Source organism: Pelobates fuscus, chromosome 1, assembly GCF_036172605.1.
Source record: "Pelobates fuscus isolate aPelFus1 chromosome 1, aPelFus1.pri, whole genome shotgun sequence".
NCBI classification, from domain to species: Eukaryota; Metazoa; Chordata; class Amphibia; order Anura; family Pelobatidae; genus Pelobates; species Pelobates fuscus.
In genome coordinates this window covers 176,657,069-176,801,247 of record NC_086317.1, presented here as the reverse complement: position 1 = coordinate 176,801,247, position 144,179 = coordinate 176,657,069, and the positions used below count along the sequence as shown (strand labels likewise).

Below are 144,179 nucleotides of genomic sequence, written 5' to 3'. Positions count from 1 at the left end.
GCCGATTATCAGATGAGTGTTAGAGGTAAATCTGAGTGGAGATTAAAGACCTCCATCATAGGTTATGTTTGCATAGCAAGGAAAGGAATGATGTTTAATACTTCTGTAGGAGAGTTAACTTGTCTAGGGCAAAAAGCTTATGATGATGATACAAAGAATACAACTTGGTGGTCGGCTTCAAATGTCTCAGAACCATCTAACCCGTTTGCAAGATATGCCAATTTAACCCCTTAAGGACCAAGCTTCTGGAATAAAAGGGAATAATGACATGTCACACATGTCATGTGTCCTTAAGGGGTTAAAGGACGTATGGTTTGATTTATCTATCACATCTAGTTGGAAAGCCCCAGCAAATTTGTACTGGATCTGTGGTAAGAAGGCCTATTCGGAGTTGCCACAGGACTGGGAAGGGGCATGTGTGTTAGGTATGCTCAAACCATCCTTCTTCTTGTTACCTATTGAAACAGGTGAGACTTTGGGTGTTAAAGTGTATGATGTGAATCATAGAAAGAAAAGAGGACCCATAGAGATAGGTGCCTGGGAAGATGATGAATGGCCTCCCCAGCGTATTATAGATTATTATGGGCCAGCCACGTGGGCAGAGGTTGGTACTTTCGGGTATAGGACCCCAATTTATATGCTCAACCGCATTATAAGATTACAGGCGGTGGTTGAGATAATTACTAATGAGACCTCACAAGCGCTCAATCTTCTAACGAAGCATAATACCAGGATGAGGACAGCAGTGTACCAAAATAGATTAGCCTTGGATTACCTATTGGCAGTAGAGGGAGGTGTATGTGGGAAGTTTAACCTGAGCAATTGCTGTCTTCAAATAGATGACGAAGGGCAAGCAATAGCTGAGCTTACTAGCCATATGGTTAAACTAGCGCATGTGCCTACTCAGGTATGGAAAGGGTACAATCCAAGTAGTTGGTTTGGTAACTGGTATGAGCAGTTTGGAGGGCTTAAGGCATTGGTAGGCGGAGTCATACTGATTTTAATGTTGTGTCTACTCCTGCCATGTCTTATTCCCTTAGTGGTTAGGTCTGTGCAAAGCCTGATAGAAAATATAGCAGAAAGGAAGGCTGCAGCACAGATAATGGCTATATATAAATATAAGGCTCTAGATCAGGGAGAACCAATGCAGGAAGAGGAGTGTTGAGGGATTCACATCAAAGGAAAAGTCTGGTCTGGTTCATGGTAACCTGAGGTGTATGCAAACCAAGGTTAAGTGATGCCTCAAGTAATTGTGAAATATCAAGAGGCATCAAAGGGGGGAATGTGGTGGAATCTCGGTAAAAATTAATTTAGTAGGCCGAGATTACCACGTGGCATGTGTACGTGCATATGCTGACGTATCGGTCGGTTGGTTGCACCTGGCAAGATACGATCAGTAGTGTACGGAGCATGTGCGAGAATACAGGATGTAGTATTCCCCTCCTCCATTGTGCTGGACAAGCCATGCGGTCAAGCAGGAAGTTAATTCTTATTTGTTTTGATTGGTTAAGAGAATGTGCGGGTGGAGCTTAATATGGGAGGAGTTATATGCCTATATAAGGAGCCTGCACTATTGTCCGGGGCTCAGAACCTGTTGTATTTTGGTGACATTAGTCCCTCTGAGTCCCGATCGGTGAACCGAATAAAGAATCTCTTCCTTCCTGAAGAAACCTGTGTCCATCTCTCTGTGCTTGGCTTCCGTCAGTTTCTCCGGTATCCGTAAAACTACAATTTCCATGTTGCTTTACGAACTGTAACGCTAACAAATGTTGCAGCTCTGGTTGGTCAGAATGGAGGAGCTGAAAGCCATGGAGGATCTGGTGTATGGTTCCTTGGGGAGCATGTACTAACATACAGCAATTGAGTCAGAGAAATTAGAAATCAATTAAAGGGACACTGTAGGAACCCAGACCACTTCAGCTCATTGAGGTGGTCTGGGTGCTGTGACCCTTTTGCAATTCAGAGAACTGCAATGTTTACATTGCAGCTCTGTCTGCCCCCAGTGGCTGTCTGCCAGATTATCCCCATAGGAAAGGATTGAATAATGGGTGGGCGGAGCCTGACCCAGCGCCGAGGGACATCGGGAGGGGTGCCCCCAGGGAGGAGGGACCTATTAACCCTATAGTGCCAGGAAAACGGGATTGCTATGACAGGTACTTCCTGACCTAACTCTCAATTGCTTCTTTATTTTACACTGTTAATTTTCTCTCATTGTATTGTATTGTATTTTGTCAAAAAGCAAACAGAAGGATCAGCGCTGTACAACCAAGTAGTAAAGAAAAAGCAGCAGCAAACCTAAAAAATGGGGCTTCTTCAAAGACCCAACAGAAATAGAATAATGCAGCAAAACAGGAAAAGGTTGCACCAATTATGAACAAATGTGTTAAGAATATTAAAACAAATTAATAAAAAAAACAAGTAGCAAATATAAAAGTCCAAAGTCAATGTGTAAACTTGGAAAGGTAGCAGCCAAATCCCATAGAGGAGTTTTTTTTGGTCCTTTTCTTAAGGGATACCAGATCCAAAGTTTCTTGGGAACCATATAGATATACAACATAAAAAAAGAAGAAACCCAATAGTACAATATGTTCCAATATTTTGTGGTACTTTTAAAGTGCAAGTCTTATATGGTTCTACTCACATTTTATAGAGCTAAGGGCAGCTCTAGTATGATGGGTGTACAGTGGTATAATCACCCCTTGTAGGATACATGTAGTAGTGTAGTCAGCAGCACAGTTTTCACAGTGGAATATTGACCATGAGCCCAGAAATGTCAAAATGACAACTATAGTACTCAGTGTACACTAAAACAAGAGTAATAAATAAAAACAATTGTACTTACATTTAATTGAGCAGACACACAGCTCAAAGAAGACGTGAGTGGTATAATCAACACCAAGGATTATTTTGTGAGAACCTCTCTGGAGTGATGAACAGGATACCAGGCAAAAATAGAAAAAGCAATAAAAAAGGGAAATGGCACAATCACAGTATAAAAGTAGCTAAAATCACTAATTACAATGTTTTATAAAATCCACAACAAAACATGCTGACTTGCAATTTGTAAACTCATAAACTGAATGCTTATTATACACCGTTGCTCCTCTTCTTTAATACACTGAACTGACTGACTCTCTGTCAAAGTACGATACCTTGCTACTTGTATACTTGTGAACTGAACTTTTATTGAATGATGTCCCTTGTTATGGACATACATTTCCATTTTTGTTGAACCCGTTAACGCCGTTATGTCGTGCTATGCTGTCCCGCCGTTAATGGGCTCCAACGCCGTTCGGGCAGCATAGCATGCCGCAGCGTTTAAGACCTCCCTTGTGTGCCCACTCCCTCCCAAGCTGCAGATCGCGGTTGGGGGGAGGGGTGGCCCTCTTCCCCGTCCCTTAGTGTTCCTCTCCCCTCCCCCCTCTTTTCCCTGTCCCTTGGTTTTTCTCTCCCCATCCCTCTCTGTCCCTTGGTGCACCCCCCACTCTCTTAGCGGTCACACTCCCCTTCCTGGTGTGCCTCCTACCTGTCTTGTAGCGTTGCGGAGCAGACCCTCTACAGGAGCTTCAGTTTTCTGTACCTGGCTGGACTGACAGGAAGTGCTCTCTCAGTGAGCACCTCCTCTCAGTCTGGCCGGGTACAGGAAACAGAAGCTCCTGTACTGCGCTCCGCTCCGCCACGCTACACTCAGTAGTGTATACACACTAACAGCCACACACACTCAATGACAAACACACAGACGTCACTGACAGACACAGACTCACTGATCTGACACACACTCATTCATTCATTGACAGACACACACTCAATCACAAACATACTCTCACTGATTTGACAGACACTCACAAACACACACACACACACACAGACACACACATTCATACAATCATTCACAGACACACACAGACACATACACACACACTCACAGACACACACTCACAGACAAACACACACTTACACATACACTTTCAGACACACTCACAGACAAACACATACACAGACACACACATTTAGACACACACACAATCACAGACACACACACTCACAGACACACACACACAAACTCACACATACACTTTCAGACACACACACTTTCAGACACACACTCACAGACAAACACATACACAGACACACACACATTTAGACAAACACACACTCACACATACACTTTCAGACACAGACACACACACACTCACACACACACACACTTTCAGACACACACACACTCACAGACACACACAGACACACACATACACTTTCAGACACACACACTTTCAGACACACACTCACAGACACACACACTCACAGACACACACACACACACTTTCAGACACACACACTTTCAGACACACACACTCACAGACACACACACACACACTCACACATACACTTTCAGACACAGACACTCACACATACACTTTCAGACCCACACAATTAAATATTAATATCCACCCAGCCTCCCTACCTGGAGAGCTGGTGTGGATGTGTCCCTGGGGTCCAGTGGGGCTTCCGTGCGGCTGGCGGCAGCGTTCTAATGAGAGGCTGCGAGGGAGCTCTAACCTGTCTGCTCTGCTCCCTCGCGGGCTGTCTGCTGATGCCGGGAGCCGGAATATGACGTCATATTACGGCTCCCGCAGCATCAGCACACGGCGCGCGAGGGAGCAGAGCAGACAGGTTAGAGCTCCCTCGCAGCCTCTCATTAGAACGCTGCCGCCTGCCGGGGGTCCAGAAGGTGACCTGGCAGGAGGGAGCGCTTCCCTCCTGCCGGTCACTGAAATCTGGCGCCCCCAGAGCTGGTGCGCCCTAAGGCGGCCGCCTGTGCCGCCTTATGGACGCGCCGGCCCTGTATATTTGCACTAATGTAAAATATATTTTTAGGGTAACATTTATTTAAATTTTTTTATTATGTTTTACCCTTTTTGTCAGCCGCAGCAACCCAAAACCCTTCCCTGCTGCCGTGATCACTGGTACTGTACGCTGTACTGTACTGTACCAGTGATCACTGTGATCAGAGGGCTCTCTGATCAGTCTGATTTTGGGGTGGGGGTTATTTTTATAAAAAAATAAATAAAATAACCATTTAAGCCTTAAGTACTGATTGCAGCTGTCTAAACTGCGATTGGTCATTTTACTGTAATTTTGGGGTTTGTTTGGGTTTTTGTTGGTGGGAGCATGAATTATTCCCTTAGCTTTTAAAGTTTTTAGCGTTAAATTAGTCAATTTTAGTTAAATTAGAATGTCACGTCACTATTCCGCAGAGGAGGTGTACGCCATTCTAGCAGTGATAGTGACACCATCACTGCCTCTGACATAGAGCCTATGAGTGAGTCCTCAAGTGATGGTGCCCCACCACCACCTACAAGAGGACATTCAGGAAGCCCAATGCCAGACGGAGACTGGGTGCCCCCAAACCCAATGGCCCCAGAAATACCCCCATTCACGGCAACCCCTGTTATGGTGGATGCTTGTGAGCCAATAAAATATTTTGAGCTGTTTATGTCAACAGATATATTTTAGCTAATGGTTGAGCAAACTAATTTATTTGCCAACCAATATCTGACTGTGAACCCGCGGTGACATTATAATCAGAGAAATATGTGGCACCTCACTGATCTCGCAGAAATGCACAAATTATGGGCCCTAACTCTAGTTATTGGTATCATCAAAAAGCTGTGTATCAGGTCCTACTGATACATGAACCCTATCCTGGCTACCCCTCTTTTCCCAGGGGTTATGAAGAGGGATCACTATGGGCAGCTGCTGCGTTTTCTCCACTTTCATGATAACGCACTGTGCCCCCCAAGAAACTACCCATTGTTTGACAGGCTCTACAAAATTCGGCCCCTATTCCAACTCCTGCCAGACAAATTTTCCCAAAATGATGTGCCTGATGAGAATATTTGTGTAGATGAATCCCTAATGAAGTTCAAGGGTAGATTGCTTTTTAAGCAGTATATCCCTTCTAAACGGTCCCGATACGGGGTCAAATTTTACAAATTATGTGAATCCAATTCTAGATATACATGGGTGTTTCGTATTTATTAGAGGAAGGATAGCCATCTTGACCCACCAGGATCCCCTGATTCTGTGGGTACAAGGGGCAAGATTGTATGGGATCTAACCCTTCCCTTGTTAAATAAGGCATACAGGTAATGGGTTGATAACTCATATATTATACTATTTTAAAATGTATTTTGCTTTGAAACCCTAGCCTGTGGCACAGTGTGGAAGAATCACAGGGTTTTCCCCAAACCCTGGCAAGAGCCAGACGCAGTAGAGTCTCCCTTTCAGCGCTCCACCAGAATGCTTGCCATTCGGTTCACAGATGTATTCATGTTGTCTACAATGCACGACGAAACTACAGTCCCAGTGTCTGTGAGAGGTGGAACTGAGCAGCTGGAGAAGCCAAAGTGCATTGTAGACTACAGCAAAGCAAGTTTATGGGGAGAGTAGACTTGGCTGACCAATGCATACAGCCATATCTGGTGAACCGAAAGAGTAGGACCTGGTACAATAAAATCGCAATCTACATAACCCAGATTGCAATTTTAGGTTTATGGTCGACTTTGGCTTGTCCTGATTACGCTTTTTTAGCTGCCTGTACCGACCTAATGGCTGGATTTACCGACTACTCTGACATCTGAATTCCCCTGACCTTGGCCTGTCCCTGTTTACATTAGCCATTCTAAAGTGGCTACACCAAACAACTAAAAATACTACATCTGTAGTACTTCTTAAAATGTGACTTTACAAAGAAAAACTCTAATCACGGTAATACTGTTATTAGCACTGAAAGGGTTAAAAAAAATTGCTTTTATTTTTAAACTTCTCAAACTTTTTACACAGTAACTCTCTGTGTGATATCAAAGATCTCTCTGTATCTCTCACCTTTAGATTAAACTGTATGTGGGGGTACAGTTATATTCAGGAGACAATGTTAAATCAAAATACTGAGTATTTATTGCACTAACATCAGGATTATGAGATTTCCTCTGGAAATGGAATTCATGTGTGTAAAAAACCACAAATAAAAGTATAATTGATACCTGGGCACTTTGCCAAATTTCCAACTTTGAAACGGACATGTGATATATTTGTCCCTATGATTCCCCCCCCCCCCTCCCCCAAAAAAAAAAACAGAAAAAATGGTACGTGGGGGTGCTGTTATATTCAGAAGACCACGTTAAAACAAAATACTGAGGCATTATTGACTCATATTATGTGGGGATATTTATGGGATGATAATATTAAACAGTCGAGAATTGCCCACTATTTCAATTCTCTTAGATCTGAGAGATCGTTATCATGTAAGTGAAATGTATTCCATACAAATAAAATCACAATTTGTTATAAAAATAGATATAATTTATTGTGACAAATAATTAGGCAGCATGCATGATAATAATCAGTGAATATTTTAGTATAACATGAATATGCAATACAATGGCATGGCTATACACGTTCAATGGCTAACAGCATCAATTGTCAAGACAAGATTTATGAGGTACTTCAGACAAGAAGTAAAACTTCACACACAGTGCAGTGAAGAGTCGTAAAACCTTGGCTAACAGTTCAACTGAGTAACCCTTTCAATGCTGGCTAGATCCTCCTAGGCATTTAATATCCTATTCTTATGTATTTTTCAAATAAAGTAACATTTAAAACAGCTCATTAATCATTTCCTGGAACCATCCAATAAGAATAATCTACCAGATTCTATAAGCCGAATTTTAATTTGCCTAAAAAGATATCTTATCTTATTTTAGAGCTAATCAATACATCTGGATAAAAACATCGGTATGCTAACACGTGATAACACATCAATATATAATTATTTTTAATTCCACCTGCAGAATGGAATGTTTATAACTATATATTCTTTAGTTAACTAAGATTTCTAAATATTGAAATCTGACCGTGATTTATCCAGTCATATATCATGCTATTAGATCTTTAATTAATTCGGATTCATTAAATAAAACCAGCATAATTACCAGTTATGTGGATGTTCTCATCAGATGAGTAGGTAGTCCCAGGATTGGTTGTATGCGTGTATGATTGATTGAATGGAGGTGTGTAAGTAATAGTGAAAAATAGTGTTGCTTAGAAAGTAAGAGTAAAATTCTAAGTATTTACTGAGTTGGGTCCAAGAGAGTTTGAATGTTAGTCCCAGAGTGAATATCTGTCAGGATCTCTCCGCATGTCTGAATGTGAAAGCCCAAACTCCAACTTCAACTACTAACTAACTCTTCTTCCCTTTGTCCTAACTTTTAAAGGGCCCGACTCTCTGTACGTCATCAGTTGATAAGGCCAATAGGAAACTGAAGGTGTGGTCAACCTGCAGATTGCAATTTAGGTATTTGGTCCATAGAGGGCAGTCTCGCCTCACTAAACCTATCCAGGAAACAGTTAACTTTTCCTGATGACGATTTTGACGTCATTTGGCTTATCTATATGACTACCTATAACTTAAATTTGCTGTCAGTTTAAAGCGTTTCTTTGGATTTTCTCCAGACAGTGCGTCGACAATTCCTGTTGTAATTTCTAAAACTGACAGTTTAAACTTAATTTCAACTTTTACTTTACAATGGGACCTTGTAAAATTTAGAAAGTAAAATTAATTACTAAGTCTTCTCTGTCACTAATGTCTGCGTTTAGAATTATTTCTATTCCATTAACACTTAGACATAGCATTCCATCCCCATTCATTGCTTATCACTTGGCTTGTTTATATAATACATTCCTTAGCTCATGCTAGTGTTTAGTTACAAAAAGGCAATTATGTGTCTCTTTGTTAGCCTGAAATCCAAAATGGAGTCTGCTCTGTTCTGAGTGACTCTGACAATATACACTTTTAATTTCTATTTTAGCACAAAATGTCTGCCGATATAAATATCCTGACAATTAGTAATATTAAATGTCCTGTGAAAATTTAGTTAATTTGTGTGAAAAAGCATAAATAAAACTGTAACCGCCATATGGGCCCTGCATTTCTGATAAAGTGGTTAGACCAAACATCAATACACAACATTTGCTAACTTCCAATCTTCTGGGACTACTCCTGTTAACAATGATTGGTTAAATAAATCTGTTAATGGTTTTGCTAGTACACCACTAAGCTCTTTTAATAGCTTTGGGTGTATTCCATCAGGTCCCATTGACTTATTTGTCTTTACATTTGACAGTTGAAATAGAACCTCTTCCTCTGTAAACTCACATGTAACAAATTACTAATTTTTCCTAACTGAGGCCCCTTTCCTTCTTTTTCATCTGTAAATACTGAACAAAAATATTAACTGAGGCAGTCAGCTAGACCTTTATTCTCTTCTACATACCTTCCTTCTTTTGGTTTTTAATCTAACTAATCCTTGTTTTACTTCCCTATTCTCATTTATGTATCGGAAAATTCTTTTTCCCCCCTTTTTTTTACTGACTGTGCTATTTTCTCTTCTGTGGGTGATTTGGAAGCTCTTATAACTTGCTTAGCCTCTTTCTGCCTAATCCTATAGATCACTCTGTCTTCCTCACTCTGGGTTTATAATTACTAAATGCTAACTTTTAGTTTTTTACTATTTTGGCCACATTTGCAGAGTACCACAGTGGTTTCTTGAATTTTTTGCTCTTATGGACAAGCCTAATGCAATTTTATGTTCCCTTCAGCAGTGCAACTTTTAAATAATCCAATTGCTCTTGTTTTTGTGTGGTGTGAGTCACTGTTCTACACATGCAAACACACGCACTGCTTTTCTTACATACACACGGAAACACAATGCATCTCTTACACGCAGTCAATGCACACACATACAGACACACACCTTGCATCCCTTATGCATACAAACACAGATTCACGCAATGCATCCCTTACACACAACCAGAAACACATAATACATCCCTTATACACAAATACACACTGCTTCCACTACACACAAACACACTGCATAACCTACACATACTGGTATCCCTAGCCAAACTGCAGCACATCATTATCATCATCATCCTTATCTGGTTGTAAGTAGGCAATCTAGTATATTATTAGTGACACTAATCTATAATTTACCTCACATTAAAGGGACACTATAGTCCCCAGAACCACTTCAGCTTAATTAAGTGGTTCTGGTGTCTATAGCCGGTCCCTGCAGGCTTTTTAATGTAAACACACACTGTGTGCAGCACTGGCGTTAGTTCATATGGCAGATCATATGGGTGGGGCATTGTGATGTCACATAGGGGGCGGCAAATTCAGCTGTTCCCCATGCAGCCACAGGTGCCGCTGTGCTGGGAGATTGTGATTACTCTTCACTTCCTCCCAGCCTACAGAGCAAAGCATGGGAGAGAGAGAGGAGGAGGCATGATTTAATCTTACAACAAATCCAGTAAGCAAATCTTTATAAATTTGGGGAAGATCAGCTCTGTTTCCACAGTTTATTGGTGGTTACTCTGATGTCTGTATTAATATTGAGGGATTTTTAAGTAGTAACGTGAGTGTATGTCAGCAGGGCCAGCCGTTGGGGTGTGCAAGCTGTGCGGTCACGCAGGGTGCCATGACAACAGAGGCGCCCAGCGGCCAACACAGCTCACAAGTTGGGGACACCAGGATATTCAATTTAAACGATTCGCTGGTGGTCCTCTGGTGCGCACCAGCAGTAGGTGCAGTCAGATTATATCCTCTCCCTCGTGGTTCCGGCGCTCAGTTAGTGAGTCGGAGCACAGGCTCAGAGATTCTCAGCCTATGCTCTGACTGTCACATCCTGCTCTGTTCTGTGGAGATGTCTGGCCTTGGCTTCTGGTATCCAGTACTCTTGTTACAATTCTTGTTTAGTTTTTCTTGGTTTTTTGGTTTTCTATTTTATGTCTGGTTTTCTTTATGCTGGGATTTCTGGGTTCATTCCTATAGTCCGTCCCTGGATTTCCCAGTCTCTTGGATTCATTTAAATGTTTGTTTTATTTGCCACAGCCGTTTGTTTTCCATCATTCCTTTTGTTTTATGCACATAGGATAGGGGAAAATCTGCTAAATACAGACATAATAAAGAAACATAGCGTTTAACTGTGTGGGGACTAACACTGGTGTATAATCACAATTGGTCACTCACAAATTTGTAGAATTAAAACAGCCTTGAGTGGTATCTTTTCTTTCAGTATCCAGTGTATTGTTGTCCCTCCTCACATGTTCATCATAAAGCAGATGTGTGTATCTCAAAAGAGAAGGATATATACAAAAATGTAGTGCACTTCCAGAGTTAAGTAAAAACAAGTATTTAATGACTTACATTTGAATATAAAAACAAACAGCTTGTCACCATACGTCCTACGCGTTTCGTCCCAAGTATGGACTTCCTCAGGGACTAGGTGCAATAAGGTGCAATGAAGAATAATAATAACAGCATAATAAAACAATCCCCCCTCCCAGTCCTTATATACATCCCCTTTAAATGATAAACGTCCATCAGCTGGCTTTCAATTCTCTTTTTCGCGGCATGGAACCCGGTGACGTCATCGCGTACGTTACGCTGTTGAGCCTGGTGACGTCATCGCGTCCAACGTGTGCGTTTCATTTTGCGTTTCACAGACCCGGAAGTGGGTCGCGGCCATTGATTTGCCTCACTTGCGCAATTCTATTGGCTTAGAGCAGGTGTGGGTGGATAAAGAAAACCGGAGGGGGGGGGGAAGGAAAACGATTAACAAACTCTGGATGGCACTACTTGCAGGGAACATGAAATAAAATTTAGAAAATATATGATCGAAATACAATCTATGTTAATATTACCCTCTATGGTTACAGATCTTATGAATACATCTCATTTTAATAATAATAGAAGTCTAATGGAGACATGTATTGTCTATTCCACATATATATACATCGTTCATCTATTCTACATACACACATCATTCTTTTCAATTGGTGGAAAAATCATTCTTTACAATGTAGGAAAAAAAAATTGCAGGAAAAAAAAATGCAAAACAAATGTTTATATTGTCAATGTTTGGTATAATATCCATTTGTAGTACAGTATCCATAATTTATACATACATATAATTATTAATGTGATTGGTGGAACCCATTTGTGTCGCACTTCTGTCTCTTTCTACTTAAAGATAAATTGGATCCATTTATATCTTTCAATCGGATGAATTATTAAGTGTCATATTGCCTATATTTAGAATTGAATAAGAATTTTATAAATAAAAAGTTTTTAAATGAAGATAAAAATAAAAATAAATATAAATGTAAAATAAATAAATAAATATAAAGATTAAAAATGGAAATAAAAATTAAAATAAAAATAAAAATGAAAATGAAAATGAAAATAAAAATGAAAAAATAAAATAAAAATAAAAAAAAGATTAAAAAAAAAGATAAAAAAATATGAAATAAAAATGAAAATAAGATAAAAATAAGAATAAAAATGAAATTAAAATTAAGGGGGGCGGGGCCTGGCCGCCGGCAGGATCAGACGCGTTATGTCTGAGCTCCTGCTCCGGGACTGGAAAAACGGCGAAAACCGCTAGAAATAGCTCACCCAGCACTCCGAAACGGCAAGCAAACAGACCCCCAGCTGCAGAGGTACACAGGGACACCCGCCAAGACCACCAGCACCTTCCCGACAAGGGCCTGGGGCACATGGGAGCTTGAGCCGGGACGAGACGGCCGCTCGCCCGGGTCTCCGGCCGGTGCCTGGCCTCCCCCCCCCCTCTGGACCGGGGGGGTTATCCCGGTCTGCATGGGCAACCGGAGGTGCGGCAAGCAAATGAATACCCTGCCGCAGATCACGGGGCATTCCTCATTAAGATGGCCGCCGCACGCCAGCCATGTGCGCGACCTACCCGCAAACGGAGCAAAGGGGAAGCCTTCCAACACTGCAGCCGGCCCCAGTGATATACCGGCTGACCATCACCAAAGGTACAGTTGACGAGCATAGAAAAAGGGGGCATTAAAAAGTAACACCCTACAGGCTAACCCCTATCACACTAAGCCACAATGACCACCGCACCCCCGATGCCGCGGGGCCAGCAAACACTGACCTGGGGGGCCGAACAAGCTTACCACCCACCCAGCACACTGCCAGAAATAGCCCTACTTAAAAGTCTGGACCAGAGGCACAGCAGCCACTGCCGCCCATTACCAAGACACCGTCTTTTCCCGCCAGAATGCTGACAAATTGGGTTACCACGGCTTGGAGACAGACCACCTACTTACCTCTCACCCAGCTTGCAATAAACTGACCCACGAACAGACGCTAGTGACACCAAGCTCACCACGATGGCTGACCCAGACCCTCAGAGGACCGAGAGGGAAAAATGTATTGGAATGCAGCTGCAGCCTCAGAAAACCCGCGCACAAAAGCATACTGCTTTTATTACTCATGTTTGCCTAGCAATTGTTTAGCTTTGTGTATTAGCCTGCAGTGCTATAAGCCTTACCAATAAGCACTATGATTAGCGACGTATGCAAACTTTATATATATCTATCTCACTGCAGCCTTGTATGAGAGTCATGTCAGAATAAAAATTTAGATTTCCCTCCTATACTCAGATGACAGTATACCACATACCTAGCGTGTACCCTCCATCTTGACAATTTAGATGTCATACACCACTCTTGACAGGTATACTTTGTGCCACAGTATGCATAGCCTCGCTACACCTAGCCTGCACGCCTCGGTTTGTTAGCACTGTTATGCTTAGGGACACCCATTGTATTTTAATTTTGATTCATAAACTTACACAAATAGGATATGCCACAGTTTATCAAGCTGGTGACACTAGCACCTCACAATAAGTCAGTCAGTTAACCAGAATCCGTACCTCGTTTGCCCTACCTTACAACTGACATGTTGATTTAACTATTGTTGAAACTGCTTTAAAATATAAAATGTGCAATGCTCAGATAAGCCATACAATTGTCTGTAAATGTAGACCTAAAAACTGGCAATAGCTGTTGTGGCTTTGCTGGTATCGTTGTATTTTTCATGCACAATAAAATAAAGAATTAAAAAAAAAAAAAAATTAAAATTAAAAAAAAAAATAAAAAAGGATAAAGAAAGAAAATGGGAAATATGATTTAGATCCTTCATTTTTCGAATGAGAGAGGAGTGCTGTGATACCCATATAAAACACAGAACAGATGATTCATTTAATCTTCGAAAAAGCTCCATAGGTCAATATCTAAATTTAGACCAAGAGGTTGGAGAGTTTTTAATTTGCTGATCCAAAAAGTCTCTCTTTGAGAGAGTTTTTTGGTCAAGTTTCCTCCTCTCCAATATGGGTCCACCTGTTCTATACCCAGAAAAGTAAAGCTCTGCCAATCAAATTTATTGCAAGTGTTGCAATGTAGTGGTACTATATGTTTCATTGATTTCTTTCTAATATTATTTTGGTGTTCCAGTATTCTCTCTTTTAATTTTCTGCACGTTCTCCCGACATACTGTTTCCGCAGGGGCATTGTAGCATATATACCACATTTCTCGTGTTACAATTAATATTAGATTTTATTTTGAATCTCTCTTTTGTAGTAAAGCTTGTAAAATCTTTTTTTTGTATGAATTTTTGATTTTTACAGGCTTTACATGAATTACAAGGGGTGAAGCCACCAATATTTAAAATCATGCTTTTGCGTGGAATTTTTAAGGCATAGCTGGTGGTTAATACATTTTTTAGATTTTTCGTTCTCTTAAAGATGACTGGTGTTTTTTTTGGTAAAACTTTACCTAAAATGGGATCTTTACGCACAATGTCCCAATGTTTATTGAGGATCTTTTTTATTTTCCAGTGTTGTGTGTTGTATTGGGTAATGAAGGAGAAATTGTAATTATCCTTAGAATGTCTTTTAGGGTTAGAAACTATCAGATCTCTTCTATTCTTTTTTCCTATTTCTTTGATTTCTTTGTCTAGCAATGCTGTTTCATATTTCTTTGCCACAAATTTGTTTTTTAAGTGCTCAGCTTGTTCTCTATAATCTGAATTTTTTGAGCAATTTCTTCTTACTCGTATCAGCTGGCTTTTTGGTATGGTTTCCAACCATTTATCTTTATGGCAGCTTTTTCTATGGATGAAGCTATTACCCTCCGTTTTTAAAAAAAAGCATTTTGATTGGATCTGGTTGTTTTCTACAAAGAGGTTTAAATCAAGGAAATTGATGGTAATGGTGTTTATTTCGTGTGTAAACTTTAGGCCATAATCGTTTTGATGAATGTAATTTATGAATGATAGCAGATCGTTTTGTGGTCCTCGCCAAATTAATATGATGTCATCGATAAAACGCTTCCATAGGACCAGGTTCGCTACCCAGCTATGCCCACTCCATATGTGGTTGGATTCCCAATCCCGCATATATATGTTTGCATAGCTGGGGGCGAACCTGGTCCCCATGGCTGTACCAGTGGTTTGGAGATAAAATTAATCATCAAAGAAAAAATAGTTATGTTTAACCCCTTAATGACCAAACTTCTGGAATAAAAGGGAATCATGACGTGTCACACACGTCATGTGTCCTTAAGGGGTTAAGGATATAATGAATACTATTTAGAATGAAATTTCGAAAATTAGATGACATATTTTCATCTTTCTCCATAATCCGTTCCACTGCAACCAAGCCTTTCTTGTGTTTTATTATTGTGTATAATGATGTGACATCTAGGGTTACCCAAACATAGTTAGGTTCCCAAATTATATTCTCCATAATTCTTAAAACGTGGGCAGTATCTTTTAAGTAAGAAGGCGCTTCTTGCGCATATTTTTGAAGGTGGTGATCCACGAATTCTGATAAGTGGGCAGATACAGAGTTAATGCCGCTGATGATTGGTCTCCCCGGGGGTGTTAATGGGTTTTTGTGTAATTTAGGGAGAAAGTAAAAAATGGGTATAGTTGGAAAATTATTAAAAAGATATTCCTTATTGTTTTTAGAAATTATGTTATTTTCGTAAGCTTGGTCCAACAGGGATCCTAAGATGGTGTTAAATTTTTTTGTTGGGTCTCCTGTGAGTTTAATGTAAGTTTCTATGTCTCCCAAGATTCTATGTGCCTCATTCAGATAATATTCTTTCGTCATAATGACTATAGCTCCCCCCTTATCAGCTTCTTTTATTACTATGTTGTCCATTTTTTGTAATTTTATTATACTTGCTGATTCTTCTTTGCTCATGTTGTATTTATTCTCTCCTAGGTTTTTTTCTTTTTCTAATTCCTCTAGGTCATGGCATACCATGCTGTTAAATGTCTCCAGGAAAGGGCCTCTGTCTCTTACTGGATAAAAGTGTGATTTCTTTTTAAATTGTTTCTGTTTTAAGCTGGTTTCGTCTAAACTTTTTGAGAGTGTGTTTTCTTCTTCTATTCTCCTTTTTTAGAAAAAATCTCTTAAGTGTCATTTTACGAATGTATTTTTGAACATCAATGTAAGTGTTGAAAAAGTTCATTTTCTGATTGGGGGCAAATTTTAGACCCTTACTTAGTGCTTTCAGATCAGTGTCACATAACTCAATATCTGTTAAATTATAAATTCCATAATGTTTTTCTAGTGTCTTTGTCTTAGGGAGTCCTCTCTCCGTGGATTCTCCTCTATTCTTTTTCTTTTGGGTGAAATTGGATTGATGTCTAGTGTAATTCCCTGATGGTTGTGGCGTGGTTTGAAAAATTGAGTTATTCTCCCATCCCTGTGGGTCCCTCCCTCTAAAAAAAGGTCCTCCCTCTCATTTTGATGTTCCAGACTAGTTCTTATTGCTTGGGCATAGGATCTCCTAGGGGGAGTGTCACCTCGATTTGGGGAAATTGATTCTTTTCTTCCCCTTTGTTTGGTGGGATTTTGAGTCTGTGGGACAGTGTTTGTAGTGAATGTTTTTCGTCTCGTGATAATTGGACTTCGTGTATAGTTATTGGGAAGTCTCTTCATTTTATTAGGTGAATTTCGTGCATAGTTAATTGGGGTATCTCTTATTCGAGTAGGTGAAGTATTTCTTTTATATATATATTAAATTTTCTAAAGTGGATGTTTTTTTGTGATCCCTCAAAATTCCTATTATCTCTATCAAAATATCGTTTCTGTTTATTTTTAATTTTATTGCTAGTGGAAAAAGTGTTAAAGTTTTATCCCGTCTATCTCTTTTCATTTTATTATTTTTAGTCTCTGCAATCTTTTCTTCTAAATTATTCATTACATTGCAAATTTCTTGTTCTTTTTCTTTGTATTTATTGGGTTCTATATTTTGACTATCCTCAGATTCTAGTGTTTTTATATCTAACTCTATTTGTTCTCTACCGTGTTTTTCAAATTCAATTATTAGTTTCATAAGGTTTTGAGAACATGTGTCTAAAATTAAGTCCCATTTTCTTAAGAATTCCTCGTTCTCTATACCACATGCTGGGATTTTTTCCACTCTCAATCCCCTAGGGATTAATCCCTCTTTGAGATAACCCTCTAGATAAGACACCTCCCACCACTTTTTTGTTTCCTTTACCATTAGACGTTCTAATTTGGTGAAATAATAGTTATCAGAATCCCTTAAAGGGATATTGTCTGTATTTTGGTGGAACATTTTTTCAAATCTTACATTTCTACCTCTTTGTATATTTGCAAATGAATAGGTTGCCATAATGATTGTGTCACAATAGTGAGGATCAAGATATGCAAACAAAAACAACAATATATGTGAACACAACCCAGTGAAGAAAATTTATAGTTCAAACGTTTATCATTTAAAGGGGATGTATATAAGGACTGGGAGGGGGGATTGTTTTATTATGCTGTTATTATTATTCTTCATTGCACCTTATTGCACCTAGTCCCTGAGGAAGTCCATACTTGGGCCGAAACGCGTAGGACGTATGGTGACAAGCTGTTTGTTTTTATATTCAAATGTAAGTCATTAAATACTTTTTTTACTTAACTCTGGAAGTGCACTACATTTTTTGTATATATCCTTCTCTTTTGAGATACACACATCTGCTTTATGATGAACATGTGAGGAGGGACAACAATACACTGGATACTGAAAGAAAAGATAGCACTCAAGGCTGTTTTAATTCTACAAATTTGTGAGTGACCAATTGTGATTATACACCAGTGTTAGTCCCCACACAGTTAAACGCTATGTTTCTTTATTATGTCTGTATTTAGCAGATTTTCCCCTATCCTATGTGCATATATCTATTGAAGACAGGAGGAAGTCTTCGGGGATTTACCGGGAAGCTTCACCTAGAATATTAAGGGAAGTCCTGGTTTGCTTTGAACTATAAATTTTCTTCACTGGGTTGTGTTCACATATATTGTTGTTTTTGTTTGCATTCCTTTTGTTTTAGCCTGGACCTGCAGCAGTGTTTCAAGTCTCTGCCCTTTCTTGCAGGTAAGTGCTATATATGTCTTCTTTGGTTGTTTTAGCATACATTAGGCAGTGTAGGACCTGCCAGATATGGGGTACATTGGCGTTGTTGGCAGGCTTATGCAATGTATGATCATATAGTGTGACTAAATCCCCATGATTTCCATATGTAGTACTTAGTTATTTCTCTTCTTGTTTTGCCTATGTTATCTTGTCTTGTTTTAGTTTGTATACCCAGTCCATGTACAGTCCTGTCCAGTCATGCCCATGTTATGTTCATGTTTTCCTCATGTCTTGTGTATATGTTCTGGGTTTAGCTTACTATCTTTCTCTGGTTCTGGGTTCTATTAGTTCTGTCTTGTTTTCATGTTTGGTGCCTATCCAGTGGCGTACACACAACCCATGGAGCCCCGGTGCGAAAACTGATCCGTGGGTCCGTCCCCCCCCGCGCTTACTCTGCGCGAACTGGCGGTGGGCACCTGGTCAGAGGGGTCACAGGGCTGCGACCGCGGTATGTACGCCAGTGCATGCAGATAGACATACACTTAAAGGACCACTACGGACACCCAGATCACATCAGCTCAATGAAGTGGTCTGGGTGCCAGGTCCCTCTAGTTTTAACCCTGCAGCTGAAAACATAGCAGTTTCAGAAAAACTGCTATGTTTCACTGAGGGTTAATCCAGCCTCTAGTGGCTGTCTCATTGACAGCCGCTAGAGGAGCTTCTGCGATTCTCACTGAGTGGCGGAGAGATCCCCAGCGCCAAGGGTGTCCGGCGCTGGAGAAAGGTATGTGCTTAAGACATACACACTCTCATGAACAGACGCATACACACTAGCTAACAGACACACACACTCAGTGACAGACATACACACTCACTCACTTACAAAACACACACTCACTGACACACACAGTAACACACTCACTGACACACTAACACACACTCTCTAACACACACACACTCTAACACTAACAGACACACACTCTAACACTAACAGACACACACTCACTAAAACTAACAGACACACACACTCTCTAACACACGCACTAACACACACACTCTAACAAACACACTCACTCACTAACACACACACTCACCAACACTCACACACACACTCACTAACACACACACTCACCAACACTCACACACACACTCACACACACTCACACTCACACACACACACACTAACACTTACTGACACACACACACTCACTAACACACACACACACACACACACTCACACACACACTCACTAACACACACTGACACACTCACTAACACTCACACACACTAACACTCACACACACTTTTTTTTAAAAATTTAATCCCCCCAGCCTCCCTACCTTTAGAAGTGCTGAGGGGATTCCCTGGGGTCCAGTGGTGGTGGTGCTGCTGGGCGGGTTATCTGGCTGGCGGGAGCGCGAGGGAGCACTTTCCCCTGGGTGCTCCCTCTTCAGCTCCCTCGCGCGCCGCTTACTGATACCGGAGCAGGAAGATGACGTCATCTTCCGGCTCCGGTATCAGTGCGGTGCGCGAGGGAGCTGAAGAGGGAGCACACAGGGGAAAGTGCTCCCTCGCGCGCCCGCCAGCCCGGTGATACCACGGCCAGCCTCTGGGGGCCCTGAGGTGGCCGGCTCCTGGGCCCCCCAGGGGAAGAGGCTGGCCACCGTGGGTACATACCGGGTCGCAGGGCGGCCGGGCCCCCTGGTGGGCCGGGCCCGGTCACAACCGCGACACCTGCGACCCTGGTATGTACGCCACTGTGCCTATCTCTAGTCTTGCCTTGTTTCTAGTACTGGGTACAATCTTGCTGCAGAGCCTCCCTATTCAGCTCCTGGGAGGTCTGCTTAATTTCTAAGCTCCTAGTTCCTGTTATCCGCAGAAGCTGATTCAGGGTCTTGGTATGTGGCTGCACAAACGCTGGTGCTCAACACAAGGGGGCGTGCGGTTACCCTGCACCAGACCCTGCTAATCCACCTCCACACTGTGACTCCTACTCTGAACATCAGGCATACTGGGTCCGGTCCATGCACCGCCGCCCGGATAGTGTCTGGGCCCCGGGCACCGGACCGCCACCCGTGACACTGACAACATTAAAAGTCAGATCCGTGAAGGAGCGGGTATGGCAAAGAGCTACTGATTAGCATAACATAAATATCATTTATAAAACCAGGAAAAGGTGGGCATGGATAGTGAACTGATTTGGTGGTGCAATGGGCCACTTGACTAGTTTTGCCCCCCAGGCCTAAGGCTGCTAGCCCCCCCCCCCCACCCCTCCGCTTCTGTCCTTGTTTTGGGGGGCAATTGGACTGATGTTTTATCGCCCTTTTGCCTCTCCCTCCCCCGCTAGTTTAAATACATCCAAGCAAAACCTATGAACTGCTCACTGAGAACATTTGTTCCCTTTTGAGAAAGATGCAAATCATCTCTTTTGTAAAGTTTATTTCCAATCCAAACAGAGCTACCATGAGAAATGAAGCCAAATGCTTGTCCCCAACACCATTCATCAAGCAACAAGTTAAATTTCCTAATACGTATCCGCCTGTCGTGCTGAGTGTTATGCACAGGCAGAACTTCATAGAATGACAGTGTGGAAGCAACTTGACATATATCCTTGGCAAAAACATTAAAAACTTCCTTTACCTCTGAAACCTCATTGCAAGCCAAGTCATTTGTCCCTAGATGGACAAGTTCATCCAATTCCCCTTGCTCCCTGCTTTGCTCGTTTAACAATACAGTGTTACAAATACGTCTCCTGTCTCTGTGAGCAGTAGCTCCAGGAAGACATCTCACAAGACCACTATTGTCCAGCTCCACACCTCTTATGATAGAATCCTCCCCCCCCCCCAACAACAAATGCTTTCTATTAGGCCTCACCATAGTCTCCAAGCTTGTCTCCATAATACCACTACACACGGTGCCTGAGCCTGTCTCCACAACACCACTACCCTCGGTGCCTGAGCCGGTCTCCACAACACTACTACTCTTAGTGCCTTAGCCTGTCTCCATAACACCATTACACTCAGAAAGTGCTGAAAATGAATTATGTAGAGCAACAGACTGTGCAAGATGCCTTTTATCCACAACTCTAAGTTTACCAGATCCTACAGTAATCCATCTGTCATTCCTAGTACGTCTCTGCGGCAGTGGCTTTGCAGCAGTTCCAGCCTGAGTTTGTTTACCAGATAATTTATAAATCACTTCAAAAATACAATCTCCCGCCGCAATATAGAGAACTGTCTACATATTAGACAGCATCTAAATCTTCAAAAAGTGAAACGTGAAACAAATGCATTACAACTATTACACCGAACTGAGTCTGCCATTTTAATGAGGTGAATAATGTAAGTCAAACAAATCTTACATTTTTATTTTTTGTCCTCCTGTATACCTCCAGAATATCTCCAATCACACACTTTGAAGCAGCACTTACATGTAGCTATATTAGCCAAGCTAATGACCACAACCCTTATGAAACTCCTAAAATCACCACTCACTAGGAATGTTTATCACCTGAGTAGGCCTATGTTTATTTGCAAACAATAGCTAATTAACCAACAATCAATAGCAAGCATCTAGCTAATCAAATTAAATGCCTTACCAATTACCAACAGGATTTCAAACCTTGTGCAATCAGTATCCAATAGATGAATCTTACCTGTAACAGTAAAAAAAGAAAACTCTTAGCAAAATCTTAGACTGTTGACTATTCTGTAAAACTCCCCAGAATATTTCCAATCACGAACTTTAAAACAGCAATTAGATGTAGCAACCAAGCTATATTCCCATAAAAATCCCATAAAACGTATACGTGGGGGGGAACCATTGTATTCATGAAACATCACTGAACAGAAATGTGAGTGTTTCAGTGAAGTAAAATGAATAATGATAATGATATCATCAGTGAAAGTACAGTTTTTATGTGAAAAACGCAAAAAAGAAATCTGAACACCAACTAGGGTTTGTGACTAAGTGGGTACTGCAAAAGACTGGACATAGCCTATATTGAATACTCTGGGATATGTTCTTTTTCAAATGGTATGCCATGGTGGGGGTAATTTTTATTTCTGGGCTGCCATACGGTCTTAAAGGTAACCTAGGCCAAGCAAACCTATCTACAGTAAAGGAAACAAATATTTGATCCCCTGCTGATTTTGAACGTTTGCCCACTGATAAAGAAATGATCAGTCTATAATTTTAATGGTACATGTATTTTAACAGTGAAAGACAGAATAACAACAACAAAAAAATCCAGAAATACGCATTTCAAAAAAGTTATAAGATGATTTGCATGTCAATGAGTGAAATAAGTATTTGATCCCCTTTCAATCAGCAAGATTTCTGGCTCCCAGATGTCTTTTAAACAGATGCAGTTTGTGTGTGTTTGTGTAGTGGATGCGTGTGTGTTTGCGTAGTGCATGCAGTGTGTGTGCTATATATGTATATATGTATGCAATAAGCCAGCCAGGGCCACTAGAAGCAGGTTAAAGTTTACTGAGGCGGCAAAACGCCTCTGTCTAGGTGCCACCTGGAGCCATGGCTCCACTGGGGCCAATGGATGGGCCGGCCCTGGCCATACAGTATAGGTAACCTAGGCCCAGCAAACCAATTTTCAATATTTCAATGTGTACAAACATAAATGGACAAACCCTATATTTGACACTGTAACTTTCCAAAACCCCATAAAACTTATACATGGGTGGTATCATTGTACTCATGAGACATGACTGAACAGAAATGTGAGTGCTTCAGAGAAGTAAAACGAATAATGACAATTAAATCATCAGTGAAAGTACAATTATGTGAAAAATGCAACAACAAAAAAAATCTGAACACCAACTTTGGCTAGGATTTGTGACTATGTGGCTACTACAAAAGACTGGACATGGCCTATTTTGAATACCCTGGGATGTCTACTCTTTCAAATGGTATGCCACGATGGGGGTTGTTTTCATTTCTGGGCAATCTAGGACCAGCAAACCAATCTACCCGATTGCTATGTGTAAAAAAAATGTAATGGACAAGCTGTATATTTGTCCATGTTAATTTTCAAAACCCCATAAAACCTGTATATGGGGGTTACTGTTTTATTTGTGAGACATTGCTAAATACAAATGTGTGTGTTTTATTGCAGTAAAACCTAACAGTATTATGACATTCACAGTTAAAATGCCATGCAGAACTTGAAAAATAACAAAAGGTGTTAATTTTTCAAACTTTATTCGATTTTTTTCATATAAAATTGAGTTCCATATATGAATATTTGATATTTAACCAAAGATCTGTTTCTCCTGAACAAAATTATATATAATAAGTGTGGGTGCACGTAATATGAAAGAGGTAAATTATTGTTGAACAGACATTTAGTCAAATTTGTGGTTAGTTTAACAAATTTTTTATCACAACTTGTACATTTGGCTCCATCCTTAAGGGGTTAAAAATGCAAATCCTAATAAAATCTTATTCACAACAAAAAAGTAAAGGTGACAAATGATCATTGGAGTTGCAGTTCTATAACAGATGCAGACCACCTCTCGTGTAAAACTAGTAATAAAGTAAAAATTTGAGTTGGTTTGTAGAAGGTTATTTTTCATAGATGAATTTCACAATGAAACCTTTTCATTGACTTAAAGGGTTTCTACAATCCTTTTTGTATAATATGTTTTAAACTGAAACTCTGCACTCATAAATCAGAAATGGTCTTGGTGATTGGAGTAAACCTATAAGATTTCTAGACGTGTTTATATGGATATACATTTTGTCTACAGGTACTAGAGAAAATGATGAAATAACTGCTCAACTTCACCTGAATAAGCCATTATTTACGTTGTAATTTTTACAACTGGTGCTATAACACCATTGTAAAATCCACCTCTAAGAATATCATTAATACTCCCACCACTGATTGCCTTCCCTTATTTTTTTTTGTAGTATTATTATGGTTTTTAAAAAAATGTTTAAAACATTCTTTTAAAAAACCTATTTGAAAAGAATATCATTATTGTTGGTAGTAGCAGTATTTTATTTTATATATTGTATAATATTCAGAAGAAAAAGATAATAAACTGAATTTGCAGGTTGACAATTTCAAAGTCATATTTATTACCCAGACTGCAACAAATAAGTTTCTACTATGATCATGAAACGCTTTTAACTACTTGAGTAGGCACTTAATCCCACCAGGCTTCTATTTTTACACTTATGCTCCTTTCTCTGTAACAAGCTTTAAGAGGTTTAGACGGATCTATACTGTTTATGAACTGTGTTTTGGGAAACATTTTGAGGCGTGAACGACTTTGTGCTGTACTGTGTATGGAATTCAGAACAGAAAGCACTTATTACATCAAAATGGGTGCAACTAATTCAACAGCAGATGACATTAATGCTATGGAGATACATCACTGGTACAAAAAATTTATGAGCGAATGTCCATCTGGGCAGCTCAGTCTGCATGAGTTTAAAGGATTACTTGGCCTGCAAGGAATGAATCCTGAAGCAAACATATACATTGAAAAAGTATTCGGTACCTTTGATATGAACACGGTAAGTGATTTTACAATGTAGATATCTACTAAGTGGAGTACATTGTTGTCAGAGTAGTATATTTATTGACAATGTAGTTCTAGAGGAGTATAACATTAGAGTTAATATGTTGACTTTATGGTTCATTCAGTCACTCTCCCATATGATATTTAACAAACCTATTTGTTATCATTTTTGAGCAAAAATCATGCCCAAAAGAGGTTATTAGGCAGCCCAGTTCTGGGTTGCCTCAGTCACCTGTGCCGGTCGGTGTAACTAAACCTGGCACAAAAATGCAAATATCTTTGTATGTGCAGCATTTCAGACAGAAACACTACACAGACTCTTACCACCATCACCACTTCTAGAAGCCGAAGTGGTCATGGCTGTTGGAGTAACCCTTTTACCTCAAACAGAAGTAAATAAAAATGGTCATTCAAAAGTCCATTCAGATTTTCATTACATTGGAATTAATTCTGTTTACAAAGTTATTATAAGCAAATAATGCCAACATTTATATCAGGACTATACAGTTATATGTAGGGACTATAAAATAAACAAGTAATTGACAGACCAAAATATTGGTGACAGATACAAGTGTTGAACAGGGCTCTGCTCAATCAAGGTTAGTATCCAGGAAGAAGTAAGGTAAAGGAAAGCAAGAAAAAGAATAACATAATTACCAATATATTTTCTATCAAAATTACTTATGTTCACCGGTGGAATTGACAGGGTAGAAACATTGTGACTGCACCTTGTAGTTCCATATGTCAAGGGGAGGGGGAGGGGGAGGTGACCTGCCCAGTTTTGACCTGGGGCCCAACATTTCCTAAAAGAAAATTGGGAATCTCTCAAATGACCATCAAGCAATGCCCAATAAGGAGGTAGCCTTCATAAAAATGTTCCCCAGGATAACTCTGAGCACCAGAAAAAGGGACTGCCTATAAAGGAAGGACTAAAAAAAATATTTTAATATACCTTTATAGAGGTACATCCACTTGGGGAAAAATAAATACAATAAAAATAAAATTATAACATTAAGGAATAAATACAAACACACAATAATTGTGACAAAGAAAAACATAAATATTTCAGATGTGGTAAGACTGTAGCTATCTCAATGTAGCTATGGTGCAATAAAGATTGACCACTAAGGAAATTATGCAGCCAATGAGTCTCTCAGTAGTGCATTACTACAGATACAGGGGTAGTGTATTAATTATCTTAGAATGCCTTGGAATGTAACGCTGTCACCATGTGGGTATAAACGTATCTCTTTAGTCCCATTGTAATGATACATTTAAAACACTCATTATGATATGAAAACAGTGCTGAATGCAAAGCTAACATAAGCTTTGCAATATTCGTTTGTATGAACAGTTAGATTGCTTGTAATGTATTGCCTTGTTATTGCACACTGAAGAAACCTATAGGGCAGTCACTATAGTGGAAAAAAGCTGATAATGCAATTTGCTAAACCCTGCTAGCACAATTGTTGTATACAAATTGCACTGTCTTCATGTGATGATTGCAGTGGGTAAAATCCATTAATCTAGAATGAATAAATCACTAACTACAAAACAGAGCACCAGAAAAGGGACAACCTTTTCAATTTATTACACACAAATAAACCTATAAACAAATCACTGCAGATAGCCGGGCTGATCACTTCAGTGTGAGTTAACGAATACTGGCAATATGCCAGACCTTCCAATCTCGGATTAGCTGTTGTAGTACACACTCTTAAAGTGAAGTTATTGCAGATATTGCAGATAAGATAAAATCCCTGCGTGTGTAGTAATATCTAGTTAGGCTTAAAGCATAACTAATAAATAATCCAATATACACTATAGAGAACCTGGAACGATAGGCCCAGTGAGTAAATACACTCTGAGGTAACGTTATTACAAATATAAACCTTAGCTAAAGGTATACCTAGAAAATGTAACAATGCTGCTAACTAAAAACTCAGCAACTGTACAGATTCCACTTGATGTGAACAATCTACTCATGCATAACTTAGCATAGAGATATAATCACCTGTGGATCAAACGTTCGCTGTGGATAACGTGGGTAAATAAAGGGTTCATACAAACAGCTATATACAGAAAATAAAAGTCCTAATTGGTTGATTATACGCCGCAGATATTCTATGAGATTTTCCTCCATGTGACTCATTCTACCCCTCAGCCCCTCCTGGTGTATCATCCCCCCAGCCCCTCCATGTGTCACATTCTCACCACAGCCTTTCCATGTGTTTCATCCCCCCACCATGTATTTTTCTTCCCCCAAGCCCCTCCATGTGTCTCATTCCCCCTCCATGTGTTCCATCCTCCCCAGCCCCTCCATGTGTTCCATCCTCCCTCCATGTTTTTTTTTTATCCCCATTAGCCCCTCAATATGTCTCATTCTCTCCCCCAGGCCCACCATGTATTCCATCCCTCAGCCGTTAAATGTGTCTCATTCTCCCCCTAAGCCACTCCTTGTGTCTCATCCCTCCCAGCCCCACCATGTTTTTCATCCCTCCTAGCTCCCCTGTCTTATTCTCCCCCCATATTTTTCATCCCCCACAGCCCCTCCATACGTCCCATTCTCCCAGCCAGCCCTTCCTGTGTCTCAACCCCCCCCCCCCGCCCCAGCCACTACATTTGTTTCATTCCCATCCATTTTTTTTATTCCCTCCAGCCCGTCCATGTGCCCCCCTCCCCTCCTTCGCTCCCTCTGTAACTAACGCTTTTATTTCTGGTGATAAACACGCTTTCGTATAAATTCACCCTGCAGGGTAATAAGTAGCACTAAACAGTAAAACTGCAAATGTGGGAGGAGACCTAACACTGAAAGCACTATATGTGCTAATCGCAATACTGAGAAACAGTAGGAAGTCCATAACACAATGTTAAACGTTGAAGACTCGCAGCAGAAGACCTTCTATGAATAGATTGCCCAAATTCTGTAATAAATTTATAGATGCAATAACAAAATGAAAAATAAAAATCAGAAGTCATAGTCTTAAAAATATGTTTTAAAGGACCACTATAAACACCCAGACCACTTCAGCTCAATGAAGTGGTCTGGGTACCAGGTCCATCTAGTGTTAACCCTGCAACTATAAACAATTTACAGTAGGGTTAATCCAGCCTCTAGTGGCTGTCTCACTGACAGCTGCTAGAGGCACTTCCGCGCTTCTCACTGTGAAAATCACAGTGAGAAGACACTGACGTCCATAGGAAAGCATTGATAAATGCTTTCCTATGGACTGTTTGAATGCACGCACGCGGCTCTTGCCACGCATGCGCATTCAAAGATGTCGTTGGGAGGAGGAGGAGAGTTGGCCAGTGCCGAGGGAGCCCGGCGCTGGAGAAAGGTAAGTATTTAGCCCCTTGAGCCAAGCGGGAGGGGGACCCTGAAGGTGGGGGGAACTAAAGCTCTAGAAAATGTGAGTGTGATACCTTCTAGTGCTTTTTTACCTTTCTATATATTAATTTTACCTGCTGTATTGCCCTATGAGATGGTGTGTTTTATCTTTTTAGTGACCACAAAGGAATCTCTAAATGGGGCATATTTACATATTATATATCACTATTTGTGGTACACTGTCACAAACAAAGACTTATTTTAGTGCGCTGTTTACCTTTTTATTTTTGTGCATTCTGGGTTTAGTGCAGACAACTAGTGAAGTTTACCTTTTTGTGACAGTAGTCACCATTGCTGGGGGCTGAAGATGCATACTTTACAGGTGATACTCGAAAAATTGGAATATTGTGCAAAAGTTCATTTATTTCAGTAATGCAATGTAAAAGGGGGAACTAATGCAAAGCAAGATACGGTAGTTCAAATCGTGATTTGTCATAAGTGTGATGATTATGGCTTACAGCTCATGAAAACCCCAAATCCACAATCTCAGTAAATTAGAATATTACATGCAATAAATAAAACAAGGATTGTACATAGAACATTATCGGACCTCTGAAAAGTATAAGCATGTATATGGACTCAGTCAGGGGTCAAGTCCTGGGGAATAAAGTGCGGGAACTCACTCGAGTTCCACCCTCACCCCACCACCAGAAAAAAACAAAACTTGCATGCATATATAAACACGTACACACACACTCACAGACACACACACAGACTCACAGACACACAGGTACACACACACACATACACACAGACTCACAGACACACAGGTACACACACACACATACACTCAGACACACACACGCACTCACAGACACACACGCACACACTCCCAGACACATACACACACACACTCCCAGACACACACACACTCCCAGACACATACACACACACTCCCAGACACATACACACACACACACACTCCCAGACACACACACTCACAGACACATACACACAAACTCACAGACACACACACTCACAGACACACACACTCACAGACACATACACACTCACAGACACATACACACACACACTCCCAGACACACACACACTCCCAGACACATACACACTCCCAGACACATACACACACACACACACTCCCAGACACACACACTCCCAGACACACACACTCCCAGACACACACACTCCCAGACACATACACTCACAGACACATACACACACACACTCCCAGACACATACACACTCCCAGACACATACACACACACACTCCCAGACACATACACACACACTCCCAGACACATACACACACACACTCCCAGACACATACACACACACACACTCCCAGACACATACACACACACTCCCAGACACATACACACACACTCCCAGACACATACACACACACACACACTCCCAGACACATACACACACACACACTCCCAGACACACAAACTCCCAGACACACAAACTCCCAGACACATACACACTCCCAGACATACACACACACACACACTCACAGACACACACACACACAAACATACACACATACACTCACAGACACATACACACACAGACACATACACACTCCCAGACATACACAAACACACACTCTCATACACTCCCAGACACATACACACACACACACTCACAGACACATACACACTCCCAGACACATACACACTCACAGACACACACACTCCCAGACACACACACATACACACTCCCAGACACACACACATACACTCACAGACACACACACATACACACACACTCCCAGACACACATACACTCACAGACACACACACATACACACTCCCAGACACACACACACACACTCACAGACACAAACACACACACACTCACAGACACAAACACACACTCACAGACACAAACACACACTCACAGACACACACACATACACTCACAGACACACACACATACACTCACAGACACACACACATACACTCACAGACACACACAAAAATTATTTGTATTTTTTTTTTTTTTAATTTTAAAATGTCCACCCAGCCTCCCTACCTGGAGAGCTGGCGTGGACCTGTCCCTGGGGTCCAGTGGGGCTTCAGTGCGGCCGGCTCTTGTCTCTCTCTCTCAGACGCAGCGAGGGAGCTGTGTCCTCTCTGCTCCCTCTCGCCGCGCGGGCTGTCTGCTGATGCCGGGAGCCGGAAATGACGTCATCAGTAACGGCGCGGCGAGAGGGAGCAGAGAGGACACAGCTCCCTCGCTGCGTCTGAGAGAGAGAGACAAGAGCCGGCCGCACTGAAGCCCCACTGGACAGAGAGAGAGACAAGAGCCGGCCGGGGAGGTCCATCAGGTGGCCATTAGGCCACCTCTTGGGCCCCCCATGACAGGGGGGACATTTGGGGGCGGCAAATGCGAGGACCTGCAGGACCATAAACGGGAACGGCGTTCCTGCACTAAAAAAAGTGCAGGAACGCCGTTCCCACGCGTTCCTGCAGGACTCGAGCCCTGGACTCAGTACTTGGTTTGGGCCCCTTTTGCAGCAATTACTGCCTCAATGCGGCGTGTCATGGAAGCTATCAGCCTGTGGCACTGCTGAGGTGTTATGGAAAACCAGGATGCTTCAATAGCGGCCTTCAGCTCTTCTGCATTGTTCGGTCTCATGTCTCTCATCTTTCTCTTGGCAATGCCCCATAGATTCTCTATGGGGTTCAGATCAGGCGAGTTTGCTGGCCAATCAAGCATAGTAATCCCATGGCCATTGAACCAGGCTGTAGTGCTTTTGACAGTGTGGAAAATGAAGTCAGCATCCCCATAAAGCTCGTCTGCAGAAGGAAGCACGAAGTGCTCCAAAATCTCCTGGTAGACGGCTGCGTTGACCCTGGACTTAATAAAGCACAGTGGACCAACAGCAGCAGATGACATGGCTCCCAAAATCAACACAGACTGTGGAAACTTCACACTGGACTTCAAGCTGTCACGTCCCGCTCTGTTCTGTGGAGATGTCTGGCAATGGCTTCTGGTATCCAGTACTCTTGTTACTATTCTAGTTTTGTATTTCTTGGTTTTTTGGTTTTCTATTCTATGTCTGGTTTTCTTTATGCTGGGATTTCTGGGTTCATTTCTATAGTCTGTCCCTGGATTTCCCAGTCTCTTGGATTCATTTAAATGTTTGTTTTATGTTGCCACACCCGATTGCTTTCCATCATTCCCTTTGGTTCAGAGTTCCTGCAGGCAGCTCTTCAAGGCTTCTGCCCTTTCTTGCAGGTAAATGCTATATATGTCTTTGGTTGTTTTAGCATACTTTAGGCAGTGTAGGACCTGCCAGATATGGGGTACATTGGCGTTGTTGGCAGGCTTATGCAATGTATGATCATATAGTGTGACTAAATCCTCATGATTTCCATATATAGTACTTAGTTATTTCTCCTCTTGTCTTGTTTTAGTTTGTATACCTAGTCCATGTACAGTCCTGTACAGTCATGCCCATGTCATGTTCATGTTTTCCTCATGTCTTGTGTAATATGTTCTGGGTTTAGCTTACTATCTTTCTCTGGTTCTGGGTTCTATTAGTTCTGTCTTGTTTTCATGTTTGGTGCCTATCTCTAGTCTTGCCTTGTTTCTAGTACTGGATACAATCTTGCTGCAGAGCCTCCCTATTCAGCTCCTGGGAGGTCTGCTTAATTTCCTAGTTCCTGGTATCCGCTGAAGCTGATTCAGGGTCTTGGTATGTGGCTGCACAAATGCTGGTGCTCAACACCAGGGGGCGTGCGGTTACCCTGCACCAGACCCTGCTAATCCAGCTCCATACTGTGACTCCTACTCTGAACATCAGGCATACTGGGTCCCGGTCCTGCACCGCCGCCCGGACACTGTCTGGGTCCCAGGCACCGGACCGCCACCCTGACACAAGCATCTTGCAGTGTGCGCCTCTCCATTCTTCCTCCAGACTCTAGGTCAGTGGCGTCACTGGGGGGCCAGAGGGGGCCATGCCCCCCCTAGATCAGGCTGTGCCCCCCCAACTGGAAATGAAGTTACTGCTTGCTGGGCTCCCTCCATGTTACTGAGAGCCCAGCTCCTGAGCAGTTGGATCCTGCAGGCAGGGGAATCCCCTGCCTGTAAACACGGACAGACACTGGAGGGAGGAGGGAGCAGGCTGTGCTCACTGTGCACTGCTCTCCTGCTCCCCCAGCAGAAACGAAGGGGAGACTCCTGCACCCTGGAGTAAGGTTCCTCCTCCACAGCACTAGCACAGGTATTGCCCACATGGAGCATAAGGAGCTGATTTTGTGTATGTTTGTGTTTAAAGTGTGACTGTAAACTGGTGTGAGTGACATTGTGTGTGTATACTTTAGTAAGAGTGTGTGTTATTGAGTGTGTCAGTGACATTATGTGTGTATACTTAATTACAGTGTGTGTGGTAGTGAGAGTGTGAGTGACATTGTGTGTGTGTATACTTTAGTAAGAGTGTGTTATTGAGTGTGTCAGTGACATTGTGTGTATACTTAATAGTGTGTTTTAGTGAGAGTGTGTGACATTGTGTGTATACTTAATAATAGTGTGTGTGTGTGTGTGACATTGTGTGCATACGTAATAGTGTGTGTTAGTGAGTCGCATTGTGTGTATACTTAATAGTGTGTCAGGTCCCTCAGGTTTTAACCCTTCAGATGTAAACATAGCAGTTTCAGAGAACTTCCTGACAGCCGCTAGAGGCGCTTCTGCGACGCTGGATGCGGAAAATCGCATCCAGCGTGCAGAACGTCCATAGGAAAGCATTGAGAAATGCTTTCCTATGGACTGTTGGAATGCGCACGCGGCTCCACTCGGGAGCTGTCGTCGGCGGGGGAAGGAGAGGTCACCTGCACAGAGGGAGCCCGGCCCTGGATTAAAGTAAGCTCTTCAGCCCAGAGGGAGAGGAACCCTTAGGATTGTATAGTGTCATGAAAACAGGTTTGTTTTCCTGACACTATAGTGATCCTTTATTTAAATTAACCCCTTAAGGACACATGACATGTGTGACATGTCATGATTCCCTTTTATTCCAGAAGTTTGGTCCTTAAGGGGTTAAACCCATTACTATAAATTAAATCCCACAATATTATAAATAAAATCCCACCAAATGAATGAAAACATTATCACAGCTATAAATTATATATTCAATGTAAAATGTATGTATTACAGACATCCCAACATGCAAAAATGGCCTCACAAGCTACAGCGCCACCCCTGCTCCACCAACACACACAGATACACGTACGCTATATACACACACTGACACACTGACACAGACATTGAAACGTAAACTGGCACATACACTCAGATACACACACACACACACACTGGCACTGAGATGCATACACACTGAAACACAGATACACACACAGATAAACATACACTCATATACACGCACATATTGATATTGACATGCACACAAGTCATACTTTATAGATTTGCAGCCACCTTCCTGTTAGCTTACCTTTGTGTCCAGGAGGGTGGCTTGCTGAGAGTTCTGTTGCTGGCTGAGGCTGATGGGAGTGAGCATGCAGCAGCAGCTCACTCCAGCCCTTTGCTCTGCCTCCAGGCTGTCATCACTTCCTCCCTGCCAGCTGATATCACAGGGGCCCGGCTCTTAATGGGCCAGCAAACCTCGGGGCCCTTGTTTAATGAGTTGTATGGGGGCGTTAGGGGGTGCAAATCATACACAATATAATGGAAATCATGATTTCCGGTATATTGTGTATGATCTGCGGGTGCCAAGGAGCGGCATTCAACATGCGGGAGTCTCCCAGGACTACCGGGAGACTTGGGATGTCTGGTATTAGGCAGTAATTGTGTGTGTGTGTGTGTGTGTGTGTATTAGGCAGTGTGCGTGTATGGGTGTATGTATTAGGCAATATATGTGTACAGATGTATGTATTAGGCAGTGTGTGTATGGATGTAGGTATTAGGCAGTATGGATGTAAGTATTAATCAGTGTCCATGTATTGGGCAGTGTGCGTTTATGGGTCTATGTATTAGGCAATATGTGTGTAGGTATCGGGCAATATGTGTATGGATGTATGTATTAGGCTGTGTGTGTGTATGGGTGTATGTATTAGGCAATATGTGTGCAGGAGCAGAGCAAACAGAGAGGAGCAGAGCAAACAGAGAGGAGCAGAGCAAGCAGAGCAAGCAGAGAGGAGCAGAGCAAGCAGAGAGGAGCAGAGCAAGCAGAGAGGAGCAGAGCAAGCAGAGAGGAGGCAGCGCAGAGCCAGTATAGAGGAGCAGAGCCAGTAGAGAGGAGCAGAACCAGTAGAGAGGAGGAGAGCAGAGAGAAGCAGAGCAAGTAGAGAAAAGCAACGCAAGCAGAGAGGAGCAAGAGCAGAGCAAGCAGAGAGGAGCAAGAGCAGAGCACGCAAATAGAAGCACAGGAAGCAGAGAGGAGGCAGAGCAGAGCAAGCAGAGAGGAGGCAGAGCAGAGCAAGCAGAGAGGAGGCAGAGCAGAGCAAGCAGAGAGGAGGCAGAGCAAGCAGAGAGGAGGCAGAGCAGAGCAAGCAGAGAGGAGACAGAGCAGAGCAAGCAGAGATGAGGCAGAGATGAGGCAGAGCAAAGCAAGTAGAGAGTAGCAGAGCAAAGCAAATAGAGAGGAGCAGAGCAAACAGAGAGGAGCAAGAGCAAAGGAGGCAGAGCAGAGCAAGCAGAGGGGAGCAGGTATGGTGGCCAGCGGCCTGTGCCACATCTGGGTTCTGATAAAAGTGAATTAATTGCCTTGATTACAGTGAGTGCTGTGAGTGTGACAAAAGGGACTTACCCCTGAATGCAGACAGTGAGTGGTATGACAGTGGCACTTATTCATGAGATTGCAGACAGTGGTGTGACAGTGTCACCTTAATTACCAGAGATTGCAGGCAGTTTGCAGTGCAGCCCCACATAAGGTGTGAAACCTTACCTACCTGAGAGTGCAGTTTGCAGAGTGACTGAGTGAGCGGAGCAGACACTCCAGACAGTGGCAATACTACTGTAAGTAACGTGAACTTATATTGAAGCTTTTGAGTAAATGATATGTATGTACCCAGGATTACATATTGTGAGCATGAGAATGAAACAAGTAATTTTAGTTTGTGTTGGTATACTATTCGCCAACTATAGGTCAGCGCACAAACTTTAGTGCCATCCATTTTTAGTTGTTTATGGAAGTAGAGCTAAATCTGCTCTTCTTACAGGAAAAAAATCATTTGAGTTAGCCTTTCAAAATACAACTTTGTGTCACTTTAAAATGCTTAAACACTGTAAAATGCTTAAACACTGTTAAGTGACCATTTTGTATGTTTGTGAAATATTTATTTTAAAGTGTTAATTCAAATTCCATTTAAATTGCATGTTGTAAATTATTTAAAAATTAAAAAAAAAAAACACCCCCAAAAAACTATAGTTTTGTAACCATTCTGGCATCATGAGATATTGTTACCATGGCATATCTAAAGCACATAGACTTTAGCATATTAAACAAGGTGCTGGAAATCTGAATTTTGTTAACTTTTAAATGTTCTCCACGTTTGTGTGTGTGTGTGTGTGTGTGTGTATATATATATATATATATATATATATATATATATATACGCGCATACACACACACATTTTGTAATTGCCCCCCTACTTTTGTCCCTGGCCCCCCATGTACCCCCCCCAAATATGAATGCTGGAGACGCCACTGCTCTGGGTCCTAGGTTTCCAAATGAGATGCAAAAGTTGCTCTCATCAGAAAAGAGGACTTTGGACCACTGAGCAACAGACCAGGTCTGTTTTTCTTTAGCCCAGGTAAGATGCTTCTGACTTTGTTTGTTGTTCAGGAGCGGCTTGACAAGAGGAATACGACATCTGAAGCACATGTCCTGGATCCGTCTGTGTGTGGTAGCTCTTGATGCACTGACTCCAGCCTCAGTCTACTCCTTCTGAAAGTCCTCAACACTTTTCAATGGCTTTTTTCCTGACAATCCTCTCCAGGCTGCGGTCATCCCTGCTGCTTGTGCACCTTTTTCTTCCACACTTTTCCCTTCCACATAACTTTCTATTAATGTGCTTTGATACAGCACTTTGGGAACATCAGGATCAAGTGATGATTTTCAGGATCAAATTTACCCGGTCAAAAGTAAAAATAATAATCTAAAGCCTAAAAACTCTAACACTATAGGGGCTGATTGATAGTGTTAGAGTTTTTATTGTTTAGATTAGGCTGTTTTATTATTTTTACTTTTGACCGGGTAAATTTGATCCTGAAAATCATCACTTGATCCTGAGACCGGTTGATTTTATATGCCTGTTTGCCACTACAAGTAAGTGTGCCTTATTATTAAAGTGTCATTTTGTACCAAGATACTCTGCACTATTTTGCTTTCTTATTCCCTTCTATGTTTCCTATGATGGTCCACCAACCTTGAGATTTACATCGCTTTATAAGATATGCCACAATCAATTTTGGTTTGTGAGTGTGAACTACTATCTATACTTCCACTCTTTCTTATAAGTCAACAGTATTATGCTATGTCTGTTATTATTGTATTGTAGATTCATTTTTTCTCATATCTGTTGAGGACCTGGAGGAGTCCTTATCTACTATACATTTAGTTTCAAGGGTAATTGTTTTTTGCTGTCCACTATTGCCCACTAAGAGTGTGTTATATCCACTAGGAGGTGAATCTACACTTTCTATATTTGTTCTGGTGAGTAGAATCATTCCCTTCAGGCTTTTTGCTGTAAACACTGTATTTTCAGAGAAAATGCAGTGTTTACATTAGGCATTTGCATGGGGAAAATTTTCAGTTCGTTTCAGCATTCCGAAATTCTGAATTTTCGCAATTCGGGACTTCGGATATTCGGCAACTTCGGAACTTCGTCAACTTTGGAATTCCGGGACTTCGGCACTTCTATTGCAGCTGCTTAGTAGATAACTCCCTAATTCCCACGGTATTAGGGAGTTATCTACCAAAAGGCTGAAAGACCTAAATTGGTCTTTCAGACAAATTTACTAATATTAAGTAAAAATGACTTGGTATTAGTAAATTTTGCCCCTGCTCGCTATACCGCGAGTAGGGGCATGTCTAGTAAACAGTGAGCAGCTTGTGGGTGGGGTCCCTAAAGTAAAACGATGGTGGGGACCTATTGTCCTCCCCCCGACCCCACCCCTGAGCGGTGGGTGGGGGCTCTAAATACTAATAAGGGGGGGACCTAATGTCCTCCCCCCGGCCTCCACCCCTGAGCAGTGGGTGGGGGCCCTACAGTAAAATAAGGGTGGGACCTAATGTCCTCCCCCTGGCCCCCACCCCTGAGCGGCGGGTGGGGGCCCTAAATTGGTATAAGGGGGGGACCTAATGTCCTCCCCCCTGGCCCGCACCCCTGAGCGGTGGGTGGGGGCCCTAAATAGTAATAGGGGGGGACCTAATGTCCTCCCCCTGGCCCCCACCCCTGAGCAGTGGGTGGGGGCCCTACAGTAAAATAAGGGGGGGGGACCTAATGTCCTACCCCTTTGCCCCCACCCCTGAGCAGCGGGTGGGGGCCCTAAATCCTAAAAGGGGGGGATCCTATTGTCGCCCCCACCCCTGAGCGGCGGGTGGGGGCCCTAAAAAAAAGGTGTCCCCCACAGGTGACTAGGGGTCCCCAAACCCCTAGTCACCCCCCTCTTTCCCCCCCCCCCAAAAAAAATGATCCCCCTACCTACCCCCCTCACCCTAAAAATAATGAGGGGGGACATTTAACTAAGAACCTGTAAAAAAAAAATAACTTACCATTCGCTGTTTTCTTTCTTCTAAAATCTTATTTTTTCAGCCCCAAAAAAGGCCAAATAAAAAACCTTATAAAGCCTTGCCCCGCCCTGCAATTAGGCTCAGAGCACTCTGATTGGTGGGTTTAAGCCATCCAATCAGAGTGCTCTGACAGGTAAATGAAGAGACTGCCAGGTAAGTCTCTACATTTACCTGTCACAGCACTCTGGTTGGTTTGAAATCCACCAATCAGAGTGCTCTGTGTCATTTTACACAGCGTGGGAAAGTTCTTTGGAATTTTCCCACGCTGTGTAATTTGACTCATAACACTCTGGTGGATTAAGTAACCAATCAGAGAGTTATGAGTCAAATTACACAGCGTGGGAAAATCAGTCTCTTCATTTACCTGTCAGAGCACTCTGCTCACTGTTTACTAGACATGCCCCTACTCGCGGTATAGCGAGTATGGGCATAATTTACTAATACTAAGTAATCTTTACTTAGTATTGGTAAATTTGTCTGAAAGACCAATTTAGGTCTTTCAGCCTTTTAGTAGATAGCTCCCTAATACCGTGGGAATTAGGGAGTTATCTACTTATTCATTCCTGTCATTACACTGACTGGCCAAGTAACTTACATTTTATATGAATGTATGTTACATGATTGTTGTAAGTGTTGCAAATGCTTACAGCTGAATCCTGGCTATGTTTGTATACTTTTTATTTAAAATTGTATACAATGTAAAAAAAATTTTCTTTCACTGGGTAAGTATATTAGTACTTAGGCAATACGACACTTTGACAATTCGGTAATTTCGGAACTTCAGGAATTCAGCACTTCGGCAATTCAGCGCTTCAGCAATTCGGACATTCGGAAGTACCCGAATGCCCGAAATGCGTCCGAATTCATATTCGGACCGAAACAAATTGCACATGTCTAGTTTACATTACAGCCTAGTGATAACTCCACTGGCAACTCCTCAGATGGCCGCTAAAGCTGCTTCCTTGGGCAGTGCTGCAGAGTAAGCAGCATTGCCATTCAGTGTCTCCACCCTCTGCATGCAGGCACTGCTCAATTGATTGATTCAATGGATCTCTATGAGGAGATGCTGATTGGCCAGGGCTGTGTTTGACTTGTGCTGGCTCTGCCACTGATCTGCCTTCTTGCTAGATCAGGAGCAGAGCTATGGGAAAGCATTGTGATTGGCTCAGACCAGCACTTCTGGTGATGTCAGCAGACAGAGGTAATTCACAGGCAGAGGCAGCAGCTTCAGACTTGAATACAAGTAAGATTTTACTATATTTCGGGAGGCAAGAGGGGGCCAGGTTGGCTACATGGTGGTTTTAACACTATAGGGTCAGGAATACATGTTTGTGTTCCTGACCCTATAGTGCTTATTTAACCCCTTAGTGACCAGACCATTTTTCAATTTTCCTACCGTTAAGGACCAGGGCTGTTTTTACATTTCTGCTGTGTTTGTGTTTAGCTGTAATTTTCCCCTTACTCATTTACTGTACCCACACATATAATATATTGTTTTTCTCGCCATTAAATGATTTTTTTAAAGATACCATTATTTCCATCGTATCATATAATTTACTATAAAAAAAATTCTAAAATATGATGTCAAATATTTTCAAAACACAATTTTTCTAACTTTGAACCCCAAAATCTGATACGCATCTACAACCGCCAAAAAACATCCATGCTAAATAGTTTCTAAATTTTGTCCTGAGTTTAGAAATACCCAATGTTAACATGTTCTTAGCTTTTTTTGCAAGTTATAGGGCTATAAGTACAAGTAGGACATTGCTGTTTCGAAATATATATTTTTAAAATTTATCAATAGTGACATTGTAACACTGTTATCTGTCATAAATCTCTGAATAACACTTCACATGTACATATTTTTATAAAGTACACAACACAGTGTCTTTAATATTGTGTATGTTCAGTCTTTTTTAGTATCCACTTAGTCACAAACATGGCCAAAGTTAGCATTTATATTTGTGTGTTAAAAATGCAAAAAAACTAAGTGGCTACCTTGGGTTGTCTTCTTTTGCAAATGGTATGCCATCATGGGGGTAATTTTCATTTCTGGGCTACCATACACTTTCAAAGGCAACATAACCAATCTAGCAAATTTAATGTCAAAAAACAAAAAATCCAGCCTTATATTTGACCCTATAACTTTCAAAAACACTATAAAACCTGTACATGGGGGGTACTGTTATACTCGGGAGACTTAGCTGAACACAAATATTAGTGTTTCAAAACAGTCAAACGTATCACAATAATGACATCAGTGAAAGTGCTGTTTGTGTGAAAAAAGCAAAAAACTTAACTGTCACTGACAATGTCATCGCTGTGATATGTTTTACTGTTTTGAAAAATGCAGATTTGACATGCTTTGCACGAGCTCCTGCTGCACGGACACTAAAAGCGTGATAACTCGGACCGCAGTGCTGGGACACCTTCCTAAAAAAGCCCTACTGGGGAAGCCGGCGCATATCTGCAGATGCCAAATTTGACACCCGGAACACCCGGGAACCGTGACAGCGGGCTGAGGCCTACAGGAGACGGTAGGGTGGGAGGACAGCAGCTTCCCGTCCGCTGCTCCAAACCGCAAGCAAGTACTAACCTTCCCCCACCCCCCAACCCCCCCCCCCCCCCCTGTGGACCGGTGGGGGATATCCTGGTCCCCGCCGAAAGAAGATAGCCCCGTACCTGTCAAAGGGGGTAAACAGTGATCACAGACAGAACGGGGAGGAGAAGGTCTCCTAGAAGGGGGTCTCAGCGGACTCAGATACACGCAGCATGTGAATGCTGAAGCCTGAAGTGACTAGCCCCGATCTCAATACAAGAAACTCACTCGAAACTCACTCCGCGAGGCATGGGAAACCTCTGAAAGGCATAACACTGTACCTCACATTTGCACCTCGCACGAGACGCCCGCCTGGGCTGAGGGCACTACGGGTCCAGACCCACAGGTACAGGCCACACAAGCGGAGGGCCGCAAAGAAAACGACGTGTGTGTGTGACGACACACACCTGACCCACAGAAGCAGGGCCGGACTGGGGATACAAAGCAGCCCTGGAAAAAAAAAAAATCTATGCCAGCCCCATAAGTCATTGCGCCATATATTGTCGCATGTAATATGTAAGGCTATGTCTTGCCACCCCCAGATAATTGAGTAATATATATATATATATATATATATATGTGTGTCACTGACACACACAAGCTCATTGATACACAGCCTCATAGACAAACAATTTCACTAATATACATAAGCTCATTGAAATAAAAGCACAAGCTCACTCACTAGCAAGCGCACACACACACACAGCTTAATGTAGTGGTTTGGGTGTCTATAGCCTGTCCCTGCAGGCTTTTGAATGTAAACACTGACTTTTCAGAGAAAAGGCAGTGTTTACATTGCTTCCTAGTGACACCTCTAGTGACAGACACTCAGACGGTCACTAGAGGCGCTTCCTGTGTCAGTGCGGATTGGCTGAGATCATCAAGCTTGATGATCTCAGTCATAGAGGCAGAGACCAGCACGACGTTGGAAAAAAAAGTGAGTAAAACACTATTTTTAAAAACACACACAGACACCACGACTGACACACACACACACCATGACAGACACACACACACCATGACACAGACAGACACACACACACCATGATAAAGACACACCGTGACACAGACACACACACACACCATGACACAGACAGACACACACACACAGCATGACAGACAGACACACACAGCATGACACAGACAGACACACACACACACACACACACACAGGATGACACAGACACACACATACACAATAATAATAACAACAGATTCATATAAATATTCATGGTAAATGGAGTCACAGAGAACCATTCAGTAAAAGTAGGGGTTGCTTATGTAAGGAGCTCACAGAAAGAGAGAATAAGTGCAAAGATGCAACATATACACATTATTTCAAATGGTAGATCATGTTTTCACATCCTGTACCGTATGGTGGATGACCATCAGTGAAAATCATAATAATAATTCAAGGTGTGACTGACACTGTGCCTTGCGGGGACCTCTAATCTCTGGCCAGTACCAGGATATCACCTCCTGGCCTGTCCAAGATTTGTGAGGGTTATACTACCATATTTGTTGCAAAGATGCAACATATACACATCGGGCAGACTGATAGGCTGGGGAAGCTCTTCTGGCGGCCGCTGGGGGAGCAGGCTGTTCTGTCTCTGCTCCCCCTCCCTCGCGCGCTAGAAAGAGACCGGGGCCGGAATATGACGTCATATTCCGGCCCCGGTCTCATGAAGCTGCACGCGAGGGAGGGGAAGCAGAGACAGAACAGCCTGCTCCCCCAGCGGCCGCCAGAAGAGCTTCCCCTGCAGCCGCCATTCAAGTTCTGCATGCGGCCGCAGGTCACCAAAATGTCTCCCCGGCCCCAGGTGCCGACGGCCCACCGGGAAATTTCCCGGTATCCCGGTGGGCCAGTGCGGCCCTGCACAGAAGGCCCGACGCACCACCCCAACAGGGGAGACCCTGGACCCTACAGGACTCCAGGCTCGTGGTCAGACAGTACCAGCCCTCACAGAGCTCCTGGCCCAAAGGGGCACTCCACCTTCCAGACGCTGCATAGACTCCAAACGAGCATCCAGACGAAAACCACAGCTTGATCTGCCACAGAGACGCACCCAGAAGAAATCTGGATCCTCCAGGGACGGTATGGCTCTGCCGAGCCAAGGCATTGGCTGACCGTGCCATGTGCTCTCGAGCGAGGTACCCATGTCCCCCTCAGGACTTACAGCCATAACCAGCTTGACGGTACCAAAAGAGGCAATATTAATATAGATAAGTTAATTTTATGCTTGATTGAATTTCAGCAGATTGCATTTACTCATCTATTTAGTTCCCCTCAGTGACCTAACCGGAGCTAACTTAATGATTAATCTTTATTATGTTTTAACTAGTTCACATATTTCAGAACCTTGTACAAGTTACTCACTACAAGCTTACTTCGATATGGGTACCTACAGTATGTGTCATTTATAGACTAGATATGTTCTAACTAAACTTGCTAACCTGTTTATAGCGACAACCTAACCCTAATATGATAATAATGTTGTTGTCCTAGCTTGAAAAATAACTTAACTCACTCAACATATTATTAACCCTGTCGGTACCTAGGAATGTCATATGAATGCCTAGAAAGAAACACAACTTGTTGAGCCCAAAACTATATTGATAATAGCTTGTTTGCTTTACCATTACTTATTTTATTTAAAAAAATGTATGCAAACTTAACTTGCCACACAACTGTTATAACTATGATAATTGAGCCTGCTGATGCTGTTGTGGCAACACAGGCACTGTTGAACCTACCTGCATACCACAAATAAAGAATTAAAAAAGAAAAATGCAGATTTGTGTTCAGCAATGTCTCCCGAGTATAACAATACCCCCCATGTACAGATTTTATGTCTTTTGGAAAGTTACAGGGTCAATATAGGGCATGCCCATTTCAGTTTGGCAGATTGGTTTGCTGGGTCTATGTTGCCTTTTGAGACCATATGGTAGCCCAGGAATGGGAATTAACCACATCATGGCGTACCATTTTCAAATGTAGACAACCCAGGGTATTCAAAATGGGGTATGTACAGTCTTTTGTAGTAGCCATTTAGTCACGAATGCTGGCCAAAGTTAGCGTTTTTATTTGTGTGACTTTTTGTGTGCACTTTTACTGGTGATTTCATTGTCGTGATAAGTTTTACTTTTAAAAATACTCATATTTGTGTTAAGCGAAATCTCCCAAGTATAACAATACCCCCCAGTTTTTATGTTTTTTTATGGTTTTTTGGAAGTTGTGGGGTTAAATATAGGGCTTGTCAATTACATTTTCTGGACTGTCTGCCTGGGTTGTCAGGCAGGTCCCTCAAATTATAATTAATACAATCAAATAATTATGTAAAATTAATAGTTAAATATATATGTAGAGTGTGTATGTATGTGTGTGTGTGTGTGTGTGTATATATATATATATATATATATATATATATATATATATATATATATATATATATATATATATATATATATATATATATATATTGATTGATTGTAAGGGGGCAAATAGCCGTATGGAGTAAATATCCAGCATAAGCGTAGGATAGTATAAAGGGAGCAAGTTGGTTGTGGTGTGCCGAGACCGATGATACGGTAGGCCTGTAAATAAAGAGGGCCCACCAAGGAGTGAGAAAGTAAAGTAAATGGAAAGAAAAGAGAAAGTGTTGAAATGAGGAGTGGGTGGGAGGGTCATTCTGATGCTGACCTCAAGCGATATGAGTCAAGGGGTGTCCCTTATATAGGGGAGTAAATTAATTTAAGCCCCTCCCACAAATACAGGCCAAATGGCCTTAATACTTGTGTAAGTGGCAAATAGCCATATATGGAGTAAGGATCCAGCATAAGCGTAGGATAGTATAAAGGGAGCAAGTTGGTTGTGGTGTGCCGAGACCGACGATACGGTAGGCCTGTAAATAAAGAGGGCAAAAATGAATAATCAAAGATTTAATACAGTCAACAAATATATACAAATTAACCAGACATTTCCTTAAATGCATTACAGTATTTAATTCCTGGAAGGATTTTGAAGGTAGGAATCTAGGACCGAAAGTGGACACCATTTGTTGTGGGTAGGATAGTATGTTATCTCTACTGTTGGTGCGTGTTGACTCGTTTCGGAATGTGGTAGAGCCAATAGGTAATGATATATGTGTTTACGTACGTGGGATCGTTGAAGACAATGATCTGTCTGGTGGTGATGGTAGTGGATTCTCTGGCCTGAGAAAGGCATAAAAGGCAATGTGCATGGCTGGTAATGGCCGACTTGGTAGTATAATTGAATGGTTGTAGATCTAATAGGTCCGATAAGGATGAAAAGTTGGATTGCTATTGGTAATCTCTGAGAGGAGCGTGGGGGAATGGATTCCTGAAAACCTGAGCTATGTCGTGTTCCAATGAGATTCTTTAAGCCAGGTGAAAAGCTGTGTTATGCGTTCTACAAGTATGGGACGAAAGTGCTAGGTGGGATAGTGCATGCTATGCTGCATGAGTATGTCTAATCCATGATTTTGTCTCTGGAACGAAAGAGTGTCCGTGACTGTATGTCCGGCTGTAGGAAGCGTATGATGAACATGCCTGGAATATAAATGAGACAATTGTCGGCAGGGATGTATACCCCCCACCTGGTACATGAAAGTAAAAGAAATGTGATAAGTTGCCAACCAAGTGAGTTCCTCAGAATTATCATGACCTTATGGATGAGTAGTGGCGTTTGTTGATGATATGACATGTGCTTAGTTGTCTGAGTAACAACGGATTGAAGACCCTGACCATGATTTACCCCATGCCACAGCAGCTTCTACAATGGGGTAGATCCCCCAAAGGGGCTGAGGTGGTGGAAAAATTTCCAAGCCTGGATGCCATGGCCAACAGCTCCAAAGCAATCGTTCCCGGTAGATCGCTGCCAAACCCATGGTAGATGCCGCGTCTGACCATCTGGTTGGAAAAGTGTCAGAGACAATCCTGGAAGGAACATGCTTTTAACATGCCAAGTGGTTAAGAACCCCCCCCCCCCCCATTGATGTAGTTGAGAATGTTCCCTATTTGTCTTGTGGTAACTTGCGTGTATGGATGCCGACTCAAGTCGTATGCCCAGTAATGTGATGATAGTGTCTGGGCCTTCTGTTTCTTATGGGGTACTGGGACGCCCAAGTGGTCAACCAGACTAAGCTGCCGTGAGGCTTCTAGTGAAAAATATGTTATCTTTGATCAACAAGAAGTCTTCTAGATAGTGTATGAATGTAAGGCCTCTGGATATGTTATCATAACCAGCACAGAGTATCTGCGAATATCGATAGTAGGCTAATCTGTAGCCTGAAAGTTGAGCGGGGAAAGGATTGCCCATTTTATGCCATGTAAGTGCCAGTGTGTAGGGTAGATGGTAGCCGTTTACTGCAAATGATGATATTAGTCTTACATAACCAAGCTTCAACCCATGCTTAAATGATAGCTGTAAAGGTAGATCAATGGTGTTGTATAGTAAGGAAACTCCTCGGAGGGTATGAGGGAGTTGAGACTTGGGGTAGCGGAGGTGTGTGGTGCCAATAAGTCTATGGTTAGTCTTTGTTTAAGGGAAGATTTCCTTGTGACAATACCAATGTGTTTGTGTTTGGTGCCATGCTGTAAATGGTGGAGATTGGAAGACCCCTCTGCAAATCTTGGCTATGAGTGTGTTTACAGCCAAGGGTTCTGTTGTGCTGACTGTAAGTGAGGGCATGCTATATTCCTTGAAGGTGTATTTATGATACCTGTATGGGAGCCCTTTGAAGCTCCAGAGCTTTAGTAAATCTACTACAAGTCTGGAAGGGTGATGAGTCAGGAGTGTTGAAAATGCATTGGTGTGTACGTTATTTGTAAGTTGTATTGGGACACATGGTTTGTCATGTGCCCTGAACCATTTGAACATATATGCAACAGTCTATATGCAATGCAATTACTCATATCAATTGTCTCTGGTAGTTCAGAGGTGCTGGTATCTGGAGCCTGAGAGTGCTCGTCCATTTGTTTGGGACAAAATCCCTTCTGTATGGGTGTAGCGGTACTTACCCTCTCCAGGGGCCGGCGGGGTCCTCTGTTCTCGCCACGTGCGGTCCTGCTTCTGCATCCGACGGCGAAATCAGGAAGGCGGGCAGTGACCGTGAGAAGCCGTCCCGCCTGACTCTAAGAGCGCGCCGCGTGTCTCGGGCGCGCTCTTAAAGGGATAGTGGGAGCCGAAATTTGAAACGGTCTCCCATTGGCCCCTGTCATGCCACATTCCCCATACACTCACGTTTTGGGGGCGTGGATATGACAGGGGCCAATCAAAGTGAAGTCTAGGGTATTTATACTCACCTGTTTCTTAGTACCATGCCCTATCGTGGTTTCTGTTCAGTTCCCTTTAGTGCTTGTATCGTTCAGTTTTTTTTTTTGTGAATATATTTTTATTCGTTTTGAAGAGTTTCAACAGGTAAACCAACAGTGTGGACTCGCAGGTCCAATCAGGAAGAGATATTCTATTGTCATACAAGACAGCCAAAAGTTTATAGGTAACATCTATTGCGGACTCGCAGGTCCTCGTCATTACGTGGTATGATAGACATGGCTTCAGGTTCCCAGTATGATTGTTATACCCGGAGCTAGTGACCTTCTTGGGGGTCTCGTTTGAGGTCTCCCTCATTAAAGGTAGGTGCCTCATTCCGTGGGAAGGGGAGGGGCCGAGCGTCTCCCCTCTTTGGGTTTTCTGGTAGCTATGACTATATTAGCCAGTTTACAACCCGTGGACCCCTATTGTTGTCCGCCTACCTCTTGTAGGTGGTCTTGTAGTTTGCAGTCTCTGGGTTGTCTATCTGGTTCTCCCCTCCCTTCTAATGCTGGGGTGTTGGGGTGCCCCTTTCGTCATTTGTTTATATCTCTGTGCCTAATATCTCCTATGAGCCGTGCTTAAGCCTGCCTGTCCGCGGTGTCTTATCTATCTCTCTTATCTTTTGCGCGCCCTCGCTCTCTGGCCCGTGGGGGAGGGGGGTGGGGGGTGGGGAGTGAAGAAGGGAGAAGGGAGGGAATATAAAAGGGGGGGGTGGGGAGGGGGGAATGCCGTATCCCTCCAGTATTGTTAGCAGTCTGGTCTGTGTGGGCAGGGTTAGTGTAGCATGTCTTGGAAGTCCGGGTGTCCTGTAGTCAAGATCCAGTGTGTCCATATCGTCTGGTACGTCTGAGCCCTTCCTTCTGCCATGAGGGAAAGCTCTTCCATTGGCCTGAGTTCCTCCATGCGTTGGTACTATATTCCCATCGAAGGTGCGGACTGTTTTTTCCAATATATGGGGATGAGGCTTTTAGCCACATTGAGTATTCTAATCGTGAGGGATTTCTTATATATTGACGCCTTCATTGTGGTGTGGTTGATAAGGAATGTAGCAGGGTCTTTTGGTGGTGGTGTGTCTGTGAATCTCTTAATGATTTTATGTATGTTTTCCCAGTATGGTTGAATGAGTGGGCATTCCCACCATATGTGGAGGAAGGTACCCGTGTGTCTTGTGCATCTCCAGCATGCGTCGTCTGTCGTGGGGTCGTATATGTGTGTTTGGTATGGGGTTCGGTACCAGAGTGCCAGTATTTTGTATGCCGTCTCCTGTGTCCTGCTGGATGGTGCGCAGTGAAGTGTGAGAGTGCATATCTTGTCCCATTGGACCGGAGTGAAGATTGTGCCTAACGCTACTTCCCATTTCCCCATGAAGCTCGGGGGTGGCTGTCTCCTCATCCGTCTGAGCATGTCATAGAGTGTGGAGAGGCCTTTTGCTAGGGGGTCTGGGTCCATGCAGATTCCCTCAAATGCTGTCAGTGGCCTGGTGGTGTTATGTGTTTGGAGTAGGGTTTGTGTGAACATTTGCAATTGCCGGTATCTAAACTGTAGCATGAATGGGTTGTTCGAGTTCTCTGTCAGTTCCTCAAGGGTCTTGAGGTGGCCGTTAGCGGTCGCGTGGCATAGTCTCGGGACCTCCTGTCTCAGGAGGCGTGTCAACGTCTTTGGTTCCTTCCCCGGGGGGAAGGCCTCGTTGTGGGTTAACGGGAGTAGTGGGGATGGTGTGGTGGTAAGTGATAGCGGTGTGGCCAGCTTATGCCACACTTGCATGGTAGCTTTGATGAGGGGGTGTGGGGCCGCTAGTCGTCTGCCCTGTTGGTGGTCTAGCCAGGGGAGGATCGAGATGGGTCTGCCCACCTGTGCTGCCTCTACGGCTTTCCAGGGTTTGGCCACTCCTGGTTTAGTCCATTCTACTACCCGTTGGATATGTGAGGCACTATAGTACCCTTTAAAATCTGGGAGGGCTAGCCCTCCTTTTTCTTTTGGCAGTGTGAGTACGTCGTGTTTGATCCTTGCTTTTAGTTTCTGCCAGGCGAACTTGAGGGCTATAGTCCTGAGTGAGGTAAAAAAGGTCTCCGGGATGGTGCATGGGATGGCTTGGAACAGGTACAACACCCGCGGCAAGATATTCATCTTAAGAACCCCTACTCTACCAAACCACGAGAGCCGAACCTGCGTCCATTCTTTCAGGTCTTTCTGGATTGTGTTCAGCAGCGGTTGAAAGTTGGCTGTGTATAACTGGGTGAGATCTTTCGTGATCGTCGCCCCCAGGTACCTCAAGTGGGTGTCTGACCATTGGAATGGGAGTTCCCGTCTTAGAGCCGTCGCATTGCGTTTCGGGATTGATACATTGAGTATTGTGGATTTGGAGAAATTAATCTTAAAGTTCGATAGCTCTCCATACGCGTTGAATTCCTTCAGAATTGCCGGCATAGCGGTTTCTGGTTTGGTGACAAAAAATAGTAAATCGTCCGCGTACGCCGCTACCGAATGTTTCCTCTTCCCTATCTCCAGCCCCGGTATGAGCGGGTTGCTCCGGATTGAGTTCAAAAACGGTTCTAGGGCTAGTACGAATAGGAGGAGTGAGAGGGGGCAACCTTGTCTAGTACCATTTCGTATCGGGAAGGGGTCGGTGAAGGCCCCGTTTATGCATACTCGCGCCGTCGGTCTCAAGTACAGCGCTCTAATCCAGGCCATCATATGTGGTCCCAACCCAAGCACCTCCAGCACACGGAACATGAAGTCCTAGGACATCCTGTCGAAGGCCTTCTCCGCATCTGTTGATAGCAGGAGAAGGCCCGTGTTGCTGATTGTTGTGGTGTGGATCAGGGCTAGTGCCCTGGTCGTGTTATCCCTTGCTTCCCGTTGCGGGGTGAAGCCCGCTTGGTCCCCATGTACCAAGTCTGGGAGATACGCCTGTAGTCTCTGCGAGAGTATCTTGGTGAATAGTTTCAGGTCACAGTTGAGCAAGGATATTGGCCTGTAGTTGGCACATATTTCAGGGTCTTTCCCTTCTTTAGGAATTAGGGCGATGTTTGCCCCTAGGGATTATGCCGGGATTTGTGCCCCGTCGCGGATTGCGTTGAGGGCTGCCAGGAGGCGTGGGACTAAAAGCTCTGAGTATGTTTTGTAATATCTTATTGGGAAGCCATCTGGTCCCGGGCTCTTACCCTGTTTGGCCTTTTTTAGGGCCCATGCTATTTCCTGCGTTGTGATTGGGCCATCTAATTCCATGCTTGCCTCTTGTGAGAGGCGTGTGCCTATGCGCGATTCCAGATACCGCGTTATTCGTGCTTTCTTGTCTACCAGTGTCCTGTCCGTCGTGTGTGGGTCTAGTGTATATAGGTCAGCATAATAGGTCCGTACGGCGTCAGCCATGTCCTGTGGCAAGCTCTGGGTCTTCCCCTGTTTGTCCCTGATTTTAGGGATGTATGCCGTTGCTCTCTTTTTGGCAATCATGCGGGCGAGGAGTGCGCCGCATTTGTTCGCGTTGGTATGGAAAAACGCCTTGGTGTGTAAATATGCCCTATGGTAGTTGGCGTTGAGGATAGAGGAAAGCTCCCTGCGGAGGACCGTCAGTTGTGCCCCGTCAGCCGGGAGGTGGGTCTGTTTATGTTTGTCCTCCAGTGTCCGTATTTCAGTCAGTAGAGTGGTGAGTCTGGCGGCTTTAGCTCTTTTAAGGGCGGCTCCCTTCGCTATGAAATGTCCCCTCATCACACATTTGTGAGCTTCCTATAGGCAGAAGGGCGTGACGTCAGGTGAGTCATTTTCTGTGAAATATTGTGCCAATCGCGTTTCGGCCTCCGTCTTCACTACTAGGTCGTTAAGGAGGGAGTCGTTGAGCCTCCAATTGTTGCAAGTGGGTCTAAACAGTGGGGATGTCAATGTCATCAAGACAGGGGCATGGTCAGACCAGGACGCCGTGCCTATAGCAGTCCGTCGGATGTCTGTCAAGTGGTAATGTGGCATTAAAAAATAATCTATCCTCGAATATGTCCCATTAGGTGTCGAGTAAAAGGTGTAGTCCCGGTCTTCTGGGTGTGTCGCCCTCCAGCAGTCTACGAGTCGGTGGTAACGTAGGGTCCTGTCTATGTCTTGTAGGATGTGTTGGGGCAGCGTTGAGGTGCCCGTGGACGTGTCTACAGTTGGCTTCAGGGCTACATTCAGGTCTCCCCCCACTATCAGGCATCCCGTGGCAAATTTTTCTATGGCCCTGGTTGTGGAGCGCAGAAAAAGGTGTTGGCGCCTATTAGGGGCATAGAGGCATGCAAATGTGTAGGGTCGGTCCGCTATCAGTCCCTTGACGCAGATGTATCGGCCCTGTTTGTCGCTGAGGGTGTCAGTGGGGGTGAAGTGTAGTGATTTATGTATCAGTATCGCTGTGCCCTTAGTTTTCCCTTCTGGGTTATTACTGAGGAAGCATTGGGTATATCGTCGGTCCGTGAGTTTTGGGGCGTGACTCTCCTTGAAGTGTGTTTCCTGGATTAGCACTACATGCGCTCTCTGACTGTGGAAGTGGCGTAGTGCATTAGAACGTTTTTCCGGTACGTTCAGACCTTTAGCGTTTATGGAGAGGAGGTTACTCTCCGCCCGCGTGTGTGCGGTCTGTGTGTGCATAGCCAGAGTGCAACTAGGTAGTTGGCGTGGGGGTGGAGGGGGGGGGGGAGGGTGGGTGTGGCTTGTGGAGGGTAAGCATGGGTGCGGGCCGTGTAACTGGTGTGGAGGTTAGGTCCCCTCCCTCTCCCCCGGGGGCCTTCCGAGCGAGAGCCGCGTATTTTGGAAAGAACCAAAATTAACTATAAACAGTTAACAAGAAACCAAACTGTAACTTAAGTAAGGTAAAGGTGTGGGCTAAGTAGGAGTCGGCCTGGCCGTACCAGTCGGCCCGGTCGAGACCCCCCGCCGTAAACTGTACACCCCCGTCCGGTGGGAACGTGGCCTATCTCCTCATTGTCTCCTAGGATCTATCTCTGTCTCTCAGTTGGGGGCAGGAGTATTGTGTGGCAGGGAGGTGTGCCCTCTCAAAGGGCGGTATGTGGGAGAGTTTGTCCTAACTGGGGTCATCTGTGTCCTCCGTCGTTACCCGCTTGGATGATCATCCAGCCAGCCCCAGTCGGGTGCGTCTATTGGGGTGGGGGCCCTCCCTCAAGCATTCTCATGTAGTTTAGGTATCTAGCAGGGCCTGTATGGCTTGTGTGGGCCAGTCTACAATCTCGTGTGGATTAATCCCCCCTTCCTCTCGTGTCTCGGCCTTCTGTTCCGCCTGCCCTGCAAGGATGGTTTTGTCGGGTGGGTGTTTCCCAGTGGTGCCACCCCTGTGGACCCCGGGTGTCGACCTGGTTTTTTACCTTCCCGTGTCTACCCTAGGGGATGTGAAGCATCGCTGTTTCATGTTGTCGGTAGGGGCCCAGGGATAGGGGGACTGACCCTCTGGGACCCTCGAACCTGTGAGTTCGTGTCTAAGTGGCGACCTCTCTACTGGCCCTAACGGCCTTCAACTTCGGGGGAGGAATTTACTCCCTTACCAACCCTCTCCCTCCCGCCATTCCCCCCTCCCCAAATTGTCAACGTTCTTCTTTTTTAGCCTTTTCATGGCCACCATAGTCTCAGTCAAGGAGAGCCCACTTAATAGTTCAAGTCCCCATTGTGCCTCCGCTGGCCCTCTCCCAGACCCCATCCCGGGCAACCTCCCCAGGGGTCTCAACGGAATTGAAGTGTAGTACCCGTGTGTAAGGTATGTTTCTATGTGGGGCTTAGGGCCCAGGTGCGTGTGATTATAGTTACGTGTCCTGTGTGACCCCTCTTGACGTCAGATTCGTTCGATATGGCTAGCGGATCGCTCCGGCTGTTCTCACTGTTTCCATCCGATTTCTTGGTCGTCACTGTGGCTGCGGCTGTCCCCGCGGTGGTGGTGGCGGGTTATTATAGTAGTCCAGTGGATCCGGCCAGCGCAGATTGAGTGGGGGCAAGTGGAGTTCCTCCGTGAGGTCCTGTAGGTCCTGTGCCGTGCGAACCTGTCTGGGACCGCCCATTGTGGTAATGGTTAATCCTGTCGGGAAGGTCCATCTGTATCTGATCTTCTGGGTAGCCAGGGCTCTAGTGAGTGGTTTCAGCGCTCTGCGGTACCCTAGTGTGGCCGGGCAAAGGTGTGGAAATAGTTGAAGTTGGTGTCCATCGTGCGTGATCTCTCCTTTGTTGCGGGCTTCGTGCAGAATCTCCTCTTTCAGCGCATAGATCTCTAGGCAGCAGATCACGTCTCGTGGAGGGGCTTCCGGCGGGCCTCTGGGTCTCAGTGCTCTGTGGGCCCTCACAAATGCTATAGGGGTCTCCTCGGCGCGTCCCAGAAGGCCATTGAATATGGACGTAAGCAGGCTCATTAATTGGGTGGGAGTTTCATCCCCCTCAGGTAGGCCCCGAATCCGTAGATTATTTCTGCGTCCCCTGTTGTCCAGGTCCTCTATGTGCCGTGCCATGGCCTGCATTTGGGTTACTTGTCGTGTCTGTGTCACTGCCTGGGCTGCCTGTGCTGCTGTTAAGTGGTCATGATCTGCCTCTATTTGGGCCATGCGGTCTGCAAGCCCCTGAATGTCCGACCTCATCAGTTGGAGGTCCGCCCTGATGGAGGTTTGGAGGGCTGTGTTAGCATTTGCCAGGTCTGTCCGGGTTGGCAGTGCCTTCAGCAGGCTTACCCAGTCCGGCGGTGGGTCCGTCATGTGATCATCCCTCACTGGGGAGTTAGAGGCAGGAGTGGAGGTTTCCGACTGTGCGCAGGCCTCAGATGCCGCCAGGGAGGTCGGGTCCGGTGTCGCGGCCAGGAACTGCCGCATGGAGGTGTGCAGCATAGCCTGGCGTGTCCCTGAGGGTTTGGGGGTGCTCCCCGTTCTGGAATGCTTCCCCATATCGAGGTAAGGCGGCAGCTTTCTCGCGGTTTGCGGGCTTATTCGGAGGAGCTGTAGGATTATACGGCCATTTCGTCTCAGTTGTTTTTTTGGTGCTGGATCCTGGCTTTGTTCCTGGCTTCGCTTTCTCTTTATCCTTGCTTGTCTTGTCCGCCGGTTTGCTCTCCTGTGTACCAGTCCTTGGCTTGTTCTAGTTTACGCTGTCTCTCCGTCCCCTTGACCTCGGCTTGTTCTGGACTCTGTCTTTTCTTGTCCTCGTCTAGTCCGGCCATTCTAAGGTCCGGTAAGACGTATCTTGTTTTCTTGCCTCTAGACTATCTGGACTATTCTTGCGTGTTGGGGTATATTACCGTGACAATGGGTACCTGCACAAATAAACATCTCTACATATTCCAAATGCCAACCCAACCAAGGGATGGTCAGTTCCCAATTTACCTGGAATCCCCGGATCTGACCATCACAGATACATCATCATACATATATATGCCTGGCTTCCCCAATGTGCAGGGATCATACATGCAGGGTTAACGTCTTGTGTGTCATAAGAATTCATTGTACCAGGTAACCGAGTTTCGGTTGGTGTTGGTTGTACAGTAGCGTGAGGCCCAGCCTTGTGAGGGCTGTGGTGACCGACTCGAGATTGCCAGTCTGTCATAATTTTTTTTTGGCTCATGAGTTTATGAATGAGGCTAGGATGGCCTGGGTGTCACCTGAGTTGGTGTAGCTGGGCCTTCCCCTGCCTCCGTGTTGTCCGTTGATGTATGGGGGAGTTTGAATAACTCTGCTTTCCTTGCTGTGGCAGGGTAGGGGATTTGTCACCTCCTTAGGTCGGTGGTAATGTGTGGGATCATCCAGGATCTGATTGCTGCTGGACTAGCAACATCTCCTCTGCTTGAAGGTGTATCAATTCTAGCCGAGGTGCTAGGAAGAGGTGATTGCAATTATTTGTACCCAGGGGATTTGTACTGGCTTGCTAGCTAAGCCGTAAGGCGAAACAATTAGGCTTGGTGTTTTTTGGTGACTGGTGAGGCCCTGCTAGTTGCCAAGTGGCTTGAGAGGCTCTATCTATGCTTGGCGCGAGGGGATTTTGTGTGGCCACCGAACGTTGTGACAGGATGTTGGCCTCTCGGTGACAGTAACCAGAAAATAGGAAGGGAAGTGACAGGTGAGGCCCTCTCTATGATGCAATGCGAGGCGGCTAGCTCATGAGTGGCCCGAGGGGTGTGAGGCGGGGTGTTGGCCTCGCGGGACCACTAACCGAAGCATAATGCAGAGAAAAAAGGGGGTAATACCTATTGGGCCCTAGAACCCTAATTGCCAGTACACCATTACTATTCCAGGGAAGGTAAGAGATGGATAACTACATGAGCAGGTGTATGTACCTGGTAGTATTGAACCTGACAATCCGTATAGGTTTTTTAGTAGTAACTGTAACCTGAATGGATAAAACCGTATAGCGGATCCCTTTTATTTACTGATGTGTACATAATTCTGTATTTTCTTGTTTCTATATGAATATCAATGGTATTAATTGAACCTTTTTTTTAAATAGGTTAATTGTGTTGACAGCAGTTTAGTAAATTTAAGATTTACATTGTATTTATTGCGTGAATTATTTTCAATTTCATATTTTCCTTTTTCATTGGTCTAAATTTTGAGGGCCATCTTTCCAGCAGCTAAAACTTGGCCAAAATTGGGTCATGCAACAGGACAATGATCCCATGCACACCAGCAAGTCTACAACAGAATAGCTGAAAAAGAAAATGTAACAGATCCCTAACAACCTCTGGTGGATGTGAAACAAACCAGGGAATTACAATTTACACATCCATTCGCTCCATTCCTCTGTTCGTCTGGTTCCGTGCGAATTTCACGTGTAATGCAGAGGTGGCCGCCATTTCGGGACTTTCCACGTGTTCGCGGCCATCTTGTGTGCGAACAGCGGTGTTTGCCTGCAATCGCATGGAACTGAAAACGGATACGCAAACAGGCGAACACCGCTGAATCCTCCAGACCTCCATAAGTTCGTACGGAAACTACCGAACGTCCCCTCGTTCGGTAGTTATATGCAATCATCTATGGGGATTCCAGCGAACCCCGCGATTCGCATGGATGGCCAGAGGATCATACCTTTTTACCGTGCGAACGGAGACCGACCGCAAGGCCAAAACTCATGGAACTAATTTCGGCTAGTTGGTCTGTGCGGTCGGTCAAAACTTTGGAACGTTATATCTCCCGAACTGTACATCCGAATGGGGTGATTTTTGGATATATTGTCCCCCTGAAGGAGAGCTATCCAGCGCTACCGGATTTAAAGCTGTACCCCCTGTTTTTGGGGTACATCCAGAACTGGTGGAAAAATGTGGACATTTTAATTGGGTTATGTAGTTATCTGAGGGGAGGAGACGTGGGGGTGTTACCATCTGTATTATTGGTTGTTTTCATCCTCCCCCTGGGAGTGTTCTGTGTGTATCTATTTCTAATAAAAAGCAGGCTGGGTGTTCCAGTCCTCAGTTCATCTTGACCCTTCAAAACGTAGCCTCGTCTCGTTCTTGGAAGGGGATTATTTGGGAATATTATTCTGCTCCTGTTTACAGCTGAACCTGCTCCTCACTCTGGATTTCGTGGATGGGATTACATCAGCCTACTTCTCCACAGCAGCTTGCAGGGAAAAAGGACGTCTTCAACGGCAGAAACCCTCTCTCTATCTGGGTAGCCGTTACATTGGTTGGCAGCGGTGGGATGGTTCTTTTTGCCCAAGGAGCAAGTGCTGAATGGAGTCTCAGTATGCCAAGCTGAAAAGACCCACACTGAAAGATCTATTGGAAAATCGTGGTAGGAGTGCTAGTAACAGACCAAGGAGAGAGCTGATAGCTGACCTACTGGAGCTGGACGAAATGGATAGATCCATGGAGGTAACTGAACCTATTGCACCGGTCAGCGAGAACGATGTACTCACTGCTATTGTACAGCGAAGATTAGCATTATATCCGGAAAAGACCACGGAGCTAGTAGACAGACTGTTCAAGAACGCAAAAGAGGAGATCGAGACTAAGAGGAGGCAAGACACGGAACATGTATTGGCGCAACAAGCTAGTACACATATAGTTCCTACTCCTCCTCCCGTTGCTGCAGGGAGGAAAATACCATTTACTGCATTTAAAGCGTTTGCAGAAAATGAGGAAGAGATTGATGGGTATTTGGCAGATTTTGAGCGGCAGTGCTCACTGCACCAGATACCCCCAGACCAATGGGTTACTATTCTGGCTGGAAAACTTTCAGGAAAAGCAAATGAGGCTTTTCGGGCACTCACGGCCGAAGATATCACACAATATCAGCGGGTGAAAGCCGCACTACTCACCCGATACGCAGTCACCCCAGAGGCATATCGCCGTCGCTTCCGGGAGTCCAAAAAGAAGGCAGCGGACTCCCACATGGAATGGGCAAACAAGCTACAAAGGGTGGCATCACATTGGATGCAAGGGTGCAATGCTAACACCGGAGAAGAAGTGCTACAATTGTTCTTGATGGAACATTTCTTCCAAGATTTGGCGGCAGATACACAGGATTGGGTGAGAGATCGCCGCCCAGCCAACTTAAATGAGGCAGCACGACTAGCGGACGAATATGTGGAAACGAGAAAAGTGAGCCAAGGTACTACACGACCAGCACCTAGAACAGAGGCCCGCACCCCAACATACGCTGCACGCACAGAATTCCGGGCCCCGGTACCCCCAGGACCTCCACGTCCTCAAGGGTCTAACAACCAGCCCCGGGAATCCTACAAAGTGACGTGTCATCGCTGCGGCAACCTGGGACATATTGCCCGTGTTTGCCCGTTGGGATCAGCCAATAATAATTGGAGGCGCACATCTAACAACGAAAGCCCATCTTCACGCCCCGCTGCTGCTCACTGCCTGGAAATTGAAGGGAGCCCTGAGGAATGCCTGGGAATATTATATGAGGCCAACCCCATACAAGCGGCTTCCCCAGATAATCGCCAGCACCACCGTCAGGAGGTGCGTGTAAATGGACAGATAGCACAAGGCCTAAGGGACACTGGCGCTACCATCACTTTAATACAAAAGCATCTGGTGAAACCAGAACTTGTGTCTAACCGTACTGTTGCTGTTCGGGTCGCAGGGGGGGCTGTTTTTCGCTTACCCACCGCCCGGGTACACTTGGATTGGGGAGTCGGGTCAGGAAAGACCACGGTGGGCATTATGGACAACCTACCCGCTGAGGTCGTGTTGGGCAATGATATTGGCCCTCTAGCCTCGGCCTTTTTACCCACTACTGCTGCGGCTTGCCCCGTGACCACCCGCTCACAGACCCGTATCGAGGACGATCCGCCAACAGGTCGGGAGACCCAGGTAAGCCACCGACAGACACCTAGCAATGACACTACAGATAGACCGCTAGCTTGGGACACCTCAGAGGAGTTTGGGAGGGAAACTAGACAGGACCCCACCCTCCGAAAGTACCGAGAACTAGCTGACAATAGAGGGGATGAGCGGGAACGTTTTATATGGGACGGGGACCGATTATACAGATTAACCGAAGGCAGGAAGAGAGGCTGTGCTCCTTCGCAGAAGCGCCAATTAGTGGTACCTAGAAAGTACCGATTGGAGCTTCTCCGAATTGGCCACGACATTCCGTTAGCAGGACATCTAGGGGGTAACCGCACAACATACAGAATCACTCAGACCTTCTTTTGGCCAGGAATCTCGAAGGACGTGCGCCGTTACTGTAGCACGTGTGATGTATGCCAGAGGGTGGGGAAGAGAGGGGATCATCCGAAAGCTCGACTGTCCCCTATGCCTGTGATCGAGGAACCATTTAGCAGGGTGGCAGTCGATCTAGTAGGACCCCTACCTAACCCCAGTCCCTCTGGTAAGAAATACATTCTTACCGTGGTGGACTATGCCACCCGCTACCCAGAAGCCGTCGCTCTGACGAATATCCAGGCTGACACTGTCGCTAGTGCGCTAGTCGGGATATTCACCAGAGTAGGATTTCCCCAGGAAATCTTGTCGGACAGAGGGACCCAGTTTACCGCAGACTTAACCCAGCAGTTGTGGAAGGTCTGTGGTATTAAGCCCCTACTTAGTTCACCGTACCACCCCCAGACTAACGGTCTCTGTGAACGCTTTAATGGTACCCTAAAGCAATTGCTACGGACCTTTACGGCGGAATACAGAGACTGGGAGCGATTTTTGCCACACCTCCTGTTTGCTTACCGGGAGGTGCCGCAGGAGTCCACTGGGTTCTCTCCCTTTGAACTGCTCTATGGACGGAGGGTGCGAGGCCCTCTCGACCTCATCCGAGAGCACTGGGAGGGAGAGACGGAACACGAAGGTGTCCCCATCGTACCATATGTGCTAGAAATGCGGGACCGTATGGAACAGTTAGCCCGGATGGCCCGGGATCATCTCCATGCGGCCCAGGGTCGGCAGAAACATTGGTACGATCGGAACGCTAGGCTGAGAACATTCCAGGTAGGACAGAAAGTTCTAGTACTTAAACCCGTTCGAGGAAATAAATTGCAGACCTCCTGGCAAGGCCCCTACAAAGTAGTAGCCCAGGTCTGTGACACCACCTATATCATTGCCAGTAGCAAGGACGAAAAGATACAGAAGTCCTTTCATATAAACCTATTAAAGGAATACCAAGAACGGCCCGAAGACATAGCCGCCATATGCATCCCCGCCACTGAGGACCCTGACAGTCTCCCCATCCCTGATCTATTAGCCAACCCCGAGTCCAAAACTCTGCTTAATACAGTACAGCTAGGGGAGCGATTAACTCCCACAGAACGAGAACAACTCCAGCAACTACTAGTTGAAAAGAGATTAACCTTTTCCCAGGAGCCAGGCTACACACCTGTAGCGACCCATTACGTAGAAACCCCAGGACAAGCCCCGCTCCGACAAACTCCCTATAGAATTCCCGAGGCTGTAAAAGAAGAGATGAGGAAGGAGATTCAGGAAATGTTAAAACTAGGGGTTATAGAGCCATCCGACAGCCCCTGGGCATCTCCCGTCGTCCTAGTCCCCAAAAAGGACGGGACGACCCGGTTCTGTGTCGATTACCGACGCCTCAACGACCGAACTGTGACAGACGCATACCCCATGCCCCGAGTAGACGAGCTATTGGATCGCATTGCCAGGGGACGCTATCTGACCACCATTGACTTGTGCAAGGGGTACTGGCAGATTCCCCTGGCCAAGGACGCTATCCCTAAGTCGGCGTTTGTCACCCCGTTTGGCCTATACCAGTTTAAGGTCATGCCTTTCGGGATGAAAAACGCCCCAGCTACTTTTCAGCGCTTAGTGGACCGCCTCCTTGATGGCTTCCAGGACTTCGCTTGCGCATACCTGGATGACATTGCGATCTATAGCGAGACTTGGGGGGAACACCTACAACACATAGAGACTGTGTTGGATCAGATTAGGGCCGCCGGCCTAACTCTAAAGCCGGAGAAGTGTAACTTTGGCATGGCTGAAGTCCAGTATTTGGGACACCGGGTGGGTTGTGGGAAACAACGACCAGAACCCGCTAAAATAGAGGCCGTAGCCAATTGGCCCACACCCCACACTAAGACACAAGTGTTAGCTTTTTTAGGGACAGCAGGGTACTACAGGAGATTTGTCCCTGACTACAGCGCCATCGCCAAACCCTTGACAGATTTAACAAAGAAGAATTTACCTAGAGTAGTCCTGTGGTCTCCCGCCTGTGAAACAGCCTTCCAAACCTTGAAACAAGCCTTGATCAATGCACCTGTTTTATCTGCCCCCGTCCCTAACAAAAGATTTGTCGTCCACACAGATGCGTCCATGTACGGACTGGGGGCAGTGCTAAGCCAGGTCGGCGAAGACGGGGGCGAACACCCTGTCGCGTATCTCAGCAGAAAACTGTTACCTAGAGAAGTGAGTTACGCGGCAGTGGAAAAAGAGTGCTTAGCCCTGGTCTGGGCCCTAAAGAAATTAACCCCATATCTGTATGGTCAAGAATTCACCTTAATTACTGATCATAACCCCCTTGTATGGCTGAACAGAGTAGCTGGAGATAATGGACGCTTACTGAGATGGAGTCTCGCCCTACAGCCATACAATTTCTCCATCCAATACCGCCCTGGCAAGTTTAATGGGAACGCGGACGGTCTGTCCAGACAAACCGAACTATTGCCCTAACAAAGGACCGGACAGCCCCAAGTTGACCCGAAAAGGATCAATCCGGGTCTGCCGGAGTGTTCCACAAAAGGGGAGCAGTGTAACAGATCCCTAACAACCTCTGGTGGATGTGAAACAAACCAGGGAATTACAATTTACACATCCATTCGCTCCATTCCTCTGTTCGTCTGGTTCCGTGCGAATTTCACGTGTAATGCAGAGGTGGCCGCCATTTCGGGACTTTCCACGTGTTCGCGGCCATCTTGTGTGCGAACAGCGGTGTTTGCCTGCAATCGCATGGAACTGAAAACGGATACGCAAACAGGCGAACACCGCTGAATCCTCCAGACCTCCATAAGTTCGTACGGAAACTACCGAACGTCCCCTCGTTCGGTAGTTATATGCAATCATCTATGGGGATTCCAGCGAACCCCGCGATTCGCATGGATGGCCAGAGGATCATACCTTTTTACCGTGCGAACGGAGACCGACCGCAAGGCCAAAACTCATGGAACTAATTTCGGCTAGTTGGTCTGTGCGGTCGGTCAAAACTTTGGAACGTTATATCTCCCGAACTGTACATCCGAATGGGGTGATTTTTGGATATATTGTCCCCCTGAAGGAGAGCTATCCAGCGCTACCGGATTTAAAGCTGTACCCCCTGTTTTTGGGGTACATCCAGAACTGGTGGAAAAATGTGGACATTTTAATTGGGTTATGTAGTTATCTGAGGGGAGGAGACGTGGGGGTGTTACCATCTGTATTATTGGTTGTTTTCATCCTCCCCCTGGGAGTGTTCTGTGTGTATCTATTTCTAATAAAAAGCAGGCTGGGTGTTCCAGTCCTCAGTTCATCTTGACCCTTCAAAACGTAGCCTCGTCTCGTTCTTGGAAGGGGATTATTTGGGAATATTATTCTGCTCCTGTTTACAGCTGAACCTGCTCCTCACTCTGGATTTCGTGGATGGGATTACATCAGCCTACTTCTCCACAGCAGCTTGCAGGGAAAAAGGACGTCTTCAACGGCAGAAACCCTCTCTCTATCTGGGTAGCCGTTACAGAAAATAATCAAGGTGTTGCAATGGCCCAGTTAAAGTCCAGACCTTAACTCAATTGAAATGCTGTGGTGGGACCTTAAGAGAGCTGTGTATAAACAAATACCAGTAAACCTTACATAGTTACATAGTTAGATAGTTACATAGTTAGATAGCTGAAAAGAGACTTGCGTCCATCAAGTTCAGCCTTCCTCACACCTGTTTTTTGCTGTTGATCCAAAAGAAAAGAAAAAAAAAAAAAAAAAAAGAAAAGAAAAAAACCCAGTTTGAAGCACAATTTTGCAACAAGCTAGGACAAAAAATTCCTTCTTGACCCCAGAATGGCAGTCAGATTTATCCTTGAATCAAGCAGTTATTACCCTACATTGAAAGATTATATCCTTGAATATTCTGTCTTTGCAAGTATGCATCTAGTAGCTGTTTGAACATCTGTATGGACTCTGATAAAACCACTTCTTCAGGCAGAGAATTCCACATCCTGATTGTTCTTACAGTAAAAAAACCTTTCCTTTGCCTTAGACGAAATCTTCTTTCTTCCAGTCTAAACGCATGGCCTCGTGTCCTATGTAAAGTCCGGTTTGTGAATAGATTTCCACACAATGGTTTGTATTGGCCCCGAATATATTTGTATAATGTTATCATATCCCCTCTCAGGCGACGTTTTTCTAAACTAAATAGGTTTAAATTTGTTAACCTTTCTTCATAGCTGATATGTTCCATTCCTTTTATTAATTTTGTAGCCCGCCTCTGCACTTTTTCTAGTGCCATGATATCCTTCTTTAGAACAGGTGCCCAAAATTGCACAGCATATTCAATATGTGGTCTTACCAGTGATTTATAGAGAGGCAAAATGATATTCTCGTCCCGAGAATGAATGCCCTTTTTCATGCATGACAATACCTTACTGGCCTTGGCCACTGCTGATTGACATTGCACATTGTTGCATAGTTTGTTGTCTATAACAATTCCCAAGTCCTTTTCGTGTGTTGTTATCCCTAATTCGCTTCCATTAAGGGTATACGTTGCTTGTGTATTCTTTACGCCGAAGTGCATAACTTTGCATTTTTCAACATTAAATTTCATCTGCCATTTGAGTGCCCAGTCCCCCAGTCTATCTAAATCCTTCTGCAGCAAAGTAATATCTTGCTCACATTGTATTATTTTACAAAGTTTTGTGTCATCTGCAAACACTGAAACATGACTTTCAATGCTGTCTTCAAGATCATTTATAAAAATGTTAAATAGAAGGGGTCCCAGAACAGACCCCTGAGGGACACCACTTGCCACCTCTGTCCAGCTTGAAAATTTACCATTAACAACAACTCTTTGTATTCTGTTTTTAAGCCAATGTTCTACCCAAGAACAAGCATTTTCATCGAGACCGATTTCCTTGAGTTTGAACACTAATCTTTTGTGTGGAACTGTATCAAATGCCTTGGCAAAATCCAAATAGATCACATCCACTGCAACACCCTGATCTATACTTCTACTTACTTCTTCGTAGAAAGCAATCAAGTTAGTTTGACACGACCTGTGCTTCATAAAACCGTGCTGATTTTTGCTGATAACCATATTCTTCTCAAGGAATTCTTGAATATTATCCCTTAATAACCTTTCAAATATTTTACCAGCCACAGAAGTTAAGCTCACAGGTCTATAATTTCCAGGCAAGGATTTTGAACCCTTTTTGAATATAGGAACCACATCTGCCTTCCTCCAATCCTCCGGAACACTTCCTGAAAGAAAAGAATCTTGAAAGATTAAAAACAGAGGTTCACTTATTTCTACACTTAGTTCCTTAAGTACACGTGGATGGATACCGTCAGGCCCTGGAGCTTTGTTTATATTAACTTTCTTTAGTTGCTGCAGCACATTGTCTTGAGTTAACCAATTACAATTATTCTGCAAGTTTTTAGTAGCAATCATTTGCACATCTATTGCCATGGGTTCTTCTTTAATATATACGGAGGAGAAATAGTTATTTAGAATTCCTGCCTTTTCTTGGTCTTCATTAACCAACACCCCCGTTTCAGTTTTAAGTGTACCTATACTTTCATTTTTGGGTTTTTTGGAATTTATGTACTTAAAAAATGCTTTGGGGTTGGTTTTGCTCTCTTTAGCTATCATTTTTTCATTTTGAAGTTTAGCAAGTTTAATTGCCTTTTTGCACGCATTATTTGCTTTCTTATATCTTTTATAAGATGCATCTGATTTGTCTGATTTAAATGCTTTAAATGCCCTTTTCTTATTTTTAATCTCTTGTTTTACTTCTCTACTAAGCCACATTGGTTTTAATTTGTTTCTTTTATACTTATTTCCCAATGGTACATACTGAGAAATGTACCTTTCTAATATTTGTTGGAAGATGATCCATTTATCCTCAGTGTTCTTTTCACTAAAGAGTTTATGCCAGTCAATATATTGTAAAGCTTCCCTTATCTTATTGAAATTGGCCTTTTTAAAATTATATGTTTTAGTATACCCCATGTGCTTTTGTTTTTTTGAGTTTATTTCAAAGGACACTATATTGTGATCACTATTTCCCAAGTGCTCACCTACTTGAATGTTGGTCAAAAGATCAACGTTGTTTGTTAAAACCAGGTCCAGACAAGCGTCCATTCTAGTTGGTGCTTGTACAAGTTGTGACATGAAGTTGTCATTTAACAAGTTTAAAAACCTAATTCCCTTTGCTGAGCTACTAGTCCCTATGTCCCAATTTATGTCTGGGTAATTAAAATCTCCAATAATTAAAGTGTTACCAAGATTTGCAGCTTTCTCAATTTGCTCAAACAGCTGTTGTTCCTCGTCAATATTAACATTAGGTGGTTTATAACATATCCCAACCAATAGTTGGTTTCCCTTCTTTTCCCCCAAGCAGATATTTACCCATAAAGCTTCCACATTTTCCTCATCGCATTCAATTTGCTTAAGATTTGGCTTTAAATCATGGTTGACATACAAACATACCCCACCACCCTTCTTGTTTTTCCTATCCTTCCTAAATAATGTGTACCCATTTAAGTTAACTGCCCAGTCATGTGTCTCATCCCACCATGTTTCAGTTATGCCTATTATATCATATTGTTTAGTGTATGCTAATGCCTCTAGTTCCCCCATTTTGTTATTTAGGCTCCTTGCATTAGTAAGCATACATTTAATATCATGCGTCTCTTGTTTATTTTGTGAATTACCAACATTACATAGCTTCTCTGTTCTGAGCTTGCCCCTCCCCCCGTCTCCACCCTCCTTATACTGTTCTAAAGCCCATCTCCTTTCTGTCCTATCTCCATTTTGTAGATTGCTATGACCCTCCCCCCCTACTACTAGTTTAAAATCTCCTCCAACCTTCTAGCCATCCTATCCCCCAGCACTGCAGACCCCCTTCCGTTTAGGTGCAATCCATCCCTACTATATAGGTTGTACCCAATCGCAAAGTCGGCCCAGTGCTCTAAAAACCCAAAACCCTCCTTCCTGCACCAAGACTTCAGCCACGCATTAACCTCTCTAATCTCCCGCTGCCTTTCCACTGTAGCACGTGGCACAGGTAATATCTCGGAGAATACCACCTTGGAGGTCCTTTTCTTGAGTTTGCTACCTAATTCCCTGAAATCATTCTTTAGGACCTTCCATCTTCCTCTTACTTTGTCATTGGTACCAATATGGACCATGACCGCTGGGTCATCCCCAGCCCCTCCCAATAATCCATCCACTCTGTCAGCAACATGCCGGACCCGAGCACCCGGGAGACAGCAAACTGTCCGGTTGAGCCGATCAGAGTGGCAGATTGCCCTATCTGCTCTCCTAATGATAGAGTCCCCTACCACCACAACCTGTCTTGCCTTCCTTACATTTTGATCCCCACCCGTACTAGAGGGGCTGTCACCTCGGCTGTTAGAAGTAACAGCTTCCTCTAATACAGCTACTCCTGAGCTGATGCTCCCAACATCTTCCCTCAAACGGGCAAACCTGCTAGGTTGCACCAAATCAGGACTAGCTAGCCCTTTCCTCTTCCCTCCCCCCCTGCTTCCTCGCCCCACTGTCACCCAGCTACATGCCTGTTCCCCATCTGTCATATCTCCTCCCTCTCCACTACCTGTCCCCACTAAACTCTGCTCAGTCAGCAGCAGACTCCTCTCAAGATTGTCGATCTCCCTCAAAGTTGCGATTTGCCTCTCAAGATCTCCAATCTGAGCTTCCAGAGAAGCCACTCGCACACAACCATCACAGAGGTATGGACCATGGACGGGTACATCCAGGCATCCATACATGCAACAAGATGTGCATTGAGTCAAACTAACAATCTTGCTAACACTCATTTCCCCAGATACAGATGAAAAAAAAAAAAAAAAAAATCTATATATATATATATATATAAATAAAAAAAAATTAAAAATTACCTTGATAGTTTAAACCCCTAGTTAGTTCCAACTCCTGGTTTTTTAACTCCTACTTGAAAGAGTCTACTTCCAAATAATGTGAGCAAGCTCAGTGAGTTAGGGGTGTGCCTTTATAGGGATACAAATCCCACACAGGTGCAATTAATAAACACTCCCCCCAATCAATCAAGCAGCAGCACAAAAGAGGGGGAAAAACCAGAACACCAGGAAAAAAACCTTAATTAATTAAAGCAATGTTGTAAAGAACAGTGGGCCAAAATTCCTCCATAACGATGTCAGAGACTGATCAAGTCATACAGAAAACCATTACTTCAAGTTATTGCTGCTGAAGGTGGTTCTAGTTTTTTTTCTGTATGGTGTCTCCATTTTGGTTTTATTTTTGTTAAATAAATCACGACACTGTGTATTATGTGATTAGTTGTTGTTCGTCTGAGGTTTTATTTACATCATTTTCAACCTGCTAAAGAACAGATGATTGTTATCATGACCTGATATGTAAAAACATAGAATTCAATGAGAGTGTACTTTGTTTTCCCGATGACTGTGAATCCAGCTCTGGTACATTGGGTACTAATTTTCCTTCACTGAATGACTGAATACAGTGAACATTTTCTCTCTGCACATATCTATTCTATAATCACTGGTTGTTGCTAAAATAAATCATGGAGTAAATGAATCACGAATAAAGTATTCTGCTCAGATTTTGGAAAACAGAGAGAACTTAGACATAAGTAAATATATTGGTTTATATAATATTCTTCTACTCACTGCATTTTTAAAATGTGAATATTTACCTAGAAATATAAATGCAAATGTATACAAATGTATACAAATAAGTGAAAACTAAATATATTAAAATGAAAAGAAAAAAAATATGTAATTTTTGCTTACCACAATGTTCTCTGTTTATTTTAGGATGGGTATATTGATTTTCTTGAATTTATTGCTGCAATAAACTTGGTGTTGCGAGGAAAAATCGATCAGAAATTAAAGTGGTATTTTAAATTGTATGATGCAGATGGAAATGGATCAATTGACCGAAAGGAACTGCTAAGTATCATAACTGTGAGAAAAACAGTTTTCATTTTTAGATAACCTTCAGATAAGACTGATTACTTAAGAAATTGAATATCCTTGTTTTTAAGGCTCCTATGAATTAACCCAGCACCTCTTTACATTTATGACCCCAAATAATCAATTGGCATTGTTTATTGCACTCTAATGCATTTGCTGAACATATTTTATTGTTATTTGTTGAAACCATTGTATTAGGTCAAATGAACCTTGGTCTGCAAACAAAAAAACCCAAAAGATAAAAATTCTTGAAATAAATACATAAAAGACATGGCCTTTAATATATAGCCCTTGCACGACTGTAGGTTTTCTCTTCTTCTTTAACAAGTTTCTATCGGTTAAATGTGTTTTTCAACTATAATTACACATTTTAACAGAGAAACTATCCATATTATATAAAGAGTTATAGTGTATAAACATGGCTTGCTGTTGCATAAGACACCATTTTACATGTACTTGAGCTTGATGCACTGTAAAAGTTCATTTAGGCATGTAAGGTAAGTAAAAAAACAACAAAAAAAAAGTTTATTCATCAAAGTGAGTATTGTCAGGAATTCACGGTGACCTATAAGTGAATTTTAAATTTCAGACCAAAATAGCTAAACTGGAAGCATAGCTTTGGAATGTAATGAACTTTAAATTCACTTTGAATTCCTGATACTTTTCACTTTAGTGAATAAGCTTAACGGAAGATTACATGAAATGTAAAGAGATAAGCCATTAATGTTAAATATGTCATTAACAAAGGGGTACACGGTAATACAATTTAATGACTTTTCATATTAATGATTATACTGTGGCCTTGCTTAGCTCCAACGAACCGCGCAGACCCTCTCCTGCCGTGCAGTCTGGCCAAAATTCGCGCTGGACATCTATGTATAGACATGGACATGACGTATTTGACCCCTGATTTCTGGAATCCTGACCATAGCTTTGTATTTGACACGTGATTTCTGCTATCCTGACCCTAGCTTTGTATTAGACATGTGATTTTTGGTTTCCTGACCCTTGCTTTGTATTTGACACGTGATTTCTGGTATACTGACTCTAGCTTTGTATTTGTCCTCTGATTTCTGGTATCCTGACCCTAGCTTTGTATTTGACACGTGATTTTTTGGTATCCTGACCCTTGCTTTGTATTTGACACGTGATTTCTGGTATCCTGACCCTAGCTTTGTATTTGACACGTGATTTCTGGTATCCTGACCCTAGCTTTGTATTTGACACGTGATTTCTGGTATACTGACCCTAGCTTTGTATTTGACACGTGATTTCTGCTATCCTGACCCTAGCTTTGTATTTGACACGTGATTTTTTGGTATCCTGACCCTAGCTTTGTATTTGACACGTGATTTCTGGTATCCTGACCTTAGCTTTGTATTTGACACGTGATTTCTGGTATCCTGACCCTAGCTTTGTATTTGACACGTGATTTTTGGTATCCTGACCCTTGCTTTGTATTTAACACGTGATTTCTGGTATACTGACCCTAGCTTTGTATTTGTCCTCTGATTCCTGGTATCCTGACCCTAGCTTTGTATTTGACACGTGATTTCTAGTATCCTGACCCTAGCTTTGTATTTGACACGTGATTTTTGGTATCCTGACCCTTGCTTTGTATTTGACACGTGATTTCTGGTATCCTGATCCTAGCTTTGTATTTGACACGTGATTTTTGGTATTCTGACCCTTGCTTTGTATTTGACACGTGATTTCTGGTATCCTGACCCTAGCTTTGTATTTGACATGTGATTTCTGGTATCCTGATCCTAGCTTTGTATTTTACACGTGATTTCTGGTATCCTGACCCTAGCTTTGTATTTGACACGTGATTTCTGGTATCCTGAACCTAGCTTTGTATTTGACATGTGATTTCTGGTATCCTGACCCGGCTTCGTCTTGACCCTGTTTCTTGTTGTATTAATACTTTAAGTCCAGCCATTTAAAGGCTCGGTAATACGTCTTTTTGATCCACCATTTGTGGGTTTCCTCTTTCCTGCGTGGGTACGACTCCCGTGACAGATATGATGTTATGATACAGTGTTATGTGTAACCTCAGAGCATATAAACATGAGAGAAATGAAGGCTTATAATGACAATGATTTTAAATGTTGAGGATGAGCATGAGCCCATTACTACCATGCCTTTCTGGATGAGGATCCTTCAGAGCAATCACAGGTATTGTTGCTCTATATTCCCCTCCAGATCAAGTGGACTTCTGTGGTTGGCCAGACACACAAGCTGCCACAGATGCTACCAATGGTCTCAGCAATGCAGAGAACTTGTCATTTTGAAGCACCTCTGTCATGCCACCTCACCTGTTGTCAGGGAACCACAACCTCCCTCCAGCCTGTGCATAGTCTTCATAAATTCATATGTGATAGGGGGCATTTGAGGGCATTACACACATCCCACATTGTCTACCATGTGCATCCATATGAGTGCTAACAGTATCCTCATGGAAGGCATCATCTCCTCCATTTAGCATGTCCCCCTCTACAATAACCTGGGTACTGTGACAATATTACACCAGTGTACTCCGACCATCATAATTAAATTACAATTGATCCTTTTATATCATCTAGTTGTGGTCACCATAACCTACAACTTAGAAAGAATCATATTCCTGCTTTAGAGTTGAGTTGCTAATAGGCAAACAGTAAAAATCATCTTTAGGGTTAGTAAAAACAAAACATGGATCAGGAATTTGGAAATTAATCAGTGATTTTTGGCCATATATCCTACCAGCTTTGGGGTTCATGGCTGATACGTAACAATTATACTAGACATGAATTGAGTAATTGATATGGACAAAGATAGATATCACAATAATTGTGCCAATGAGTTTGCCAGTAGAATATTTATACATACAGTATTATAGGATGTAATATGATAGTATTTCTTCAAATTAATTTAATTCACAGTAATAGATAAGTAATATTAATAACAACTCATACAGAAGTTACTAATATACAGAATAACAACCAAATAGACATTTGTAAACCATACTTACATTATTATATGAGTCTTCTCAGTCAATGAATTATGACCAAATAGGAAAAGAATTAATGTATTAAAAGTGGAAGTAGGAATTTTAGTTGTATCTCAAAAAGTGCTGGTCTTCTGGACTCTTGGCACCATAATCATTACAGAAGGCTCATGTGGTTATGGTGCATAAAGTGCCACTTGAATTACACAGAAATGAAATAAAAAAAGAGAAAAATAAAGTAAGACAGATGGAGAAACAATGCATGAGAGGCTCTCTGTCATAATTTACTATATATATTTAATTTTATGCTATGCTTTTTTCACTACATGAATGTTAGTTTTCTCTATGCATGGGTTTGAACTTTCTATATGTATCGTAAATGCCACTTCACTGTATCTACAGTTTGACAAGCAATGTTACTTCTCTTAAAGCGGCACTGTCATGCCGAATTCCGTTTTTTTTTTTTAAATCCCCCCTCCCGCCTCCACTACATCCAATTGACCCCCTAGTCACCCCCAAATGCCCCTAAGCCCCCCATATTACCTCTTTTTATTTCTTTATTTTCTGCCCCGATGTTTATTCAGGGCGCCGCCATCTTTGTGTGGGTAGGTGAAATCCCTGTGGGACACGTCATCTGCCCACACTAGATAGCGCTGAGATTCCCGCACATGCCCAGTGAAACACCTGGACATGCGAACAGGAATTTCATCCATTCATTCATTCATCAGACAGATGAATGAATGAATAGAAAAATCAGACGAACAAACTAACACTGTGTATCAGTGTTCGTTTGTTCGTTCAGTTTATTACAAGGAGGGAGCTACTGGCACGCAGCTCCCTCCTTATAATATGTAAAGAAAGAAGCGGCAGGGAGCAGTGCTCCCCGCCACTTCATAAGCCCCCCATGTCACTCTATGGGGGTCAATATAACCCCCATAATAGCACAAGGGAGATTAAAATCTCCCGAATGTCCCTACTCGCCTGTGGCTGCTCTTTGTAAAATAAAATTACATAAATTACAATAAGGGGGGCGGACCTACTGTCCCCCCCCGGCCCCCACCCCTGAGCGGCGGGTGGGGGCCCTAAAAAAACAATAAGGGGGGGAACCTACTGTCCTCCCCCCGGCGCCCACCCCTGAGCGGTGGGTGGGGGCCCTAGATAAGAATGGTGGGGGTGGGACCTACCGTCCTCCCCCCCTGCCCCCACCCCTGAGCGGTGGGTGGGGGCCCTAAATGAAAATTCCCCCCCCCCCAAATCAAGGTGACTAGGGGTCCCAAGCCCCTAGTCACCCCCTCCCACCCAAATCAAACTATCCCCTACCTACCCCCTTCACCCTAAAAATAGTGAAGGGGGAATAAAATCGGAGTGCTCTGTGTCATTTTACACAGCGTGGGGAAATTCCAAAGAACTTTCCCACGCTGTGTAAAATGACACAGAGCACTCTGATTGGCGTAAACCCACCAATCAGAGTGTTCTTAGCCTAATTGCAGGGCAGGGCAAGGCTTTATAAGCCTTCCCCCGCCCTGCGTAGCTCAGTCTGCGCGGAGCCCTCCATGGGTGAAGATGGATTTTTTTTTGCGCTCGGGTTTTTTCTTTTATTTTAAGTTCGACGGGTGTGATGGCTTTTTATTTGGCCTTTTTTGGGGCTGAAAAATGAAGATTTTAGAAAAAAGAAGACGTCAAATGGTAAGTTTAATTTTTTTTTACAGGTTAGTTATTTTATTCCCCCCTCACTATTTTTAGGGTAAGGGGGGTAGGTAGGGGATAGTTTGATTTGTGTGGGGGGGGGGGGTGACTAGGGGCTTGGGACCCCTAGTCACCTTGATTGGGGGGTGGGGGGATTTTCATTTAGGGCCTATTGGGGGCTGGGGGGAGGACGGTTGGTTCCCCCCCCACCATTCTTATCTAGGGCCCCCACCCACCGCTCAGGGGTGGGGGACAGGGGGAGGACAGTAGGTTCCCCCCCTCTTTATTTAGGGCCCCCACCCACTGCTCAGGGGTGGGGGCCAGGGAGGAGGACAGTAGGTTCCCCCCTTATTGTTTTTTTAGGGCCCCCACCCACCGCTAAGGGGTGGGGGCCGGGGGGGAGGACGGTAGGTCCCACCCCTATTGTTATTTAGGGGGCCCCCACCAGCCGCGCAAGGGGGGGGAGGTTATTAGGTTTTTTTTGTTTTTTTTTGGGGGGGGGTGGGGGCCAGGGGGGGGACATTAGATCCCCCCCACCCCCCTTATCGGTATTTAGGTGTCCCCCCAACCGCTCAGGGGTGGAGGACATTAGGTCCCCCTCATTAGTATTTAGGACTCCCACCCACCGCTCAGGGGTGGGGGCCGCGGGGGGGGGGAAATAGGTCCCCCTTTAGTTTAAAAGCCCCCACTCGCGTGTCGCGGGTGGGGGCTCGGGAGGAGGGGCCCCCTTTTTTTATTTATTTTTTACAGTGAGCAGCCACAGGCTGCTCACTGCTTACTAGACATGCCCCTACTCGCGGTATAGCGAGTAGGGGCATATTATTTACTAATACTAAGTAATCTTTACTTAGTATTAGTAAATTTGGCTTAACCCCTTAAGGACCAAACTTCTGGAATAAAAGGGAATCATGACATGTCACACATGTCATGTGTCCTTAAGGGGTTAAAGACCAATTTAGGTCTTTCAGCCTTTTAGTAGATAGCTCCCTGATACCGTGGGAATTAGGGAGTTATCTACTAAGCGGCTGCAAGATGCAGCCACAGCAATGAATAGGATCGGAGTTTCATTAATTCGAATGAAATTGCGATCCGAACAAAGTGCCGAATTGCGTTCTAAAAGAAACGAACATACTGTTCTCATTCAGTTAGAACGCAATTCGGCAGTTTCGTCTAAAATGACAGGCAGCATCGCGGGAACACAGAGGAAAGGTAAGAATTATGGGAAAATTGTTTTGACCAGCGGAAATGAAGCACACTTTGCTCCTCCGCTGGTCAGAGCTGGTCAAGCGGAGGAATCCTCCATAAGGCAAAGAGTCCCTACTTTGTCTTATGATTTTAAAGAAAACTAAAGATGACAGGAAGAAACGGAGAACAGATCCCGAGAGAGGGGGAGAAGAGGAATAGATTGAGGAAAGGTAAGTTCGGCATGACAGTGCCGCTTTAATGACCAGTTTCCACTTTCTGTGACTTTTCTGTATGCAGGACTTCACTAAACAAATATCAGGTGCTCCATGCAGGCTTTTTTTTTTTTTTTAATTAATTGAGTTTATTGTTTTCAATCATAAAATAGAAAGGGTGGGGGTACAGAAAAAAAAAGGGGTAGGGTGGGGGATTCAGGGTTACAGTACAAAGGATTAGATACAACACAGTGACATTCATATTTCATATTAATCACCACCTATCTATGTACGCATTGGTTTGGGCGTAGTGTAGTCTCTGCTCGTCCCAATTTAGAACGGGCGTTACCTATACCCCTCTTTTCCACCTTCAAGTGTAACTCGTCATTGAGACAGCGTAGCTATCAGCCTTTTATAGGCATGCAGGGGCGATGCTCTGGCTATCTTGTGTCTGTTTGTCATGTGATACGTGTACCTGCTATATACCTTAACCTTGTTGGGCATTCCGGGGGGTCAAGAAGTCTCAAGTGTCGGCTATCTACTCGACGAGGCTCTCCACCTACACGATTAATGCCTCCTATATATCCCCCTAAGTGTGGCACTCTGTGATGTATTACGCAAGTGTCAAGGCATTGCTCCGCCTGAACCTCCCAAATTAAAACATAATAACGGAAAAAACAAATAGAATACATTTAAAAAACAATCTAACATAAATCTAACATGAGGGAGAACCATAACTGCTTGCTATCCAGCAGCTATTCGGATTTCTATGGCTGTCGTCTTAGGCGATGGCATCGACCAGGATGGGGGGGGGGGGGGGGGGGGAGGAATAAGAAGCTCCCTGCCCTAAAGTTCTCTTATTTATTTTTTTTTGTGTGTTTTTTTTATTTTTTTATTTTTTTATTTTATAGTTAGTAACAGGTGTGTGCATGATCTGGCTCTGAGGCCTATTGAAGGTTTTATGGAGGCTGGAACTGAAAGCGGCTACACCAAGGTTCCCAGTTTTGAGATATTTTATGTTTTTGGTCGGCAGTTATCGCCGATGAGATGTCATATACATAATTTAGTCGGATTTTGTCCATGAGGTTCTTTTCAGAGGGGCAATTGGTTGATTTCCAATTGAGCGCTATAAGAGCTCTAGCTGCTAGTATCACCTGTGCGGCCAATGCTTTCTCCTGCTTCGTCCAGCTGGCGGGAAGGTCCAACCATAGGCAGGCCCCAAACTCCAGCGGGAGAATGATATCTACTTTGCTAAGCAACCTAGAAACCTCCAACCACAATGGCCGAATAAGGTCGCATCCCCACCATATGTGGAGCGTCGTGCCTTTTTGTGCTCGGCATCTCCAACATCGGTCAGAAGTGTTTGGGTATATTTTGCTAAGTTTATCCGGCGTCAGATACCATCGGTACATTAGCTTTCTGTGAGCTTCAATATGTGAGTAGCACGCGGTATACCCAGTCAGTGCATTGACTAGTGCTAGCCATTTGTGGGGAAGAAGAGTTGTCCCACTTTCTTTTTCCCATTGGGACATAAATGATAGGTTTGGGGACAGTGGGAAGTTCGATATTGCTTTGTGGCACCTGGAGAGCAATTTAGGCCTAAGGGGGTATTTCCAACATGTCATAAGGAGATCGCATTGCTGAGTAGATTCCCCAGCCTTGCCCTCTGTGGTCCTATCTACATGCTCCAATAGTGCACTTTTAATTTGGAGGTAAGGGAACACATATCTAGGAGCTAGGCTGTACTTCTGTTGGAGCTCAGCAAAGGGAGTGATTTCCGTACCAGTAAACAATTGGGAGACACTAGTGATGCCCGCTTCTGCCCATGTGGATAGTGAGAGCCATGGTAGCACTGTGGACATGGCGTTTAATGGCGCCAATCTGTGAAATCTAGGAGTCTTAGTCTGAATTGCTCTAAACGTATCCCATATGTGTACCGTCAGTTTTGTTGTGGAAAGGAGCGTGCGCGCCTTCCCCCTTTTAGCTGGTGGGGACCACATGTGCTCTAGGAGTGTCTCCTTAGGCCATTGTTTGCGTTCCATGTCGACCCAAAGTAGTTGTCCCTTGTCTGCATGGAGATTTACTGCCTGGGATAGTATGGCTGCCAAGTGATACATGGCCACCTGCGGCACCCCCATCCCTCCCATCTGGAACGGTCTATACAAGGTGTGACTCGCTACTCTCGCACGTTTGTTCCCCCATATAAAGCTATTAATGATGGACTGGGCTTTTTTACAAAAACTTTGTGGAATAGTTACAGGCAACATACGAAATAAGTACAGTAGTTTAGGTAGGGCCATCATTTTCACTGCATTAACTCTCCCTGCCCATGAGAGCATCACGTCTTTCCAGGAGTTCAGGTCTTTGCGGATGGTTTCCAAGAGAGGAATATGGTTTAGTTTGTATATAGTATGTATCGATTTTGCAACTCGTACTCCCAAATAGGTTACCGACTCCGTCCTCCAATCGAAATCGAAGGTCTTTCTTAACACCTCAGCATTCTCCAAAGGGAGGTTAATTGGCAAGGCTTGTGTCTTAGCCGTATTAAGTTTGTAATAGGAGATAGAGCCGAAAGATTGTAGGATGGGCATAAGGTTTGGGAGTGACACCTCTGGCCTTGTCAGTGTCAGCAGAATATCATCTGCGAACAATGAGAGTTTGTATTGATGTTCGTCGATATTGACTCCGTGGATGTTCGGGTTCTGCCTAATGATCTGAGCTAAAGGTTCTAGACATATTATGAAAAGCAGGGGAGACAAAGGACAACCCTGTCTCGTTCCATTCGAAATTGGGAAGGGTGGGGAAATGAATCCTGCGTTAGTGACACTAGCTTCTGGGAAGGTGTATAAGGCCATAATCGCTTTTATGAATGCGGAAGGAAAGCCAAATTTGTCTAGTGCCGATTTCATGTATAGCCAATTGAGCCTATCGAAGGCTTTTTCCGCATCCAACGCAAGCAGCAGTCCTCCCAGTTTGTTAGTGTTGAGACCCTCCAAGACGTTAAGAAGAAGCCTAGAATTGTCTGAGCCCTGCCTGCCCTTGACAAAGCCAGATTGGTTATAGTGGATTAGAGTGGGGAGTAAGTGTTTGAGTCTAGTTGCCAGGATTTTTGCATATAGTTTGGTGTCAATATTCAATAGGGATATTGGGCGGAAGTTAGCGCATGCTGTGGGTTTTTTACCCGGTTTAGGTAGTGTAACTATATGAGCTCGTAGCATTTCGCCAGGTAATTTACCTTGTGTGAAGCCTTGGTTAAACAGAGACACTAAATGTGGGGTAAGAGCAGTTTGGAAGGTTTTATAGTATATGGAGGAGAGTCCATCGGGCCCTGGTGATTTTGCGTTGGGTAAGTCTGTGATCATTTGTGTAACTTCCTCGACTGAGATTGGTTTAATCAGGTCAGGGATCTTATCAGTGGGCAGCGAAGGTAAATGGATTGTTTCTAGAAATTTATTTATCTGTTCTTGTGTTGGTTGGGATGTCAGGTTATCATCTTTAAGATTATAGAGTGTGCGGTAGAACTGAGCAAATTCCTGTACTATTTTATCTGGGTTTACAACTTTCTGACCCAGGGGATTGTGAACGTAATCTATTTTGGTTGCTAGGCTACGCTTTTTAAGTCTAGATGCAAGTACTTTCCCTGCTCTGTTTCCCTGCTCATAGAATTTTGCTTTAAGTCTTCGTAGAAAGAAATTTGTTTTAGCCACTTCCAGTTCTTGTAGTTGCGTTCGTATGTCTGTAATCTCTCTAAGATGCGTCTTTGAGGGTGTTTGTTTATTGAGTGTATTCAGTTTTGTGAGGCGGCTAGTGAGGGTTATATACTTGGCTATACGCACGGCTTTGGCCCTACTCGCATGCTTAATTAGTACTCCCCTGATATATGCCTTATGGGCTAACCACAAACTTTCTGTGGATGTGTTTGGTTGAGAGTTGGTCAGAAAATAGACTTCCAGTTCTCTATGGAGGTCTTCTAATACTTGGGGGTCACTGAGCAGGCTTTCGTTAAGCCGCCAAGTTCCTCTCCCTTTAGCAGGGAATTGTTCGTTCAGGTGGAGAATGATCGGCGCATGGTCCGACCACGATATCAGGCCTATACTCGTATTGACAACGTTGCCAATCAAGGAGGTAGGTATCAAAAAGCGGTCTATTCGGGAGTACGAGTTATGAGCCACTGAGTGAAATGTGAAATCCTTTTCTTGCGGATGTGTCACCCTCCATGGGTCTATAAAATTCTGCTCTAATAGAAGTTGATTGAGGTGCCCCTAGGTTGTTTTCCTGCCTATCTCAGTAGATGCCTTCACTGTGTGTGAAGAGGATGTATCCAGTTGAGTATCTAAGATGAAATTCGTGTCCCCTCCTATTACTACATCCCCAAGTCTGCCTTCGTCCAGTGCATTGAAAATATTAAGGAGAAATGTGGTTTGTGCTGTATGAGGGCCATAAACGTTAATTAAGGTGTATGGGGCGTTATTCAGCAAACATTGTATAATTAAATATCTTCCCTGTTTGTCTGTGCGTTTTTTTACTAGTTCAAACGCCACATCTTTCCCGATAAGGATCGACACCCCCCGCTTCTTTTTAGAGAAGCAGGAGTGAAAGTCTAGGGGATATAGAGGGGAATTAAATTTGGGTCTTTTACCCCACTGGAAATGGGTTTCTTGGAAGAATACAATTTGGGCTTTAGCCCTTTTCGCTTCCAATAGTGCCAGTCTCCTTTTATTTGGGGAGTTGAGTCCTTTAGTGTTCAATGACAGAAACGTCAGCACCATTATATTACATACAACCTAATATGCTGTCCAGTATTGCTGAATGGCAATTCATACTCCTTTAACTTAGTCCCCCTGTCAGTTACCATCTCCCTGGGGCTCTGAGTGCAAGCCTCTTTATGTGTCCGTACTATGATTCCCTCAATCAAAGAAAAAAACAGTAAGATTTAAGAACTGAAGAACAAAATAACAGAACAAACATATATACAGTTGCCTGAAAACCATGTGACAAGCACACGGTAGGCAATCAGAATTGGTGACGTATACTGTATACGTCTGAGTGGCCTGGCTTGGGCCACTGGGGGGTGAAGTATCGGGTGGTACCATCTGTTGGATACAACATGTCATAGGGGACCTTCCCTATCCATGGATTTAACCTTAGACCGAGTCAGAGATGGTAAGTCTCCAAGTCGAGATAATGAAAGGACATGACTTATGTATCGTTGACTTGCTCCCTACAAATGTCGGCTTACCTTCCATGTCCATTTATACTGATATATTTTTAACCGTGTTAACTTATGGGAATATGTCAAACATGCCCGGTTATTTTCCCGTGTATTTTTTTTTTTTTTTATTATTATTTTTACCTTTATTTATTTTTCTTTTTTTATTATAGTTTTTTTTTTTTTTTTTTTTTTTGGTTATTATTATTATTTTTTTTTTTTTTTTTTTTATTCCTTTTTTTTTTTTTTTCCTTTTCTTTTTAGTGTGTTTAGTTTAACGTCTCATCCCATTATGTGATTTCTACCTGCATCCCATTTTACATTTACGGGATCCGGCCTCCAAAACACCTTCCCTCTCATTTAAAAGAGATGGAAAGAACTAATGACAATATAAGTGTCTGTGCCGTGACAATATAAGTGTGCCGTTCACTTAGCTGCGTCAATCCTGTGCCAGTCTCCAGCTACTCGGATGGATGGGCTTGGGTGTTCTTTTCCGCCGACTCTGGTTGCGGCAAAGGAATGTTCCACTGTGTTAGCCCGTTCCTCCCGTCTTCTGGGTTGAGAAACACCCTCTCCACTCCGTTTCTCCGTGCGATGAGGCGTGTCGGGAAGCCCCATTTATACTGTATGGACGCCTCTCTGAGTGCCTTGGTGATAGGGCCAAAAGCTCTTCGTTTAGCCATCGTCGCTGGTGACAAGTCGGTGTATAGCTGTATGTCCTTGAAGCGTTCTCCTAGGTTCCGCGCGTCTCGCGCCGCCATCATCAGCCTCTCTTTTGTCGTATAGAAATGCACCCTTACAATTATGTCTCTGGGCACTGCCGCTGGCAGGCCCCTGGGCTTCATCAGCCTGTGTACTCTATCTAGCTGTAACTCCTGCTCAGAAGCCTCTGGTAGCAGTGCCTGAAAGAGTTGGGTGACAACCTCTTAAATCCGGTTGTTTAACCTCCTCAGAAATGCCGCGCAGGCGGATGTTGTTTCTGCGGGCTCTATCTTCTAAATCCACCACTTTTGTCTCCAACTGTTGGATTTGAGACTGAAATGTGGAGTAGGCGTCAGCCAGGGAATTATGTGCTTCTATGACCTCCTCCATCTTGTTTTCCAAATGGGCCGTGCGGTCCCCAATAGCCTGCACATCTCTTTTAATATCAGCAGCTAATTTTTGGAAGTCAGCTCTCATAGTGTGTTTGAGGTCTGACAACAGGATCCTAATGTCCCCTTCAGCTTGGGGAATGTGTTGGAGGCGAGATACCGAAGTGACATCACTTGCCTCTGATTCAGATGCTGGTGAGTGCGCCACGTCGGCGCCATCTTGGAGCAGCTTGCTCGATGATGAGAGGGCTGAGATCTGCAGATTCGCGGCTTTCTGCCTCTGCTTTCTGGCTGGTTTGGACGACATCGCGGTCTGCCGGTGTTTAGCCGTGGAGGCAGCCGTTTTTTCCAGTCTAATGCTGTGGATACAAGCTGTTAAGGTACCCGGTCCGACGGAGCTAGTCTCTCACACGTCCAGCTTCGTCCGTGCCTTAGCCACGCCCCCCATGCAGGCTTTTTTTTGTAGGAACATTAATTACTCTAAGAAGTAATGCCAGTCCACCCTATGCAGGACTTAACTGCATAAATGTCAGCCCACTTAATGCAGGACTTTGCCTTGTGCGTGTCAGTCACTCTTGAATGTCAATCACTATGTGTAGCTATGGTAATGGCTGTCACTCTGTGTGGGGATTCACATTATTAGAATAGGGCTACTCTACAGAAGTGTTTGTTGTATGAAGGTTGGTTCTTTCATCTCAGGACTTAACTATATAAACATTAGTTATAATGTGCTAAAGAAATGTAATTTATTCTATGTGTGCCTTTGCTCTAAAAATATCAGTTCACTTGAGTAATCATCTACTACAAGTTTATTCATTATTTTCATTAGGCATGTGCATGGGGTAAATTTTCGGTTCGGCATTCCGAAATTCGGGACTTCCGCAATTCGGGACTTCGGCACTTCGGCACTTCTGCACTTTGGAATTTCGGCACTTCGGCATTTTGGAATTTCGGGACTGCTCTTGCAGCCGCTTAGCAGATAACTCCCTAATTCTCACGGTATTAGGGAGTTAGCTACCAAAATGCTGAAAGACCTAAATTGGTCTTTCAGCCAAATTTACTAATACTAAGTAAAAATTACTTAGTATTAGAACATTGCCCCTACTCGCTACACCGCGAGTAGGGGCATGTCTAGTAAACAGTGAGCAGCCTGTGACTGCTCACTGTAAAAAAAAAAAAAAAAAAAAAAGGGGCCCCTCCTCCCGAGCCCCCGCCAGCGACCCGCGAGTGGGGGCTTTTAAACTAAAGGGGGACCTAAATACTAATGGGGGGGACCTAATGTCCTCCCCCCTGGCCCCCACCCCTGAGCGGTTGGGGGCGACCTAAATACCGATAAGGGGGGGATATAATGTCCTCCCTCCTGGCCCCCACGCCAAAAAAGGGCAAATAAAAAATCCAAAATAACCGACGCACTTAAAAAAAAAAAATCCATCTTCACCCATGGAGGGGTCCGCGCAGACTGAGCTCTGCAGGGCGGGGGAAAGCTTATAAAGCCTTGCCCCGCCCTGCAATTAGGCTCAGAGTACTCTGATTGGTGGGTTTAAGACATCCAATCAGAGTGCTCTGACAAGCAAATGAAGAGACTGACAGGTAAGTCTCTACATTTACCTGTCACAGCACTCTGCTTGGTTGGCTTGGTATCCACCAATCAGAGTGTTCTGTGTCATTTTACACAGCGTGGGAAAGTACTTTGGAATTTTCCCACGCTGTGTAATTTGACTCATAACACTCTGGTGGATTAAGTAACCAATCAGAGTTATGAGTCAAATTACACAGCGTGTGAAAATCAGTCTCTTCATTTACCTGTCAGAGCACTCTGATTGGATGTCTTAAACCCACCAGGCTCTGAGCCTAATTGCAGGGCGGGGCAATACTTTATAAGCATGGAGCCCTCCATGGGTGAAGATCGATTAATTTTTTTGCGCTCGTGTTTTTTTTTTGTTTGTTTGATTTTTTTTTTTTTTTTTTAAAGTGCATCGATTATTATGGATTTTTTATTTATTATGGATTTTTTTATTTTTTGGGGCTGAAAAAAGATTTTAGAAGAAAGAAAACATCAAATGGTAATTTTTTATTTTTATTTTTACAGGTACTTAGTTAATGGCCCCCGCTCATTATTTTTAGGTAGGGGTTAGTTTTTTTTGGGGGGGGGAGGGGCTGACTAGGGGTTTGGGGACCCCTAGTCACCTGGGGGGGTAACATTTTTATTTAGGGCCCCCACCTGCCGCTCAGGAGTGGGGGCCAGGGGGGAGGACAATAGGTCCCCCCTTATTGGTATTTAGGGCCCCCATCCGCCGCTCAGGGGTGGGGGCCAGGGGGGAGGACAAAAGGTACCCCCCCTACTGGTATTTAGGGCCCCCACCCACCGATCAGGGGTGAGGGCCAGGGGGGAGGACGACATTAGGTCCACCCCTTATTTTACTGTAGGGCCCTCACCCACCGCTCAGGGGTGGGGGCCAGGGGGGAGGACATTAGGTCCCCCCCTTATTAGTATTTAGGGCCCCCACCCACCGCTCAGGGGTGGTGGTCAGGGGGGGAGGACATTAGGTCCCCCCCCCTTATTAGTATTTAGGGCCCCCATCCACCACTCAGGGGTGGGGGCCAGGGGGGAGGACATTAGCCCCCCCCCTTATTTTACTGTAGGGCCCCCACCTGCCGTTCAGGGGTGGAGGCTGGGGGGGCAATAGTTCCCCCCCCTTCAGGTTTAAAGCCCCCACTCGCCGGGGGACTTTTTTTTTTTTTTTTAAATGCGCAGATAGCCATGCCCCTCCTCGCGGTATAATGAGTAGGGGCATAATTTACTAATACTAAGTAATCTTTACATTACAGTACATTTTGCTGAAAGACCAATTTAGGTCTTTCAGCCTTTTAGTAGATAGCTCCCTAATACCGTGGGAATTAGGGAGTTATCTACTTATTCATTCCTGTCATTACATTGACTGGCTAAGTAACTTAAATTTTTATATGAATGTATGTTACTTGATTGTTGTAAGTGTTGCAAATGCTTACAGCTGAATCCTGGCTATGTTTGTATACTTTTTACTTAAAATTGTATACAGTGCAACATTCTTCATTCTTCCATTGGGTAAGTATATTAGTTCTTAGGCAATACTGTGCTTCGGAACTTCGGCACTTCGGAACTTCAGCAACTTCGGAACTTCAGCAATAGTGATGTACCGAACGGTTCGCTGGCGAATAGTTCATGCGCGGTTCGATCCGCCCCCTATTCGTCATCATTGAGTAAACTTTGACCCTGTACCTCACAGTCAGCAGACACATTCCAGCCAATCAGCAGCACACCCTCCCTAGCAGACCCTCCCACCTCCTGGACAGCATCCATTTTAGATTCATTTGGAAGCTGCATACATGTTTTTTTAATTTTTTTTAATTCTTTATTTTTGTAGTGCATGGAGGTATAACAAATGAGCATGTGGTACCCCAACGGCATTCCTCATGCTTTTCAAGTAACAATTGTAACAATAAGGTATATGTTAATACCCTAGTCTGCGCGGAGCCCTCCATGGGTGAAGATGGATTAAATTTTTTTTGCGCTCAGGTTTTTTATTTTATTTTTAAGTTCGACGGTATGATGGCTTTTTATTTGGCCTTTTTTGGGGCTGAAAAATGAAGATTGAATAGTAAGTTGAATTTTACCTTACAGGGTAGTCATTTTATTCCCCCCTCACTATGTTTTAGGGTGAGGGGGGGTAGGTAGGGGCTTTTTTATTTGGATGTGTGACTAGGGGCTTGGGGACCCCTAGTCACCTTTGATGGGGGAGGTGGGATTTTCATTTAGGGCCCCCACCCGCCGCTCAGGCTTGGGGGCCGGGGTGGACATTATTGTTATTGTTGTTTAGGGCCCCCACCCGCAGCTCAGAGGTGGGGGCCAGGGGGAGGACAGTAGGTCCCCCCCTCTTATTGTAACTTAGGACCCCCACCCGCCGCTCGGGGGCGGGGGGAGGACAGTAGGTCCCCCCCCATTATTCTTTTATAGGGCCCCCACCCGCAGCTCAGGAGCCATGTTACTCTGTATATAGAGGGAGCCATGTTACTCTGTATATAGAGGGAGCCATGTTACTCTGTATATAGAGGGAGCCATGTTACTCTGTATATAGAGGGAGCCATGTTTACACTGTATATAGAGGGGAGCCATGTTACTCTGTATATAGAGGGGAGCCATGTTACTCTGTATATAGAGGGGAGCCATGTTTACACTGTATATAGAGGGAGCCATGTTACTCTGTATATAGAGAGGAGCCATGTTATTCTGTATATAGAGGGAGCCATGTTTACACTGTATATAGAGGGAAGCCATGTTTCTCTGTATATAGAAAGGAGCCATGTTATTCTGTATATAGAGGGAGCCATGTTTACACGGTATATAGAGGGAAGCCATGTTACTCTGTATATAGAGAGGAGCCATGTTTACACTGTATATAGAGGGAGCCATGTTACACTGTATATAGAGGGGAGCCATGTTACACTGTATATAGAGGGGAGCCATGTTACACTGTATATAGAGGGAGCCATGTTACTCTGTATATCGAGAGGAGCCATGTTTACACTGTATATAGAGGGAGCCATGTTACACTGTATATAGAGGGGAGCCATGTTACACTGTATATAGAGGGGAGCCATGTTACACTGTATATAGAGGGGAGCCATGTTACACTGTATATAGAGGAGAGCCATGTTACACTGTATATAGAGGGAGCCATGTTATTCTGTATATAGAGGGAGCCATGTTTACATGGTATATAGAGGGAAGCCATGTTACTCAGTATATAGAGGGAGCCATGTTACTCTGTATATAGAGGCAGTGGCGTACTAAGGGGGGGGGCGGCGGGGGGCGGTCCGCCCCGGGTACCACTCACTAGGGGGGTGCCCGGGGCGAACTTTCGCAGGGGCAGAAAGTCTTGTGTAAAGGGACCGGCCGCTAATAAGACTATCTACCCGAGTTTCCCATCCAGCAGCAGCAGGATCCTCTGTTCTCGCGATCCGCGGGAGTGTTGCCGTGGGTTGCCATAGCAACGCTCTCGCTGATCGCGTAAAAAGAGGACCCTGCTGCTGCTGGATGGGAAACTCGGGTAGATAGTCTTCTTAATGAGCATGGAGAATACTGGGCCCCTCTAAACTGCCCAGTGATGCTGCACCACCGGACCACCAGTCGAGGAGGACGGGAGGGACAGGTAAATGGCAGCACTTATTCCACACAACATACACACTGTGTAGAGTGTGTGTAGAGTGTATGCAGATGCACATTACATACACACTACACACACTGCACACACTCTACACACACTATACACGCTATACACACTCTACAGACACTGCATACACACTGCATACACTCTACACACACTGCACACACTCTACACACACTGCACACACTCTACACACACTGCACACACTATGCACACACTGCATACACACTATGCACACACTGCATACACACTATGCACACACTGCATACACACTATGCACACACTGCATACACACTATGCACACACTGCACACACACTGCACACACACTGCACACAATACACACACACTGCACACACTATACACACTGCACACACTATACACACACTGCACACACTATACACACACTGCATACACACTATGCACACACTGCATACACACTATGCACACACTGCATACACACTATGCACACACTGCATACACACTATGCACACACTGCATACACACTATGCACACACTGCATACACACTATGCACACACTGCATACACACACTATGCACACACTGCATACACACTGCACACAATACACACACACTGCACACACTATACACACACTATATACACACTACACACTGCATACACTATACACACACTGCATACACTATACACACACTGCACTAACTATATACACACTGCATACACACTATATATACACACTCTGCATACACACTATACACACACTGCACACACTACATGCACTACACACACTGCATACACACTATACACACACACACTATATACACACTGCATACACTATACACACACTATACACACACTGCACATTCTATACACACACTGCACACACTATACACACACTGCACACACTGCATACACTATGAACACACTGCATACACTATACACACACTGCATACACTATACACACACTGCACACACTGCATACACACTATACACACACTGCATACACACTATAAACACTGCATACACACTGCTTACACACTATACACACACTGCACACACTATACACACACTGCACACACTACATGCACTACACACACACTGCATACACACTATACACACACACTGCATACACTATGCACACACTGCACACTCTATACACACACTGCACAGACTGCACACACTGCATACACACTGCATACACACTGCATACACACTGCATACACTATACACACACTGCCCTAACTATACACACACTGCCCTAACTATACACACACTGCACACTCTATACACACACTGCACACTCTATACACACACTGCACACTCTATACACACACTGCATACACTATACACACTGCATACACTATACACACTATACACACACTGCATACACACTGTATACACACTATACACACTGCTTACACACTATACACACTGCTTACACACTATACACACACACTATGCCCACACTATACACACAATATACACACACTGTACATACACTATGCACACACTATACACACACACTGCACACTCTACACACACACTGACCTCCAGACTTCCAGTATTTTGTGTGGAAACTACCGAACGGCCCGTCGTTCGGTAGAAAGAACCCCACGAACTAGGGGATTCATTCGAATCCTCCTTAGGCTCCATAACCCAGGCAATTCGTATGTTTTTATTCCCTTGTCTGTGACCGACCGCAGGGCCAAAATGCATGGAACTGTTTTCGGATACTTTACACATGCGGTCGGTCAAATCTTTGCCTGCTCATAACTCCCGAACCCCTGGTCCGATCTGTGTGATCTTTGAGTATGTTGCTCACCCAGATCAGGGCTATCAGGGGATACCATTTTTATGTTTAGGAGTACATCCAGAAACACAGGGAATTTGTGTCTGGAATAATGGGATTATGTGTCACATTAAGGGGAGGGGATGTGTGGGTTGCAACCGTGATGCTATTGGATATTTTACACCTCCCCTTATATGTGTAAGATGGAAATAAAAGCCAGGCTGGATGTGCCAGTCCAGAGTTCCTGTTTAACCCTCAAAGTGAAGTGTCGTCTCATTATTGGGGGAGGATTTATTGCATGCTGTTCCAGTTTGACTGCTAGGAATGCAAACCTATTCGTATGGTTCCTATTCAACTGTCTACAGCATTCAGAGGTTTGAGAGGATTCATATGCTTCTCCGATACGGTGATTGTGGTGTCTGCCAGAGTGCTTGGAGTCCTCAGGAAACGCTAGGAGCATCTTTTAACGGAGGTACCCAGGCGGGGTGCCAGGCGTTCCGTTACACTCTGTATATAGAGAGGAGCCATGTTTACACTGTATATAGAGGGAGCCATGTTACTCTGTATATAAAGAGGAGCCATGTTTACACTGTATATAGAGGGAGCCATGTTACTCTGTATATAGAGGGAGCCATGTTACTCTGTATATAGAGGGAGCCATGTTACTCTGTATATAGAGGGAGCCATGTTTACTCTGGATATAGAGGGAGCCATGTTACTATCTGAGGTGGTTAACTATGATTGGCCCTGGCATGTTTATTAGTCTGGCCTGCATGGTTGTCTGGCATGAATGAAAGTAGCATGTTTCAACTACATTAGTAGTTAGACTAGTTTGCACTAAAACATGTGCAAATGGGGAGTTTGCGGTTGTGCAAATGGACTGTTTGCAGTTGTTTGCGGTGCGTTAAACGGGGTGTTTGGTCTGTCACTGTGAAGCGGGCGTAACCCTTACACTACCTGATCGATACAACATCATACCTGATGTTTTAAAGCACGTTATTCCAAACAATTTAGGAATGTTAGGTGATTTATGCCCTTTATGGATTAAAACCAGTCAACTATGTAATTTTCCATGGGAGTTTTGCCATGGATCCCCCTCCGGCATGCCACAGTCCAGGTGTTCGTCCCCTTGAAACAACTTTTCCATCACTTTTCTGGCCAGAAAGAGTCCCTGTGGGTTTTAAAATTCGCCTGCCCATTGAAGTGAATGGCGGTTCGCCGGTTCGCAAACGTTTGCGGAAGTTCCCGTTCGCCATTCGCGAACCGAAAATTTTGTGTTCGCGACATCACTATTCAGCAACTTCGGAACTTCAGCAACTTTGGAACTTCAGCAACTTCGGAAATTTCGGAACTTCGACCATTCGGCAATTCGGAAGTGCCCGAATTGCACATGTCTAATTTTCATTATTGCATGGTTCAGCTATAGCGAGCATTGGCTCAACCTGTGCATAGGTTTTTGCATTTGCAGGGTTTCACTAAAAATAATATCTGTTCCAGTCCGTGCAGGGTTTAAATTTATGTGTTCGCTTTCTGAGTGGTGTGCAATAAGAACGTCACTGTAAGTTATGGCTCATAATAGTTTATTTCCCCTTGTTGTTAATGTTACTGCAATTTACCTAGTGTGTTTAAGAGGTTTGAGGTATACTGCAATTCTAAGAAAAGCAGAACTATGTAGATAAAGCTGTTCTATGAAAGATAACAGCGCAAGCAGAATCTTTAGATGAATGGGTTACAGTGTTTCTCAAACATTTACGGATAAGTATCCTGGCAGGTCTAAAATAAAAAAATCATATTTCTATTGATTTAAATAACAAATAAAATGTGTAGACACTGATATTTAAGTTAATCCCACATTGGAGAACAAGCCTGATTAAAGGTAGTAAAGAATATTTTAAAAATAAAAACGACATAGTGTGAATGTCTAAGACATAATTAGGTTAAGACTCCATAATTGAATTACCTGTCTGACACCAAGACTTGTTGCACAATAGCTGTTACACAATAATCTAATTACCTTCACTTCAGTTTTACATGTTATTCAACAATAACATAGTAAAATAACTTAGTTCAGCAGGCAAAAGAGATCTCTGGGACCAGGCCCATAGTCTTTGGACAGGAGTCTAGCCTTCACGTCTCTCCAAGGGTCAGTGGTACGGGTGATCCTGTCACAGTGATTATGCTCTTTTTGGGGTGAAGTGAAGGGCTACAACACTGGTACAATTCTAGGGTGGCCAGGTGGTCTGTCATAGTAGTGAATTAATGATAACACAAGAGAAGGATTTCAAACTAAGGCAAATAGGCAGCAAGGCAACAATGTGCAATGTCAATCAGCAGTTGCTAAGGCCAAGGTTTTGTCATGAATAAATAGGGGCATTAATTCTAGGATGAAAATACATTTTGCCTTTTTATAAATCTCTGATAAGACTGCATATGTTGTGCAATTTTTGGCACCTGTTTTAAAAAAAGGATATTACTAGAAAAAGTGCACAGGTGGGCTACAAAATTAATAAAAGGAATGGAACATTTTAGTTATGAAGAAAGGTTACCATATTTAAACCTCTTTAGTTTAGAAAAAAAGGTGCATCAGAGGGGATATGATACTTCATACAAATATGTTTTGGCCAATACAAACTATTGTCTGGAAATCTATTCATAAACACAACTATACATCGGTCAGGAAGACACACATTTAGACTGAAAGAAAGGAGATTTGGGCAAAGGAAAGTGTTTTTTTTGTTTTTGTTTGTTTTTTACAAGGACAATAAGGATGTAGTCTACCTAAAGAGGTGTACAGATGTTTAAACAGCAATTAAATTAATAGGTGCAAAAACATAATATTCAGGGATATATTTTTTAATTAGTGAGCTAATTGCTTCTTGATCCAAGGATAAATCTGACTGCCATGCTGGGGTCAAGGAGGAATTTTACCTAGATTGTTGCAAAACTGGAAGTGCTTCAAACTGTTTTTTTGCCTTCTCTTGGAACAACAACCAAAACAGATGTGAGAAAGGCTGAACTTGATGGATGCATGTCTCTTTTCAGCTGCATGGTTCACTTTCTAGATTGTGAACAATCTTTTTTTCCGCAGGCAAATGTAAATTCTACTTTCATGTCTGGTACAAAGAGAATGCAATGAGTTGAAATTCAAATTCTTCCATATGTCTGCCTATTTGGCTGTATCATCAATTATTGACTGTGCCCAGGACTGTAGCACTCAGAGTAGGCACAACATCAACGACCTCTCAGCATGTCATTTGCACAAAGCAATCTGACATATACAGGACTGACAAGAGTGGGTCAAATTTCTACTGTTTATTTTCTCCCTGGCTACTGGTATTGCATCTGATAAACCAGTAATGTGGGGGAGGGAATAACCACCGAATTCCACTTTACAGGCTCCCTTACCTTTATAGCATTGCCAGTGGCATTGATGATACGATAATACGTTTCTGTTTCCAATCATTCTCTTCTTGAAGGGGAAAGTCACATCAGGCATAACAGGAATTGTGTCATTTGTATGGTAAAGACAGTGGTTATAGGGACTCTTTCGGGAAATCTAGATAATTCGCTTTTACAATGGCATTTCATCTTTCATTCAGTTTTGCTGTTGGCATTCAATTTCGTTTTTATTGACACTTGCTTTCAAGGATCTAAGCCATGGCTGCCTTCTAGACATATGTTGTCTTCTAGATCTCTCTAAATGGTTATGCATCTAGCATTCCCTTCTCTCCTCATCCTCCTCCCCATTTGGTCAGTTTACACACTTAATTGATTTCCTGCTGCAATCCTGCTATTTGTGACAGCAAGGTCACCTTATTAAGTTGTCCTGTTTAAACCAGTCCACTGAGATAATATACCATGAAGGATTTCACTTGCTTTGGTGCAGTTTTTAGAAACCTATATTGCATGCTGACAGTGAAATCTTCCTTGTACACCAATGGGGAACCTATGGCACACATGCCACAGATGCCTCTCAGTTGGCATGTGAAACGTAAGCCCACCACATCTTTTTAGAAGCACTACTAAGGCATGCTGAGCTACTCTCTAATGCGCCCCCCCCCCCCCCCCAGCCCCCAACAAACTGTATAGATAGCAGAGTATTTATAAATGTAAAGGCTGGTGTTGCCATGCCTAGTTTCCCGTCATCCCTGGGGCTAGTGATGGTGAGAAGATGTTTGTAAGCTCTATGTGAGGACACGTGAAGGCTACTGTAAACCCTGCCACTGCTGTCATTGTGTAGGGCTAGTGATGGGGATAAGATGTTTGTAATACTTGTGTGGAGGCATGGAAGACTACAGTAAACCCTGCCAGTGATATCATTGTCTGTGGCTAGTGAATGCCATGGGAGTGTAACCTATGTGGGAAACAAACCTCTAAGAGTGCTCAGAAAGCATAAGAATAATTTTTTTTAGAAAAGTGAATGAGCCCAGTGACCTGCACAGGGGGTATTACTAATGCTCTCTATACAGGAAGCTGCTGAGGCAGGTGTTGGTCTTCAGGGGTCACTACTGATCCAGTGGTGTAAGGTATGCAGTAGTAGGTAGAACAGACAATTTGAACAGGATTGGGGGAAGACATATTCCTCATGTGATGGAGATGGTCACATGTTTTTTCTAAAATAAAGTGTTTATGCTTTAAGATAAATATGTTGGTTTTGTGTTGCAGTTTGGGCAGTAGGGTTCAAAAAGGTTTGCTTTTTCTGTTCTTGTCCCTCCCAATTAGTCACATTTAAAGGCACATACACCATAATTCCTACCCCATTGATTGCTTCTTTAATAGTAATACAGAGGGTCATGGGCTCTAAATATATATGGGAAGGTAACATACTAAAAACAGCAAACCTGGACACGCTTGCTGAGCTCCCAGACAAAAAAGCACAAAAGAGCGGTATCCTACAGGAATTTTCCGGCAAAACACGCAGGGTACCTCCTCCACCCATAATGGGTTGAAAGTCCAAAATATTCCAGGGCAGATAAACCCACGGAAGGCAGGAACATCGAGGAATACCTCCATCGGGCACAAGGAGTCGGCAGGTCCAAGATGGCCGCCGACACAGACGGCTACTCTGACTCCTCTGAGGAGATGTTACAAAGCAGAGGCGCAGCGGACCTCCTGCAGTCACTACAGCCCTTGCGGGCCTCACAGAGCATGCAGTCAGCTCCTGTGACAGTGGACACGATGAAAGAAATGCTCACCGACCTCCAAAAAACACTGCAGGTTGATATGGCCACGATCCGAACTGACCTCTCAGGCATGGTCGGACGGCTGACAACCGTGGAGACGGCGTCAGAAACCCACTCAAAGTCACTTAAAATTCTAGAAGTGGAGGTGCAAGCTTTAAGGAAGCAGCAAACTACTTTGGAGCAACGCTTTGCGCAAACAGAAGATGTCAGGCACCGCACAAACATTAAAGTACGCGGGCTCTCAGAAGAAATACCTACCACGGAGTTCCCGCACCTCATGAGAAGACTGGTGGAGTCCCTCTTGCAACCCAAACAAGCAAAAAGCATATCCTTTGAGGGGGTGTTTCGAATTCCGAAGCCAAGAGGGGCCCGGAACAAGCCTCCAGGGATGTGGTGGTACGCTTCTACTCCCTCAGAGACAAAACGCTGGTAAGAAATGCGTTGAGGGGAACTTCCGCCCATATCTTTGAGAACATGTGGCTCTCATTTTATGTGGACCTTACAGGAGACACCATGCTGTGGAGAAAGTCCTTGCAGCCCTTCACTAGCCAACTCAGAGCTCAAGACATCAACTACTGATGGAGGTTGCTGCGTATACTTTAGATACAGCGGGGAGAGGTGACCTACTCGGTACAAACCTTACAACAAGCAGCTGACCTCTTGAACACTCTGGGACTCCCAAGTGACTCTCTCCCGTTGCCCGCAACGAAGGGGATCTCCGTGACGCAGCACTCAAGGAACCTGTCACGGGCTAAACAAGAGATGACATCCAAGGCACGCTCCACTACTCCAGCATCAGCCCCCACATGAAGCACAGAGACAGCCTCTTGGGACTCAAACTGCTTATACCATACAGCTCGGCCCTCTAATGGCAGCTGACTCAATGGTGCCTGACACTCTACTACCTGGTTATATGTTTATGTTTAGTTCAATTTTTCAGTTACCCTTACGAGCTCACAAAGTTTTAACGAGCATTTTCTGCCTACCACTCCTACTAGACGACGTTAGTCTGCAAACACGACGGCTCACGACCTCCCGCCTCTACACCACAATAGCGACTGTGGGATACGTCAGAGGCGTAATACATCTTTGGGGCTAAGGGCCCATTGCCACACGTACCCGCATAGCCCACGAGAACTATACACTAACAGGAGCAATGGAACCCTCCACACTGACAGCCTACACTGTGCCACACTCACATTTTTAGAACGGCCCCACTAGCTTCCACTCCTCGCGACACTTGCTAAATTTTAATTGGCCTACTGACCTCATGGCAGGGACCCCAGACCCACAGACCTGTGCGTAGACGACAATGAATCCCATTAATGGTGATTAACACCCCGCACATGTAGGTTACAGACCATACACACGATGGAACACCCAAGCGAGATATCCATGTTTTTTTTTTTTTTAATTCTTTATTTTTGGTGTGCATGAATAACATCCGCTTGTCAGCAATGCGACAACAGCATTCTCCAACATTTTGAACATACAGATTTGTTAACTGTTATATAGCATTTAGATGGATCGTACACATTTATGTTAATAAGGCAAGTTAGGTACACGTTGGTTATGTGCATTAGTTATAGTGAGTTACATCTTCGTTTGGAACAGTAGTTTAGGGTTAACGTTCCTATTACATGTCATCTCTTTAGTGTCAAACATTATTATGGTTATGTTTAGCTTAGCTTGAGTGAGGGATATGCATTCCATACAATATCATTCTGTCTAAACAATACACAGTACTGAATGCTACTCTCAAGGGTGTTGCTTATAGGTAGTCTGTATGCTTTTCTAAGCTTCAGTCTGGTGTGCCAGGGAAGATTACAAATGCAGGTATATATAGAGATTAGCTTACTGACATATGCGAAAATAATAAGGTGACAAGTTTAACTAAATCAAGCGTTTAAGGTAATATAATATTAGAGTGTCCACCCCATGATGGGCCAGTGCAGCCAGTCAAGCATCCTTGCCGGGAAGCCGGGCGATCTGCCTGTTTGCAGTGCGGTCTGTCATAGTGGGATGAGCAGAGTGATAACTTTGGTGGTATATGCAGTCCCATTACGTGTCTGTGCATGGAAACAATTTTCCACCCAGGGGCATTTGCTGTCCAGCCTGATGCCTGCCTTGTACAGGGGCAGAGTCCCAGTGTGGTGAGTTTAGGTTGTCAGGCAGTATGTTTCTGCCCCTCTGCGGTGAGATATGCGGCTCAGTAGGGTAATTCAGGGCCGTAAAGCATTGTCCCATGGTGCAATCAGTACCCTCTGATGCTGTGGGTAGTAGTGCTGCACCTCCCCGGCTTGTGGTACCTTGGTACTAATTCGCCGGTTCCTGCTCATTCTGCTGTCTGTCTGTAGTATCAGGAGAGGGGGATGCGTCCAGCAGAGTCGCCTGCCACGCGGTCTCCGCCATTTTGGAAGCGGACCCTCAGCAAGTTCGTGGCACTCCGGTGGGTCATAGGGTGGGGACCGGGATCACCCCCGCCGGCCCAGAGGGGGGGGGGGAAACAGGGCCGGACCCGCCTAGCTTCACGTTTCTGCCGTACCTCTGGTGGGCAGGATAGCTGGGCAGCGGCCGTCCACCTCGCTCACCGCCCGAGCGGTCTCCATCTTGGCAGACAGGGATCGCCCCACCGAGGGACTAAAACCTCACGGCAAGCCTCTCCCCGGTATCAGGGTTGCCTCTTGTGCTGTGGCACAGTTGCCAGTTGCTGGGTAAGGATTTTGCTGGTTTTTAAGGGCTAAAACTGGGTAGCTTGTCGGGAGCTATCCCACTGTGCGTCCGCTCGGCATGGCGGTCCGGCCCCGCCCCCCGATATCCACGTTTTTTAACATCATAGACACTGCGGCACACCAGCCAGACATACACCTTGTGTCATTCAAGCATTGTTACTATATGCTGGAGTCTTTATGATTGATGAGAAGTAATATCTAAAATGTGCGACACATCATGCCACTACCTAACATGTATATATTCGCTTTTGTATACGCTGTTGTGGCGTCCTGAAACTGTTATGTACCTACCCGCACAACGAAAAATAAAGAATTAAAAAAACAACAAAAAAAACGCAAACCTGATCATATTTAATAATGACACATTCTCTCGTGTTTTTCACATTCCTTAAAACACATCTAAAAATGAATGTTTCTCCCACGCATCCTCTTCTTGTTCCAGGCCCTCCTGGTTTCCATCATGAAATCGGATCTTGCGCCACTGCAAACGCCAATTGGGTCCTTTATATGGCATTATAAACGCCACAGGGTGTTACGCAATATACTATATCGTACCAAAGCCACCAGGGGTTGGAGACTGCAATATCTCTTTTATTACTACTTAGCCGCGCAACTCTCCCATTGTGGACCATTCATAGGCTTCTCAATGAGCTGTAGTACATCTCATTGACATTTTTTATAAAAGAAAGGCATTCTATTCAAGCACATGTCTTTAAATTTATCTCCACCCTGGATCAGTATACAGTAATATAGCTGTATAGCAGTCTTACCCAAACACTAGCTGAGACTAAGTGAAGGGTGAATAAGAACTGATTTTATTAAGTGAACCACAGATATATATATATATATATATATATATATATATATATATATATATATATATATATATATATATATATATATATGTATATGTAATCATAACACGAGGTCATGAAACAAAAAAATACAAGTCACTCCTTGGTGTCTAGGACAGAATTAGGTCAAGAGTCCATAATTGAATTATCAGCCTGACACCAAGATCCATTACACAATAGCTATTGTATAATGAACTAATTATCTTCCCTTTTGTTTTACCTTTTATACACACAGACACGCTAACACAATTATCTCCTATAGTACAAGAAAACTCCTAAAACACATAATACTATACAGCAGACATAAGGGGTCTCTGAAGCATTGGGACAACACCCTTCTGCGATCCGAGGTCAAGGGCACAAAGAGACAGCGTAAACTAGGACTAGCGGAGGTCAAGGGCACAGTAAACAGCAAGCCGGCAAACAGAACAGATAAGGATAAAGAGATAACGTAGTCAGAAGACAAAGCCGAGGTCAAGTACGAAGGAACACAACTGAATTCAACAAGCGCTAAAGGGAACTGAAACAGAAACCACGATAGGGCAAGGAACTAAGGGAAAAAGGTGAGTATATTTATCTTAACATCTATTTTGATTGGTCCCTGTCACATACACGCCCCCAAAAGGTAAGTGTATGGGGAGTGTGGCATGACAGGGACCAATGGGAGGCCTTTGCCAATTTAGACTCCCACTGTCCCTTTAAGAGTGCGCCCAAGACCCGCGGCGCGCTCTTAGAGTCAGGCGGGACACGTGGCCGCTTCTCGCGGTCACTGCCCGCCTTCCTGTTGCAGCCGTCAGATGAGCCGTGCGCGGCTCGTGCAGCAGCAGGGCCGCGCGCGGCTTGAACAGAGGACCCCGGCCGGCCCCTGGAAAGGGTAAGTACCGCTACAGTTGTACTCCCAGAACTGTTTGTCATCGAGTTGCTGGGTAGGAGGTGGGCTATTTACTTGGCATTTTCTTGTTCCCGATTTTACTCTTGGTGATCCAGTGGAAGAAAGTTCCTGCCAGGACTAGGGCTCCACTACAGACCTAATACAGCAGATTTCACAATTCCTTTGAAATGGTTTAAGCACTAGCCATTTTTTATACTCTTTTTGTAGGCAGTGCTTTCCCCATTCTGAATATGCACAATGGGTGGCATGATTATTACTCTGTGAGTGATTATTGTTTCTTTTGGATATGACACTGGAAAACAATGGTCTCCTGACTGATAATGGTCACTTAATTATCATATTGAAGATTAGCCAGTTAGTTTACTTTGAAGCTAGACACTCTTATGTAATATTTCACACCCTGTAGAGGAGCTCTGGTTGGAAACACAGTGACTGAAAAATAATACCGTTAAGGAACCTATGTCCTATTTAAAACTTATCATTTAATGAGTATTAAAATAAAAAAAGCCAATAAATGGACTAAACATACAAGACTAACCACAAACAAGATACAAAGGTATAAAATAAAGAATAGTAGTGAGAGCACTCAAATAAAAAAACAGATAATATTACCCACTTGTAGGATAACACTAAAAGGGAAAAAAACACAATATAGGGTAATAACGTCAAATTAAATAAAATTAAAAAAAGGGCAAATTACACTCACAAACGAGGAGCCAATTAGAAGCTGGCCCAAGCTACATGCCTTGAACAGAAGAAATCTCCCAGAGACTGGAACAGGGACGAATTATAATGGGTGTCTTCCCAGGGTAAGTGCAAAACACAGGAACGCAGGTTGTAGATTGCACACCAAATTTAATATAAATTCTTAAAACAAAACAAACTAAAATTGTTGAAACGAAAAAATAATAAACTTAAATTAGGAAAGTCCCATAAAACTTGAAATAAATGTCCCAAAACGTCCTCCGGGTCCACCTTACGCGTTTCGGCACAAAGCCTTCATCAGAGGTGCTGTCTTCTGTTCTGGCATGAAGTTCCTTTTAAATCTTATTCTTGGCACCATTTTCGCCGATCACCGGCACTTCTCTTCCGGGTTCCGGCGTCAGGACGTCCTGCGTCATCACGTCCTGACGCTGCTACTGGTTTCGGCGAGGATGACGTGTAGGAAACGTCCTCCATTAAAACCAATGTAATTACAACGTAAAACATCAGGAATACTCATCAGGAGTACCTCATTGGATCAATAAAATTTGAATGCAGCAATGGGCTATCAGTGTATCAAGAGGAGTGTTTACACTGAATGAACAAAGTATGGATTGTGAACGCACGGTGGAGACTGAATAAAGATATCTGAAGATAATACTAAAAGTTTTAGACCTTAATCATTGCAACTGAGCTCCCTGTACGCCTGGCTGGGGACCTCCGCCAAGGACCGCTTCCTAGCTGGAACAGGGGACAAACCGCAGCACTTCTGCCCACAGTCACCATGACTTCACTGGGGGCTTGAAACCGCTCCCTCCTGGAGCTGAATGGGGAATTCGCTCTAGACACCCCCAGGCACTGGACGACACTCAGTCCTGGGAGCTCTAGTTCTTACAAGGACTTTCCCCGTTGAATCCTCCACACAGTGATTAAAAAATAGCCCTTTCCCCTCCCAGTAACCAGACCACACATAGTTCTGGGAGTACAAGCTGGAATACGTTTATTGGCAGCCACAACTGGCCTTATATGCAGGTCCCCATGCAAGGGGCACTCCCCCCTGGACCTGAGAGTAGACTACAGTAAAAACATACACACGATTACATTGGCTCTCAGGTCCAGGACACTCACATACAAAACAAGATAATCCCTCCCCTGTACCTGGGAGATAATTGAGTGTAGCACTGTATTACACTCAATTATCTCCAGGCACAAAAAACACACATTTCCCAAATACCCCAAAAGTACCTTAAAAATACATGAAACCCCACAAAAGTTACATCCCCTGATAGCCCCGATCTGGGTGACCAACATATCAAAAAATCACTCAATTGGTTCAGGTGCTCAGGAATTTCCTGGAAGTCATAATTTGACCGACCGCACGCACGCATGGTCCCATGCCCAAAACAGTTCCAGAGAATCAGCACTTGCGGTTGGTCTAGTTCGGTAGTTTAAAAACTGAACAAACTACCAAACTAAGTCAAAGTTCTTACCCTGGAGCTTGTTTCCCTTGTTCATTGGAACGTTTCCACCGAACAGTATCTTTCTAAGTGTTGTAGAACCGAACACAGGCGATCATGGAAGTCCAGCGGTGTTCTGGAGTCTTAGCATCCGAAAATAGTTCCATGAACTCGACGATCAAACACCGCTGCCTGTGGTCATGCGAACAAGATGGCCGCCACCTGGTGGTCGTCCATAGGAAATGCGGCCACCCAGATGAACAATTGGAAATTGCTACAAAGTAGCAATTGGGCTTAACAAGCTCCAGGGCGGTCTCCAGTTCGTGCCACCGAACCATGTAGTCCAAATACACGAACAGAGACTTTGATATTACATTTTACAGGGTCCATAGTCTGTGGGCAGGAGGCTGGCAAGCAGGCTCCTCCAGGAGCTCGTGACAAACTCACTTGGAAAGGAGAGTTTGTCACAATCATGAATATCCAAAATGGATGGAAATAAAAATATTATAAATAATAAAGATATTCATTAATGAAGACTTTTATGGTATTGACATATAACCTTTTATGTTTGATAGCATGCAGGACAAAGAAAAGCCATATAGTCCTGAAAAAAAAAATTAATCCCAAATGAGAGGATAATAACTTTGTAGAGAATGAAAATAAAGATGATTAACTAATAATGGAGAAATACAGAATTATATAAACTATAAAATAAAAAAAATTGTGCTGTTGCCATAGTTACTTCTTATAGTAAATATATCCGAATGGCTTATAATACGAACATTCGACTACCGAATAAGGACCACCCCTGTTCCCCATTAGAATGTTTACACCAGCAACTTAAGTTCAAAACCGCAAGGGAAGTAATTAATAAATGCTCCCCTGGGTGACCACCCTTTCGTATAAGCGAATACACGTGGTCGACAACAGTGGTGGCCATTTTGTCTCCCGAACATGGGCAGCAGCACTGGTTCGTCGAGTGCCTGAAACTCTTTTTGGCTAGGCACTCGCATGAACCACATGAAGATTATACCGCTGCCCATTCTACTTCCCGACCAACTATGCAAACGATGTTCGGGAGATGGGAATTACCGACTGGGGGGAGCATTCGTACACTAAAATCAAGAGAACCCCTTGCATGTTGTCCGCACAGAAACTCCTGAACAAAGACCGGCTGGGGCACCTATTCCTCTGGAACTATTTTGGGCAATCCCCTTGTGTCTGGCCAGTCAAAACTTTACCCCGATGACAATCCAATTCCACCAAACCGATCTGAGTGATATTTGGATATGTTAAACACTCAGATCAGGGTTCCTAGTTATGGTGGGGGTACTTTTGGGGTACAGTATATTTCATGTAGGTTTTTCTGTACCTGAGAGATAATTGAGTTATAGTTTTTTCACGCAATTATCTCCAGGACACAAAGGACCCTGGGAAGGAAACCCTGTTTTGTTGTGTGGGAGACCCCATGTAGGGGGTCTGTGCATAAAAGCTGTGTGTGGCCTAAAATTAATCAGTTGACTCCCAGGACTATGTTTCGTCTGGTTACTGGGGAAATGGATGTTGGCATGATTTAATGGTTCCAGTCTGGCTGAGAGAAGGAATTAGCGGAGGTAACCAGCCGGGTTACCCGTGGTCCGCTACACTTGTTGTAAATCTTCTACCATCGATCACATTACTATATAATCAAATTAACCTCTCTCATGCTGAAACTGGTCATGTCACCTCTACCAGGTAGCAAATTCATGTATACACTACACAAATACCATTAAATAACAATATTATATAGTGCAACAATGAATTATGACCATTGGTGTGACAGAATGCACTTAAGCAAGCAGAGTATTTTTTTTTTTTTTTTGTAAATCTTTCTTTTATTATGGCATATACGTCATGGGGTACAGAAGAGAAAGAGGAGGCATTGAGGGGTAACATGAGATAGTATCAAGATGGTGTACAATGCACCTCAAAGAAAGATTGCCATGGGGTTTTTTTTTTTTTTTGTGAAACATTCAAGTAAACATAGTGTTACAAGCTTGGATAGGAAACAAAAGTGATCAAAATAGCGTAGGCATGCTTCACATACAAGTTGGTGTTCATAGCTAAACAGGATAATAAAATAAAGTAAATGAATATTGCTTATTCCAGCGAGTTAGACTGAGTTGTAGCAAAAACATAGTAGAACCGAGAACAATGCCTGTCAAGTTAGGCTGTCAAGGGAGAAACAGTGTACACTTCAATTTCGCAGACATGCATTAAGCAAATTTAGCGCGAGTCAGGCTGGATTCGCTCCAGAAACCACCGAATCAGAACACAACAAAATACTACCAAAGTAGCGTTGCAGATATTTACAGATTATCGTAGGCTGCTTATGCCCTAAAGGTGAACAGGGGGGTGCTAGTAGCTATATATAACAAAACAAAATTATCATCTTTTCTTATACCTTGTGCGTTTTGCTCTCGTGAGTGCTCAGTACTAGGGTATAGGTTATGTCGGGTATATTATTACTAGGGTACTTCTATCATATCGTAAGTGACCATGCTAGTTAGATCACCATCAATGCATCCCTGGGTGCAGGGCCATCTATATGCCTCACCGTAGTGGCCCTAGGCAGCAAAGATTATTAGCATTGTAAGAGCATCCTTATAGTGGTAGCCTGTGGTCGTGTATTTGAGCTGCACATTTTAAAACTGCAATAAGTCACATAAGGTTTACAATCCTACCACGGTAGGCAACAATAGTACAAGCTGTATGCTGTTCAAAGGCAAATCTTATAGGTTATAATATTCAGCATCTATTAAACAGTAGCTATGTAATATCATTCAGCATGACAGGAATAACATAATACAACATGTACAGTGGTCTATAGGTAGGCTCGGTCTTGGGACTGGTATGGCAAACTGGCTATAAGGTGATAAGTAACGGTCTAATGCTAGCAGTAAGGTTTGCTATGTCAAGCAGGTGCACTAGTGTTGCACGGCTAATATATGAGTCCAATGCGGCAGTTTTATATTTACGGCTGGTAGGTTAAGTATTCTGTCCCTGTGCTCCTATGCTCGGAAACCGGAGGTAGCAATCCAACATGGACTTAAGGCAGGAGCACAATCGTATGTCCAATGAGGTGCGGGTATATGCCCGTTGTTCCCTGTTGAGCTGATCTCAGGGCACTGGAGTAATTGCTGATCATCCGATTCCCACGGCTGGCAGCTGTGATGCGGTCTCTTGGTAATCCTGCTGTCCGCTCAGGCTTGAGGAAGGTTGTAGTCGTGCGCTCCAGGCAAGGGGGTGCCCAGAGGCCTCCGCGGCTCTGCTGACGGTGACAGTGTTGCGTGGGCCGTGGCGGACCCCGCTCCAGCCCCAGGCCTTGTGGAAGGTCCGCATCTGTGTGCCACAGACTCGGGTATGCAGTGCAGCCGGGTCTTCCCTTTTGCGGGCGCTGCAGAGGGCCCCGGTGGTGAAGCGCCGCCAGCGGCGGGTGGTCCTCCGGCGTCGTGGGTGATGCTGCGGGGATATTCCCCGTTTGGCCTTCGGCCCAGGTAGGCAGGGAGCCTGGGTAGCATGTGTTCCAGGTCGAGGTCTGCCCGAGCGGGGTGAGTTCGGCCTTTTCTCCGCGGCCTCCCGCGCATATTCTGGTGGCTGTGGAGCCATGCGCTGCTCCAGTTTCTCCCAGAAGCGCTGGAAGGCCTCGTCTATGCGTCGGAGGGAGCGCTCGATCATGTCCTCGCCGTGGCCTGTGTTTGCGGGCGCCATTTGTGGTGCGGCCTGTGCGCGAGGCCCGTTTTGCTTCAGACCCGAGATTTCATGCAAAGTGAGGGTGCAGGTGAGAACTTGCTGCTTGTTAATGGGGACCGGGATATCCCCCGCCGGTCCAAAGGGGGGGGAATGGGTAGTCCTGTTGTATTGTTTTTCTCTATGTCGCGGCGGGAGAGCGGCCGCCTCTCCCGCCCCGGCCATGCTTGTAGGCCGCAGAGGTCGCTCGGGTGATTGCAGCTCGAGGGGCCACATATGTGGTGTCAGAAGGTAGGGCTTGCTTTCCCCCTGCCCCTAGTAGCTGGTATCGATTTCGTAGTCGCTTGGTGTCGATATTAATCGATAAATATCATCTCTATGAGCAGGAGCTCTGGTGTCGTGCGACTGCTCTGCTGCAAGGTCAGGCCCCGCCCCCCCTGTATTTTTGAGTATTGTAGTATTTATTTTATTATTTCAATCCTCACAAAAACATAGTTATTAAATATAGGGTCAATTAAACTTAACATTACACATCATGGGAGGCGATATTTTTCCTGTAAGCCACGATTTCCGTAAATTTGTGTTTTACTTTATAGATGCCAAATATTGAGCATTGTAGACATTGTGTTTATTTATTATTGTATTTTCTTATTTGTAGGCAGTTCAAGCTATAAATGGCCACCAGGGCATGAACCCCGAAGAATTCACATCTATGTTGTTTGAAAAGATTGATGTCAATGGAGACGGTAAAAAAATATATACTTGCAACGTTTTTATATGCAATGGTTCCCCCAGTTTTGTTTTGCTGTGGCTGTTGTGTATTCAGGGCCGGAATAAAATAGGGGCTGCAGCTCCATGCCCAGGCCCATTGATTTTTTTTTTTTACACACTACTCTTATGGTTGCCAGGTATTTCTCAGAAGTATATCTCAGGTATTTGAGGCTGCCTAGCCGGTGCCGGTATTACAGTAATACTGGCAATACAAATGTCTGTCTCAGTATAAACAGAGATTATTCTGCAATACCAGCGCTGGCCAGTAGGGGTCGCTGTTTGTTTGGAGAGAGGCAGGTATAAGAAGTTACAGCATCTCCCTCCCTGCCTCTCACTACTCACTGATCCGCTGGGGAGCAGCTCTGCACAGTCCAGACAGCAGCTCCAAGCCTGCGAGACATGGGGATAGTGAGAGACTTGGTGACGCTGAGACATGAGGACACTGAGACACTAGAGGACACAGAGACACTGGGGGACACAGGGAGACACTGAGCGACTTTGAGACCTGGGAGACATGGGGTTTTCCCTCCAGCACCATCTCCATCAGATACATGACACTTAGGAGGTAGGACCAGGGCCGCCATCAGGGGGTGACAACCGTGACTGTTGTCACGGGCCCGGCGGCCCTGGGGGGCCCGGACTGCTCTGGCAGTCCCGGGCCCCACTTTCCCTCTCTGCACACATAGATAGCGAATATCGCTATCTATGTGTGCAGCCGCGGGCCCCCGGCTCCCTGTTACCGCAGAGGGGGCCCAGGCGTCCAGCCTCTTCTCTTCTCCTCCCTGCTAATAACTCTCGCGAGACCCGGTTGCCATGGCAACACTCCGCGGGTCTCGCGAGAGTTATTGGAGGAGAGAAGAGGAGAAGCTGGAGGCCTGGGCCCCCTCTGCGGTAACAGGGAGCCGGGGGGCCCCACCATGCCACCGGACCACCGTGGATGGAATCTCCCCCCTCCCTAGACACAGGTAAGCAGGGAGGGGGGAGAAACAATTTAATTAATTAAATTTTTTTTATTTTTTTTAAATAATGTTAAAATGACCCCCCCTCCCCCTCCTCATTGCAAATTTACACACACACACTACATACACTGACACAACACACTCTGCATACACTGACACAACACACTCTGCATACACTGACACAACACACACTGCATACACTGACACAACACACACTGCATACACTTACACAACCCACACTTTGCATACATTGACACAACACACTCACCGCATACACTAACACAACACACACTCTGCATACACTGACACAACACACACACCGCATACACTAACACAACACACACACCGCATACACTAACACAACACACACACACTGCATACACTGACACAACACACTGCATACACTAACACAACACAGTGCATACACTAACACAACACACTCTGCATACACTGACACAACGCACTCTGCATACACTGACACAACACACACTGCATACACAAACACACACACTGCATACACTAATACAACACACACTGCATACACTACACACTAACACACTCACTGCATCCACTATACTGACACACACTCTGCATTCGCTACACATTACCACACTCTGCATTCACTACACTAACACACACTCTGCATCCGCTACACACTAACACACTCTCTGCATTCACTACACTAACACAGACTCTGCATCCGCTACACACTAACACACTCTCTGCATTCACTACACATTAACACACTCTCTGCATTCACTACACATTAACACACTATCTGCATTCACTACACATTAACACACTATCTGCATTCACTACACATTAACACACTATCTGCATTCACTACACATTAACACACTCTCTGCATTCACTACACTAACACACTCTCTGCATTCACTACACTAAGACACTCTCTGCATTCACTACACATTAACACACTCTCTGCATTCACTACACATTAACACACTCTCTGCATTCACTACACATTAACACACACACTACATTCATTACACTGACACACTCTGCATTCACTACACCCTAACACACACTCTGCATTTATTACACACTAACACACACTCTGCATTCACTAAACTATGCACACACTCTGGATTCACTATACTGACACACACTCTGGATTCACTACACTAACATACACTCTGCACCAACTGTACACACAGCATCCACTACACAAACATCCTGTATTCACAGTACACACACTACATCCACCACAAATTGAAACATTCTGCATTCACTATACACAGACACTGTGTCTAATACACACACTACATCCACTACAGACACTGCATCCACTAAACACATTTCATCTAGTACATACAAACACTACATCCACTACACAAACACACACTACATCACTGTACACACACTACATCCACTACTCAAACACTCTCTGCATTCACTACACATTAACACTCTGCATTCACTACACTAACACACACTCTGCATCCGCTACACACTAACACACCCTCTGCATTCACTACACATTAACACACACTCTGCATTCACTACACATTTACAAACACTCTGCTTTCACTGCACTAACACACACACTACATTCATTACACTGACACACTCTGCATTCACTACACACTAACACACACTCTGCATTCATTACACATTTACAAACACTCTGCTTTCACTGCACTAACACACACACTACATTCATTACACTGACACACTCTGCATTCACTACACACTAACACACACTCTGCATTCATTACACACTAACACACACTCTGCATTCACTAAACTATGCACACACTCTGGATTCACTATACGACACACACTCTGCATTAACTGTACACATAGCATCCACTACACAAACATCCTGTATTCACAATACACACACTACATCCACCACAAATTGAAACACTCTGCATTCACTATACACAGACACTGCGTCTAATACACACACTACATCAACTACAGACACTGCATCCACTAAACACATTTCATCTAGTACATACAAACACTACATCCACTACACAAACACACTCTGGGTTCACTATACACACTGCATCCGCTACACTAACACACTCTGCATTCACTGCACAAACAGTATCTAATACACACAAACACTACATCCATTACACACATTCTAATTCACTTACACTATACACACCACATTCAGTCCCGCATCATTGTCAACGGACTAGGTAGGGCGTGGGCGGGCCCGGGAGGGAGGGGTCGGGGAGGGGGGGGCCAGACCTTGTGCTTTGTCAGGGGCCCCAAAATTTCTGATGACAGCCCTGGGTAGGACTGTTTTAGTGTTTTTGGTCAATAAGATTTTGTAATTAGGCCCATCATAATTGTCAGCACCAGGCCCACTTGGTTCTTAATCTTGCCCTGAGTGTATTGGGCGAGGGTTTGTTTGTACAGTGTCAACCAGAGTTAGATTAATGCATCATAGGCCTAAAAGTATCTGGCATTTAAAAAAAATTGTGATCTGCTGCTGCTGCTAATATCCTACACAGAAATTACTGCCAATAAAACAAAGTGCGCAAGATAGTTTTGGCATTGTATATACAAACCTGTATCTGGTCTTTGCTCTATGTACATTACATACATGCCATCTATGCTTCATAAATTTATAGACAATGCCCACCTGTATTGTTTGCTCTCCCAGTGGAGTTTGCTGCTTGTGAATATGGATTTCATAAGTTTAGAATCTCCTGGTTATAAATATATTTGAAGATAGTTCTATATATGGCTGCAATGTCTATTTGCATATGCAGGTCAGGCTCAAGATCATTACACAAGATCACAAGATGCTGGAATTACAAATTTAAATGCCTTAATTAGGTCCAAAGACATTTACAGTTTTTGTACTGTATGTAATTTCCCCCCCCAGTTTCACAAACTGACAAATGTGTATTAAATTAAGTACGGTAACTGGAAATGTTGCAATGCATATTATTGTCAACCCTCACAAACTGGGGTAGAATTTCAGCTATTGAATCCATTGCACTCAAAAAATCACTGTGGTAAGCACCACATTGGTTGACATTTCTGCTGTGAAAATGCTGAATGATAGTAAATTACAACCTAAAACTACATAATGTATGCAGTAATTATTTAAAACTATCTGTGCTGTTTTTTTTTTGTTTGTTTTTTTAGGAGAACTGACTTTGGAAGAATTCATAAATGGTATCCAAAAAGATGATGATCTTCTTCAGCTTATTTCAAAAAGTTTTGATTTATCCAATGTTCTCAAAATAATTCAAAATGGAAGACGAAGAAGTGTATGACGATCCATTATTGTTTGTTAACGTGTTATTTTGGTGATGTTTATCTACAATCATGTTTAAGAAGTCAATGTTTTATACCAATTATATTAACACTTTCAATAATTTTGTTAAAAGAATTAAGCGCAATAAATATATAAATAACAGAATATACAGCATATCCCACCAATTTTGAGAAAATAGTGACATTAAAATAAAATTCTGTAAATTTTAAGGATTTAAATTTTTCACATATTCTCAGAATAAGCCAAGTCAGAACAAGTAGTGGTGTGAACGCTGTGGTATATTTAATTTTTCTTTGAAATGCTAAATGTGATTGACATATAGGCATATTGTTAGTAGTGAAGTGGTTATTAAAGGTGACGCTTTATCGATCTATAGAAAATTATTGGTTTCAGCACATAATAGTTACATTATATCCCAACAACATACCAATCGGATATTGTTTTAAATTCTGACCATTTAATTTTAAGGGATTGACTTAAATGGACACTATAGGCACTAAAACAACTATAGCTTAATGAAATTTGGTATTTAGATCATGCACCTGCAGTCTCACTGTTCAATTCTCTTCCATTTTGCATTCAATCACTTTATTCATGCAGCCCTAGCCCTGTCTTCCAGCATGTTACTTACATAGCCTTCCTATTTACAGAGCAGAAAATAAACACTTCTAAAACTAAATTAACATCTGATACCATTTTTTTTCTCATGGAGGCAGTGTGAGTCACAGCCAGGGAAGGTGTGGATGTGGCTGCATTAACAGAAACAAAAGTGATTTAACTCTTAAATGACAGAGAATTGGTGAGACTGTAGGTGAATGATCTATACACGAAAACTGGTTTATTAACCCCTTTACTACCATGTAGTTTGCAGAAATACCATCCCCAGAATCCCAGTAGGGGGCATGATGTAAGGGTGACAGTGGCGGGTAGCAGGTTGTGAGGATGACAGTATGAGGGCAGGATGTGAGGATGACAGTATGGGGGTGACAGTGGTGGATGGCAGTGTGTGGAGGTGACAGTGGGGGGCAGGATGTGAGGATGACAGTGGTGGGGGTGAGATGTGAGGGTGACAGTGTGATTGTGGGGGCGACGGGGTGTGAGGGTGACAGTGTCAGGATGACAGTGAGGTGCAGGGTGTGAGGGTGACCGTGGTGAGGGGCAGGGTGTGATTGTGATAGTGGGGGGGCAGGGTGTGATTGTGACAGTGGGGGGGGGGGGCAGGGTGTGAGGGTGTCAGACCTGGTTCAAAAGGTCTGCAGCTCTGCCGGGTGTTCGCAAGCCCTCTATCACATGGTCTGCAGCTCTGCACTCGGCAGAGCTGCAGACCGGAAGCTCTCCCCAGGCAAACTCTTCGTATTGGATCCTTGGACACTGACCGAGGACCCGACTGATTAGTCTTCCCCAAGGTTTAGAGAGCAGCAAAGGTGGCCCGGTGGCGGCAAACTGCCAAGCCTGTTAAAGTGCAGCCTGGGGCCATTTTATGACGTTGTTTTGATGCCTGTAGTGTTCCTTTAATTATAGATTAGAGCAGGGGTTCCTAATTTTCCCATGGAACCCTTTGACATAGTGTATCAACACCAACCCCCTCCCCCCAGGAAAAATTAAAAAAAAAAACGGCGCCTTTTTTTGTATGTGCCAGTGTGTGTCTTTGTGTCAAGGTGTGTGTATCTATGTTTGTATGTGCCAGTGTGTGTATCTGTGCGCACCCACGGATACACACAGTGTCATATACACACACACACTGATACACACTGGCACATACACATACACACACACACACACTGACATATGCACTTAGATACACACAGTGAAACATACACAAACCTTGACACACAGATACTGTGACATCACTGCTGTGCGCGCGAGGGAGCTGAGCAGGGAGATCACTGCCCACTGCTCCCTTGCCAGCCACGGCCATTTTATTTTTACAAATTTTGGGGAACCCCAATTGTGTTCTCTGAACATCAATTGGGAAACGCTGGATTTGAGTATTATATATAGAATGTTTTTCTTTTTCTTGTTAAGTATCCACTTTAATTAGACATTAGCTAAACAGATCTTGGCAGCTTATTGTTCTAAGGCTTTCCCTGGAGGTTATGAAAAGATTGAATTAACTTTAAAATGTTACATAAAATATTTTTGTAATTTTCTTCTCTGTTCTCTGTTAAATATATGTGACAATTATTTTATTACCTATGTGTAATGCATACATATCACATGAAGATATAGTGTACTTTTTCTTTTGTATAATTATGAAATAAAATTTGTATTTTTCTAATAATAAAACCAAATAAAAATAAAGTGTTTGGTTTGTCTATGTTTGGTTGATATTCAAAGTAGTTAGAGTCCACAGGATCTGGATTAACCCCTCAAGGACTGAGCCAAATGTACACGTTGTGATCAAAACAAAACGTAAACAAAATCTGGAATTTGACTATATGTCTGTTCAACCGCAATTCAACTCTTTCATATTTAGTGCACCCACCCTTATTATATATCATTTTATTCAGGGGAAACAGGGCTTTCATTTAACATTAAATATTTATGTATGAAACATAATTTAATATGAATAAAATATTTTAAAAAATGGGAGAAAGTAGGAATTAATTATTTAATTATTTAGTTCTACGTGACATCTTAACTGTGAATGTCATAATACTGTTTGCTTTTACTGAAATAAAATACACATATTTGTATTCATCGATGTCTCGCGTGTAAAACAGTACCCCCTATTTACAGGTTTTATAGTCAAATATAGCATGTTACATTTTTCATTTTCACATTGAAATTTGCCAGATTGGTTACATTGCCTTTGAGACCGTATGGTAGCCCAGGAATGAGAATTACCCCCAAGATGGCACACCATTTGCAAAAGTAGACAACCCAAGGTATTGCAAATGGGGTATGTAGTCTTTTTTAGTAGCCACTTGATCACAAACACTGGCTAAAGTTAGTGTTAATATTTGTTTGTGTGTGAAAAATGCAAAAAACGAATTTGAACGCCAATTTTGGCCAGTGTTTGTGACCAAATGGCAACTAAAAAAGACTGGACATACCCCATTTGCAATACCTTGGGTTGTCTACTATTTCAAATGGCATGCCATTATGTGTGTAAATTTCATTCCTGGGCTACTATACAGTCTCAAAGGCAACGTAACCAATCTGGCGAATTTTAATTTCAAATGTAACGTGCTATATTTGACCCTGTAACTTCCCAAAACACCAAAAAAACCTGTACATAGGGGGTACTATTTTACACGTGAGACTTTGCTGAATACAAATATGTGTATTTTATTGCAGTAAAAGCAAACAGTATTATGACATTGACAGTTAAAATGTCATGTAGAACTAAAAAAATAAAGTTTCTTATTTTCTCCCATTTTTTTCATATTAAATTATGTTTCATAGCTAAATATTTTTTATTTTATTTTTTTTAATTTTTTATTTTTGCAGTGCAGAAAATGATAACAACAGACGTGTGGTACCCCAAAGGTAATCCTCACGTTGATTTTCAGCTAGTAAAACATTGGGGTAACCGAGGTTACTTGCACATTTTTTTTTTTTATAAATTCAAAATTTTATTATTTTCAAGTTGAAGAGGGGGATATAGGGATACAGAAAGGAAGAAGGGTTGGGGAAGGGGGGTAACAGGGTCTTACGACCAGTTTTCCATCTTTTCTTTGTTGTTACAGACAAAGTTCCGTTCCTTGCCATGGCATAGCTCGTCAGTCATATTAAACAATATATACATTAAGCTGTACAAGGTTGAGTTTATAGTGGTCTTTCTATGGTGTGTGTACCAGGGGGTACTGCTTTTCTGGTCTCGTTTAAATAGAGATTCTTTACCTTGGTTTTTACCTGTTATTCGGGGTAAGGTACGGGAAGAGGAACTTGGGTTAAAGAGTGGGTTCACAGAGTTCCTGGAGCTCATGCTTTTGCTGGCTTTATCTGTGGTAGTTGTGGTGCATAAACTTTTGTGTCGTGGTATTCTTTACATCCCATTTATTTTGGTTGTTACATCTGTTTATAGCTGTTATTGTTTGTCTCTGTGTCTAACGGGGAGGGGGTTCCAGGGTGTAACTTCTGGGGGTGTGAACTATATTACATCGTGTACCTGTGTACAGTGGCTATACTCAAGTTACAGTTGGTTTGCGTTCCGTATCGTTGTGATTGCGGTGTGGTTGTTTTCCTTAGTAGGTGGTGTGTGTTTGTGTGCCTCCATCCGAGGGGAGTGCAGTAGGGAGGGAGGGGGGGAAGGGAGGTAGTAGTCAGGTCTTAGGGTTGGGTTTTGATTCTTATTCGTGGGCCCGTCTATGTGTGGTGTCCCTTGTCTAGGCTTGAGTGGTCCTGGGGGTGGTTTTTTCGGGGTTGGGTGGTGTTAAGTCTGAGTAGTTTGTTATCCTACCTGTGATCTTTATGTGTGTTCTGGTTGGGGCCTCGTTGGTTGGGTGTGAGGGTTGGGTCTTAGATCTGTGTTGTTGCTTGTTGGGAGCTCCCACCCACCTGGTCTGACCCGTTTGATGGGGCGTTTGATAGGGTCGTGAATTCAAAGATCCATGGCTCCCATATTTTGTCGAAATGTTTGGTGGTGTCGTGGACTAAGGCTGTTAGCTTATCCATTTGCATTGCTTCGTTGATTTTCTGTTTTATGATTGTGAGGGGCGGGATGTCTGGGCTTCCCCATTTTTCTGCGATCGCTCGCCTGGTGGCTAGTGCCAGCTTGGCCAGTAGTTTATTCTGTGCCCTGGAGATATTTTTAAGAGGTCTGGACAGGAGCCACAGCCAGGGGTCTAGCGGGATTATGGTGTGTAGTGCCTGTGTGGCTAATTGCGCTATATGTTGCCACAGTGTGGTCACTCGGGGACACTCCCACCACATGTGGGTGTATGTTCCTCTGTTCCCACAGCCCTTCCAGCATAGATCATTGTCTGATTGTTTCATTTGTTTCAGGCGTAGCGGTGTGATGTACCATCTGAGAAGGGTTTTGTACGCTTGCTCTTTGTGGTTGACGCAGATCGATACCGTTGCTGTGGCTTCCCAAATATCCGCCCAGTCACTTTGGTCCTCCATGGGGCCCAAGTCTCTCTCCCAGGCGGCCATGTATGGCATAGCGCCTTCCCTTGTTTTTTTACTTAATAGGGAGTATAATGTTGATATTTGTCCTCTACCGAGTGGGTGCTTGCTACATGCTTTCTCTAGTGGAGTGAGGGGAGTATTGCTCGCTTTCTGTATGGCTGGTTTGTCTATGTAGCTGCGGATTTGTAAGTATCGAAAGAAGTCATGGGTCATGAAGGGGGTCTGTTGGGGTAGTTCCGAGAAGGGTAAGATCTGTTGATTTTTATAGAATTGGTGAATGCGGGTCAGGTCATTGTCCTCATAGCGGGAGAAGTCTTTCGGGGTCATGCCTGGTGTGAACTGAGTATTCCGGAGGATGGGCATTAATGGGGAGGGATGGGAGATGAGGTCATGTTTTTTGGTGATTTTATCCCATATGTTGATCGTGGTGAGGAGGGCTGGGGATGTGGTGGGGGTTGGTGGCCTGGCCTCTTTTGGGAGCCAGATGATGAGGGAGGGAAAATCGGAGCCAAATATATCGTGTTCTAGGTCAACCCATCTCTTTAGGCCAGGAGCGGCGTGTAGTTGAGTTGTCTGTGCTATTTGTGCTGCGTGGAAGTATTGGGCTATATTGGGGAGTCCCAGGCCTCCCTGTCTATTTGGGATGTAAAGTGTTCGTCGGGCTATACGTGCTCTTTTTCCAGCCCATATGAACTTGTCTATTTTGGTCTGTAACTTTTTAAAATCAGAAGCTAGTATCGGGATTGGGAGGGTTTGGAAGAGATATAGGAACCTCGGGAGGAGGTTCATTTTTATTGAGGTCGTTCGGCCGATCCATGAGATCGACATGTCTTTCCATTTTTCCAGGTCTTGTGCAGCTGTTGCCAGTAGGGGTGCGTAATTTAATTTGTAGGTATGCGTGAGGTCCGCTGGGAGAGTGATCCCTAGGTATTTAAGGGCTGTGGGCTGGTACTTGAATGGGTGCCTGGTTTGAAGGGTTTGGAGGGTGGATTGATCTACTTGGATCGGGAGGGCTTCAGTTTTTTCCAGGTTGAGTTTGTATCCCGAAATGTGTGTGTATTTTGTTAACTCTGCGGACAGAGGTGGTAGAGAATTCAGCGGATCTGTGATTGACAAAAGTACATCATCTGCATACGCCGCGATTTTATAGGTTTCGTCTCTGATTCGAACTCCGTGGATTTCCTTGTGGTTTCGCAGGACTTGGAGTAGTGGTTCGAGGGAGATGGCAAATAAGATGGGGGAGAGTGGGCATCCCTGTCGCGTGCCGTTATTTATTTGGAAAGAGGGGGCTGTTGTTGAGTGTAGGAGAAGGGTGGCCGTGGGGGAGGAGTAGAGGGTTCGCAGTGCGTTCAGGAAGGGTGTTGGGAAGCCGAATTTCTGTAGGGTTGCGAATAGAAAGGGCCATAGCAGTCTGTCGAATGCCTTTTCGGCATCTAGGGATATCAACAGGGTTGGGATGCGTCTGTGGTTGGCGTACCAGATTAGGTCGAAGGTGCGTCTTGTGTTATCACCAGCCTGTCTGTTTGGGATAAACCCTACTTGGTCTGGGTGGATAAGTCGGGGAAGGAGGGGGTTGAGTCTTTCTGCCATCACTTTCGTGAATAGTTTAACGTCTACGTTGAGCAGGGAGATCGGTCTGTAGTGTCCGGGGTCTAGGTGGGTCTTTCCGGGTTTCGGTAGGAGGCATACGTTCGCTTGTAGCATGTCCGTGGGTAGGGGGTCCCCCTTTAGGAGTGAGTTGTAAAGGTTGCTTAGGTGCGGGAGTAGGGTCGACGCAAAGGTTTTGTAATATAGCCCTGAAAATCCATCCGGGCCCGGGCATTTATTTGGTTTTAGTGTTTTGAGTGCTTTTGCTATTTCATCTGTCGTGATATCTGCGGACAGTCGGCTAGCTCCGTCCAGTGTTAGTGAGGGTAGGGTGACAGAGTCTAGGTACTCATTAATCTTGGTGGTTAGTTGTGTGGGGTCACCTCTGTGTTGTGGGCTATGATCGTAAAGTTCAGCGAAGTATTCTTGGAATATCTTCGCTATTTGATCTGGTGTTTCTTGCAGCTTTCCCTCTCTCGTGTGAATTTTTGTAATTTTTTTGTGTTCTGCTCTACGTTTTAGTTTGCGGGCGAGTAGGGTGTCCGCTTTATTGGACTTCTCGTAAAAGAGCTGGCGAGTCCACTGTAGGGCCTTAGCTGCGTCCGCTGACATGAAGGCTTTAATGGCTGCCTGATGTTGTTGTATTTTAGTGTTTAGGTCAGGTGAGGGTTGTGTTTTGAAGGTGACTTCTAGTGATCGGAGTTCTTTTAGGGTTTGTTCGAGTTGTGCCAGGCGTTGTTTCTTGTGGTGGGTGGCCTGACTTATTAATGTGCCTCTGATTACTGCCTTGTGCGCCGCCCATAGTGTCCCCTGTGAGGTGACCGAGTGTTGGTTCAGCATGAAGTAGTCAGCGATGGCCTGAGAAGTGGTTTCTCTGATCGCTGGGTTATGCAATAGGGTAGGGTTCAGGCGCCATTGCCATCGACGGGCCGTGTTTGGTGGGTCGAGGGTGAGTGAGATGTCAGCGTGGTCCGACCATGTAATTGATCCTATAGTTGTGGATTTGATCAGGGGTAGTACAGATGGGGAGGTCAGGAATAAGTCAATACGTGAGTGGGATTGGTGTGGATGGGAGTAGAATGTGTAATCCCGGGAGGTCGGGTGTTGGGCCCTCCATGCGTCCACTAAGTGTGTGCGTGTGAGGAAGGCTTGGAAAAGTTTGTCAGCGGTTGCCGTGTGTCCCTGGGTTGACGTTTGGCGTCTAGTCCTATGCCTATCTATCGCTGGGGATGGGGCGGCGTTGTAGTCGCCTCCTATTACCAGATGGTATGAGGAGAACAGTGCTAGGTGTGCCTGTAGTGCCAGCCAGAAGGATGCGGTGGGGGTGTTTGGGGCATAGATCGAGGTAAAGGCGTATTTTTGGGTGCCTATTTTCCCTGCTGCCGTTACATACCGTCCTTGTGGGTCTGCTTCAGTTTTGTCCACTATAAGGGGGCATGCTTTGTGCAGTAGTATCGCTACTCCGTTTTGTTTGCCTGTTGGTGAGTTAGCTAGGAAGTTTCTGTTGAAATTTCTATTTTGTAGGGGGAAAGTTTTGTTGTGTTGGAAGTGAGTTTCTTGTAGGAATATAATTTGTGCGTGGGTTCTGTTTGCCCATCGCATTGTTTGATGACGCTTGAGAGGGTTGTTGAGGCCTTTGCAATTGATGGATATACACGTCAACGGGGGCGCCATGGATCCCTGCCCGGTTTGTCCCTTTCCGGGGTGTTTTTCCACTGGGTGGCGCTAAGGTAGACCAGGTGGGTGGGCGGGATGGGGTGAGAGTGCGGGTCGGTCGGGGTAGTCTAGAGAGGGGAACGGTGGTTTTGTGATGGAGTGTGGTGTGGTGTCTAGCGTGGGTGAGTTTGTGAAGTGTGTCAGTTGTGCCTGGTCTTACGGGGATATAGCCAGGAGAGTCGGAGGTGGAGGTTTGCCCCGCTTTACTTTGGGGGGCAAAGAGCGGTCGGGTGTAGGGAGAGGAGAAGGGAGTGTGAGGTCGTGGGGTCGTGCAGGCTGGTGTGTTCCCTGTCTCTCCCCGAGCCTGTGTGTCTACAGTGAGCTGTTTGTAGTGAGTTGTGATGAGAGTATTTCCGCACTTGTTTTGAAGGAGCCCTGTCACTTATCGCTGGTTAGGTTCGAGATGAGTGTAGTGCAGCTATCGTTCGTCCGGGGTGATTTTTCTTGGTTGAGTACCTAGGTCCCCTTTGTTCCCTTGTGTACCTTCATGTGGGATGTTGGCTTTCTATTCGGTTGTAATTATAGGGTCCTCCTCCCCTTGTGGTTATCAGTGGTGCCTGGGGATGCCCCAGGGTCGCCATTGAGTGGGGGGTCCAAGGTTCGTGCGGTGGGGGTGGGGTACCGCATTGCGGTAGGGGCAGTACGTATGATGTCCAGTCCCTGGGGCACCGACTTGGTGCAGCGTGAGGTGGCCCAGTGTCTGGAGGGCGAGGTGTGGGCCCTGTGAGAGGTATTGGAGGTGGCCTGTCGTGCCCCCTCTGTCTATGTCCAGCCGGGCTGTGCTTATCAAGCGTGTGGGGTTCCCCCCTTTCCCCTAGTCCCAGTGTGGGGTAGTACCCGGGGTATCCTTGGAGTTGTGCCTGGTGCGGGGGGAGTTGAGTGGGTGCAGGAGGGTAGTGCCTATCTGAAGTAGCAGTACAGCATTAATAATCACATTTTACATTTGAAATTATTCACTTATCAACAGTTTTGCATTGGCATTTTCATTACAAGATATAAACATTTGATTAACCTGGGAGAGGTAGGCTTCGGTGGTGTATCTATCCCTGGGTGTCGTTGTCATCATCTAGGCGTAGTATGTCGGGTGGGGGCTTGTAGTGTACGGGATCCCTCCCGGTGAGAATGTTAGGTCCCCGGGGCTCTGTCAGGTTCCTGCCCCCGGATGTTCCCTCTGGTGGTTAGGTTGCTTTGGGGGTGGTTGCGTTTACCCTCAGGGGAGGTCCCTCTCTGTCTATAGGCCTTGCTTTGGGTGATGTCGGTCAGAGTTTGGCCGTCCAGGGTGGGGTGTCTTTCCAGAGCGGGGCTAGTTTGTCCCTATCCTATGCTCCATTGCGGCCAGTCCGGGGGTTTTGTGTCCAGTCCCAGTCATTCTTATGGTCTCGTCTAAGTCACCTTGGGGAGATGTGCGCTTTTGCGCAGGTGATTACATACTCTGTGCATAATACTCGTCGTGTCTCCTTGTAGGGGAGTCCCAGTGGGGGGTCTGAGCGGGTGCCACCTTCTTGCTGTAAGTGTCCTTCCCTCTTTGTCATGCCGCCCGCACCATTGGGGTTACATTGATTCTCGCCTGTGCGACTGTACACCTTTTAATACCTGTTGTTATTCAGCATTGTTAGTGGTTTAGGGTAGTTTAAGGGGTTTTGTGATTTTACCTTGTGAAAACCTTTTGTTGCATACTAGGGGCTATGAGGTCGGTGCCTATCCCCTGTGGGCTACCCTCGGCGCCGTGCCCGCTTTGCGCCCAGGGGGTTTGGCTCAGCTCTGGGGCAGTGCAGGGCGTTCTCGGCCGGGGACATAAGCGACCAGGCGATATCTCTTTGCCGTAGGCCGCATAACAACCGCCCCGTCCGCGCAAAAATTGGGCCGGGCCCGGGCAGCCCATGAAGGGGTGTCTATGCCCTGATCCCCGTTTGGGTCTGTAGGTCCTATGAGAGGGGGCCACGCCGGGGTGGTGTGTGAGTGTCAGGGTCCTCACCCCTCAGGGCACGAGGGGGGGGAGGCTTGGGCCTTTGGCCCTGTCTGGTCCCAGAGACGGTTGGGGGGGCCTCGCCCGGGTTTAGGCGAGCGAGGCCCCCCCAAAGCGTGTAGGTTATCCCCTGGGGGCTCTCGGCCCCGGGGCCAGTGTGATTGTGCCCCGCTGGGTGAGATTCGGCCCGGCCCCCGGTCACAAGTAGGGTGTATCCCTTCGGTGTGTTGGTGGTGGTACCCGAGGAGTAAGTGGGGGGGGGGGGGAGTTAGTAGCCCTGCGGAGGGATGGGGGTACAACAAAGGGAAAACCTGTAAAACCTGATTAGTTGTTTGACCAGTCCAGCTTGTGTGACTTGAGCCTCTATGCGGCTACTGTGTGCAGTCCATTATGCGGTTTTCTTTGGGGTCGGCTGTGTTCTGTTCCTCTGGGATAGACGTAAGGATGTCATGTCGTCCTTTTGCGATGAGCGGTTCGGCTGTAGTGGGTCCCTGTCGGTGGGTGCAGATGTGTGGAGAAGTGGGACTCCAATATGTTTAGCGAAGTCCGCCATGTCTGCAGGGTAGTGGAGGGTGTAGGAGTGATTATCCTTGCGGACCATGAGCTTAAACGGGTGGCCCCATGTGTATTTCCAGCCATGTTGTAACAGTGAGGTGGTGAGGGGTTTTAGTTCCCTCCGCTTTCTCAGGGTCGCTGGTGCCAGGTCTTGGAAAAACTGTAGTTGGTGGTCCCGATATTTCGGTGGGTGTGTGCGGGCCGCAGCCATCAGCTTTTCTTTGGTGGTGAATAGGAGCAGTTTAACTATTATATCCCGCGGTATTGCTGGATTAGGCATAGGGGGCCGCAGTGCCCTGTGTGCTCTTTCTATTGCAAGATCGTTGGCGGTTACATCTGGCAGGAGGTTGAGAAAAATCTCCTGGACGGTAGGGAAGACGGCCTCCGGTGGGACCGATTCAGGTAGGCCTCGGATCCTGATGTTGCTCCTGCGGGACCTGTTGTTGAGGTCTTCTAGGCCATCTTCTAGTTGTACTATCCTGTCCTGCATGGTGAGGAGTTCTTGCTGTTGGGTTTGGGTTGTTTGTGACAGGTCCATGATGTCGTTCTCGGCCTGCGTTGTGCGTGTTGTGAGTGCGTCGATGTCGCTTTTGAGGCCCGCCATTTGCTTTTCCAGTTCCGCCGCGGTATGAGCTTTGATATCCGCAGACGTTTCCCGGAGTAGCTTCCTCAGGTTGCCCATCGTTAGGGGTGTTGAGGAGTCTTCAGGCGCCTCGCTGCCATCGGAGTCTGAGTCTGATTGTTGGGTGTTCTGGGCCGAAGATGGCCGCCCCTGCTCTGAGGCGCGAAACAGCGTGGCCACTGACGGAGTGTGTTCTTTCCGTTTTTTGTTACCTCCCATGGTGGATTTCGGTAGAGGTTAGTGTTGGTAGCGTGTATTCGTCGTTGTTAATTGTGGATGGCGTTTAGAATTCGTTGATGTTAGCCGATGATAAGCTCGGGGGTGAGGGAGCTCAGGGATACACGTCCATGCCGGTTGGTGGTTAGGCTCCGCCTCCTACTTGCACATTTTTATATTAAGTTAGGATAACGTCAGTATATAGCATTCGATTAGGAAGACATATATGAGTAAAGGTACATTTAGATGCATCAAACTTATTACATGTTACATGTTAGCAGATTAGCTTAACGTAGTGTTATTTACCACTTGAACTGCACTTGTTTAGTGGGATATATAGTTTAGGCTGTAACTTGTAACCACCTGGCTTATGACAGATAAGGTGTAATGCTTACTCTTTTAAGCAGAATAGGTGGTAGGGTTTGGCTAAGGTCTAAGGAGGGGTACAAGTATTTGCACGTGGGGCTGCTGTGGAGCCTGTCTTAGTGGGGAAGTCCCTAGTATTTTCATATTTAGAAATTGCGTGATGTGCTAGATATCAGGATATTAGTACATAAATTGAAACTAGGAGAGTGGGAGGAAAGGTACAAACTAAAATACAAAGATAAACTGAAATACCAAGACAACCAGAGTACATGTGGTAGAGAAATTAAAGGCAGACTGAGTGTTCATAACGTATTGCCGGGGCCTTCTTCGGTGCTAGGGCGAAATATCGTGGCTATGGTCCACTGTGTAACCCGGGTTCAACCGACTTCAGCTCTGCGCTTGACTTGTGAGTAGGCCGCTCGGGCCTCGCAGATGGTCCGGTAGCGGGCTTCTCGTGGGCTGCCCTCTCGCTCTATGTCCTGTTCTCGGCTTGCTGCTCTGGTTGCAGGGGTGGTTACGAAGGCGGCTGGTCGCCGGGTGCGAGGTATATCCACCCTCCAGCCCCGGGCCGGGATGAAGGCCGGCATCTTGAAACCACGGACCCGGGCACTTCCATGGGCCGGGTCCTTCCCGTGTTGGGAATAGCGGAGAGGTCTGATGGTCTGCCGCCTTCTGTGGCGGCCATCCCTCCGACCATGTGGGTGATGCCTCCGGGTCTTGCCCTTGGTGGCCCTCGGCCCAGGTGGGCCAGCAATAGGAGGTGCAAGCATGTCACGGTAGGTTAGTCCCGAGGGGGTCCTCCACTCACTCCGTCGCCTGCCGCCTTGTCCGATAATTCGAGGCTGGATCGGTATAGAGAGCATGTGGGTCTCCAATTTGATCCATAGTTGGTGAAAATGCTCATTCATCCGCTGTAGCATGCGGTCATAGGCGTGCGCACGGGGTGTGCCGGGTGTGCCTGGGCACACCCTAATCCCCGTGCGCCGCGCATGGATCGAGGCCGGCAGGGAAGATCAAAATATCTCCCCTGCCGGCACAAGCTTACCCGATTTGCCCCGAGAGAGGTTCTGAACTTAAAGCTCCGTTCCGTTTGGATACGGAGCTAACAGCCTCCAGGCTGTCCTCTCGCGATCTCCGATATTTTCAGAGCGTTGCCGTGGTAACCCGCGGCAACGCTCTAAAACTCCAGCTCTCGCGAGAGGAAGACATGGTCTGTACCCTGCGGAGGTACAGACCACATCACTAGCCCACTGGATCACCAGGGATGACCAGCAGCATGCTCCCTCTTCCCCCTGCAAAGAAAGGTAATAAGGGGAAAGGGGAGTAAATGTGGTGTTTTTTTTTATTTTATTTAAATAATGAAACAATCAAAATGAATAAACTATATTATATTACATAAACTATAACCCACCACTTAATCACTACACCCTATATACACACTGCACCTACACACACTATACACCTTATATACACCCCCTACACACTATACCCCTGTACATAACACTACACCTCCTGCACCTACACATTTTACCCCTATACATAACACTACACCCCCTGCACCTACACACACTATATACACACTACACCTCCTGCACCTACACACACTATATACACACTACACCTCCTGCACCTACACACTATACCCCCTATACATAACACTACACCCCCTGCACCTACACACACTATATACACACTACACTTCCTGCACCTACACACTATACCCCCTATACATAACACTACACCCCCTGCACCTACACACACTATATACACACTACAAACTATACCCCTTATATACACACTACACCCTCTGCACTCACACACTCTATACCCCCTATACACTGCACTCAACTACACAAACTCTATACTCCCTATAAACACACGTATTACACTGCATACACACACACAAAAGCACTACACACTCTATACCTCTATAAACACCTCACCACTGCATTCATACTATGCCGATATACACCTCCTGTGCACCCACTGTACCCCTATGCACACACAACTCCCCTAAATACACACTACACCCACATATATTATACAGCCCAAAAACACACCTATACACTACAGCCCCCAGCTACATATTATACACCACAAACAGACCCCTTTACACTATACAGCATAACCGGTCTCCTCTACACACATGCAATCACATAAAAAACATCCAAACACATATAACACCGCAGGGAGCATTCCCACACGTGCAAAACACACGTTAACAATCCTTTTCCACTAATGGGGACACCAGAGACAAGTCACTAGGACTTTTTCTCTATCAGACAGCACTGAATGCTCTGGTGGAGTATCACACTAACATAACAATTGGGAGGGCGGGGGGGTGCTTGTCAATGGTGGTGATATAATGTGCCACATTTCTGGCCCACCCTTCCTAGTGGGCTGCTCTGCCTGGGCTTACTTTTTGTCCCAGTCCAGCCCTGTTCACCGGCCCACAGGTAGGAGAGGACCCGGGGAGCTCTAGCCAGCAGTTCCGCTGGGTTTCTCTTGCGAGGTCGGAGCATTGCCACGGCCACGCTCAGATCTCGTGAGAGTGAACTCTAGCTCTGCAGGCTAGAGTTCACGCACTAGGACCACACGCACTAACAGCACCCTCACACACACACAGCAGTATTCGTATGTGTATATATATATATATACACACACATATATATGCGGCGTGTGTGTTTTTGCTTTAGGGTGCACACCCTAATGCAATAGGCTGCGCACGCCTATGCATGCGGTCCACAGAGCAGAGGGCTGGTTCGCTTTGTGTATACTCCGTCTCTGCCCGCCATGTGTTAGTCGCCATTTTAAGTAGGGCCTCCACAGGCACCTGGACCCCGTGCAAGGTTTGCCTCTCGGGTCGAGTGGGTAAGGCAGTCGAGTGGGGACCGGGATGACCCCCACTGGTCCAAGGGGGGGGGGGGGGGGTAGGAGAACTTGTGTTCTCGCTTGTGACCGGGAAACGGGGAGATCGGCCGCCTCTCCCCAGCTCCGGTTTAGTGGGCCGCAGCGGTGCTCCTCTGGTCTCCCATGACTTGGCAGTTTGGGAATGTCTTGGGGTGTATCGCTGTGTCCCCTCTGGGATCTGTATTGCCCTTCAGTGGGGTTAATCTTCGTTTTTCCCTGGGGTAAAATCAGCTTTATTTGCGTTCATAGCAGGAGCTCAGGGCACACACGTCTGCTCCCCTTGCTAGTCAGGCTCCGCCCCCATAGCTAAATATTTGATATTAAATGAAAGTCCTGTTTCCCCTGAATAAAATATATAATAAGTGTGGGTGCATTTAAAATGTAAGAGGTGAATTACGGTTGGACAGACATATAGCACAAATGTTTTTTTTACGTTTTGTTTTGTTCACAACGTGTACATTTGGCTCAGTCCTTAAGGGGTTAAGAGGTGTCATCCAGCCCACAACAAAAACATCTGGGTGACTTATGTAAATTCTGTGCAAATTTGTTGCCTGATGCACACAAATACACCCCTGCTTTCCAACATCAACACTACATACAAAACCCCACCATTATATATAACCACACCACTGCATTCAAAAATCACACTACACACAAATGCATGCTTGCATTCAAACTCAACTGCTACATACAAACACACCCCTAGATTCACTCACACATACACAATACAAAAACATGCTTACAACCAAAAAACAAACATGAGTCCTGCGCATCCAGTATAGGTGTGCACACCCAGGTGCTACCACAATTTATTTGAGGATAAAGTTAGAGCAGCAAACGTTTCGAGCAGCAACCCTTTCTCAATGCTAAAGAACCCCAGACGCAAATTGGTCTAGATCAAGGGTGCCATATACGTAAATTGCGATCTACTAGTTGATTACAAAGGCGATGCTGGTAGATAATGGTCGACTACTTACTCTCACATAGGACGAGTGCCAGGCAGCACTACATGATCCTGGAGGAGAGTGAAGGCACGCGGAGGTGCACCACGCCAATACCGACTTTTTCCATTTTCCTCCAGTAATCCATGGCAGCGGAAGGATTCCTGGGTGCAGGCGGGCCGCGGCGGTAGAACATGGAGCCTGGAGCAAGCATCAGGGAGCAGCAAGCAGAATTTAATCAATTGTGAGTGGAGTGCCTGCTTGTTGATATCCATTTTTTAATGGATACTACTGTAAGGTTTAGTAAAGCGGTGATAGGGGTTTTGTAGCGGTGATAAGGGTTTTCTAGAGGGGGCAGGGGTTTAGTAAAGGGAGGACAGGGGTTTAGTACAGGGGGGCAGGGATTTAGTAGTGCGGCCGGAGTTTTGAAGAGGGGGCAAGGGTTTTGTAGAGAGGGGCAGGGGTTTTGTAAAGGGAGGACAGGAATCTTGTAGAGGGAGCAGAGGTTTTGTAAAGGGGTGAAGGGGTTTATGTAGAGGTGGAGCAGGATTTTTGTAGAGGGGGGCAGGAGTTATTAGAGGAGGCAGAGATTTGTATAGGGAGGGACAGGGGTTTTGCAAAGGGATGACATGGGATTACAGGGGTTTTGTAGAGGGGTGGCTAGGGCTTTGTAAAGAGAGGACAGGGGTTTTGTAGAAGAGTGACAAGGGCTGTGTAAAGGGAGGACAGGCATTTTGTAGAAGAGTGACAAGGGCTGTGTAAAGGGAGGACAGGCATTTTGTAGATGGGTAACAAGGGGTTTTGTAGAGGGGTAGCAATGGGTTTTGTTGAGGGGTGACAAGGGGTTTTGTAATGGGGGCAGTGGCGTCACCAGGAGGGGGCCCGGTGGCTTGCTCGATATGCAGCCAGTGCAGTGCAGTGAGCAGAGCTGCAGACCATGTATCTTGCGAGATCTGATCAATCAGAGCATTGCAGCGGGTTACCACGGCAGCGCTCTGACTGGATCTCATGAGATTCATGGTCGGCAGCTCTGTGGGGCTGCAGACCGGATATTATGGCCACCAGACCACTAAGGAGCCCACCGGACCACCATGGAATTAAGGTATTTGGTCTCCGCCATCACCCCCCCCTCCTCACACCATCACCCCCCCTCCCTCACACCATTCTCCACTATACAAGCACAGACACTGCATCCACTACACAAACACACTACATACAGTATACAAACACACACACACACTGTAACGAGTATATACCCCTACACGCAGGATCCAGCCAAACAGAAGACAGCACAGAGGAGAGATACGTCTACCGGACCTTAGAGTGGCCGGACTCGACGTAATAGGAGAAGTACAGAGTCAGGAACGATCCGAGGTCAAGGGCACAAAGAGACAGCGTAAATGGGAACTAGCCGGGGTCTGGTACACAGGAATCAGCAAGCCGGCAAACAGTACAGACAAGGATAAAGCGAAAACGAAGTCAGAATACAAAGCCAAGGTCAAATACGGAGAAACACAACTGAACACAACAAGCACTAAAGGGAACTGTAGCAGAAACCACGATAGGGCAAGGAACTAAGGGAAAAGGGTGAGTATAAGTAGCCTTCAAACTAATGTGATTGGCTCCTGTCACTTCCACACCCCCAACAGGTAAGTGTATAGGGTGATTGGCATGACAGGAGCCAATGGGAGCCTTTTTGCAATTTCGGCTCCCACTGTCTCTTTAAGAGCGCACCCGAGACTCGCGGCGCGCTCTTAGCTGCAGGCGGGACACGTGACCGCATCTCGCGGTCACTGCCCGTCTTCCTGTTAGGAGAGTCGGATGAGCCGCGCGCGGCTCATGCAGCCGCAGGACCGCGCGCGGCTTGAAGAGAGGACCGCGGCCGGCCCCCGGATAAGGTAAGTACCGCTACAGTACCCCCCCCCTGAGGACACGCCCTCCGGGCGGGCAGGACCAGGCCTGGCAGGAAAACGCGAATGGAAAGAACGTACAAGGCGGGGAGCATGAACAGCATCCGCAGAAATCCAACTGCGCTCCTCAGGCCCATAACCCTTCCAATGTACCAAGTACTGAAGCCGACCCCTAAGCAAACGAGAGTCAAGAACAGCAGACACTACGAACTCCTCATGACCCTCCACAGAGACAGGAGGGGGAGGGGGAGCATGCCGGGTATAGCGGTTGCGTACGTGAGGCTTCAATAACGAGGTGTGAAAGACATTAGGTATACGCAGATTCTTAGGCAGACCCAAGGCATAAGAAACGGGATTAACCTTATGTATAATGCGATAAGGACCAATGAAGCGGGGAGCCAATTTCATAGAAGGCACCCGGAGGCGAATATTCCGTGTGGAAAGCAAAACCCTGTCCCCCACAACATAGGAAGGAGCCGCTCTGCGATGCTCGTCAGCCTGAGCCTTCTGGCGGGCAGCAGAGTCCACCAAAGAACGCTGAACCTGCTCCCAAGTATTACGCAAACCAGCCAAATGCTCATCCAGAACTGGCATGCCCTGTGAGGAGAATGCAGCCGGAAGAACCACGGGATGCTGGCCATAGACAACGTAAAAAGGGCTTTTGCCGGAAGAATCATGAGTGGCGTTATTCCGAGCAAATTCAGCCCAAGGAAGCAGGTCAGACCAATTGTCCTGATGGTGAGACACAAAACAACGGAGGTACTGCTCCAGAGACTGGTTGGCACGTTCAGCAGCTCCATTAGACTGGGGATGGTAAGCGGAAGAAAATGAGAGAGAAATACCCATCTCCGAACAAAAGGCTTTCCAGAACCTGGAAATAAATTGGCTACCCCTATCGGATACAATAGATAAGGGAATACCATGTAATCGAAACACTTCTCTAGCGAAGATAAGAGCCAGTTCCTTGGAAGTGGGCAACTTGCGAAGAGACACAAAGTGAGCCATTTTGGAAAACCGATCTACTATCATTAGGATGACTGTGTTACCATTCGAAGGGGGTAATTCAACAATAAAATCCATTGATAGATTAGACCAAGGTCTCTCGGGAACGGGTAACGGATGCAACAGCCCACAAGGAACTCTACGAGAGGATTTCATACATGCACAAGTAGTACAAGCACTTATATAGTCAGTAACATCCTTACGTAAGGTATCCCACCAAAAATACCGAGAAACGGCTGACACCGTTTTGGAAATACCAGGATGTCCAGCAGTCTTAGTATCATGATACAGTGACAGAATATCCAGTCTCTCGGGAACGTCAACAAACAATTTATCATTAGGCCTCTCGCTAGGTGCCATGCTTTGTTTCGCTTGTATGGCCTGCAAGAGGGACGAGGAAATAGACAATATAGTAGTTGCTATTATCCTGTCTGGGGGAATGACAGGAGTAACATCAATCTCCTGTTTGTCAATAGTCTCGAACTGTCTGGACAGAGCATCCGCTTTAGTGTTCCGATCACCTGGCCTATAGGTGATTATATAATTAAAATGAGACAAGACCAGTGACCACCTAGCCTGCCTGGAAGACAATCTTTTAGCTTCGCTAAGGTAGGATAGGTTCTTATGATCCGTAAATATGAGGATAGGATCCTTAGTGCCCTCTAACAAATGTCTCCATTCTTTGAGTGCTAAAATGATAGCAAGGAGTTCGCGATTACCCACATCATAATTCCTTTCTGCTTTGGACATTTGTTTAGAAAAGAAGCCACAAGGATGCAATGGCTTGTCAGGAGACTCTCTTTGGGATAAGACAGCACCTACCCCTATATCGGAAGCATCAACCTCAAGTATATATGGCAATGAGGGGACAGGATGCTGTAAAATAGGTGCAGAGGCGAACGTAGTCTTAAGAAAGTCAAAAGCCTGAAGTGCCTCGGTAGACCAGGCACGTGTATTGCCATCCTTTTTAGTCATACGAGTAATAGGTGCTACGATAGACGAAAAACCTTTGATAAAACGTCTATAATAATTAGAGAATCCCAGAAAACGCTGGATGGCTTTCAGACCTTGCGGCAGAGGCCATTCTATGACCGCAGCGAGCTTCTGGGGATCCATCCGAAAACCCTTAGCGGAAATCAAATACCCCAAAAACTGGACCTCGGATTGGTCGAATAGACATTTTTCTAGTTTGCAATAAAGACCATTAGCAAGAAGGGTCTTCAGAACTGTCGTAACATGTCTGTGATGAGTGTGTAAGTCAGTAGAATATATTAAAATGTCATCCAAGTACACAATAACAAATGAGTGAATAAAGTCCCTTAAGACATCATTAATACATTCTTGGAATACTGCTGGGGCATTGCAAAGCCCAAATGGCATGACGGTATACTCATAATGACCTGACCTAGTGTTAAAGGCTGTCTTCCATTCGTGGTCCTTTTTTATACGTATCAAATTGTATGCTCCTCTAAGATCTAATTTGGTGAATACCGTAGCATGTTTGAGCCTGTCAAACAATTCTGTTATTAATGGTATAGGGTAAGCATTTTTGATGGTGATTTTATTAAGACCTCTATAATCAATGCAAGGTCTTAAATCACCTTCTTTTTTTGATACAAAGAAGAACCCCGCTCCAGCCGGAGAAGAGGATCTCCTAATAAATCCCTTGTCTAATGATTCTTTAATGTACTCCTCCATGACACGGTTTTCTTGAACCGATAGAGGGTACACCCTGCCCTTTGGAGGTATAGTACCAGGCAACAAGTCAATAGCACAATCGTAGGGTCTGTGAGGCGGTAATTTGTCAGCCTCTCTTTTATCAAAGACAGTCTTTAAAGATAAATACTGAGAGGGTATAGCCGTAGACAAAGGAGGAATGGTAGGAACATTAATAGAATTCACAGGCGTGACTTCAATAGTACATGACTCATGGCAGGCTTCACTCCATGATTTTATCTGCCCTGTCTCCCAGTCAAAAATGGGATTGTGGGCACGTAACCATGGATACCCTAACACCAACTGTGAAGAGGGAGAGGTGATGACCTGGAACCGAATGGTTTCATAGTGTAGAACCCCTGTGTACATGTGTAGCGGTGCAGTCTCGTGAGTAACAACTGGAGATATCAATGGTCTACCATCTATGGCCTCAACGGCCAAGGGTATCTCCTTCTCCCTGATGGGAATATTGTTTTTCTTTACAAAACCAGAGTCTATAAAATTCTCAGCTGCCCCAGAGTCAACCAGGGCGTATATATTTTCAACTATACAACTCTCTCCCATATGTAAAGAAACAGGGAGAAGCAGTCGGTTAGGAGGCAATGTAGGAGACTTAGAAATCACACCCAAGGCCAGTCCCCTATAAGGTCTTAGGTGCGAGAGTTTTCCGGGAGCAAAGGACACTCCTTTACCATATGGTCTCTCTTACCACAATATAGGCAGAGTCCCTCCCTTCTCCTATATAATTTTTCATTATCAGAGAGTTTGGCAACCCCTAATTGCATGGGTTCCTCTTCAGATACTTTTACACTCTCCGGTGTATTAACTCTTGGGTGAATAGGTGTAACAAAACGTCTATTCCTGTTCTTGGTATAGAGCCTGTCACGAATCCTATTATCTATATTGATGAGGTAGTCAATAAGGTCCTCTAAGGCAACAGGAAGCTCCTTAGCTGCTACCTCATCCAATATAGAGTCTGATAAGCCTTCCATGAAGGCAGTAGTTAACCCATTGTTGGTCCAATCTACCTGTGAGGCAAGGGTACGAAACTGAATAGCGTAATCAGCCACAGACCTAGAACCCTGTTTAACCCTCATTAATGCTCTTGCGGCATTCTTAGACCTTTTCATAGTGTCAAAAGTTTTGCGAAAAGCTGTAAGGAAACTGTGAAAGTCATGCACCATAGGTCCATTAGCCTCCCAAATAGGGTTTGCCCATTCAAGTGCTTTGTCAGTAAGTTGGTGCATAAAGAACCCAACTTTAGACCTCTCCGTGGGAAATGAACGTGGATACATCTCAAAATGAAACTCTATTTGGTTAATGAACCCTCTGCATGTCTTAGAATCCCCTCCATACTAAGGAGGAGGCGTTAAATGGGCCGTAGCATTAGGCACAGTCGATACTTCAGGAAGCAGGGGTGTAGGAGGGTTAGGTGCGGTTGCTGGAATGGTTCTAGATAAGAGCGTCCGGAGAGCCCGGGCTATTTGATCCATACGGTGATCCTGCTCTACAAATCTAGCCTCATGGGACGCCATCTGTTGAGCTAAATCTGCGGGGTCCATGGCCCTATCGTAATGTAACGAGTATATACCCCTACACGCAGGATCCAGACAAACAGAAGACAGCACAGAGGAGAGATACGTCTACCGGACCTTAGAGTGGCCGGACTCGACGTAATAGGAGAAGTACAGAGTCAGGAACGATCCGAGGTCAAGGGCACAAAGAGACAGCGTAAACGGGAACTAGCCGGGGTCTGGTACACAGGAATCAGCAAGCCGGCAAACAGTATAGACAAGGATAAAGCGAAAACGAAGTCAGAATACAAAGCCAAGGTCAAATACGGAGAAACACAACTGAACACAACAAGCACTAAAGGGAACTGTAGCAGAAACCACGATAGGGCAAGGAACTAAGGGAAAAGGGTGAGTATAAGTAGCCTTCAAACTAATGTGATTGGCTCCTGTCACTTCCACACCCCCAACAGGTAAGTGTATGGGGTGATTGGCATGACAGGAGCCAATGGGAGCCTTTTTGCAATTTCGGCTCCCACTGTCTCTTTAAGAGCGCGCCCGAGACTCGCGGCGCGCTCTTAGCTGCAGGCGGGACACGTGACCGCATCTCGTGGTCACTGCCCGTCTTCCTGTTAGGAGAGTCGGATGAGCCGCGCGCGGCTCGTGCAGCCGCAGGACCGCGCGCGGCTTGAAGAGAGGACCGCGGTCGGCCCCCGGATAAGGTAAGTACCGCTACACACACATACTTTTACACGTGTGTCTGAGTATCTGTATGTGTCTATGTTTTTCTATCAGTGTGTCTGTATGTGTCTATCTGTATGTGTGGCGCTCTCTGTGTGTCTGTGTGTCTGTATGTGTGTTGTGTGTGTGTCAGTGTTTGTCTGTATTGGTGTATGACTGTGTTTCTATGTAACTGCATATGTGTGCCAGTGTGTGTATATGTGAGTATATGTGTATACATCTCAGCATTTCACCTACACTACACAAAAATACAACCCTGCATCCAAATGTCAACAGTACATAAAAACACACCACCATATTAAAAAACCACACTACAGAAAAATGCACGCCGGCATTCAAATGCCAATACGTGCAAACACACCCGTACATTTACTCACACATACTCCATACAAAAATATGCTTATATTCAAACACACAAACACTGCTCGGTGCTAAATACTAAATACTTAAAAAAAATACAAACACTGATATGGAGGGGTGGCGGGGGGAGGGGTGCCAAATACTCCAGGTACGCCATGAGTAGGGGGCAGGGGTTTTGTAGAGAGGGGCAGGGGTTTTGAAAAGGGAGGACAGGGATTTTGTAGAGGGATGACAGGGGCTTTCTAAGGGGAGGACAGGAATTTTGTAGAGGGGTGACAGGGGTTTTGTAGAGAGGGGCAGGAGGTTTTAGAGGAGGCAGAGTTTTTATAAAGGGAGGAACAGGGGTTTTGTAGAAGGGTGACAAGGGGTTTTGTAGAGGGGGCAGGGGATTTGCAAAAGGGTGAGAGGGGTTTTGTAGAGGGGTGACAATGGGTTTTGTAGAGGGGGCAGTGGTTTTGTAAAGGGAGGACAGGGGTTTTGTTGAGGGGTGACAGGGCTTTTGTAGAGTGGCATGGGTTTTGTAGAGGGGGCAGATGTTTTATCAAGGGAAGGACAGGGGTTTAGTGAAGGAGTGACATGGGTTTTGTAGAGGGGGGGGCAGGGGATTTGGAAAGGGGGGACAGGGGAATGGATTAGCCACAATAAGGATTTAAAGGGACACTTTAGTGACCAAAACAACTTTAGCTTAATGAAGCAGTTTTAGTGTATAGATCATTTCTCTGTAGTTTTACTGCCCAAAACTGCTTCATTAAGGTAAAGTTGTTTTGGTGACTATGGTGTCCCTTTAATGTATTTTTTTGTAAGAAACCGTGTGTTTTTATAGAAGGTAGATCTCATTGAGCTAGTGATTTAAAAAGTAGATCATGGGGGGGCGTGGCCGGACCGTGCATGGAGTAGGTCGCATCTAACCGCAGCTCCGTGGCCCCAGCACACTATAGCACCGATTTTCGAGCCGGAATCGACCCAAAATGGGTAAATCAAGAAAATTGAACACCCCTGGACCCTCCCAGACTGGCTCGCCGAGCCGAACCGCGGGACCCATGGACGGGTACCTCGGAACTCCGAGAGACTCACGGGCACACCAGGCCGCAGCCAAAATGGCGCCGACCTCGCCTGAACAGCGCACCACTGAGAGCCCCACGTGCAGCCCGGCCAGAGGGGAATCCCTCACTCAAATGGCGGCAGACATAGCCACGATCACAGCAAACATGATGTCCAAGTCGGACAAAGCTGATTTACTGGCAGAAATCCGTACTGCAATCAGAGAAGAGGTAATGGAGGTGAGGAGGGACCTGACAGCCCTGGAGCGCAGGGTGGAAGAGCTAGAGGCAGACAGAGCCCAAAACATACAGCGGCACCAAGCTACTGAAACAGCAGCCACCAGGCAGGGTAATGTCCTGCTGGAACTTAGGAGAAATCTAGAGGACCTGGACAACCGCGGACGCAGAAATAACATCCGCATACGCGGGCTGCCTGAGTCCGCCGGAGAGGCACTACCGGAACTTCTACGGGGTCTGTTCACTCTCATCCTTGGGGACAGGGCCCCGACGGACTTTGGCATTGAACGGGCCCACAGAGCGCTGCGCCCTGCATCCGCAGACGGCCCCCCAAGAGATGTCATCTGCTACCTGCTCTCCTACTCGTTGAAGGATGACATTATGAGGGAAGCGAGGAGTCGACAAAACCTCACCTACATGGAGGCCCACATCTCCCTATACCAAGATCTCTCTGTGCTCACATTAGAAGCGAGGAGGGCCCTGCGCCCACTCACCACCATGCTCCGAGATCAGCGGATACAATATAAATGGGGATTTCCCTTTAGCCTGCAGGCGAAGGTGGGCAACACATGGCACATTGTGCGCTGGCCAGCGGACGTCCCACGATTCTTACGGGCCGCAGGCCTCCCAGCAGTAACAGTATCTAATTGGATCCTTGAAAGACAACCAACGCGCCAGAGTGCACCACGTGAAAGACCGGGCACCGGCCTCACAGGAGTTGGATTCCGCCGGGGTGGCCCGGACAGCCATGAGGAATGAACTACCCTGGGGCCGAAACCCGACGAGGTGGGGAACCAGCTTTCGGCCCGACACCCCAGCCCTTTACAAGGACACTCCACCGCACCTAGACGGGCAGCCCTACCCCCCCCGGGTCCACGTCGGAGACTGGCCTGCCTATCCAGCAACCATTTGATCCGGAGCTGCCGCAGACCCTCTGGGTATGTACTTGACCCCTTACTTTGGGCCCCTACTCCTATGGAACTGGCCAGAAGGGCATGATACTGTAACGGGAGGGAACCATACAACTGGGGCGGGGGGCTCTGGTGGGTACACGGAACACCCGGGGAAGCATGAGGGAGAGGTCATACCACGCTATGCATGCCCAACAGTTAGCAATGTGCAGTGGCTCGGGACAGTTCCTGAACTCACCCCTACATGAGCCATTTCTCGCCTGGAGGCGCTGCCCCCCAGACCCTGCCAAACCCAGTGATAACCTAGTATGTAGGCAATACAGCCTGACCCATGGCCTACTGAATGATGTAAGGGTGGGAAAGAAGTGACCCCTGGGGAGGGGGGCTAAAGGGAAAATTGTATGTTGTAAAATGTTATACACCGCTCTAAGGTTTAAATTGTTTATAATGTTTATCAGTCTTAAACTGTATTTGACCGCACACGCACCCACACGGGAGGGAGGGACACCCTACAGCTCCCGTTGGTTGGGGGAGGGAGGGCCGGGACGGGAGCCCGGGGTGACATCTGGTCCCCATGGGGACCATAGGGCTACAACGCAATAACACGCACCTGCCAAGGGACCATTACAGCCCGGAGAGGCACTTAGGCGGATTACGGGGTACGACCCCAAACGAGTCCCCCGAAACGATGAGAACGATTCCGACTAATCCTGATTAGTGGGCTGGGATCCATGAGAGCAGGGTAACATCTACGGAGGCACACACCTGTACGGGCGACCCACGTGCCCCTTGTAACTGACTCGCGCAACACGACTATTCGGAGGCAACTCTGGTGACACACCCGGAGGGGACTTGACACCGGGGGGCGACTAACTCCGAAGCGAGTACCTGTTACCTACCAAACGGACTGACCCCCCCACTGACACCGAACCGACTTTACTTCCCACCCCCTCATATACCCTACCCCCCCCCCCCTACTTTGACGACCCTACCCCTCCCCAACCCCTATGCAGCCGGGGATGGGCCCCAAAGATGAACTGGCACCGCTCACCCTTTGGTCAAATAACGTTAGAGGCTTGAACGTGCCCGAGAAACGAACCCAAATACTACGCACCCTATGGTCGGAGCGTGTCTCGGTCGCGTTCCTGCAAGAGACCCATTTCAGGGGAGCGGACGCACCTACTATTAAGAACGGGAGATACCCCACGGGATTCTATTCGAACCATCCAGATGAAAAGAAAGCGGGTGTGGCGATCCTATTCTCCCATAATATCCCGTTCATATGTACTGAACAAAGACCAGACCCGGGGGGTAGGTACTTGTTTCTCAAGGGGACTATAGCACAACAATCTTACACGTTCGCCTGCCTTTATGCCCCGAATCGCAACCAACACGTCTTCCTCACCAAAACTCTTGCAAAACTAGACAAATTCAGGGAAGGACTCTTGGTTCTAGCAGGAGATCTTAACATGCCGCTAGACGCTAGATTAGACACCTCTAGAGGGGAAAGCTCGATACCAGGTCATTGTATACGCGCTGCCGGGAGGGCTCTGACTCGGTGTGGCCTAGTCGATTGCTGGAGGGCGGCAAATCCTGACTGCAGGGACTACTCCTATTACTCAGCCGTGCACCGGCGTTACAGCCGGATTGATTACATTTTTGTGGCACAAGAAGCCCTGCCACTGCTCCGTAAGGCGGCTATAGGCTTAATGGCGGGTTCAGACCACGCCCCGATTACTGTCCAGATACAATCACCACTGTACAAACCCACTGAAAGACAATGGAAGCTAAATGAGAACATGCTCCTACACCTAGGGGACACAGACCCGGCCAGACAAACACTACAACAGTACTTTGACACAAACACTACCCCAGATGTACAGCCGCTGATAGTGTGGGAGGCACACAAATGTGTCATACGGGGTCACTATATTAAGGTCTGCACACAGCGAAAGAAAGACAACGCACGCCGACTAAACACACTGAACTCACAAATCGCGACCCTAGAGCAAACCCACAAGCAAACTCAGGACGAGGATATATTCCTCCGACTGACGACGCTACGGAAACAAAGGAGGGACATACTGGCCCAGGGCCTCCTGCGTACCATCAGGAAATCGGCTAGGTTCTTTTATGAACACTCCGATAAGAGCGGGAGACTGCTGGCCCGCCAACTCCGAGACCGGAGGAGGGCGAGCCACATCCACAAAATTAGGCCCAAGGACGGGACGGAAACCCGTCTACCAGCCGGGATTCAGCGAGCGTTTGTAGACTACTACACAGAACTGTATAATATACCTCAAAATGCATCAGACGCTGCCCGTGCACTACGCTCGCGACGAATCACTGAGTTCCTAGAACGCAACATCGATGCAAAATTGACCGCGGAAATGCGAGAAGACCTGGAACGACCCCTGTCGGCGGTAGAGCTAGAGGCGGCCCTTAAGCTTTCCAAAGCCCACAAAGCCCCGGGCCCAGACGGCCTCCCCCTACAGTATTTACGCACGTTTAAAGAGGTTTTGCTACCACACCTTCTGCTGGGCCTCAACTCCATACTGGAGGGTGGCCGTTTCCCCACTGACACCCTAGCAGCCATAGTTACCGTGATACCTAAAGAAGGGAAAGACCCGGCGAATTGCGCGAGCTACCGCCCTATCTCTTTACTAAATGCAGACCTGAAGCTGTTTGCGAAAGCCATAGCCCTGAGAATCGCGAGCCACCTCCCACACCTCATACACCCGGACCAGGTCGGATTCATCCCGGGTAGGGAAGGGAGGGACAATACGATCAAGGCCCTGAACATTCTCCACTTAGCACGGTCGCAGCGTAGGGAACTCCTACTATTGTCGACCGATGCCGAAAAGGCCTTCGATCGGGTGGACTGGTCGTACCTGGAGAGCACCCTCTCGCACATGGGCTTCGGCCCCAACATGCTGTCCTGGGTGCTCTCCCTGTACACTAGTCCCACGGCGCGGATCCGTATCAATGGAGCACTGTCCGCCCCTTTCCAAATCAGGAATGGCACTCGGCAAGGATGTCCGCTTTCCCCCCTCCTGTTTGCCCTCTCCCTGGAACCATTCCTGGGGGCGGTCAGACGGAACGGGGGTATATCCGGCTTCTCCCGTGGTCGCCACGAATACAGAGTGGCAGCATACGCTGACGATATGCTGTTTTTCCTCACTCAGCCACTGATATCACTGCCAAACCTCCTCACAACATTCCAGGAATTCGGAACACTCTCCAACTTAAAACTCAATACAGATAAATCGGAGGCCCTCTACCTTCCCCCCCCGCGCGGCCCCCCACCTCACTTATACTCCCAATACCGCTTCAGATGGTGTGACACCAAACTGAAATATCTGGGAATCTGGCTGACCAAAGACACATCCCAATTATACCTACACAATTATCAACCATTACTGCACTCCCTGATGGTGGACATCAAGAAATGGTCCCCACACTATATCTCCTGGTTTGGACGCATAAATGCGATCAAAATGAACGTGTTGCCCAGGATACTATACCTTTTCCAAACAGTACCGATCACCGTGCCCAAAGCCTTTTTTAGCTCCCTGTCAACAGCTATTAGACAATTCGTTTGGAAAACCCGCCAGACCCGGATTAAAAAATCCACGCTAGAACTCCCAAAGCGGAAAGGAGGCACAGGTCTGCCCTCCATTGAGACCTACTACCGCGCCACACACTTGCATAGACTGGCAGACTGGCACGTACAACACCCCACAAAGCACTGGGTAACTCTCGAGCTAGATCAAGCAGACAGAAAAATCCCCTCCAGGCTGTGGCTACACACCGCCACATACTCGGACCTACGCACCGGTAACCCCCTAATTGATGCCTCGATCAGGGTATGGACAGCCGTACGCTACAGACTTAAGCTCACTACCTCCCCTAGCCCATTAACCCCCATCACCTATAACCCAGACGTGGCGGACGCACTGACACAACGTGATTTAGCTGGTCTCCAGCAGACGGACTGGATGTACCTGCACCAATGGTGTAATACGAGGGGACTTAAACCGCTCACGGAATTATGCCCAGACAGGCCTCCGACGCTACTCGAACGGTTCAGATACCACCAAATACACACCTACTATCACTCCCTACCTGGACGAGGGCACCTACTCAGACCCCTCACCAACTTTGAACTCCTATGCACACACAGACTACAGGTACACAGAGGTATCTCCACCATATATGCATGGCTCATGGCCCAGGCCAATGGGGATGTAGAGCTCAAGTTCAGGAGGCACTGGGAGACAGACTCAGGGGAAACACTCACCTCACAGGACTGGGACAAGATATACACTCTCACCCATAAATGCTCCATTAGCTCGAAGTATCAAGAGCTAAACTATAAAATCTTGACCCGCTGGTATAGAACCCCAGACATACTACACTCCATGGACAACAACACACCAGACACATGCTGGAGATGCGGCTCACACAGAGGCACATTTATCCACGTATGGTGGGAATGTCCCGACATCAACCCTTACTGGGAGAGAATCAGGGTGGAGATAAACAAAATTACAGGATCAGGGATGCGCTTAGACCCCCTAACGATGCTGCTACACCATACCCCCGCACCCATAAAGACCTATAAGAAGTCCTTAACTTTACCATTGCTTAATGCGGCTAAGGCCCTTCTCCCCGCAATGTGGAAGCAGGGAGGGGCGCCAACCCTCCAGCAATGGATAACGAAGGTGGAGGAAATCCACGCGATGGAGACCCTCACGGCGGACCTGTATGGCAGACAGGAACAGTGTGCATTGACCTGGTATCCCTGGGAGGTGTATCTGGCCAAAGGAACCACCAATTCACGCGGCATACCCCAAGGGCCATAAGGGAACAACCAAGAGCCAAGCTAATCTTGACCGGCTCCCCCCCCACACCCCCCATCCTTCACCCCTATCCCGGACTGGACGACAGACATCCCCCCTACGACTGACTCAGACAGACCCTTAGGAGAGACTCACTGACATATAAACACGAGACGCAGGACTTGAGGGACGATGTAGGGCATGGTGGACGTAAGCCCTGAGATCACCTGAACATCGCAATACTCCTGACTACCAACCCAGATCCCAGACCGGCTCGAGTCCCAAGGTGACGCTAGGGTACGAAACGCAAACATACCCCCAACCTAATCCTCACTCATGTCAAAAAAGAATGTAGAAAAAGTAAGCTTACAGGGCCCTTGCTTACTCAACCTAGAGGTTAACATGGGGCGGTAATATGGGCACACATGAGTACTTCTTACCCCTGAAGTGTTCCCTGACAGGGCGGCTCAGCGATGAAGCCTGGCAATACTATGTTCCAAGGGCACACTGTTGATGTAGATAAACTAGCTGCCATTAGAAGTACCGAGGGGATACAGTACGACACACTAAGATTAATCGCAGTGGTATTGCACCCACACTATTGTGACTCAGAGTCGTGTTAATATAGGGAACAAACAGCAGAAGTCACGGAGTGAGACCTAGTGATATCATTCAGGTGGAAAGAGTCACGCAGAACACCACCTCCGCTGCACTACACGCCTCACAGTCTATGCGAATTGTTGACACCGTTTGATTTATTATGTATATCTTACCAACCGATCTGACGAACATTTAGTATGTAACCGTTTAATGATTGTAAGTTGCAAATTACAACTGTACGTATGTTTCCTGACGTCTCTGTTCCGTACCTTGCTACCTACCATATGTGTAAAAAACTATTTGAAAAAATAAAGATTGTCTAAAAAATAAAAAAAAAATAAAAAGTAGATCATGATACTAAAAAAGTGTGGGCATTCCTGGTCTAGATGAAAATTCTTGTTCTTGAGTAGAACATTGGCTGAGAGATAGAGAGCTGTCACTAATGGCAAATGTTCAAGCTGGACAAAAGCAGTAAGTGGTGTCACTCAGGGTTCTGTTCTGGGACTGCTTCTATTCAACCTATTGTGACAAAACACATCCTGCTGGTATAAGCTTGTCTGAGATTTTTTTTAGTTGCACAGCCCTCTGGGATAAGGAAAACCTTGTTTGAAGGTAAAAGGTCTTTATCCTCCTTTTATTACGGAAGCGCACGGAGATAAACCAAAACAAATTCTGTTCATCTGAGCTCTAACTTCTGGTATCCATGACTTTTTGGCTTTCCCTAATTGTTATGTCTGATTCTGTGTTCCTAACCTAGGCAAGTATGTGACGAAGTGCCCTTCGCCACTTTGTCCTGGAGAGGCCTGCTTGCCTGCCTCCTCCCCTGCGACTATGGCCCTGGACTATATTGCCCTGTAAAACGTACATTTGGGGGTGGCGAAACCGACCTCGCCACGTGTCCTTGGAGGGGGCTGATTGCCCGCCTCTTGCCTTTGGACTATGGACCAGACTTTATGGGAATGTGATACCCCAGATAGCTATACCATGGAGCCTATTCATATAATGAAAGACTATGGGAAAGACTTTAGCTCCATGGCAATTGTACTGTGTGAATAGGATCTGCGCGCTATTCGGTAGTTTTGTGCGCTCAGATCCCAGCTATCTGGGGATATTTGAAATGTCTGTGTGTTATGGATAAAAAGTAACTTTCTGTATTTTAAAGTGTTTTATGTCTTTCTGTAACCATGTGGTTAATGGAGTCTGCTTCTAGCCCTGGATAATTGGATTACTTTCCTCTTTGTCTCCAGGATAGAGGCCTATGTAAAACCTGTCTAAACCGGTTTGCCATGCGGCTAGTAAGGGACAAAATATACTTTTAGTAACTTTTGAATCCCTGGTCGGATTCATGCCATTTTTTAATATGTTGTTCCCCTGAATGGATTGATTGTGGATATGTATTTTTTATGTGAATGTGATGTATGGTTTTAGAGTTATGAAAGTTGTGTAAAAAGTATATTTTAACTGTATGTATAATGGGATTATGTGTCACACTAAGGGGAGGGGATGTGTGGGTTGCACCCATGATACTATTGGTTATTTTATGCCTCCCCCTGGGTGTGGCCTGTATGTGTACACGTGTAATAAAAACCAGGCTTTGTGTTCCAGCACCTCAGACCTCTTCTGACCCTCAATACGTAGCCTCGTCTTGTTATTGGAGGGAACTGCTATATCACACTGGGGATTGCTATGCTCTGCATATTCCCCTGAGCTTAATCACTTAGCTCTTTTAAGAGCCTGTTCCGGATACGCTCTCCTGGAGGAGAGGTCTTCCCCACACGGTCCTGGAGGACAGAATCCGATCCAGGGTGGAAGGAAGACGGCGAGGCTCCAGTTAAGCTACGGCGGTTGTGGAGCCTGCGGTGGTTGTGGTGTCGTCTGCAGTGCTTGGAGTCCTCTGTAAGCGCTAGGAGCATCCATCAACGGAGGGTACTCGGTCGGAGTACACGGAGCTCCGTTACAAAGTAGTTAGACTATTCATGGATACGTTAAGTTCGGCCATTCTAAGGTCCAGTTATACATTATACTTCATCCTAGGTGGGACACAGTTCTGCGTGCTGGATCAACTTGTAATCCTGACTACGACATGGCCATAGATCCTGCAGAATTGTGTCAGCACATAGTAGCTTGCGAGAGAAAGCTAGAGGAAAAAGATCACCTTATGGATCAATTTGCCCAGGCTTTTAACACGCTCCTTACTAGGACAGCTCATTTACAACCTGAAGCTTTTCCGATTATGTCACCGCTGCCTAATGTACCTCCACCTATAGTATATAAGACACCTACGATCTCATTATCTCCCCTCCCCTGCATTTTTCTAGTAATATCCAGGAATGTAGCGGATTTCTCAATCAGATTGAGTACCACTTTGAGGCCTCACCTGGTTCATTTCCTTCAAGTAGAGCTAAGATTGGGTATCTGATGAACCAACTTAAAGGTAAGGCCTTAACGTGGGCTAATTCATTATGGGAAAGTAATAGGAGTATCGCTCATTGTTACCAGGAATTCCTTGCGGAATTCAAACGGACGTTTGAACCATTAGGCAGTAAGAAAGACGCCTCCACTGCCTTAATGCATATCAAACAAGGGAACCGGTCTATCTCGGATTATGCCATAGAATTTTGTACTTTGGCATCTGAGGTAGACTGGACTAATAACAGATTAATCACCGCTTTTAAAAAAGGACTATCCGAAAATATTCTTGACGAAATTGCTGCCAAAGACCTACCTAAGGGGTTAAATGACAATTACTTATGTAATGCAGATCGATAATAGACTCAGGACCAGGGAAATTGCTAGAAACAGAACAAGACGTTTGACTATGTCACTAGCACCTCGATTTTCCAAACCTGTTGTCCCTGACCTCTTGATGCGGTCTGAACCCGAACCTATCCAGTTAGGGGTTACTGGACTGCCTGAGGCAGAGAAACAGTAGAGGAGAAAAAAGGGTTTCTTGTTGTTGTTACAATTTTATGTTTCATATAATAAAAATGAAATCTTATAATTATGTCTCGCGGGACATCATTTGTCAGGAAGCTAGGTTTTGATAGCCTATGGACTCTTTCCATTATTTCTTCTGAGCTGGCATCTTGTATTTCCATAGCTTTAAACAGGTTCAGAAGGAAGGGTTTGATTTTATCTTGAGTGACCTTTTCTGGAATTCCTCTAATTTTCAGGTTCTTCCTGAATGATCTGTCTTCTGTGTCTGACAGTTGTGTCTCTAGAAAAGATATATATTTTTTCCATTTCCGCAAACATGTTTGTATGTTTGCCTAGTTCAAATTGAAGGGATTAATTTTTTTGCTAATTTTCTTTGACTCTCTCCTAATTTAACAATTTATTTTTTATATTCTCCCATATGATTGTTAAGCTCTTCTTTAATTTGTAATAATTGGGAATCTAAACATTTTTAATGTACTCTTGAGTTGCATATTGTACATTCAGGGAGTTTGGTCTTGCTGTCTGAGATTTAGATGTTTCTGGATCTGTTGATGCATAGGTGTTAGGTTCAATGTGTGCTTTTATATTTGTTGCACAGTTCTAGGAAACAAATCCTTGTTTCACTTTTTTCAATATTCTCCTCTTTCTTACCTTTTTTAGGTGGAGGTTGCTTTGATTCTGCCCCTTTTTATTCACTATTTTAAGTGGATGTTTAAGTAAATTTTGTCAAACTGAAAAAACTTTTAAAAAAGTACAATAAATAAATAAAAAACAATTAGAAGAATGTTCTTTTATAGGGATAAGAATGCTCTAAACAAATTTCACTGCATACAGTTACTTAACTTAGCAGCAATTCGGTATTTCAGTAAATTTCCCGGTTAGCATCCACTCTAGTGCAAAGTTTTTTTTTCTGTTTCCTTCCTTCCCTCCTTTCCTTTCAATTCCTCCTTCTCTTCTCTTCCCTTTTGCCCTTTTCCCCTCGTTCCTTTCCCTTTATCATAAGCTTTAGCTGTTTTCACATGCAATTGTCAAATTAGCAAATGTGCAAAAATGGGAAAAACATATAGATTTTATATAGGCATTTGGCTTACTTCCGCTGGTGATCATTCAGGTTCTGAATGTCTTCTGCATCAAATCTGCTCCTTTTAATGCTTGCGGACCCTGCCACAGAATGTTTCAGGCCCCATACGCATGAGGAGAGAAAGGAAATGAAAGGTTCCTCACGTCTTGTTTCCCATGTGTGGGTGTATAGTACCCTCAAACGCTGCCACGCTATTTCAAAGTGAGGGAGAGTACAAGAAGTGATGGTAGGAAAGGAGAGTCAGGAAGGAGGTTATGGAGGAGGGTGGGTAGTTCAGATTTACCGGTCGTTCAAGGATTCTTCATACGCTGTGTTCAGATTTAGGCACACACTCCACCCACTCAGTGACTTATGTCATGCCTCCACACTGCATTGGCTCATCTCATGCAGAACTTGAAGACGTCCAGCGTCGGTTATCGTACAAAAAGTCAGTTAACAGCCAAGAAGCGCCTCAAGTGCTGTCTGGTACACAGCCACTTGAGGTAGACTAGTGCTGCAAAGTAAACATTGCAGTTTCTCTGGAACTGGAATAAGTGCAATAATGACACTGCACATAGACCACTTCAATGAGCTGAAGTGGTCTGGGTGCCTAGTGCCCTTTTAACCTCTTACTGATGGTGGTCCAAAACACCGTCGGGCAGTATAGAACATCCTGCCATTCCTCTGTCGGCGGTTGTGATCCTGGGGTCTGAGGGGGCCTTGCGATCACATGGCCGGAATAGCCGGCTAATGCAGTGCCTGCAGGGGGCCTGCCTGAGCTCTCAGGCAGTCCCCCTAATGCCTGTAAATTGTTTTAGAAACTTCATAAAAAGTTTAATAAAGCAAATAAAAGTACTTGGATCATAAATAAATATATATATATATATATATATATATATATGATCTAAGTACTTTTATATGCACACACACAAACCATTAATAAAAGTGTATTTTAATATTAATATATATAATATATTAATATCAAAATACATGTAGAATGACATTAATTATATATATCTAATTATATAAAATAAAAATAATCAATAAATAAAAAATTAAAAATGAAAAAAATTGTTCTTTTTTTAAAATTAATATACATGTATTAAATTCAAAATACATTTAGAATGACATTATAAATACATATATATATAAATAACATATATAACAACAGCAGCCAGATAATTTTTAGTTAAATGCCCCAGGGAGAGAGGTTAAAGTTTGCAATATACATTGCTGATGCTCTACAAAACACGGTATGGGTCCCTGAGGCGGAGCATTTGGAGAGCAGGGTGGGCCAATGCTCCAACAGCACTAGTTGCTGTGTACTGACCAGAATTTTGATTTAGCTTCAGACCTTTAAAAGAAGAGATTAGCCTGCTGCAGGGTGAGGGACAAAAAGAGAAAAAGAGAAAAAGAGAGAAAGAGAGAAAGAGAGAGAGAGAGAGAGAGAGAGAGAACACAACAATTGTGTTTATTGCAAATCCATTTAGTTTTTTTGGAAAATTGGTAAGTGGGAAAGCCACCCAATTACAGATAGTGATTTCTGTCTAGTAAGAGCAAGGAATTGTTGTCTGTTTATTATTATTTAAAGCACCTGTTTTTCTTATCAAATAAAAAAAAAAGGAAAACCGAGCTGAACGTGTCCTGGACTTTGTATACCCTAGAAGGCTGTGGTTACTGCAAGATCAGTGACAAAATCCTACCTGTAAAAGAGGTGGTTTGTTACATATGGTGGAGGATGCGGGCAGCCACGTAAGCCTGAGGGTAGAAGTCATTTAAAGCTCAACATGGAGGTTGTTATCAAGGCTCTGATCCAATCTACCTCTGTGCAACAGGAGGCTAACAAGAGAGCTGCAGAAAACAGTGCAGCCCTGCAGCAACTGGTGCTGACCTAGGCAGAGTGTGCTAAAGTCCTGGCCAAAACACAGATGGAGTGCACGGAGTCCTTGGTGAAACAGATTGCTGTGACACAAGCAGA

General features: G+C 45.0%; 1 protein-coding gene across 1 annotated transcript; it reads left to right on the top strand.

Annotated features, from left to right (window-relative positions):
• The first annotated feature begins 24,604 nt into the window (after window positions 1-24,604).
• On the top strand, window positions 24,605-107,493 carry LOC134590425 (guanylyl cyclase-activating protein 3-like). Its single transcript, XM_063444400.1, has 4 exons — window positions 24,605-24,853; window positions 67,333-67,482; window positions 103,041-103,128; window positions 107,248-107,493. Exons 1-4 carry the CDS (start codon window positions 24,623-24,625, stop codon window positions 107,376-107,378), a joined length of 600 nt encoding a protein of 199 aa, XP_063300470.1. The 5' UTR covers window positions 24,605-24,622; the 3' UTR covers window positions 107,379-107,493.
• Window positions 107,494-144,179: the final 36,686 nt, after the last annotated feature.

What these genes read in the sequence shown, in the direction of transcription:
- LOC134590425 (XM_063444400.1), top strand. Translation starts at nt 24,623, where the DNA reads ATGGAATTCAGAACAGAAAGCACTTATTACATCAAAATGGGTGCAACT. An exon ending in AACTGCTAAGTATCATAACT is followed by an intron (nt 67,483 to 103,040) that starts GTGAGAAAAACA and finishes TCTTATTTGTAG; the next exon opens with GCAGTTCAAGCTATAAATGG. An exon ending in GATTGATGTCAATGGAGACG is followed by an intron (nt 103,129 to 107,247) that starts GTAAAAAAATAT and finishes TTGTTTTTTTAG; the next exon opens with GAGAACTGACTTTGGAAGAA.